General features: G+C 41.7%; 1 protein-coding gene across 8 annotated transcripts; it reads left to right on the forward strand.

Moving 5' to 3' along the window:
• The first annotated feature begins 53,245 nt into the window (after positions 1-53,245).
• LOC147421837 (uncharacterized) lies at positions 53,246-105,063 on the forward strand. Of its 8 annotated transcripts, none has more exons than XR_015186746.1 (4): positions 53,246-53,771; positions 53,881-53,973; positions 91,446-91,529; positions 104,706-105,063. XR_015186746.1 is itself a non-coding variant. In XM_086502682.1 (3 exons), exons 1-2 carry the CDS (start codon positions 53,337-53,339, stop codon positions 53,971-53,973), a joined length of 528 nt encoding a protein of 175 aa, XP_086358808.1. In that variant the 5' UTR covers positions 53,246-53,336; the 3' UTR covers positions 104,706-105,061. The 8 variants fall into 8 exon arrangements, 5 of the variants coding, with proteins under 5 accessions (XP_086358808.1, XP_086358804.1, XP_086358807.1 ...); XR_015186745.1 differs by lacking the exon at positions 104,706-105,063 and adding an exon at positions 103,565-104,682; XR_015186747.1 differs by lacking the exon at positions 104,706-105,063 and adding an exon at positions 94,808-95,094 and having other exon boundaries at positions 53,294-53,771.
• Positions 105,064-144,179: the final 39,116 nt, after the last annotated feature.

A 144,179-nucleotide genomic window follows, 5' to 3' on the forward strand; every position in this document is an offset into this window, starting at 1 on the left:
AGGCAAAATTGTTTCATTTTGCACCTTCAATAATTATACAAAGTAGCCAGTGCATGTTGTATCAACAACTAAAGAGTTGCATAGGCATTGGACTTTTTAATGCAACTATGATCCCATTGTACTTAGCATGATTTTCAACTCTCACCACAAGTATGGGAGTTGTGAGGCCAAGCATTTCTAAAACACACTGCTTGCTGCCTCTGAAATCTTTCTCTGGTCTACTCAAGACCTGCTCGACAATCCAGAGCCAGGTTCCATTTTTACTTTATCTGGTATTTAATGTTCAGAGCACTGCTATCTATGTCATTGCCCAGAGGTTGAACCGTGAGGGATGTCGATTATTTTGTGCTTCTCTTCTCTCTCAGCCTCGTGCGCGAGTAGGGCAAGAATGTAACAGAACAAAAGGGGCCTTGAACACTTATGGTGGTCTTAGGGTTTGTAGAGCCGGAGGTAAAAGTTGCAGATGTAAAATGGCCTATGGCAATGGGTTGCGACGCAGCGATCTCAATGGCTTCAGGTCTTCAAAAAGGGGAGCCTTGGGTTTGATGCAATCTGCCCTGGTCACAACTCAGGTCAAGTCATTACTTGCGGGCACAACAGCAATGGCTTGGAGGTGATGACGAGGGTTTTGCCAAAGCCTTCCCTCCCCTTTAAGTGCCAGCTCCCAACCATGGGATCATTGGTCCTAAGTGAAAGATCAATATGGACCATCGATCTGCTAAAACTAAACTCGGGATCCGGAGTTTAGATTTTTCAAAACTAATCTTGGGATCCTGAGTTTAGTTTTTATCGACCACAGGGGGGGCCTAATCTCTGGATGCCCGCGCTTGCCTAGTCGAGATTTGAACCCTCACCACTAGCTTGAGATTCTAGGGCCTTAACCATCATGCCCGCATGCCTTTCTTGAAATACATGTGTTTTTTCATAAACTAAAACTCAAAACAATAGATTTCGACATTAAAACTAAACTCGGGATTTCGAGTTTAGTTTTTGTGGACCCCACCATAAAAACTAAACTCGGGATCCCGAGTTTAATTTTTACGCATTGATGGCCAAGATCTATGAGCGCCCTTGATTTTGCACAAGACCCATTGATCCCATGGTTGGGACCCGTGGCACTTAAAGCCTAGGAGAGCCTTGGGGATTTTTATTTTTTTTTGGCTTTGCAAAAGAAGACTTAGAGGAGAGTTGAGTTAGAGATACTTTCAATGTTTTCAGTGATGATGGATAGTTAGCTTAAATGTTATTTCAGCTTTAAAGTAGTAAATGGATCATTTTATTTCCCCTTTCAGTTTACATCTTCACATGTCTTGACTTTTCTTGTTTTCGAATGTTAAAGTGAAGCTTCACCTTGCACAATTCTATTCTATAGATACACACATATTTATTTATTTATATTCATACACACACACACATATATATATATATATATACATATATATATATATACATATATATATATATGTGTGTGTGTGTGTGTGTGTGAGTTCTTTTTATTTCACGTTTCATTTCACAACCTCACATTCTTGAATTTTTTTGCATTCTATAACTTAATTCTAGTGAATATTTGGGAAAGTCTTTTTCATTATAACATTGAAATTTAAAATTTGAATACTAGTAGGAATTTAAAATTTGCATGACTTTTGAACTATTTTCTCACACATTTCACCGGTTTTTCTTTTCTTTATCATGATTTGCAACCGGCTAGTCTCGATTTTCGAATGGCTCAAGGGTAAGTTGAGGCAATCCTTTCCCGAATACTCACTATGACCCTTTCACTTGTTTTTTTGAAGGAAAAAAAAAGATTGTATTAAAGAGAGAAGAAGAGAGAGTAGAAGGCCTCAAAGGTAGGGAAAGAGACGGTCCCATCAAGAAGGGTTCCAATAGGCTACATGAATCTACCATATCAAACCTTTTCTAGAATAAGAGGATAGCAGCTCAGATTTCCTTGGGATATTTGGGCAAGACCTTGAATACAAGAATTAGTTGAAACACCTCTTGGGCTTGAACACATGGGTGCGAGGGAGGAGTTGTCGAAAAGAAACCGAGAGGCACACAATGAGTAGCTTGCATATAATTGGAACCCGAGAGGCAATCGATCTGAGGAGGTCGCCTTGCAAAGGGCTCAAGGCGGATCCATTAAGAGTCGAGCACATGCAGTGGACCATTTCAAAAAAATGGTGGAAAGCAAGAATCAAAGAAAATACTTTCTGTAGTGACTGGATGTTCGAAGTAAATGAGGTCAAAGACTCTCTCTAGAATTAGGCACCGACCTCAAAAGTTAGAGAGAGAGAGAGAGAGACTATGTTGAAAGTTCTTTCTCTCTCTGGAAACCTCTTTTGAAGGCAGTGGGTGGTGCCTTAACGAGAAGAGGGATCTCTCTTTCTCTCTATATCTTGCGAGCAGTTGAAAGAGATGCAAGGGCATTGGTTGCGCTCTCTCTCTCTCTCTCTCTCTCTCTCTCTCTCTCTCTCTCTCTCTCTCTCTCTCTCTCTCTCTCTCTCGTAGCTCAGTGTTAGGAGCTCTCTCTATGTGTTGTGTCTACAACTCAGTGTCGAATTGAATCTAGGGTAGTTGAGGAAAAATTCGAGCAAAGAAAAGGGGCTTGTGGCGAGGATGGATTCAAGGTTCCCACTTATGAGTGTCCCCTTACTAAAGAACGGTTTTCCAACATTGAAAAAAGAGATAAGATCATCCCCCTTGGGATATTAAAAAAAATTAAGAAAAAAATTACCACCTAATCTAAGATGTGTATTCAGAGTAAATTAATTTTGACCTAGTGATGAAAGAGAGGAGCACCACTTAATCTAGTAGAGAGAAATATACGATGTCTAAAATCTTAAAATAACTTTGAGAGGATCTACGGATTTGATACCAATCACATGGATTAGGTTAGGGTGGATGGATGTTAGTACCATTAATAGATAATAAGCACAATGTTTATCACAAGATTAATTAAAAGATGGGCTCAATCTGGATGCAAAAGTTAAATTACAATGCATTAGATTGAAATGAAATAAGATCCATAGTGCTTTTATAACCAAAGGCTAGGCTTCTAAAAGTATAGAATTCATGGACCTTCAACTTAAGCACAGTCTTTCGACTTCATTTAAGAGAGTCTTCATGGGTCATGGATGTATGCATGCATGTATGCCTCAAGCAAGTGTATGGTCATCATGTCATGGAGAGAGAAGGTATTCACATAGCATTCCATGGTTAGAGAAACCCCAAGAATTCATCTCTCTATATTTGGCAAAAAAGTATATAAAGTGTGACTTCACTATGTGTTATTGATTTTTGAAATATTCCCAACAATGTTTATCTCGCCTTCTTTTTAATAGGAATCGCTACTTATATGTTGCAATTCCACATGTAACTAAAATCTGAGTATGAATGAAATGCACACTAGGTGGTATGGACTGCTAGCGTTTTATAAGGAAGTATTAGAAGCATGAGGATTTCAATAACATCAACCTTCAAGGTAATGATACATTTTTTCCCATTATCAACCACTGTTAATCTTTCACTCGCCATCACAAGAAATAAACTTGTTGCGTAAAGCAAGATTCTCTCTTTCTTCATCGTTAAAACCATTGCAAATCTACAAACTATGTTGAGTATACACTTCAAATGTGGCTATGATAAATTAGATACAATGATCATGTGAGACTCTTAATGAGTGTGTGTAAATTTTATTTTGTGCTAAATAAACAAAGTAGGAAGAAGGTTCTTAAGAAGTGACGAGTGAGACTCCCTCCACCTACGGCGGCAAAAAGGCTATCAAAGTAATGAAAGATAGTTTTTTTCACCTGCAATAGTGGTATGCTACTAGGGAGAGTTAACCCTAAGCATGAGGTATGGGTAGGTCCATTAGAGCTAGTCCACACATAGAATAAGGAACGGGCACTAAGGCCATCCCCAACTAATGTCCCAATTTAGATGGGGCCATGTGACAAAAAGGGCATCTGATGGGCAATGCCAAAAATAAATATCTTTTTGAAAACTTGAGATGTAAATCTATAGAGATACATTAACTATATATAAAGGTTTTTACATTAAATTCCTTTAAGTTCTTGCACCTCTAAGTTTATATTTCAGAGGTAAATTTCAAAACTTTTGCAGGTGAGATTACACTAAACCTAGGCTTTTTTCCAGCACATCGTGTGTGGAACGATAAAGGTTTGACACTAAACTCCTCTCAAATTTTGTAGATGGGATTACAATAAACCTAGGGCTTTTTTTAGCACAGTCGACACATGTGAGGTAATAAAGTTTTTTACACTAAATTTTGTAGGCGGGATTACACTAAACCTATATAAATATCAAAGAAAAAATAGTAGCAATGCAATAAAAATTTTGCAGGTCAAGGGCATGTAGCTCGTGTCATCAGCAACTTCAACATTCTTGAATGCCAGCAGCAGTTGACCTCCCTTTCTCTCTCTTATCCCAATCTCTCCTTGGTGTTGATTTTTCATGTTGTGTATTCTCAAGGGCTATAGTGGGTGGGGTTTTCAATTTTCAGCTGCCAAGGAGGAGACCCAACTATACTTAAAATTCATGTCAAGCAGAACATTTATGAAGGTACTGACCCCTTTCAAGAACTAGCTCACGGACTAGATGAAGCTATGATGGAGCAACGATGTAGACTGTCATATATATGTAGGCACCATAGGAGTGTCCAGAAAGAGTACAACAGTAGACATGGAGGCTCTATATGGTCGAGCATCCTCTAATGTGTTAGGTAAAGGCGGTGTGCCTCACCGTGCTTTGCATGTGTCCATCGGACAGTGTTCGGCCGCCCACATTTATCTCTTTATCCTTTATACATACAAAGGATAAGGAGCTCTCACTGATTCTCTCTCTCTCTCTCTCTCTCTCTCTCTCTCTCTCTCTCTCTCTCTCTCTCTCTTTGCTGCACACACGCATGCCTACGATCCATTCCTTCACAATTGGTATCAGAGCTTTGGCTTCGCGACAGACGGAGTGCTATAGAGGTGTGAGTTGTCGGCTATGGTGAGCTCGTTTTCGGTGGAAGTTTGAGATTGGTGAGCAACCACCAAATCTGTGCTCGTTAAAGCTTGAGGGACATTCCCAAGCTTGAGAGGAGGGTGTATTGCAATGTCTATGCTTTTTTGCAGCCAACTTGCAGGAAGCATACATATTTTTATTTTCGCAGATCAATTTTCGGGCTCCAAAATAGTGTTTTTTGCGTAACTTTTGCATACGGAATGCGATTTATGCAAGGTTAGGGTGTAACCTAAGATTTTGGCACGCTCTGGACGCAATGGTGATGTCCATTTGGTCTGATTTAAACCTCTAAAATTTTTGTAGGAGCAACTGTTTATTGTGTGTTGAGGATTCCACACATGGTTTGCTTTAAGATGTGAGAGTGGTATTGGCTGCAAGTTTGCTCACAGGTGGGAGGATACGATGTATGATCTATGTGCTCAGATGCTCAGGGAGACTCATGTGATTGCAATTTGAGCTCGGCAATGTATGTCTCGACATTGTTGATTGGCAGTCTACAGGTAGAGCAAGTATTTGTGTACTAGATTTGCAGGTGTTTGCAATTATGTATGCAAAGTGTGAATAATGGTGCATGCATTTGGAGTGTGGTTTGATGGGCCTTGGTTGCTCATGGTTTTGAGCATGCAATCACTTTGGTTACTGGTTTTATAGCTATTTTGATGACGGAACTCTGGCGAAATTTTTCCATAAGTTTTATGTGTATGATTGGTGCGATCGAGATTGTGATTGCTTGTAGCACTGAGGATTTGCGTGCAGTGTTTTCCCTTTTGGGTGGTGCATCACGAGCGTTTTTCGATCTAAATTTTTGGTCTTGAGCTGTGAGTGCTCGACCATTTGGAGCTTCCAGTTTTGACTCCCAGCTCTACAGGTTGAGTCTAGGACTCCCACAGGTGTTGCCATTTGCAATTGAGGACATCTTCTACATTGTTTTGGCTTGCATACCGGTTATGACACAGCAGGTATCTTGAGCTTTTGCTTTATGCTTTTGTGGGATAGTGGCTGGAGTTTACTCGTCATAGTTTTTGATCGGGCTTAGCTCTCACATTGACACGTTTACAGGTAGGTTTGAGGATCATTTGTGAGTTGAATTTTTCAGCCATTGTTGTTGGGATTAAAGCCCAAGTGGCCTCTTATACGGATATGGCCGCCCGCCCGCCTAACTCACTTATCACTAACTCTTTGTATATACTCACATATACTTTTGTGGATAATAAGGTTTGGGAGATAACCATTCAAACGACTTCTCTACATACTGTGTAAGCTCTCTGTGTATCTGTGTGTGTGTGTGAGTCGATCTACGCTCCGCTCCGCGACTTCAATTGGTATCAGAGTGAGGTGCAGTGCGGTTTTGCGTAATCGCACGCGTGCACTTTTCAGACAGATTTTGGATCCCGAGCTTGGAAATTCACACTCGGCATTCCGGGAGTATTTCCAACAGGTGTTCTACAATTTCACCCCCCTTTCGAAGCTATTTATGCCCTCAGAATTTCGTTCTGAGCACTACATCAGAAGATAGGTTCCGCAAAGAAACCCGTCTTGTGTAGATTGGCAAGCAGGAGGTGGTTGGCATCAATATCGGCATCGACATACATCACTCATTAGTTTTCAAAGCATCATCTATAGATCAGGTACACATATATATATCATCATATATATATATTGTAGTCTGCATTGCTACTTCTTGTGCTTGCCAGGTTCTAGGGGAGGTGTGGCCATATGACGGCTTGACACCACTAGCATGTATTGCAGTTTGATGTATTGTGATTGTGGGTCTGCTAGTTGTGAGTCACGCTAGCAGACAGACCACCGCAGCGGTCATAGGATAGTGATTGGTCTATTGTAGGATGTATGCTAGTTCTGGGCAGTTTGCTGAGCCATCTGAGAGGGTCGTGTGTGAGGTTTTTTGAAGCCAAGCACTAGGTGTTGGGTTACCCAATGTGAGGTGGATTAGATTGCTGGAGTTCCCCTCTACACGCATCCTCTTCTACGACTTTTATCCCATAGGATGTATGACTTTGTGTAGACACTAGATTGCATCTTATGCGTCAGGCTGCTGAGGCATTGTTTAGGGTTCAGTCTTGAGACAGATACAGGTTCTGTGATCGCCCAAACAGGAGACAGTATATGCTTATAGGCTAGCATATTATAGAGATTCTTAGATTTGTCAGTGGTCAGCTATTTATGGTTGTTTTTGAGCTATTTTTTGGTTTCCAGAGCTCAGTTTACAGGGGAGACTCTATCAAAAATTTTCAAAATACTGACAGTTCTTGAGGAGAGGTGTTCAGCTTGTTGTTTACAGCTTGTTTATTGTGTACAGAGGCCAGTTTATAGGGGAAACTCTGCCGGATTTTTCCTAGAAGTAAATAGTTTGGCAGATATGGCATCTTCTCAAAGTGAGACTCTTTATAACATAAAGAAGCTGGATAGCACAAAATTTCCATTCTCGAAGAAGTAGGTTTGGCAGGTTTTGGTGCAGAAAAAACAAGTGAATCCACTGAAGCTCAAAGGGGAGAGACCAGAAGGTATGGATGAAGATGAGTGGGAAGAGCTTGACGAGTTAGCTTGTTCCACAATCATGCTGACACTGGCAGAAAATGTTTACTTCAACGTAGTAGAAGAGACTACAGCGTATGGCGTATCGCAAAAGCTATGTGGTATGTACGAGAAACAAAGTGCTGCTTCTCGGATTTACTAGCTCAAGAAATTGGTGGATTTGAAGATGAAGGAAGGGACAACCATGTCAAATCATCTCAATGAATTTCACACAATTTTTAGCCAGTTAACAACACAGGAGATAGTCTTTCCAGATTCAGTGAAGGCTATGTTTATCTTAATCACTTTGCCAGACAGTTGGGATACTTTTTGCACAGCTTTAAGTAATTCTGTCAAGCCAGAAGGTCTTACAAGTGCCAATGTAGAAGGTAGCTTGCTCACAGGGGAAGTGAACAGGAAGAACATTGACAAAGGCAAAGGCAACAGTGCTTTGGTCGTTCGAGGGAGACAACAGTCTAAAGAGAAGAAGGGTAAGAAGGCACAAAACCAAAGTAAGTCTCGTGACTTGAAGTCAAAGGATGACATAGAATGCTACCATTGTGGCAAGAAGGGTCACATGAAGAAAGACAGTACGAAGTGGAAACAAGAAAAAGGTAAAACAAAGAGTTCTGAGCAAGATGAAAAGAAGAGTTCAGTGAAGATTGAAGAGGTGAATGTCATAGGATCTGGTTCAGATAGTGATTCTGGTATAGCAACTGGTGACATCTTCCTCACAAGTAATCTTGATTCTGTTTTCTTGACTGCAGAGGATGGACATGCTATGAGTGATTGGATTATCGACTCAGGGACATCTTTACATGTTTCTCCGCACAAAGAGTGGTTTACATCATATGTGACTACTAAAGATTATGTCAGACTTGGCAATGAGCAGGTTTGTGACATACTTGGAGTGGGAGATGTGCAATTGAAGTTTCAGAATGGCTCTTCTTTATGGCTCAAGAATGTCAGACATGTTCCAGCAATCCGAAAGAGCTTGAACAGTACAGGGAAGTTGGATGATGTGGGTTATGTGACAGTCTTTGGGAATAGCGCTTGGAAGATCTCCAAAGGTTCGATGACTGTAGCACATGGCAGCAAGTAAGGAACTCTGTACACTTTACATGTTTCAATGGGTTAAAAACCATGTAATTAATGTGATTGAGAAGCCAAGTGTGTCACTGTGGCATCGTAGGCTGGGACATATGTCAAAAAGAGGAATGGAAATAATTTCTCATTATGGTTATTTGCCTGGTTTTTCATTTCAAGATTTCGAGTTTTGTGAGCATTGTATTTATGGTAAGCAAACACAGGAACCGCACAGATCAAAGAGGAATCGTAGGGATGAATGGTTAGCTCTTGTGCACAGTGATCTATGCGGACCAATGCCTAGTTTTTCACTAGGGGAGCAACATACTTTTATACATTCATAGATGACTATTCTCGCAAAGTATGGGTTTACTTCTTGAAGCACAAGGATGAGGTGCTCAAGGTCTTTAAGACATTCTTGCAGCTTGTGGAGAATCAGAGTGGTCAGAAGCTGAAGTGCTTAAGGACAGACAATGGTGGAGAGTACATTTCCAAGGCTTTCCAAGACTTTTGTGAAGCAAAGGGGATAAAGCAGGAACTTACTGCACCATACAATCCTTCACAAAATGGAGTTGCAGAACGTATGAATAGGACCATACAAGAGAAGGTCAGAAGCATGTTGTCAAATGCTGAATTACCTGATGGATTTTGGGCGGAAGCAGTGACTACAGTAGTACGGTTCTGGATAAGAGTGAAGTGACCGAGATGCTATGGATAGGCAAGGCACCTGTGTATAAGCATCTTAGAGTCTTTGTTTGTGAAGCTTATAGCCATATTCCTAAGGAGTTCAGGAATAAGTTAGAACCAAAGAGCAAGAAGTGTATATTTCTTGGCTATGGAGAATCGGGCGAGATGGGTTACCGGCTTTGGGATCTTGAGTCCAGAAAAGTTACTCGTAGCAATGATGTGAATTTCAATGAATCCAAGTTTCACACTAAGCCAGAGAAGACAGAGGAGATCAGAAGAGTTGTCTTTAGGGAAGATGGACCTAATGCTAGCACATCAAGACAGCATGGTCAGGCTCAAGAACAACCTATAGTGGCTAGAGAGGCAGAATCAGTTGTGGTGAGAGTTCTGAGCGTGTCTCCAAACCACCTGATCGTTATGTGCCACCTCTAAATTATGTCATCCTCACAGATTGCAGAGAACCATCTTGTAACAAGGAGGCATTACAAGTGGTTGGATCAAAAAAATGACAGTTGGCCATGCAATCAGAAATGGACTCGTTGCATAAGAATCAAACTTGGAAGTTGGTTCGGTTGCCTAAAGGTAAAAAGGCATTACCATGAAAATGGGTGTACAAGAAGACAATTACACCTCATGATAATAAACCCAAGTACAAGGCATGGCTTGTTGCTAAAGGATTCAAGCAGCAGCAGCAGGGTATTGACTTTGATGAGATTTTTTCTCCGGTTGTCAAGATGACTACTCTACGGTGTGTACTTGCGTTGGTTGCTAAAGAAGACATGGAACTTGACCAGATGGATGTCAAGACGACGTTCTTGCATGGTGATCTTCAAGAAGAAGTTGATATGCAGCAGCCAGAAGGTTTTGTTGAGAATGCCAATGAAGACTTGGTGTGTCAATTAGAAAAGACTATTAACGGTCTAAAACAATCATCAAGGGAGTGGTATCATAAATTCTACTCGTTCATGCTCTCTCAAGGCTACAAACGTAGCAATATGGACCATTGTCTCTACACTAAGCGAGCTAAAGATGGTAGTTTGTTGATTTTGGTCCTTTGTGTGGATGATATGTTAATTGCCCAGAAATGCAGGGTTGAAATTTTAGCTCTTAAGTCAAAAATGGCAAAGGTTTTTGACATGAAAGACATGGGTGAGGCAAGTCATATACTGGGTATGCGTATCCAATGAGATAGGTCAAAGAAAATGCTTTACTTATCTCAGGAAGAGTATATTGACAAGGTGTTGCAACGTTTCCATATGGACATGGGAAAGGCATTGATGACACCATTGCCGTCATATGTGAAACTAAGCGACCAAGATTGCCCACAGTCTGAGGTGGAAAAGGTTGAAATGGATAAGGTGCCATATGCATCTTCATGTGGGAGTTTGATGTATGCAATGATTGCTACACATCCGGATATTGCATTTGCAGTGGGAGTGGTTAGCAGATATATGTCAAATCCCGGCAAGAAACATTGGGAGGCAGTGAAAGGTATCATGAGATACTTAGAACATACAAAGAGTATGCGCATATGCTATGGTAGTCAGGATTTGAGTGTCAGAGGATACACTGACTCAGATTATGCAGGAGACTTGGATAAGAGGAGATCTACATCAGGCTATGTCTTTACATTGGCTGGAGGTGTCATATCATGGCGATCTCGATAACAAGATTGTATTACACAGTCTACTACAGAAGCTGAGTATGTTGCAGCAAATGAGGCATGCAAAGAAGCTATTTTGCTTGGTAGATTGGTAGCAGACTTGGGAATCAAAGTAGATATGCCAGAGTTATATTGTGATAGTCAAAGTGCTATACAATTGGCAAAGAATCCAGTGTTCCATTCAAAGACTAAGCATATTGATGTGAAATATCACTTCATTAGGGAAGTACTTGAAGACAAGCAAATACAACTGCTGAAGATCCACACCAAGGACAATCCTGCTGATCTACTCACAAAGGGACTTCCAAGAGAGGGCTTTGTGCATTGTCATGAGTTATTGGGCATTGGATAGATGGCAGCCATGTAAATCTTTGTACATTTATGTTCATAGATTTACACTTACTTAAAGTGCCACATTGGACTTTAAGTGGGAGGTTGTTAAGATTAAAGCCCAAGTGGCCTCTTATATGGATATGGCCGGCCGCCCACCTAACTCACTTATCACTAACTCTTTGTATATACTCACATATACTTTTGTGGATAATAAGGTTTGGGAGATAACCCTTCAAACGACTTCTCTGCATACTGTGTAAGCTCTCTGTGTATCTGTGTGTGTGTGTGTGTGTGTGTGTGTGTGTGTGTGTGTGTGAATCGATCTACGCTCCGCTCCGCGACTTCAATTGTTCTCTCTTTGCAAGTGCCTATGTATGGCTTGTAAGCTAGTTTGCGGCACTGTTGTGACCATTTTCTTCAGCTATTTGAGAGCTAAATTTGGGGCTGATTTGCAGCCATATTTTTCAGCCATACACAAGCTTGTGTTACTCTACAAGTACAGTTCTTGTTACTCTTGATAGTGGTTGAGTTTTGACTCCCACTTTTACACACGTTGTGTATGCTATGATTTTCTTGCACATTATTCATTTATGGACACATTTTGGTAGCATTTTTCCACTCACATACTTATATCATTTGTGGCAGTGTTGAGTGATACTCCGGCTAGAGCGGTTTGGCTCAGTGTATGACTTTGTGAGGTGATTCCGGATGAGTACATTCCGGGAGTGGCCATTTGGACATTTGTTGTTGTCTCCATTGCGATTGACTGTTGAGTTTTTGCTCCAGTTACAGAGGAGACTCTGTCAAAATTTTGACAGATATGTATGCCTATTGCAGAGGCTAGTGAGCTTGACTGTTTGCTCACCTTCTTTGCTTGAGACAGTGGTTTGCTCTTGGGCGGGAGAGTCTTGTGATCTCGAGCATTGTTTGCTATAGTTTTGGCATGGATATGGAGATTCTTCAAGTTAGAGGTGGTTCTCACTCACAATCACGACTGACATGTTGGCATTGCGGCCATGATGGGCATATTAGGTACCGTTGCTTCAAGCGTATGAGACATCGGAAGAGACAAGTGCATAGTGCTACTATGAGGACAAATGCTACAGAGTATGCAAGTGATGGGAATGTCACTTTTGAGTCTAGCTTGTCTTCAAACTACTTTTTGTCTTGGGATAGCACATTGTCTACGCGTTTTCTACTAGACGAGCATGTAGTTTTTCAGGTGATGTCATGGCGTGGTTTATACTGCTCTTTCTCTAGTGGGAGACTTGGTTGTGTGCAGTTTGCTGATAGTTCAACATATGACATAGAGGGTGCTGGAGATGTATGCATGCCTTTACCTAGCGGTGTATTGCTTACGCTACGAGATGTACGTTATGTATAAGGACTCAATCAAGGTCTCATTTCAGTGCGTCAGTTGTTGCAGAGTAGTGGACATTGTGTATTGCTTGGAGAGCGGTCATTTCAGATGCATAGGGGATCACTGGTGATAGCCAAAGGTGCTAGGAGTGATGTGAGGTCCCCAACCCCGAGAATATTGGGGCAACTTGATAGATGGCCTTCCTTTATTCTCCTTCTCCATTGACGACACCCTACTTCGTTTCCACAAAGTAGACATACGAGCAAAAGAAGAGAGGAATTACTCTATCCATCATGTTCGTGGTTGTATGAGTCATACGCCACCAGGTCGATAAATCAAGATTCTAATGGAATCCACTTTCTATAACATAGAGATGAAATCCCGTTGACACATATAGAATCTATAAACAACGTCTTTTTTTTCACGTTTAAGAGGCACGGTCGTCATTCATAAACCCTGAATATGATATGAGACATAGTCTAAGCTAACTAGTAATCTTGTGAAAAGTACCCAACTAATCGAGTCCATAGCTTTCAGTGGCACGTACATTTGGGACATCTCGACTCTTGGGCACAATGAGTCTCTAATTTTGTTTCTCTTCATAAGAGGGAGTGGAGAGTTTCTCGACTAATCGAGACCATTCATCATTGACTTGCAGCTTGAGCCAGCCCCCACTTTCCACCCCACACTCACACTTTTTAGCTTGTTTTCTAATTATTACCACACTATTTTACATATACAAACAATGTTCCTTAATTAATTCCAAACACAGGTTCTTTTATACATCCCTTCAAACAATACCAAAACAATTCAAACAAGGCTTACTGAAGACAGTCCTATGATTCAACAAAAATAATTCAAACAAGGCTTAATGAAGACAGTTCTATGATTCAACAAAAACAATTCAAACAAGGCTTAATGAAGACAGTCCTATGATTCAACAAAAATAACTTTTCTAATTTTTCATGAGTTGTCGCTACCCGCTGACTTTCTCTGTCTAACCAACACAGCCTTTGCAAAGGATCTATTCGCTAACCACAAATTGTGCAACCTTCCCATCTCGCTAGTCGCGAGGCATCTTGCTAACTGCCAGGCATCCCATTACCCGTGAGGCATCCCGCTAACCGCGAGGCATCTTGCTAATCGCCAGGCATCCCACTATCCGCAAGGCATCCCACTAATCGCGAGGAACAAAAGAGAGCCGATAACCTCAGCCTAATCTCCACAGATCGCAGAATCATCTCGCTACTTGCGAGAAACAAGAGATATTATTTTAACAATTCTTCTCTTTAAATGGCCGTTCAAACATGATCAACCAACTCTTTATATCAACCAGTAACAACTTATCAAACAATAACAATTTATCAAGCAATAACAATTTAACAAACACTGATAATTTATCAACAGTTCTTTCACTAATCTATGAAAACATGTGCTTGTCTCTTGTGATAGAATCACGTTTCTTGGACAGTTTAAGGGAATCCCTATGCTTAGCTTCCCAAGTCAACATGAATAGCAATGTAGAATTATAAATTTGTCTTACCAGATTAATGACATGTTCAATTACCTCTCATGTTTGAGGTACGACAATTTCACCTTTGGAATCAATATCTTTGTTTGAGTTATGATTGGAGAAGATGATACCTTCTTTTGCACCTTCCCTGGAGGTGGAAAAGGACGCTTCGAGTCACTCGCTTTCAGGCCATCGTATCGAGGTAGAGAAGAGGAAAAAGAGAAAAAGACAACTCAAGAATCCGAAGGGCAACACGACAACGGTAGAGGGGGAGTTGGAGATGGAGATGGGTTGAGGGTGAGAGGTTGAGAAAGAGAAGGTAATCCGACGTTATTGCAAGAGAGCTTCTGATTCTGAGAACTTCTGTGTGTGTGTGTGTCTTTAAAGTGAGGGAAGAGAGGCCTTTATATAGTCTCTCAAGAGCCAAAAGCACAAGCTAAGAATAACAGAATCAAAGAGATAAGTTCGCCTATGTTCGCGGTTCTTTTTTTAAAAAAATTTATTATTATTTTACTTTTTTTTCTTTCTTTTGGTTTTTGGTCACACTTTCGGATGCGCGATTTTGAGTCTCTAAGTTTATGAGAAACTTGACTTCCAAGAAAAGAGGCTCTCACTTCTCTAAAAATACTCCCTCTTTCCTAAAAGTACTCCTTCTACTCTTTCTCTTCTAAATATACTCTTCCTTTCCTCTCTCTTTTCTAAAAATACTCTTCATTTCTTAAGGGTCAACTCTTATCTTAAAAAATAGACTTGAAGCTTAGGATTTTCATATCAACCTATTGTTTCCAAGTGAATAAATACCATAATCAAAAGTCCAATTTCTGATCCAATCGTTCCGTAGGAATGCTTTATGACTTAACAAAATGCGAGCTTAAAATATTTGCAAGAAAAATGAAATACTTTTATTGTAATGTTGGGTACATTACAAGTGGTCTGGTATACCCTTTGCATATTTCTGACACACGAGGCGATGTAGTCTTTGTGTATTTGCAGCCATGTTTGGAGCGAGGGATGAGGCGTCTCTTTTCTGGATGTGCTACATGGAGAGCACGTTGTGCATTTGTCTTGTGGTGACGTTCACGCAAACAGTGGTATCTCTGGGGATGCACAGCTTGGTCAGTCATCAGTTGAGGAGGTGACATCAGTTGAGCGAGCGACCGATGCATTGTTCTATGATGCGTTTGATACATTTGAGGGTGACAGTGTCTTTCAAATAGTTGTGTGCGATTGTAGTGGTGCTGATTTTTTGGTTTGCAGTCACTCTCAGCAGATATGCCTTTGCCAGACGATGTTGGCATGGTGATGCATAGTACGGTGGTTCCAGATGAGAATGCATATGGCACTGAGGTTTCTGACAGGGATAGGTGGGCACACATAGTGCATGTTTCGTCGGCTTTTGGGTCTCTCATGTCTGACCTTTTGGTCTCGAGACCTGATCTTGCTTATGTAGTTGGTGCATTTGTAGTGGGAGTTTTCAGTTGTGCGATGACTGACACTGGCATTGTGCGTTGTGGAGCCATGCAGGTCGTCACTCGATACCTGCATCAAGAGTGTCATCGTGACTCTAGCCCTAGTGGTATTCATGTTGCATTTCCACTAGAGCGGTTACAGCTACACTCACGTGTTTAGAGTGAGCCAGTGGGCATAGGTTGAGAGTCGTCTTCTATCACCTCTTGTACATACTAGTTGTAGGCGAGTCTTCTCGCCACTTATTGACACACAACCTTTACTGGGAGAATGTTAGGTAAAGGCGGTCTGCATCACCGTGCTTTGACCGTGTCCATCGATCAACTGTTCCGGTCAGTGTCCGACTGCCTACATTTATCTCCTTATTCTTTATACATACAAAGAATAAGGAGCTCTCACTGATTCTCACATTGTTCTTATACAATGAGATTTGGGAGCTCCACCCCACATCCCTGTGTCTTCCTCTCTCTCTCTCTCTCTCTCTCTCTCTCTCTCTCTCTCTCTCTCTCTCTCTCTCTCTCTCTCTCTCGCCCTCTCTCCATCTTCGCTGCACACAAGCACGCCTACGATCCATTCCTTCACATAATGAGTTCAAATTGAGCAGTTTTTATGAGTCAAAAGTGCAAGAATGTTTGTTGTGAACATTGGAAAGTTGTTGGCCCATGACAAAGACCTACAACACATAAACACGACCGCCCCTACAGTCCAAGTAGAGGCCACACAATCGGGGGATGTGAATTGGACCAAAATTGTGATTTGTCAGATGTAACTAGAGCTGGTAGGCTTAGTGGTGATTGCACTGAATGATAATCAGTGATCTGTGAATACCAAATACGTCCAAATACGATGGTGTCCATGTTGAAATCTCGGGTCTATTGATTGGGGGTATTGCAGAGGGAGACCTCTTAGTTAGCACTATCATCTAGCTGCAAGCGCTACAACAACGGTGACGGAGTACATGCTATAAATTTTGGGAATTTCCATCAATTAAAGAGGTATTTTGGTGAAATCCCCCATTAAATAAGACTCGCTCTTTTTAGGAATTTCCATAAATTAAAGAGGTATTTTGGTAATATCCCCTATTAAATAGGACTTCCTCTCTCTTTTTAAGTGTGTGAGAGCATCTCTCTCTCTCTCTCTCTCTCTCTCTCTCTCTCTCTCTCTCTCTCTCTCAGGCAGTGCTAGCCTTGTTTACTGTTATTCTTATCTATATGACTATTTCAAAAAACTTCTACTACCTGGCATCGAAATTAAAAGGTGTTCCTAATGGCTTCAAAAAATTTAAAAGGTGCTCCTAATTCAAAGATTTCACTTAAAGACAAAAGAACCATGCATTGATCTATAGTACGTAACCACAGGCAATGACCAAGCACATAGATTATCAACAATATTACCTAAGAAAGATGAATAAAACATTGAGAGAGAGAGAGAGATGCTAGAGAGAACTTAGAAGAAAACGCTAAAGAAAAAATGAAAGAGCAAAGAAACACCTATTTATATGGACACAAAAGGTCTTTTGACTTTCCATTTTAATTTGTCTTTTTACTTCTTCATCTGTCTTTTCATTTCCTAAACTCGCCCTTACTTATGCACTTAATATGTTTTGAAAGAATTTTTATTTTTTGAGATTGGGAGACCTAATACCTGACATCAAAATAATTTATAATTTTACATTTTCAGTGGCATCAAAAGACGATCCGGACCGGAATCAAAAGAGATTATTGATACTTTACCTGAATCAAAGACAATGCGAAGATAATTGGTCGAAAGTCTATCGGATAATGCTCGCGGTTCCTGCATGTGGCCTGTGCACTATGGAAAAAAAAAATATCATCTTCTTGGTCTCTCTAGAGGTCCACGATGGCTTTATATTTACTTAAAGGAAGAGAATCAACATAGAAGCATAAGTGAACACGTCAGTGAATATGGTGGCAAACTCACACAAGAGATGGTGATGGAGATTGTTGTAACGTATATGCGAAGGTATGAAGATGAAGAGACCATGAGAGGAAGCAGAAGTGTACTCACAAGAAGTTTTGGACAAATTCTCACAATAATTCCCACATTGTAACTTACCTCAACATCATGAGCTTCTATGAGGGAGGCACCACATATCTAGCTAGGTACGATTGGGGGCAGGGACCGCCAGCCCGGTGGAGGGCCGGTGGTCCCCTGCCCCCAATCGTACCTAGCTAGATATGCGGTGCCTCCCTCAAAGAAGCTCATGATGTTATGCATTGTATGAAAAACACTGGAAAAGACTTCGTTTTCCTACATGAGAAAATTTCTATATCTTCTTGTGCAACATGTTGGAGATGTTTGGCGTGACAGCTCCCATGCTTGTGGTGAGAGTTGCAAATGAAGATAAGTACGCCAGGATCATAGTTGCATTAAAAGGTGCAATGCCGGACATGCGATTCTTCAGTTGTTGATGACCCAACATGCACTGGCTCAATGTAGCAAAAACTGGTTTCTCTCAACTCAGCAACACAATTTTATTTTATTTTTGTATGTTTATTGAAGTTGAAAAATGAGGAACATGCCAAAAAAAGGGGGGGTTGGAGCCCCTCCATCATCCGCACACACGGACGATGGGGAGGCTCCAACAACTCCCCTTTTTTTGTACTTTCTTGGCAATGCATGGACATTATGAAATATCTACACTATTTTTAGGGTTTTTAAGCCATTTTATTCACGTTTAAAATAGATTCAAAAAAAATACTTATATGCTTGGCGCCTCTAAAATCCATTACAAAAAAGATTCTTTTGCACCCACACTTTGTGTGGTACACCGGTGGCCATGTGCAAGGAAAGGGATTTTGAGGGACCACTCTCGCAAGCAGAGCACACACACACACACACACACACACACACACACACACACAGATGCCTAGAACAGGCTCACGTGCAAACGGAAAGAGGGAGAGAAAATGAAAACAGAGGCATGGCCTCTGTTGGAATTAGGGTTGCAAGAAAACACACACAGCTTGGAGAAGACGAAGGAAGCTGCCCTAAGGACATGATCAGTCCACAAAGGGGAGTAAGCCCAAAATCTTGCAGAAAGCTTCACTCTTCGTTGTGTCCCTTGAGCTTCCTTCTTCTTCTCCAAGATGTGTGTGTTTTCTTGCAACCCTTATTCCAACAAAGTGTAGCTCTCATTGTTGCTAACGCGATGGTGTAGTCGCCTCCACAATGTAGCTTATGTAGTACGTGTAGAGAAGAGAAGAAGACCTCACTCCCTCTTCGACACAAAGCACATAGTCACGATACACTTGGTAGAGCTCCAAAAGATGATTAATTAAAATTCTCCTTTTGAGTTACAAAAGTTGGCTTATATACCTCAACCTTGGAGGTATTAACTCATCAAAAATTAACTCCTACTTGCTACCATGGGTTCTGCTTATCCGTATATAAGTTATGATTTGAAAACTTGATTGAGTCCCAAAAAATAGTTACAATTAAGTTTGTCGAATCAAATAATACAAGAATGGGCTTTCTAATCGTGGCGTGTCTTCTGTTCAATAGGGATTTATACCCAAGACCACACTAACACACCATAACCAAGCTAGCAAGAAAATCTAAAAAAAGTTTATTATGAACACCAAAAGACTCATACTCTATTGTTCTCCATGGTCATCACTTCGTGCTAAAGAAGCGACAAGGTAGCCATTCTTAGTCCAAATACACCTCCTTGATTCAATGAAATGTTGTGCTTATAGTTGGTTGTCATAATAACTAATATCTAATTCTCCTAAATTATTTTTTCATGTTAAACTGATCATTTAATATGGGGAAGTGCTAGGGGAGAAAAAGCTAGAATATTGGTTAAGCTAGCAGAACAGCCACAATAGGGATCCACAAGTGGGAAAATAGGGATCCAAAGGGGGGGCCATCTGCAAAAGAGCAATGTGCAACAGTGGGCTTTAAAGACCGTAAGGTTCAGCCCATTAAGACTTCCAAAATGCTAAGGTTCCAAAATTCAAAGGTTGTGTCCAAAGGTCAAAGCTTAGGAAAATTGGATGCTTTGTGTGTGTACAAAAAGTCTTCAATGAGTCCTACATAGGAGGGGGCAAGCCCTGGAAGTAGGGGATGAGAGAGAAACACACACACACACACACACACACACACTCACAAGCTTCCTTTACACAAAGGAAATGAGGGACACATGTCAACTCCCTAGCCTAGATGCCCACAAGGTGTACTCAAATCCTATTGGATGGCCATGGAGGTGGACCAATAGGAATTAGGCTAGAGTAAATCTAGTTTAATTAATTTAAAAACACTTAATAGAAGAACCAATAAGAATTAAGCTCTCTAGAAGACTATTGGACAGTCTCCCAAGGGGTCCAATGAGCATTCAACGGCCCAATGGCTTGCCTGATTTCTATTGGCCAAGAGACAAAGGGGTCCAATGAGAGTTTAATTGCATTAATTAATTACTAAAATCTCTCACAAGATGGGAAAGGGGGACACATGTCAGGAGGCTATCACTTATGAGGCTTAAATTTCATTGGCTAAGCTGGGAGAGGTCCAATGGGGTGTCAGCATGAGTAAGCTGAATTTGTCAAGTCATTACCACACACACACTCACACAATCTCATGTGTGAAGCAAGAAAACTCTCTCTCTCTCTCTCCTTCTCAAGCTTTAATGGAAAGCTTAGCACCTACTCCATGCTTGTGAGAAGGGAGGCCTACACCAACAACTCTTGGCTTTGTGATGCAAATCCAACCAAGAGCCAAGCTTCAATGCATGCTCATCTCCTCTACCATGCTAATTACTAACCTATGCTATGCTAATATGAGTGATTATGTGAGGAGATGTACATCTTTCTTGTAAGACTACTCCTTCTTCCTCTCAATCTACTCTCATACCCTGCTAGCTCTCACCATCTTCGAAGGTGTGTGAGGTCTTGGGTCTGAGACCGTGAGCGAATTGATGTTGTGTTTTATAAGTGTTTTGCTTAGTGCTTGAAGCTTCCATCTTCATTGCACTAGCTAGTATTAAAGGAACACAGAGAATTGTATGTAAAATGTCTCTCTTGATGGGATAAACCTATAATACAAAGCCTTTTGGAGGGGGGACCGGCTCCATGTAAATCCGGTCCTCAACTGTTGTCAATAGCTTAATTTCTCTCTCTTTTGAATTATTGTTCATGCTATCTAACTATGTGTTATGCTTTTTGTTGCTCTCTCAATCCAAGCACTCTTGCTATGCTCATTAGGAACCTATTCAATGAAATGCTCACTATGTTTATGTTATTTTCCGCTACACACAAGTTACTAGGCCATTAAATGTTACATGGTAGGAGAGCACAAGGTTTATCTTTTCTTGCTCAAGAAGGGAGGTCCTCAAGCTAGCTATAAATGGTTGGTATTAATAATTGCAATTGAGTAATTTGAATAGGGATTTTTCAGCCTTGCAGTGCGCCTGTCTTCATGCAGATAATGGGGCATCACCGTCAAGAGCTATGGTCTTAATAGTGAAGTCCTACGGGGCTTGAGCTATTACAAGCTTGACATGAGCCGCTGCTGTTTTGGTGTTGAACGACCCTCTCTTCTATTCCTTGCAATTAATGGTACTTGAGCCACGGGTACAGTAGCTTGAGTGCTTTTCTAAAGGGGTAAAGAGGAGTAGCAACTAGGGCTTGAAGTGCGAAAGTACACCTAAAAAATTTTACACCTAAAATTTGTTAGAATGGATGACAATAGTATAGAGAGTGAAATTAATGTTGATAGCTTTGATTTTGCTAATGAGCAAGCTACTAATGATGCCCCTTTGCTTGTTAGCTACCTTGTTTCTAGGCTTCAACAAGCCATGGGCAATCCATCCCTCCAAAGTGAAGTGCAATGGCAAATTCATGCTCATGGGATTCTCCAAGATCCTCACCAGGACGAGAGAGTACCTAGGAGAGACTCCCAAAAGAGGCCTCTCTCTAATTCGGGAAGAAGAAGAGGATCCATACGAAGGGCTCAAAAATTTGCTTCTTGTTGATGCATCTCCTTCTCAAAGGAGAACTCAAGAACCCCCACCAAAGGAACCAGAAAGAAGTGAGTCTCCTGCCACCTCGACGGAGACGGCTCCATGAAGACAACGGGCTAAACGCTCGCCATCACCTCCTAAACGGGGAAGACCATCATACACTTCTCCACACCATAATTCAAATAGGGATGACAAAAGGCAAGAGAAGAAAAAGGCAAGAAAAAGGACACCCTCTTCTCCATCTTCTTCATCCTCTTCCTCTTATGAAAGTGATAGTGCAGACAAAGAAGATCAAGGCGAGAAAGAGGTCACCCTCTTCTCCATCTTCCTCAAATTCTTCATCTTTTGAAGAAAGCGATGGTGCAACTTTTGAACCATCAAAAAGAAGAGGCCATAGGAAATCCTATGCCGCGTGGAAAAGGTCATCCAAGCTCAAGAAGTTCAAAGAGGGAGGGAAGAGCATCTCTTTCCTGACCTACGCTGGCATCTTTGGTGCTACGGACAAAGTCTTGGCCTTTATCCAACAATTTGATGTGGTGTTTGGAGATGAGGGCTTCACGGAGTCCTCTAAGCTACACCATGTAGCCATGCACTTTCAAAAGTCCGCCAGGCAATGGTGGTCTAGCCTACGGGCAAACGGTGAAGCTCCACAAACATGGAAATCTTTAAGAGCTTCCATTATAAAGTAATTTTGGGCCACCGATGCCAAAGACAAAGTACTCACCGAATGGCGAAGCTTGAAGCTCTCTCCCTACGAATCCATTCACAAATATGTAGACAAGTTTTGGGACCTACATCTCAAAGCCATTGTCTTCAAAACGATGGATTTTGGAGAGCAAAAGCAACAATTTTGTGCGGACTTAACTGAAGAAATGGCGGAGTATGTCAACTCCCAAAGGCCATGCGGTTATACACCATACTATGGTGGCTTCTCAAATCAATTTCCAAACAGGGGCTAAGAGAAATTCTAAGCCCACGGAAAACAAGGGTTCCAATGAGCTTAAGGGGAAGGACAATGTCCAAAAGTCTCCTAAGGGCAATTCCAACAAAGCTAAGGAGAAGGGAGTTTACAAAGGCAAAAACAAACTCTCTCATGAAGAGCTTGAGCATTATCGCAAGGATAACCGATGTTTCAAGTGCAGCGAGCAAGGGCATGCGTATTGCGCTTGTCCCCAAAAAACCACTCACCATGAGCCTCCTAGAGCTACCTTGGTCAAAATCCAAGAAGAGGAATCTCATCACAAAGGATATCCTCTATTCCATGCTTGGGGAAAGCTAAGAGAACATGATGCTTTTATTCTCTTTGACCCTGGTTCTACTCACAATTTCATATCCACAGAGTTGACCACCAAGCTAGGTATCCAAGCCTATGAGACGTAGATGGTGCTTTCAAGGGGCAAGAACCTTCAGTCACTCCCTTAATTAGGAAATTGAGGCTCCATGTCCAAAGCTATGTGGACAAAGGGGACTTCTTTATCTCTCCTCTCAAGCATGAGGATGTAATCCTAGGGGCACCATGGTTTGATCGCATGGCTGTCAATGTTAAATTCCAAAATCTACTTTAAGTACATGGAAAAAGATATGTACATAGATGCTAAGGAAATGGGTAACACCATACCCATTGTACATACGCAAGCTTTCAATAAATCAATAAAGAGCTCTATTTTCGTGTACATGATTTTTATTAAAGATTCTCAAAATGAACCTAATGCTTTAGAAAAAGAAAATATAAACAACCACAAGGAATTAGATTTATCCAATTTTCTCAAGGGGTTTCAAGATGCCTTTATTAACGACATCCCTTCTGAACTACCTCCTAAACGAGGCAAACAATGACCATGCAATTGAACTTCTTCCAGGAAGTTCACCGCCTAATAAACCTCCTTATAGATTTTCCCAAGCTCAACAAGAGGAAATTATGCGGCAAGTGCATGATTTAGTTGACAAGGGCATGGTTATAGGCCTAGCTCATCTCCATTTTGCTCACTCGTGTTACTAGTGCAAAAGAAACACGGCACATATTGTATGTGTGTTTACTATAGAGCACTAATAGGATCACTATCAAAAATAGGTTTCCCGTTCCATGGGTAGAAGACCTATTTGATGATCTACAAGGGGTAGGATTGACCTAAAAGGTGGCTACCATCAATTAAGGATAGTTGATCAAGACGTTGTAAAGACCGCATCTCGCATTACGTTTAGTATTTACGAATACATTGTCATGACTTTTGGCTTGACCAATGCACCAGCCACATTCAGCCGCTTGATGGAGAAGCTATTCAAGCCTCACCGGACCTTTACTGAAGTGTCCTTTGATGATATTATCATCTACTCTAATTCTCTAGACAAACACAAGCAGCACCTTCAAGTAGTATTTCAAGTCTTAAGAGAGAATAAACTTTATGTTAATCGAAAGAAAAGTGAGTTTTTCTTACAAGAGATTCAGTATTTAGGTCACAATATCTCTCAAGATGGCATCAAAATGATCCATCATGTAATGAAAGGATGGCCTAAACCAAGGAATCTTCATGAACTAAGAAGCTTTTTAGGTATGTGTGCATACTATAAACGCTTCATAGAAAAGTTCTCACAAATTGCAGGACCATTACATGACCTAACAAAGAAAAATGTTAGGTATACATGGTCCGCCAAGGAGAACAATGCTTTCAAAAAGCTTAAATAAAAGCTTATCTCTCAACCTATACTGACACTGCTGGATCTCTCAAAGCCATTTAAGGTCCAATGTGACGCTGTCGAGAAATTTGCGGTCTTGCCAGGAAAGCACCGGGCTTATGGCTGTGAGAGTTTGTGAGAGAACTCAACAAAAACTATATGAAGGAGTTAAACCATAGATGCCATGAAGACTAGGGTTTGGAAAGAAGTGCAATCAAAGAAGACTCACTCTTTCTCTCTTGCATTCACACACACAAAGAAAGAACGCAAAAGAGAATGTCAAAACAATACGAAGATGAAAACATCAAGGCTATGGTCATATCGTATCATGGGTAATATGAAAGGGTTAATGGATGAGTTAATGGCATTCAATCTTGGCTGACCAAATAGGCTACGAATTGTTCTTTGGAATTGTAGTTTTGTGCTTACCATAATATATATATTTTGTCTAGTGATTGGGATTAATTGTGTGTACAAATCCTCTTGGTTCATAGCAAGATAACTACGCTTACATCAAAAGAAAAATTATAGTCTATGAGAGGTAGTATGATGGGATCCGGTGATAGAAGTATTTCATTGAGCCTTTCAGGGCCAAAGAGAAACACTATACGTTGTTGAAAGTGTATTTTACGGCTAATCCATACGTTAATTCTAATAGATTGTACAGAGTGAAAGCGATAGAAATGATCATCATGTGGGTTATTCATCTAGGATAGTATGTGAGAAATGTAGATATGAGAGAAGTGAAGAGATGAGAAGTTTCCCTCCCAAGCCCTATTCTTGCCCGTAGGCAATAAGGATACTGCGGGGAGAGATGTACCTGTAGAAAAGAGAACCTAGAATTTGCAGAGAGGATGAATTACTAAGAATGAGAGAGATAGGTTTGCTTTAGGAGATGAGATTAGATACATATATATATATATTGGATTAGAGATGAAAAAGAAAACAACAACAAATGAAGAAAACATCAATGTAGAACACATCTTACTTGACAAACCCTTTGGCACCATTATTGATGGAGAGAGAAGAAGAGTGGATAATTCCACTTTGATTGATACACCAAGTGCAAGACCTTCTTTGATTAGAGTTGATCTTCCAAGGTTAGCTTGTTGCAAGAATGGCTAGTCTCCCTTTAGGAGAAAGTGTAGGCTTGGGCTTATGTTAATGGCTAAGTACAATTAGGCATTACTACTCACTCCCTCGAGAATTCCTCTCATCAATGGCTTGAATGCTTGAGTTCCTTCCAGGGAAGAGGAGGTCCCCTTTTATAGGTGAAGGGAACCCCCAAGGGTTTACACAAGAAGAGAGGAGCCACTGTGAACAGGAATTGGAAAAGTTGGAAATGAGCTGCCCCTGCATGATGTGGGCAGACTGGGGTCCAGTATTTTGATCATATCTCCTCAACCGTTGCTCCAAATAAAAAAGTAAAAATATGGGCAAAAACTTCAGCTCATTAGCTACGATTTTCATTTTAAAATCTTTTTCCAATTCAGATTGGAACCTTGTGTAAAAAAATTCATCAAAATAGGGTCCATTTATGGCAGCAAAAGTCTTCATGTGGTCTCCTTAGCCTAGACTTTCATTTAATTCCAAAGGACACCTCATGCCATATGAAAGCATGACATTGCTCCTTGACAAAGTTTTGTAATCATGCTTGCAATAATGCATTAAAATAAGTGTATCTTTGAAATCATGCCACCTAGTGTCCCACTAGGATTTGATTCTCTCCTAGTAGCTATTTAAAAAGAAATATAAGAAAAGTATAAAAAATACATAGAATATATATATATTGGAGTTTGCCCTAGATATAGGATCTAGCTAGGGTGTGAGATGATAATGAAATAGTAGAAATAAAGAATCAATTCTTTTTGCCCCAAGTTAAAGAGGCGGAGCTATTGATGCTTTTCCCATAGTATTTTCTGATGGTAAAGTAAGGATATGTTACCCTTGAGAAAAATAATAGGATGAGATAGAAGTTTTATTATTATACTTAAATATGCATATGTACACTATAGGAAATATAATTATGTATCTAAAAAAATACAAGATAGATCTTGTAGCATGCGTTCCCACTATGTACGTGTCACAGCACGACAACGCTTGTGGTGATTGTCTTGGAGCTGTTTTTCTCCAAGAAGGGCACGCCATAGCCTATGAAAGTCGAAGGTTCGACCGTGTTGAGCAATCTCTAGGCATATATGAAAAGGAACTCCTCGCAGTTCTACATGCCTTAGACTCATGGAAGCACTATTTATTGGGGATTCCTTTCATTCTGTGGACGGATCACCAAAGCCTTAAGTACTTCATGACACAGACCAAGCTCTCCAACAAACAAATGAGGTGGGCAAATTTCTGTTCACAATTTCATTTCATATTGCTCACATTGCTGGCAAGCATAATCAAGTAGCCAGTGCACTCTCAAGACGGCCGAGATTGAATGTGTTTCCATAGCAACTCACAATGATCTATCTTCTATGATAGATGAGTATGCTATTGATCCCAATTTTAGAGATGTGATTTCAGCCCTTGCACTAGGGAAGAAAGAGGAACCATTTACTTTACAAGATGGTTATCTTCTCTATGGCAATAGACTATGCGTTACTAACTCACTACGTGAGAAAGTAATGTATGAGTCACATGCTCCTCCTTATGTGGGGCATAGAGGAATTCAATCTACCCTAAAAGGGATTGAAACATATTTCTATTGGCCTACCATGAAAGAAAACATACAAGAGTATGTTTCTAAATGTGTGGTATGCCAAAAGACAAAGTTTGATAGAGGGAAGCAACGTGGATTGCTTCAACCCTTGCCAATCCCTAATTCACCATGGGAGAGCATATCCATGGATTTTATCTTTGGATTGCCTAAGTCTATCCATGGGAATACAGGAATATGGACGATAGTAGACAGGTTCAATAAACAAGCTCATTTTATACATGTCAAAAAGACTATCAAAGCCCATCAAATGGCAACTCTCTTCATTTCACAAATCTTCAAGTACCATGGCTTGCCAATGTCCATAGTGTCGGATAGAGATCCTAGAATGATTAGTAATTTCTGGAATCTCTTTTAGAATTTAGGGACAAGGCTAAACTTCTCTTCGGCCTATCACCCGCAAACAGATGGCCAAAGTGAAATAGCTAACCTAAAAATTCTTGATCTACTAAAAGCCTATGTAACGGAAGTAGATCAAAGGTCCCAATGGGAGAAGTACTTACCCTTACTGGAGTATGCCTACAATAACATTGTGCATACCTCCACGGGAAAAGCACCTTTCAAGGTAATTGAGGGAAGATCAAAAAGTCCCTTGCTACTTAAAGTACACGAGAAGATCTTCGTTGCAGATGAGTATAGCTAAGACCTACAAGAATCTTTCCAAAACAAAAGGCTGCTGCTGTTGATAAGCACAAAAGAGCCCATGCCTTAAAGAAAATGATTGGGTATTACTCAAATTCCCAAGGCTTGATTAAGGCACACGACTGGCAAGAATCCTACGGGACACCAAACGTACTATGCTAAGTTAGCAAAAAGGTACTATTGTCCCTTTCAGATTCTTAGACCGATCAATGAGATGGCCTATCAACTCAAGTTTCCTAGCCATTGGCTCATACACAATGCTTTTCATGTGAGCCTACTAAAGCCTTACAAAGTAGAGCCACCTCAAGAACCAATTATTGAAGACCCACCGGAGATCGAGGACCAAGAAGAGGTGTTGCAGCCCGAGTCCATTCTCCAACATGAAGACAAGGTATTAAGAGGCGGTAAGACTATCCAACGACATCTTAGTAAGTTTAAGAATTGTCCTTTTGAAGATGCTAGATGGATGCAAGGCATACAATTAAAGGATAACCTAAACTTTGTCAATGCTTACAATGCTTCCCTAGAGTAAGCAAAAATGTACAAATGTTTAAAATGAAAAAAGTTTTTGTCTTTTAAGACTCTCTTTTTCTTTATTGTGCACAAATGTGAAGTACTTTGCATGCTTAGAATCAAGTTTGTGGAGACGACGTCTCCCAAACACCAAGTAGAGCTTGTCACTCTACTATGGAAGATTGATAGGACTAATGTGCAGACATGCTTGCGGCAGCTTAGGCTCTCAAGCACCAAATGGACTAGTCATCCATTCTAGAACGATGCCATAGGGTAAGATAGGGATCCTCTACCCGCTAGAAAAAGAACTAATGAATAGGCTTTATCTTCTCTACCCCATAGTCGAGGATGACTATAATTTTAAGAGAGAGGTAATGTCATATAAACTAATATCTAATTCCCCTAAATGATTTTCTCATGTTAAACTGATCATTTAATATGGGGAAGTGCCAGGGGAGAAAAAGCTAGAATATTGGTTAATCTAGCAGACCGGCCACAATAGGGATCCACAAGAGGGAAAATAGGGATCCAAAGGGGGGGGCATCTGCAAAAGATCAATGTGCAACAATGGGCTTTAAAGACCCTAAGGTTCAGCCCATTAAGACTTCCAAATGTTAAGGTTCCAAAATTCAAAGGTTGTGTCCAAAGGTCAAAGCTTAGGAAATTGGATGCTTTGTGTGTGTACAAAAAGTCTTCAATGAGTCCTACATAGGAGGGGGTGAGCCCTGGAAGTAGGGGATGAGAGAGAAATACACAAACACACACACACAAGTTTACATGACTTTTTGGACTCAGATTGGGATGGTTGTTATGACACGTAGGTGATTACAAGTGGTTTTTGTTTCATGCCTTTTTGGACTCAGATTGGGCTGGTTGTGTCCACAAGTGGTTTTTGTTTCATGCTTGACAGTTCATGCATATCATGATTGAGCAAGAAGCAACCTACTATGGCCACTTCTAGTTGTGAGACTGACTACAGGGCAGTCTTCATAGCCACATTAGAGTGTGTATGGCTCATACGCCTTATGGATGATTATGGTGTTGGATAGGACACTGCCAACATCATCTACACTAACAGTCAAATCACATTGCCAACTGCAAGGAACCCAGTGTTTCATGCTTGCACGAAGCACATTGAGGTGCATTATCACGATTTCAGAGAGAGACTCTCAACAGGAGAGATAAGTTTGGCTTATGTGCCGACACAAGACAACCTTGCAGATCTCTTCACCAAGGCATTCCCTAGTGAGATGTTTGAAGCTTTCCACAAAGCATTGTTCTTACTCCCCTTTGTGGATTGATCATGTCCTCAAGGCAGCTCTCGCTCACCACATCACTCCGAGGGGGGATTTGTTACCATATATATATGTCGTAGTGATGTGTGTGAACACACTTAGGACCGCGGGGCATTTTTTCCCTCACTAGGAGGTTTTTTCCCCCGTGCATTGTATATATGCCCATCATTCAAGGGCTAGGTTATCTTTCCATTGTACACTAAGCAATATAATCTATTATGTGTGCCTTGAGCTTGTAGTCTTCTCCAAGCTGTGTGTGTTTCCTTGCAACCCTATTTCCAACACAATAAACACCCATCATTTAGTGAAAAATATTCATGGGTCTTGTTATTCTCTAAGTTAGTCATAATGGTAAAATAGTGTTCATATTCTACAAACTTGCCAATCATACATGATGTAAGATCACCATTTACAATAGAGACATCATTGACCTTAGACCGACATGAGAGTTCATATGCAACAACTTATTGCTTTTCTGAAATGTAAGCTAGAAAATAAAATATATAAAAAAAGCTTACTTTATTGGTTTATCAAGAAGCTTGGTTTGCGTAAGAAAATATATGGATACTTTGATGGTCGATCTGTATAATGAAAGATGTCCCTAGCAAGCAGTGATTCCAAGAACGTAATGCATGAATAATTGCAAGGAGTTATTTTTTATAGATTCTAAGTTCTTGCTCTTCTAGGTGTAATTGGTGACTTTCATAAGCAATGGGATGTCCTTCTTGGGCAATGAATGTCCCAAAGCTATCTCCACATCACAATGGGCCTCAAAGGCTTAGTAAAAAATGGTAAAACCAGGAGTGATTTTGTCATCAGCTTTTCTTTTAGCTCATTAAAGGAAAGATTTACTTTAGTAGTCCTCATATTTAACCTTTTCCTTAGTTAAATAATGAAGTGGCCCAATTATCATTGAGAATTTCCCTATGAATTGTCTATAATAGGAACACATGCCTGTAAAGCTTCTTCGCTCATGTAAGTTATCTGGTTGTGGCCATTTGTTTATTACGCTAAGTTTGGTAGGATCCAAATAGACTTCTTCTTTAGAGATAATATGACCCAAGTACTGTATCTCATTGAGAAAGAGTTCACTTTTCTTTCTATCTACATAGCGCATGTTAGCATGTTGTTCTTCGAAAACCACCTTTAAGTGTTCTTCCAAATTCTTGGAGTAGATGATTATATTGTTAGATAATACCCGTCTATATGTTCTATGCCACTACAAGAGGTTATTCATATTAGCGACGCTCAAAAAAAAATTCCCGGCGTCGCTATGAGCGTCGCAAATTTACAATTTACTTGTAAATTTGCGACGCTCATAGCGACGCCGGCTGGGCTAAAAAAATAACAGAGAGCGCCCAAAAACTCAGATCTCATATCTGAGTTTTTCGACGCCCTCAAGCAAGGAGCAAGTAACACTCTCCCTCTCTCTCTCTCTCTCTTTCTTCTCCACACACACACACACACACACACACGAGGAGAGGAACGAGAGCCAGGTATGCTCCTTCCCTCTCCTCACTCTCATGTTCCCTTCCCCTCTTTCTCTCTCCCTCTCTCTCTCTCTCTCACACACACACACACATAGTGTTTTTGAGAGAGAGAGAGAGAGAGAGAGAGAGAGAGAGAGAGAGAAAGAGTACAAACATAAACAAAAACGCACACACACATACATAAACAAAGAATGCACACACACATTGAGAGAGGAAACGAGAGAGAGAGCATGCATAAACAAAAAACGCACACATTGAGAGAGGAAAAGAGAGAGAGAACATGCATAAACAAAAAACGCACACATTGAGAGAGGAAAAGAGAGAGAAAACATGCATAAACAAAAAAACGCACACACATTGAGAGAGAAAGAGAGAGAAACTAATTTAACATCGTAGGAAACTAATTAAAATTAAAAGACCTAAAGATCTAGCCGACGAGGAGTTGAACTCAAGACCTATTATTCAAGAGGGAAATGGCATAACCAATCTATCATACTTGGCATGGGTGATAGAAAGGTTATACCATTTATCTCTTTTTATTGGCACACACATCCACACACGCGCACACACACAAGAAGAAGAGAGTTATAACGTCGTAGGAAACTATCCTAAAAGACGTTAAAGAATAGGTTAGATGTAGACTTACGTTAAATTAGATTTAAGTTTATTTAAGTTAAATTAGATTAGATTTAGGTTTAATTTTAGTTAGATTTACGTTTATTTACGCTAGATTTAGATTTACGTTATATTAGATTAGATTTAGGTCTCCATAGACTGCGATGCCTGCATGAAGCGGGTGAAGAAAGCCCTCAATGGAATATAGGGTATTGCTGCCTTCACTCATGGTGGGCTCCGTCGATCCAAAAGTACTGGTGAAATGTCTTCAGAAGATAGGGAAGAAGGTGGATCTTCAGGGCGGCAAGAGTCACTACATCCCCGACAATGACCATCTAGACAACCTCTAGTCATTCAACAGCAACTTCAAAGTTAGTAACAAGAGCAAGAACGGTCCAAAGGGAAAATTGCTATCGTTAGATGTGGATGGAGATGAGGTAGCATCACCGCCGGAAGTTAACTCTCACATCTTTAGTGATGAGAATGCCAACTCTTGCCGAGTTATGTGAAAAATTATGTGTTAAATCAGTTTTAAGGTTCTTATAATCCCTGTTAGTTTAGTTCTTTGTTTTTAATATAACATAATTTACGTTAGATTTAAATTTATGTTATATTAGATTAGACTTAGGTTTATTTAGGTTTACCCCCACACACACACACACACAAAAGAAGAAGAGAGTTTTAACGTCGTAGGAAACTATCCCAAAAGACGTTAAAGATTAGGTTAGATGTAGACTTACGTTAAATTAGATTTAGGTTTATTTTTAGTTAGATTTACGTTTATTTAGATATACGCTTATTTACGTTAGATCGAGTCCACGCAAGAATTACTTACGGTTTAGGGTTTAGAGTTAGACGAACAGTGAAAAGATCTACTGTGAAAAGATGTTAAGATGCTGTGAAGTGCTACAGCTAGAGAAGAGACAAAGGGGTTTTGTCCACTACATGCAATATCATGTAGACGTGGGTCTGTAGATTTCTTGTACCCACAAATATAGGTATTGACCAATAAAGACGAGATTATAACCCGGTGGTTTTGATCTCCGTGCACCTCTAGACCGAGGTGTGCAGGGATTGGACATGACTAGAGAATGTGAGGTAGAGAGAGAGAGAGAGAGAGAGAGAGAGAGAAAGAGATAAGACAAATAATGCCAATAGAATATTAAATTTGTTGTCCAGGTTATAAGATTTTTATCCTCATTATGAGTAGTGACGAGGATGTGGGACCGTCCAACCGAAACACCTATCTCTCAACAAGGGTCTTATGTCCTTGTAATCAATGCAAGCATGTTGTGCGACGGACAAGACGTGTTTCTTTGCAGCACGTTCGCGAATTTGGCGAGTTCGATCCATCGATTATAGATCGAGTTGTTGCCAATTATAACTCGTCGAACTCTGGCGCTGGCCAACAAGAAGCAATCTTGCAACCCAACAGACGTGTTCGCAGGCGCTTTGGTCAAGCAGCATATGTGAGGCCACAAGATGTAGCCTCTGACAGCTCGGAGGATGATCATGCAGAGCACATTCCCAACGAGGTAATGTTTGAGCCCGAGATTGATGAAATGATCGAGACGATCATGGATTCAGAAAGGCTTATCTATGATGATATGAAAAGTGAAGCCGATACGCCATTGTATAATGGAGCACGTATGTCTAGCTTGAAAGCACTCCTGGTTCTTCTCAACATGCAGGCAAAGTTTGGATGGAGTGACACTAGCGTCACAGCGCTTTTCAGGTGATCTATCACAATTAGTTTACTTTAATAAAACTCTAAATGTATAATGATTTGATAGATTTTTACACGACTGTATCGTATTTTTATGTTGTGTAGATTGCTTAAAGAGCACATACTACCAGCTGACAATGTGATGCCAGATTCCCGAGATGAAGCAAGAAAGATTTTGCGAAACTTGGGGATGGATTACAATTCTATCCACGCTTGTCCTAATGACTGCATTCTTTTTAGAGGGGAATACATAGACATGGAGAAGTGTCCGAAATGTGATTCCGAAAGATATCGAGTAGATCTCCACGGGACAAAAATTCCACAAAAGGTTTTGCGACATTTTTCTCTGCTTCCTTGCATCAAGCATTTCTTCGAATGTAAGTCCATGGTCGCCCTAGCATCATGGCATGAGGAGAATAAATCTTCGGATGGTGTGCTACGAATTCCTGCAGATTGCACAGCCTGGAAACATATAGATGGAACATGGTCAGATTTTGCCAGGGAAGCTCGAAATTTGCACTTAGGCCTGGCTATGGATGGTGTAAATCCATTTGGTCAAAGATCAACATCTTACAGTGTATGGCCCGTTGTCATCGTCAAGTACAACATTCCCCCGTGGTTGACTACGAAGAAGGGGCACCTATGGCTAAGCTTGATTGTGCCAGGGCGATATAAAGTGGAGAATATGGATGTGTATCTTCGTCCACTATTGGAAGAGCTACAACAATTGTGGATTGGCATAGAGGTGGTGGATATGAGCCGACACACAAGACGACGGAATGCTTTGATTAGAGGCAATTTAATGTGGACCATGCATGACTATCCCGGGCTAACAGAATGCACAGGTGATCTATTGGCACTCCTCACTCAGACACGCCTCACTCGACTTGTTCGACGTGCAATGGTTCAAGATAATCATGGAGGGTCGCAACGCTACTGTGCGTAGAGGAGAGTCTCGTTTTCTTGAGGTGGATTCTACTAAGAAATGGACTGACCTAAGAGACACTTTCGTACTACCCGAGCATTGTGAACAAGTAAGTATGTAAATAGTTAACATCCCCCTTTTACAAGTTATGTGCTTGAAAGCTCTCATGTAAGTTATGTGGCTCTGGCAGGTAATATTTCATCCTACAAAGTCTACATCAAACTGGTGGTATGTCATAGAGGTAGCCCCTCGTAGTGCAAGGACGTATGAAGGCTACCATGTGCCAATCACAACGGCATCAATGGAGGAGATCAGAGAAGATGCTCAATCAGAAGCCGCTGCGGTGGTGCCAGACGAGCATCAAGATGCTACTACTCTATATGGGGTGCATACAGAGGAGCTACAAAATGAAACAGAGGATATGTGTTTAAACGGAGAGCTCTATATAGATATAGGAAGTTATGCTGAGCTATGCGAGGATGAGAGAGAGATCTCTTAAAGCCAAAAATATTGTATTTGAACAATTTTGCTCGGTGTTGTAAAAGCTCTGGCTCTCTAAGTACCTTCCATGGTGTATAACGCTCTTTTCTACTCGCGCTCACATCTTTTGATTGAAAATTTTGAGTTTTCGACTTGCCTCTTCTATCACTCAATTCATTGCGTCATTGTATTTATATGCGTCATTACGTCATTGTATTTAATGGTCTTTGCGTCATTGTCTACTCTATTCATTCAATATTAAGTTTAAATATTCGTGTGTTTAATGCAGGTATGGATGATGAGGAGTTTCTTTCTTCTTTGTCACCGCAGCAGAGACAGTGGTACGTGGAGCGTCATCGCTCTGGCGCATCATCGCGCGTTCCTACTCCATCCGCATCTCCCTCTCTTTCAGAGCATTCGGCGCACTCCGAAGCTTCGGCGTCGACGAGACGATCTTCACACTCGTCTAGACACCAGCGTTCTAGTGGTGGCAGTGGCGGTTGTTGTGGGGATTCCGCCGCCGATGCCTCCACACCGCCTCGTGTTCGACGAGGCTCTTTACCCTCCCCTTCTTTGCCCGCCCCCACACTAGCCACAGCATCGCCATCTACGCCAGGTTTTGCGCGGCTGATTGTTCCTAGCAGCTACACACCTCTACTTACTCCGCCAGGAGCCACCCCACTCGACACTCCTCGCTTCGGGGCCCAGACGCCAGTGGAGACACCTGACGTCCGTACCCCCATCGACACGCCGCTAGAGACCCCTGCCGGGACACCCAGGTTCACGCGTCACCGGCCAGAGGGCTTGCCTTACTCCGTTGACTTCAGCGGCGGCATCATCATGGATGATGACGGCAAGAAGGTGATCTCGCGCATGCGTGGTCTTTGCTCTCAGCTGTTTAGACACTACATACTAAACAAATGGAGTGAAGTACCAAGTGATTTAAAAAATAGAGTCATCAGCATACTTCATGATGAGTTTCCCGTTCCAACACGGGATCAGCGCTTCAATGAAGACCTGATGAAGATTCAAATGCGCGAATACTGCAAACACAAGCGTTCCGAAGTGCAAAAAGCAATCAAGCATGGGTGGAACAGGCCAGATTGGCTGGCCAAAGAAGATTGGAAGAATACGAAGAAAGCAGCGCGCGAGAATCCCGACAAGTGGAAGCAACAAAAGGATGCAGCCAGAGTGTGAGTAGAGGCAGGGAGCTCGCACCACTTGGGGAGTGGTGGATGGGCATCATTTGAGGCCGATTTTGTAAGTGTTTTCGCATTGCTCTTTATGTTCGATAGTTTAGGGTTTATGAGTTTTTTAATTCTAACATAATGAAATCTTTGTATGTTTTGACAGTGGTCGATGACAGGACGTGATCCCACACCGTACGAGCGCGAGTACGCAGGCAGGAAGGGCTTAAACGCCCTGATGGACATTCTCAGTTCTCGCGGCGGCATGGTTAGTATTAGGGTTTACTCTTTTCTATTTTTTGTATTGTTTTATAAATGTCGTTATATGTTTATACTTACTGAAAGCTGTCTTATTGTCTTTTTTTGCAGAATCCGACACATACGCCGCTTGGACGCGATGAGACGTCTGACTAAACGACGTCAGTTTAGCCATAGCTAGATAGCATTAGTTTAGGGTTTCTCATAGCTTATGTATCATGAGACGGATTTTATACGTCTTTTTGAACCATGTATATTATTACATTTGTCACCGCAGTTCATTTTGCCAATCAATTCTTTATGCCTATGATGTTATACAATTGTCATTATTACATTTGCCAATCAATTCATTTTGCCTATGATGTGTACAATTGTCAATTTTACGTTTGTCAATTTTGCAAACAATGCGTCTTGTGGGTGACTATTTTGGGTCTATTATCTACCCTTGCACTTTTTTAAAAAAGTGAATCAAGTACAATATGGTTGATGGGTGGCAGGGCATTCAATGCCCTGTCACCAAAAAAAATTTCTCTCGAGCGTCGCTATAACCGTCGCTATTTATGGCTCTGGAGCGTCGCTATAGACTTCTGTGTAAACGTCGCTATGAGCGTCTCTATGTCACTACAAGAGGCTATTCATATTAGCGACGCTCACACAGCGACGCTCAAAAAAAAATTCCCGGCGTCGCTATGAGCGTCGCAAATTTACAAAGAAATTTGCGACGCTCATAGCGACGCCGGCTGGGCTAAAAAAATAACCGAGCGCGCCCAAAAACTCAGATCTTAGATCTGAGTTTTTCGGCGCCCTCAAGCAAGGAGCAGGTAACGCTCTCCCTCACTCTCTCTCTCTCTCTCTCTCTCTCTCTTTTTCTTCTCCACACACACACACACACACACACGAGGAGAGGAAGGAGAGCCAGGTATGCTCCTTCCCTCTCCTCATTCTCATGTTCCCTTCCCCTCTTTCTCTCTCCCTCTCTCTCTCTCTCACACACACACATACACACACACATAGTGTTTTTGAGAGAGAGAGAGAGAGAGAGTACAAACAAAAACAAAAACGCACACACACATACATAAACAAAGAATGCACACACACATTGAGAGAGAAAAAGAGAGAGAGAGCATGCATAAACAAAAAACGCACGCATTGAGAGAGGAAAAGAGAGAGAGAATATGCATAAACAAAAAAAGCACACATTGAGAGAGGAAAAGAGAGAGAAAACATGCATACGATCCAAAAAAATGCACACACATTGAGAGAGAAAGAGAGAGAAACTAATTTAACGTCGTAGGAAACTAATTAAAATTAAAAGACCTAAAGATCTAGCCGACGAGGAGTTGAACTCAAGACCTATTATTCAAGAGGGAAATGGCATAATCAATCTATCATACTTGGCATGGGTGATAGAAAGGTTATACCATTTATCTCTTTTTATTGGCACACACATCCACACACGCGCACACACACAAGAAGAAAAGAGTTATAACGTCGTAGGAAACTATCTTAAAAGACGTTAAAGATTAAGTTATATGTAGACTTACATTAAATTAGATTTAGGTTTATTTTTAACTAGATTTACGTTTATTTACGCTAGATTTAGATTTACGTTATATTAGATTAGATTTAGGTCTCCATAGACTGCGATGCCTGCATGAAGCGGGTGAAGAAAGCCCTCAATGGAATATAGGGTATTGCTGCCTTCACTCATGGTGGGCTCCGTCGATCCAAAAGTACTGGTGAAATGTCTTCAGAAGATAGGGAAGAAGGTGGATCTTCAAGGCGGCAAGAGTCACTACATCCCCGACACAATGACCATCTAGACAACCTCTAGCTAGTCATTCAACAGCAACTTCAAAGTTAGTAACAAGAGCAAGAACGGTCTAAAGGGCCAATTGCTGTCGTCAGATGTGGATGGAGATGAGGCAGCGTCACCGCCGGAAGTTAACTCTCACATCTTTAGTGATGAGAATGCCAACTCTTGCCGAGTTATGTGAAAAATTATGTGTTAAATCAGTTTTAAGGTTCTTATAATCCCTGTTAGTTTAGTTCTTTGTTTTTAATATAACATAATTTACGTTAGATTTAGATTTATGTTATATTAGATTAAACTTAGGTTTAGGTAGGTTTATATTACCCACACACACACACACACACACACACACAAGAAGAAGAGAGTTTTAACGTCGTAGGAAACTATCCCAAAAGACGTTAAAGATTAGGTTAGATGTAGACTTACGTTAAATTAGATTTAGGTTTATTTTTAGTTAGATTTACGTTTATTTAGATTTACGCTTATTTACGTTAGATCGAGTCCACGCAAGAATTACTTACGGTTTAGGGTTTAGAGTTAGACGAACAGTGAAATGATCTACTGTGAAAAGATGTTAAGATGCTGTGAAGTGCTATAGCTAGAGAAGAGACAAAGGGGTTTTGTCCACTACATGCAGTATCATGTAGACGTGGGTGTGTAGATTTCTTGTACCCACAAATATAGGTATTGACCAATAAAAACGAGATTATAACCCGGTGGTTCTGATCTCCGTGCACCTCTAGACCGAGGTGTGCGGGGATTGGACATGACTAGAGAATGTGAGGTAAAGAGAGAGAGAGAGAGAGAGATAAGACGAAGAATGCCAATAGAATATTAAATTTGTTGTCCAGGTTATAAGTTTTTTATCCTCATTATGAGTAGCGACGAGGATGTGGGACCGTCCAACCGAAACACCTATCTCTCAACGAGGGTCTTATGTCCTTGTAAGCAATGCAAGCATGCTGTGCGACGGACAAGACGTGTTTCTTTGCAGCACGTTCGCGAATTTGGCGAGTTCGATCCATCTATTATAGATCGAGTTGTTGCCAATTATAACTCGTTGGACTCTGACGCTGGCCAACAAGCAGCAATCTTGCAACCCAATAGACGTGTTCGCAGGCGCTTTGGTCAAGCAGCATATGTGAGGCCACAAGATGTAGCCTCTGACAGCTCGGGGGATGATCATGCAGAGCACATTCCCAACGAGGCAATGTTTGAGCCCGAGATTGATGAAATGATCGAGACGATCATGGATTCAGAAAGGCTTATCTATGATGATATGAAAAGTGAAGCCGATACGCCATTGTATAATGGAGCACGTATGTCTAGATTGAAAGCACTCCTGGTTCTTCTCAACATGCAGGCAAAGTTTGGATGGAGTGACACTAGCCTCACATCGCTTTTCAGGTGATCTATTACAATTAGTTTACTTTAATAAAACTCTAAATGTATAATGATCTGATAGATTTTTACACGACTGTATCGTATTTTTATGTTGTGTAAATTGCTGAAAGAGCACATACTACCAGCTGACAATGTGATGCCAGATTCCCGAGATGAAGCAAGAAAGATTTTGCGAAACTTGGGGATGGATTACAATTCTATCCACGCTTGTCCTAATGACTGCATTCTTTTCAGAGGGGAATACATAGACATGGAGAAGTGTCCGAAATGTGATTCCGAAAGATATCGAGTAGATCTCCACGGGACAAAAATTCCACAAAAGGTTTTGCGGCATTTCCCTCTGCTTCCTCGCATCAAGCATTTCTTCGAATGTAAGTCCATGGCCGCCCTAGCATCATGGCATGAGGAGAATAAATCTTCGGATGGTGTGCTACGAATTCCTGCAGATTGCGTAGCGTGGAAACATATAGATGGAACATGGTCGGATTTTTCCAGGGAAGCTCGAAATTTGCGCTTAGGCCTGGCTATGGATGGCGTAAATCCATTTGGTCAAAGATCAACATCTTACAGTGTATGGCCCGTTGTCATAGTCAACTACAACATTCCCCCGTGGTTGACTACGAAGAAGGGGCACCTATGGCTAAGCTTGATTGTGCCAGGGCGATATAAAGTGGGGAATATGGATGTGTATCTTCGTCCACTATTGGAAGAGCTACAACAATTGTGGATTGGCATAGAGGTGGTGGATATGAGCCGACAGACAGGACGACGGAATGCTTTGATCAGAGGCATTCTAATGTGGACCATGCATGACTATCTCGGGCTAACAGAATGCTCAGGTGATCTATTGACACTCCTCACTCAGACACTGTAAATCTTGTTTTTTCCCATAGTTGATCTATTATCATGTGTATACATGCAGGGCTTCAAACAAGCGGATACAGAGAATGTGTCACATGTGGACCTAGACTGAATGCACGTAGGGCACCCTCACTGAAGAAGCAAATCTACGAAGGTCATCAAGCGTATCTTCCAGAGAATCATGTGTTACGCGACGGCTTTTTGGGAAGAGAGCCACCAAGGATGTCTGCACAAGCATGGTTAGAGCAGAAGGAGATGTGCGATGACGGATTGCCTCCAGGGATGAAGAGACTATCTCTATGGTACGAGTTACCATACTGGCCCCGACTCATGATCAATCACTTGCTCGATCCAATGCACATATTCAAGAATGTGGGTAATCTACTATGGGACCATCTGACCGGCAAGAAAGATGCTTTGGGAGCCAGAGTTGACCTTAGAAATGTGGATCGTATGGAGCAATATTGGCCGCAAACAGCGTCTGATGGATCGATAAAACTCCCTAAAGCACCATGGATTTTCACAGGAGCCCAAGAACGCAAAGTAAAAGAGACCATTCGATCTTTGCGGACCCCCACTGGCGTAATGCACTCGCTCCGAACGTGTTTTACTAAAGAAGGAAAGCTTACCGGTTTGAAGTCACACGATTGGCATAAAATGTGTCAGGTACGTTCATAGTGGACTTTAATATCATTGCATAAAATGTGGACTTTAATATCATTGCTGCACATACTTTACAGTTTATTTTACCGGTTGCCATTGAGGGATGTTTGTCTCTCGACATCCGTAACACAATCTACAAACTTGCAAAGCTGGTGCAATGGATCTCACAAAAGGAGATCAACGTAGACTCCATACCATTCGCCAAACTAAATGCTGCGGAGCTTGTGTGCATGTTTGAGAAACATTTTCCTACTACAATGCTAACCATTCAGGTGCATCTTCTTGTTCACATAGTTGATGAGGTGGAAATAGCTGGCACAGTTCATTCCAGATGGATGTTCTTCTTAGAGCGTTTCATGAAAACGCTTAAGGGATAGGTGCGTCAAAAGGCACGTCCGGAGGGTAGCATGGCAGAAGGTTGGTTGGTATCAGAGTCCCTAGTGTACATTGGAGAGTGGCTAGACGGATTTGATAAATCCCGGGACACACTATGGCGAACCATAGATGATGAGCGCATATCTGGGATTGTCATGTGCAATCTCGGTGTTGAGAAGAAGATGACGGAAGATCTAGAGGCTAAAATCAACCGATTTTGCATGCTTCACAATCCAGTGATGCAAAAGTGGATTTCACAATATGAGGATGCAAAGCAAGAGCGACAAAGGGCACGAATCGAGTGGAGACAGGGAAGACGACCACCGATGCACTATCCAGCGGTTCTGGAGAGCCTACCAACCTTCATGAGCTTAAGATGGTTGCACAACCAATTGAAAAGCGCACAACAATGTGGTGACGAAGTGACTGAAGAAGAGTGGGAGTACTCTCAGGGTTGCGCGACCAAGGTAAGTTTGCAATGTACGACTAGCAAGTGACTTTATTTATAAACGTTTGAACGGCCACTCATAATCTTTGTTCGTTGTAGTATAAGTCATACACAGCAGCATGGTGTAAAGGTCGACATTTTAGGGTGGAACGAATCGACAAAAAGCGTTTTACTCAAGATTGTGGAATCATGGCAAACTTTGAACAGTCTAGTCGACGACGTTCCTCTGATGCAGATCCTGTGGTGGCGGAACTCACTTACTTCGGCACGCTGCAAGAGATTTTGAGGATCGATTACAGAGGATTTTTTGTCGACTTGTTCGACGTGCAATGGTTCAAGATAATCATGGAGGGTCGCAACGCTACTGTGCGTAGAGGAGAGTCTGGTTTTCTTGAGGTGGATTCTACTAAGAAATGGACTGACCTAAGAGACACTTTCGTACTACCCGAGCATTGTGAACAAGTAAGTATGTAAATAGTTAACATCCCCCTTTTACAAGTTATGTGCTTGAAAGCTCTCATGTAAGTTATGTGGCTCTGGCAGGTAATATTTCATCCTACAAAGTCTACATCAAACTGGTGGTACGTCATAGAGGTAGCCCCTCGTAGTGTAAGGACGTATGAAGGCTACCATGTGCCAATCACAACGACATCAATGGAGGAGATCAGAGAAGATGCTCAATCAGAAGCCGCTGCGGTGGTGCCAAACGAGCATGAAGATGCTACTACTCTATATGGGGTGCATGCAGAGGAGCTACAAAATGAAACAGAGGATATGTGTTTAAACGGAGAGCTCTATATAGATATAGGAAGTTATGCTGAGTTATGCGAGGATGCGAGAGAGATCTCTTAAAGCCACAAATATTGTATTTGAACAATTTTGCTCCGTGTTGTAAAAGCTCTGGCTCTCTAAGTACCTTCCATGGTGTATAACGCTCTTTTCTACTCGCGCTCACATCTTTTGATTGAAAATTCTGAGTTTTCGACTTGCCTCTTCTATCACTCGATTCATTGCGTCATTATATTTATATGCGTCATTACGTCATTGTATTTAATGGTCTTTGCGTCATTGTCTACTCTATTCATTCAATATTAAGTTTAAATATTCGTGTGTTTAATGCAGATATGGATGATGAGGAGTTTCTTTCTTCTTTGTCACCGCAACAGAGACAGTGGTACGTGCAGCGTCATCGCTCTGGCGCATCATCGCGCGTTCCTACTCCATCCGCATCTCCCTCTCTTTCGGAGCATTCGGCGCGCTCCGAAGCTTCGGCGTCGACGAGACGAGCTTCACACTCGTCTAGACACCGGCGCTCTAGTGGTGGCGGTGGCGGTTGTTGTGGGGATTCCGCCACCGATGCCTCCACACCGCCTCGTGTTCGACGAGGCTCTTTACCCTCCCCTTCTTTGCCCGCCCCCACACCAGCCACAACATCGCCATCTACGCCAGGTTTTGCACGGCTGACTGTTCCTAGAAGCTACACACCTCTACCTACTCCGCCAGGAGCCACCCCACTCGACACTCCTCGCTTCGGGGCCCAGACGCCAGTGGAGACACCTGACGTCCGTACCCCCATCGACACGCCGCTAGAGACCCCTGCCGGGACACCCAGGTTCACGCGTCACTGGCCAGAGGGCTTGCCTTACTCCGTTGACATCAGCGGCGGCATCATCATGGATGATGACGGCAAGAAGGTGATCTCGCGCATGCGTGGTCTTTGCTCTCAGCTGTTTAGACACTACATACTAAACAAATGGAGTGAAGTACCAAGTGATTTAAAAAATAGAGTCATCAGCATACTTCATGATGAGTTTCCCGTTCCAACACGGGATCAGCGCTTCAATGAAGACCTGATGAAGATTCGAATGCGCGAATACTGCAAACACAAGCGTTCCGAAGTGCAAAAAGCAATCAAGAATGGGTGGAACAGGCCAAATTGGCTGGCCAAAGAAGATTGGAAGAATGCGAAGAAAGCAGCGCGCGAGAATCCCGACAAGTGGAAGCAACAAAAGGATGCAGCCAGAGCGCGAGTAGAGGCAGGGAGCTCGCACCACTTGGGGAGCTGTGGATGGGCATCATTTGAGGCCGATTTTGTAAGTGTTTTCACATTGCTCTTTATGTCCGATAGTTTAGGGTTTATGAATTTTTTAATTCTAACACAATGAAATCTTTGTATGTTTTGACAGTGGTCGATGACAGGACGTGATCCCACACCGTACAAGCGCGAGTACGCAGGCAGGAAGGGCTTAAACGCCCTGATGGACATTCTCAGTTCTCGCGGCGGCATGGTTAGTATTAGGGTTTACTCTTTTTTATTTTTTGTATTGTTTTATAAATGTCATTATATGTTTATACTTACTGAAAGCTGTCTTATTGTCTTTTTTTGCAGAATCCGACAGATACGCCGCTTGGACGCGATGAGACGTCTGACTAGACGACGTCAGTTTAGCCGTAGCTAGATAGCATTAGTTTAGGGTTTCTCATAGCTTATGTATCATGAGACGGATTTTATACGTCTTTTTGAACCATGTATATTATTACATTTGTCACCGCAGTTCCTTTTGCCAATCAATTCTTTATGCCTATGATGTTGTACAATTGTCATTATTACATTTGCCAATCAATTCATTTTGCCTATGATGTGTACAATTGTCAATTTTGCAAACAATGTGTCTTGTGGGTGACTATTTTGGGTCTATTATCTACCCTTGCACTTTTTTTAAAAAGTGAATCAAGTACAATATGGTTGATGGAATGCCCTGCCACCAAAAAAAAAATTCTCTCGGGCGTTGCTATAAGTGTCGCTATTTATGGCTCTGTAGCGTCGCTATGAGCGTCGCTATAGTCTTCTGTGTAAATGTCGCTATAACCGTCGCTATGTGCGTCGCTATATAGTGACGCTTTTAGCGACGCATATAGCGACACCTATAGCGACGCTCTTGTAGCGACGCTCGTAGCGACGGTTTTAGCGACGCCGGGGGTTATAAAAATCCAGTGTATTTCCGTCGCTAACAGCGTCACAAGAGCACACAACCTCTTGTAGTGTATAGCGACGCCTATAGCGACGCTCTCGTAGCGACGCTATTAGCGACGGTTTTAGCGACGCCGGGGGTTATAAAAACCCAGTGTATTTCCGTCGCTAACAGTGTCACAAGAGCACACAACCTCTTGTAGTGTGCTTTCAAAAAAGTATTTCCATCAACCTATTAAAGGTTGCAAGAGCATTGGTAAGACCAAAAGAAATTAGTCAGTATTCATACAAACCAAATTGCATACAAAACGCAATCTTGTGTATGTCACCAGGCTCAATCCTTATTTGATAGTAGTAACTTTCAAGGGCAATTCTATTGAAGTAGGAAGAACCTTGTAGATTATCAAAGATGTCCTCTATGCGAGGAATTGGGAGCCGATTCTCTATTCTGTTCTTGTTTAGTGCACGATAGTTCACACATATATGGTAACATCCATCCTTCTTTTGCACTAAAAGCATAGGCGACCAAAACGGAGACGAACTTCAATGTACAATTACCTTTTCTATGAGCTTATTAACTTGTGAGAGAATATTCTCTTATGCATGAGAAACATGATAAGGAGGTCTATTTGGAGAAGCGATTGCAAGCACTAGCTCAATGTTATGGGCATCATCCCCTCTTGAAGGAGGTAGTTCACGAGGGATAGAGTCAAAAAGATCATCGTGATTCGTTTCATCATTATAGCATGAGTTTTGTTAAATTCTTGTGAATATGTATCATGAGTGGGAGAGGAATCTTTGGCATAAACCGTATATGAGAAAAGATAAGACTTTATTGATTTTTGTATAAATACACATAACATCACTAGAATGATATTTTCCTTCTCCTTACTGCTAAGACTCATAGCTCTAATTCTATGATGAAAACTTATGATTCTATCATGAAACTTAAATTGGTGGGTAGCCATGCAATGAAACCTCGATGCTCTTAGAATTACATATTCATGAAGCAACGGAAATACAAAGAACTTTTCTGTAAGATCCCCAATTTTCGTTTCTCTTTTAAAAATAAGAAAAATAGCTTTCAATATCTATTTTGCCAAATTTTGATTTAAGATGCTTAATTGACATTATTGGAAGGTTCTAAAGTAAAAAGCAAGGCGTTTTCCATGTTCAAGTAGGTTAGATAGACGTTTGGTTCAGTTTTGGAAAAATCTACTATTTGTACTTTTTTCATGCTTTTTATTGTTAGGTGTTTTTTTTGCAAAAAGCAAGGTCAGATCCTTGATCTACGTGTTTCAAGGACGCTATGGTTCAATTTTATAAATATCTACTTTTTGAATGCTTTTGATGCTATTTTTAGCTTTTCATGATTTTTAGTGCTTTGTAGTGAAAAGCGAGTTCGCTTTCTTATTCCAGTGGACGAGGGAAACCCGTGTTTCAAATTTTTATTTTTATTTTTTTGCTTTTTACACTATTTTTAGCTTTTCGGCGTTTTTGAAAAGCAATGTGCTTTTTATGATGACCTAAACATAAAAATATTAATTTTTGTTTCCTTCGGATTTAAAAATCATCACCCAAAGCAAAAACGGGACCAAACAGGTTTTTTACGAGATTAAAAAAAAAAAAACAATATCGTAAATACATCGGGGCAATACGAGAAAGTCATAATTATGTCGGGACATTACGGTGCAGCATAGTCTAGCTAAGGTTCCAATAAGTTGGCCATATACTGTTCAATTGGCCAATTTTATCGTAAAAATTGAATGAAAGTGGGAAAGTTGACCACCAAAAGCAAAGGCATGTTTTTAGCAAAGTGCACAAAAAGCTGGAGCTATTCCTAGCCCAAAATCTAGCGCTAGTTTTTGCCTTGGGACTCACTCCAGCCAGCAACAGTGCCTATAAATTGCCAGTTAGTGCTCAGTTTTCAGGGCTGTCTGTTGCGTATATTATCGCAAGGCTATACGTATCTATTATACGGAGTGGTGCAAGCTCTTCATCACCATCTCCATAAGCTCTTCTCTCTCGAGAAGAAGAAGAAGAAGGAGAAGAAGGAGACTCTCTCTCTACTTGCTTACTATCTCTTCTCTTGTTGCACGATGTACGCACTCTCCGAAAGCTTTCGTGGTGAATACTTCTATGTAGCTCTCATCACCGCTCTCTTGCGGCAAAGAAAGAAGCCTTTCGACAGCCCTTAATTGATTCTAAAGCACGGTGAGAAGCTCTAAACTCCATAGCCATTGAGGCAAGCTTTTCCATGCATGGGAACCCCCCATATATTTTTGCCCTTTTACCAAAATATTTCCTATTATATAAGTTACTTTTGATTTTTTCTTCTTTTTTCACAAACGTTTTAGCTTTTATTAAATAAATAAGACTTATGCTAATCAATCACGATGTAGCATAAATAAGTAAGCTTTCTTTGTTGATCTCTCTTTTGACTTTAAATATTAAATATATATATTCTAAATTACATTATATATTTTAGTATTTTTTAATATATTTTTCATGTATGTATATTATTCCACCCTACCAAATATTTTATTCACTAGTTTTCATTTTCAAACCTCAACCCCACTTTCAAATTTCAATAATACCTCCATCTAGATGATTGCCAATCTTTTCAAAACTCTAGGTCATGTTTTCATACACATGAAGGAGCTTACACTTGAAGGCAAGAGAGAAGTCCACTCAAAGGGGACCACCAAAAGACCTTTGTAGCCACAAATAATACATTATTTGGCTGAATTTTTAAAGTAAAGAAGAACCCCGAATCTGAAGGAGCGTTCAACATGAAAGATGTAGCTCGTGATCTCAACTTTTAGCTCAATTTTTTTTCAGAATTTTTGGAGTTATGAACGCGGAGCTATGATTTTTGTAGTGGACCCCAGTTTTCTCGTGTAATGGTGACACAGGCCATCCCCAATTTTCTTCCCTTTAGAATAGCTATGGTTCTACAAGTCTTCAAGCATGATTACAAGAGACAAGGCTCTTTTCATGAGGTCTTGGCAAGTCTAGAGTGATTCTATCACCATTTTTGGAGGATCCATCCTCATCAACGACTATCCACCTTTGACAATCTCTCTTGTAAATTTCTTACCTCTCTCTTCTCTCCCTAATAAGCTTAAGTCTAGCCAAAACTAGACTATTGTAAATATCTCCTATCTTGTACATCCTACCCACATTCTCTCTTCTTCTCTCTCTATTGACTCTGGTATTTTAAATAATGAGGAGACAAGATGGGATCCACAGTCACATGCACCCCATTTTCCTAGTCACCAAAGTGGGACACTCACCTCAAATAGAAATATTGTTAAATCCTCCCCTCCTTCCCTATATAAGGAGGCCATGAGAGCTCACTTGGGGGACACACACACACACACACACACACACACACACACACACCCCTATCCATACACACTCTTGTGCTACATGCTTGTAGCATGAACCCTAATCACATAATCATAACACCATCATCATCACCATCACCATGCACAAAAGATGAGCACCACACCTCCACACCACTTGTAATTAAGGGTTGAAGGCACAATTTCAAGAAGAAGAAGGGTGGACACACTCATGATATTCCTCACCATCAACTCCCATCTCTCCATTATGCCTCCTACGATCTTGTTCCCTTCTCATTTTCCTGCCATACTCTACCTATTGTATTCATCTTTTGCAAGCAATCAACACACTCCATCTTGGTGCCATACTTTGTGTCGCTTTGGATACATCTCATTGTGAGTATGGTATATGCTTGTTCCTTGCCATTTTTTTTTCTGCTTATGTTAAGGTGTGCGGATTCGCCACCATACACACACACTCTCTCTCCCTCTCATATTCCTATCATCTTGCTACTTCCATCTTGAGGTGTGCAGATTCCCCACCTTTTGTATGAGAAGTGAGCATACTTGCATGTATCCCTGACCTCGTTATCTTCCTTACTACATGCACGAGTAGCGAGCCCATTCTCACTCACTCACCACTCCTCTCACCTTATTCTCTGACCACCCCATTCCACATTTGGGTGTGGATCTTGAAATTGTTTTCCATGGCATGTTTCATTGTGTATATGTATGCGTCCTAGCCGCATATCTTGCTAGGTGGTGCCCCTATTGCGTATTCCCCATGATGAGGCCATTGTGCATAGTCTTGGTGTAGAGGCCACCGGGTCTATTTTTTCACTTCCGCCTCTCACCATTATCATCTCTCTCTCTATGTCGTTTTTCTGAGTAGTCACTCTCTCGGTGATTTTTTTTCGTATATGAGTGCATGTATGGATTAACCGAGTACGTATAAAGTTGCCCCATGATTATTTCATCATGTTTAACACGTTGATTTATGCATATGACGCGTTTATGATCACGTGCGTGCATAAAAATCGTTTTTTGTTTCACGTCATAGAGACGGTAGGAACACTGTTTTGGTCATAACTCAAAAAACGTTATGAATCAGCCCGAACCCTTTATACCAGAGATAAAACATATAATTTAGAACATTTTTTCTCTTCGTTGTCATGTGAAAATCACGCACAAGCTAAGAGATATGGTCAAAAAACAACTTACTGCCCATTGCACAACCAAATTTTTTGACTCCATGTTCCTTGGAGAATCACTGTATTGATTCACCGGATGGGCAAACCCACTTAACCAATTGAAAATCTTGATGAAACTTGATGATAAATGTATTTAGGTCTCCGTTATCATCTCGGGAATGCGAGTTATTAATCGTTCCATAACCGGTTTTACCTATACGTGTAGGGGTGCTACCAAGGGGGAGTACCATATGACGTCGTGAGTTAATCGAGCCGTTTAGGGTATGATCTATGGTTTGTTTTGGTGAGTTGATTTCAGCTATTAGATGGCCATAAATTTATGTGAGAGTATATGGTTAGACATCCCGAACCGCATAGGCAAATATGACTGAAGTGGCTTTCTTTTTGGGTTATCGTTTGTTGTGTAAGTACCATATGGGTAAAGTGACGTGATAGAGTGTTAGTCTATATTATGGAGTTGAACTTGATGCATTGGTTTGAGGTTAAATACTTTCATTTACATGTTATACATGCTCCCAAAAATGGCAAAAAGTTGTTTTTTGCATATGTGTGAAGTATGGTTTATGGTTGACTTAAAGGTTGGAGCTGTTTTGCATCATGTTTATGGTTATGAAATGTTATCATATGATGTATGGAAACTTATGGATTGATGTGGATGCCTCATATGCATACATGATTATGATTGCTTTTCACCTTTCTAGGTCAAAACTAGCTCCATGTGCTAGGGAGGTAAAGTGCAGATGTGATGCATCAACTTTGCATGGTTGGATGTTGTTAAAAATTGGATTTTTAAATCATGATTAGTTGCTGGTCGAACTCTTTTTATGCATGAAAGAATCATGTCTTAAGGGTCATATATGTATGGACTCCGATTGACTGCAATGGATATGTCAAACACCAAGTGTGGGAGTTGGTTCAATGTGATTATGATTTATGGTTAAGGGTTGAGATTCCCTCATGGATTATGGTTATGATTTTTATGGTAGAAGCCGTTCATGGTTTTTTTTCTTGGATATGGTTATACTGTCAAAATGCTGCTGAAATTTTTACAACCATGTTATGTTCTAAAGTGGTTATGCAGGATTGGTCATGTCTATCTCACCCAAGTTGGGCAGAGTGCTCACCCGTGTGATGTGATTGGATTATGGTTTATGGTTTTGGGATTGGATCATGAAGTGATCTAGATGGTTTATGGTAGGCATGTAAGGGTAGAGACCCTGTATAGTCTAACTGCTTGGAAAAGATTGTTTGTGCATATCGGAAATGATATTGTGATTGGACTCATGTATTATGTTTCCTATGGCAGCGTCGCTACAAGACTAGGATCACATATATCGCTTAGCCTTAGACTAAACGGTCGTTGACCTGGGGTTTTGCTGGATTTGGGGTGTTGCTTAGGTCTTCCTATTTTTGTTAGGCTCATCTCCACAGTTAGTGCGTCGAGGGTTGAATGACCTACATGGCTAATGCATCGGGGATTTTGCCTTGGCTTTGCCTAAACACCCGGTGCTGGGTATCGAAGAGGCATGGCGCCTAAACTGGTATGGCTGGTGTTGATACCCTACCACCTACTGGTACTTAGGATCCTTTCCGAGCTCGGGTTCATGGAGGGAGGCGAAACGGCCTCAGCTTATGTCTAGCTCAGGTAGGTTGGAGGTGTTCTGGCACGCTCTCAGCGAAGTAAAATTCTCTCTATCCGTAAGTAGTAGAGTGGATGTGGATGGGTGAACCGGTCGATCCCTACACAGGGTCTGGTGCTCTTCTAGTTATTTTGTCATACACTGTTTTTGATGTTATGGTATATCTAGATTTTGTCATTGCATTAATACATGGTTACCTGTTTCACTTAGATGGGGCATTTAAAGATTCTCTGTTGTCATTCTCTCACGTCTTTGTGCACTCTATTTCACCCTCCACTATATTCTCCCTCTCTCTCTCTTACCACAACGCGGTGTACACATCATATATTCACTCTCCACAATGTTATATTTTTCTTGAGTACGCTTTCATTCATAACACCCATTCATGGGTAGTACTAGTCGCTAGGTGCCTCTGTGGATGCAGCCCGGCTCATGGCCTAAACTCTATGCTTGGTCGGGTGCTGAGAACTCCTTCCCTATGCAAATGCTTCCGCAACTCTGATGTATATTGAAAATTGTGTAAAAGTGTAAATTGTATATTTTGTGCATAGACCCCCGGGGAGGGGTATCTCTCATCTTCTTGGTCTATGTAGCCTTGTATCTGGAGCCTTATATTTATAATTAATAGTGTAATGGGAACGTATTGCCCTTTAAAAGCTCCAAATGCATCAAGCACTGGTTCCAATTCTTCATTTTTTATGACCATCTTTTGAGCTAACTCAATTGAAATGAAGTTATAAGTAGAGTCAAGATCAAAGAGAATGAGAACACTTTGATCCCTGACTCCACCCCATGCATAACGTGGCTGACAAACTTCTTCACTACAAGAGATATAGGTAACATGAGGAGAGTTTGTCATGAAAATTAATTTCTAACCTTCTAAAAGTATTTTCCATCTTAAACTGCCACTTAAGACTGGGAAAAATAAAAGAGAACAAGCGGAGTTAATTAAGTGCTTATATAAACTTAATTTGGTCAAAGTCTTGGGATCAAAGAGAAGAAGTCTATAAAAGAGCAAGGATAATTGCTAGTTAGTTGATCTCAATCAAAGGTACATATCAACAAAGGATAATCTTATCATGAGCACCTTGATCAAAGGTACTGTTCAAAGGGAGTTAATTAGAGCGATTATAAGAGTCTAGAAATAGAATCTAGATGTGTAAATTTTAAACAATAAAATTTATTCTTTAGACTCTAAGTATGAAGCCTGGAAAGTCTTAGGGTAATATTAAAATTTGCAAAAAAATAGTATAAATTTAATTAGCAGGATTCAGGTCTAGCTTCAAAGCACCTCCAATGTGGGGAAGGGATAAAAGAGACTAACTCATGGGAAATTGGGTTCTTTGCTCTCTCTTTCGAGTGCCCAAGCTGGCAAAGCAAGCTCTCTCTCCCTCTCCCTCTCTCATGGGATCGAGCTCAAGAACTTGGCTATGGATGCAAATCCAAGCAAGTAGATGCTTGAAATATCTTCTTCTTCTTCTCTACTAGTCTAGATATGCTTAATGCTTGCTCATATAGTAAGCATACTAGAAATTCCTCTCTTTTTTCTTTAAAAGTACTTCTCTTCACCCTCATCTTTCTCCATCCCTACAGTTCTTTCTCCCCACTAGGGTGTTTAGGGCTTGGGAAGGAAAGTGGTTACAACCATGTGCTTCGGCGAAAACTTATAGATCATCATGAGGCCTCTAGAAATAGAACATGCCTCAAAACTCAAAGAAAGCATGGCGATGGTGATGTGACTAATGCTTCCTCAGAGGGTGCTTGGTGTCGTGCTCTGGCTTTATTAGCAGTGACAATGATTTAACCTGATGGCATTGAGAGGAACTATCCAGGCCAAAGCATACATGCTCAAGACTCAAGATCGAGGCTTTGACGCCCTTAATTTAAGCTTCAAGAAGGCCATTGATATCAAGCCTAGAAATGCATGTCCACGCTTTCAACTTGGGGACATGCTGTCTCAAACTTGCAACATCGAGGTTGAAAGTGGCACACATGACAAGAGTAGAGTAGGCTCAGTATTGCAAGAACGTCTATGAAAAAGCTGATGCAGCCATTATTAATATTGGTTAATGGTTGATCACTTAATAGGAGTGCTGCTAATCCACCCATTTGTCAACAACATTATTGCAAGGGACGGACGCAACATGTAGAGGAAGAAAGTGGAGGTGGACAAGCGAAGCATAGCATGCACTACAATCGAGTATATGTAGCCACACAAGCGTACATCAACAACCACCTTGGCCACACAAGTAGACCTTTTCAGCCAGCATCCACGATACCATCCACATGGATACCAACACACTTCAAATTAGCAAGAACAAACACAATAAATGCACCAATTTTAAGAAGCTCCTGCACATCCTATCGCAGTTTTCTCATTGTTTTGGCTGTATTCTTTAAATTTTCGTCACCAGAGCTTCCCGAGTCGCGCCTGATGGTGGTTTTGAGGTCTCGCACGCGCACAGGGGCAGACCGTTTGTATCAGCCATCGCCAATCTTTGATGGCGGAACTTTTCCCACCTTTAGATACAAGGCACGGATACTTCAGTGCACAGTTTTTGACCCCGAACAGGCTGTGCTTTTTGCTCCTTTTATAGGTTTCGTGGCTCCCACGGCAGGTTTCACTGGGGAGGGATGCACTATTAAGGCTGCTATAGAAGATTCGTGCAGAAAACTCATTTCTTATATTGAGTACCGTGTAACGGGTGGATTGCTCCCATTTCATCCCGAATGCATTCGGAGTCACCTCAGATGTCTGCGAGAGTACGACATGTTTGAGGGAGAGTGGGAGCTTTTGACGATTGATGCACCAGGCGACTTTGCGTGGGGAGAGCGAGTGGATTTTGACATTGTAACAGAGATTGATCAGGTAAACTGATAATATTTGTAAATTTGTCGTACTTTAATAAAAGCTTTAGCTTGTGTCTTTGTTTGTATTGCTCGGTTGTAAAGCTACATATGTGATTATTTTTTGCTAGGTTGCCGGTATTGTCAGACAGGTGGGGTGGCGGGAGCAAGGTCAGACACAGTGGCACATATGGAGAGAGCCTGCTTTCTTGGCTTTGAATTAGGTATGTATACTTGTACGTTGCGATTTTTATGTGTTTCGAATGTGTGTTTTATGAAAATCCTCATGTAATTAGTAAACTAAATAAAGGCCAAATAAACATATGAGACTTGACACCATTCTTGGTAAAACATAGTAATACCTAAATTTCTAACCAGAAAGGGTATTGAACTTAATGGATAACTAGGATACAACCTCAATGATATGAAAAGAAAACGTTGAGATACAAGAATGAGGAGGACACAATAATGGGAGAAAGTGATGTGAGTTATGCCATGAATTCTCACATACAACATCTTTGCAGAGGTGGGGTTTAGATAGTCGGCTGGTTTGTGTGTGTACTGCCTATTAGATTTGCTACATCAGGATACTTCAATCATGTGTGCATTGCCATGTATTGTCGGTAAGATGTAGTAAGACTACAATGGGCGGTCGTTCAAAGCTTAAGGCTAGATTAAATTTTATTAGCAGCTTCAGGCTCTCCAGCGTTGAGGGCACATATCACCCGCATGAGGTTCTTTCTCCTCCCGAAGATCAGATCAGCCAGCATTTTTGCAAATCTGCCAGTGTTTTGCAAAAGCCAGGCAAGTGACGGCACTTGGAGAGTTTTCATCGCGGAGAACCTTCTCCACCTGCGTTTTTTTGCTTCTTCCATTGGCGTTTTTGCTTGTGGCTACCAACGCTATCTTTTTGGGACTTTTCGTCGCTGGGAAAACCCCTCTGCTCCATCTTCGTTTTCAGCTAGATCTGCGTTTCTGGGATCTGTTGCGTTTTTGGACAGTAAGGCAGCGTTTGCTGCACATAGGATGAGTGCTGGGCCTTGCCCACTACAGATCTGGCCTACATCACTGGCTTGGCATCCAGTGCCTTGCCGGCCCGCATCCTCTCCATTTCCACCGGATTTCAGTCATTCCCCACTGCTGTTTTTTCTGTCTACAGCCCTCGGACGGCTGTGCACACAGAGATAAACCCTTGCTAGACCCTCTGACCCGCTCCGGACCCTGTCGAGAGTGTATGAGCATGCTGAAAATTAGTGGACAGCAGCATTTTCATCACCTTGTAGTTGCGTTTTTGGGTGCATAGCAGCCACATGGCTTGTGTTTTTTACAGAGGATGAGGTTACCTTCTGCCAGGACACCATCCGATGGTGGTCCATGCGGTCTCTCAGTGATTGCTGCAGTACACGGTATCTTCGACGTCGGCTTGATCATCTACGGGTGTACGATCCTTGGGAGATCCATTCATTCCAGCCATCATTCGGCGGTTGCGCATTCCAGATGGGGGTGGTGACTTGTGGTTTGCTATGGACACACCTATGCACTCATAAGAGGAGTTCATACGAGAGCTTGCTTTATTTGTGAAAGCACAGTTCAAAAAGCAATAACAATTTACGTTTTTGCTTTAAAAGGCCCAAAAAGCTTGCATCCGAGATCTCAACGTGGATGACGATGTAAATATGGAGATGTATGTCATGTTTATAAATGAGGTCACAACGGGGAATAAGATATGAATGTCATTGTGTAATATGTTGTGGATCAATGCTCATTTGGGGTCTGTAGACATCTAGAGACATTGGCCATTGGGTCTTTGTACGATGTGGACAAGGGTGACTTTCATTTGGAGGCACTATATCGTGAAGCATGCTCCATGGTTGTGATGCCATGCGTGAGTAATGTGTTGTGTGGATAGTAAATGAGTATGCATGACCGTTGTTAGTGTTTGCTTTTTTGATCTTCTTTTTGCAAGTGTAATTGAAGCGATTATCCTTCTTTTATAGGGGGGTATGTCACAAAATTGATCACGTGTCATATCGTCGGCCGCTTTAATAGAAGAGAGACCGCCAAAGTGGAGGAGAAAGATTAAAATTGCGATGTTGATGTGGCAGCCTGCGACTTGCGACGTGAATATGCTGAGAATCACGGTGCTGACATGACATTGAATGGACAGGCCGAGGTGGCTGATGTTCCTACGCATGCTTTATAAATTATGGGTGCTATGCTTTCTAGAGCCATAAAGCAGGTGCTTTATGCCCTGGTAGGTGGTTTATATAGGTGGTTTATATACAGGGCTTGCAAGCCTATTTGGGTATCAGTCCAAGAGAGACGAGCCCATGTAACTGGAGCCCATGTGAGCCTCAACGTGTTGAGCACTCGGGAGTTGTATCTTATGCAGATTAAGGATAAAGAAATACCCTTGGGGGGTGCATGGCAAAGGGCCAATACCTCTGGAGAACGAACTCCGCCTTCAGCTTGTTGAGTATTGTTGTTGATTTGCAGATTGTTCTCACATTCGTTCTACTATTATTTGTGGGCTGTTTTTTGTAGAAATACTGCCTTGTTGGGTGACACGCCGATTTCAACTTCGCAGCTAGTTCTGGTGAAACAAAGTTCGCCTTCGCACCACTGTCAAAGAAAATCAATACTCGCTTCTTCCCATGCGTTGCCAGTTCTGAAGAGTCATCCTCTTTCCGCAAACCGTAAATATCCGAAACTAAGCCAGCATTGGTCTTGGCTTTCTTGCCCTTTCTGTCTTTTGGTGCTTTCGAGGTCTCTGCAACGCCGATATTATTCTTCTTGGCCTTGGTGGGACAATTAGAAGCATTATGTCCTTGAACGTCACACCCAAAGCCTGGACATGTCCAACAATTTAGGTTTACTAGTTTAGTGTCCCTCTTACATAATTGGTTTGTACACTCTCATCCAACCACATAAAATTTGTTACTTCAATATCCACATCTTCCTCCTCGGAACGATCACCCTAGAGGAGATCATGACCGCCATTCAGGCGGCTAATGAAGCATCAAAAGCACGCATGATAGCCCAATTTGACGTCTTAGAGAGACAGATCAGTGACATCCAGGTGCAAATGCAAGAGCAAATGCATAACATGCAGGTAGACTTAGGGATTCTCCAAGGACAGGGTACCGAGTTGGTGATCCAAATGGAGTTGTTATCCAACACACGTCATGATCCAACAGCAGGTGACAGCCCTGCAAGACTGTAGTCCAGCACAGAGTTCGGGAAACACAGGACGGCAAGTACCCCCGAATGAGGAGGTCGTGGATGGGACCGACTCCGATGTAGAGGAGGATGACACGAGTTTGTATCGTACAACTGACGAGACGAACCCCATGCAGCAATTGCTGGAGTAGTTTGAGAAGGCGAGTCTCCAAGAGCGTCGTCTTCGCAGGAAGGAACTCACGAAACTTGTGGCCGCCATGAAGGCTCCCCATGCTCCCAGTAGTAGTTCAGTAGCACAGCCATTGGTTCGAAACTCACCCAATTTCACCAAGTATGACGGGAAGATCGACCATGGAGCAGTCAACCAGTTTATCCATCAATATGTAGCTCACTTTCCGTTTGCCAAAATTAGGGACCCGCAGGATAAGGTTCATTTGGAAGCCCCGCATCTCACAGGCGAGGCAGTCGCATGGTACGAAGTTCTAGTGGGATATCTTCATCTCGGATTTCAAGCAACGGTTTCTCCCTCCAGAGTACCTCACCGCATTGGAGGATGAGTTTGCCGACCTCAAAGAGAGAGGTATGCCAATTTTGACGTATTCCAACAAGCTACTCACATTGGCTCAGCAGATAAGAACCACAGAAAAGATTCCACCCTCTCGACCAAAAGACCATCGTATCGAGCTCATTCTAGGCGCAGAACCACCCAACCAATTTTCCCATCGCTTATCCAAAGCGTTAGAAGGGGAGTTGGAAACACAGATTGCAGACCTCTTACGGGACGGATTTATCCGCCCATCATCCTCACCAGTCTCGCCACACCCGTCCTCTTCGTCATGAAGAAGGATAAGTGAGCCCAATTATGTGTCGACTACAAAGCATTAAACAAGTTGACGATCAAGAACAAGTTTCCCATGCGTCGCATCGAGTACATTTTGGCGCAAAGTTCTTCACCAAAATCAACTTGAAGAGCGGCTACCACCAAATTTGCATTTTTGAAGCCGACATTCCGAAAATGGCTTTCAGATTAGAACGTGGCCGTTATGAGTTCGTGGTGATTCCCTTTGGCCTCACATGCGCTCCAGGGTCATTCAGTAAAACCATGTCCCATGCATTTGCCGTGCTCATTGGGAAACGTGTCTTCATCTTCCTAGATGATATCTTAATCTTTTCAGCAACATATGAACAGCATTTGTTGGATGTGGAGAAGGTTTTCCAGATTCTCAAAGAAAATCAACTCTACGCCAACGCCAAGAAGAGTCCCTTTGGGGTACGCGAGGTTTCTTACCTCAGTTTCATCATCAGCAGCGAGGGCATCAGATTGGACCCCGAAAAGATCCAAGCCATTTTATCTTGGGAGATTTCCCAAACCGCCCAGCAAATTCGCTCTTTTCTAGGTCTTTGTCAGGCCTACAGCAGACACATGAAGAATTGGCCTGTGCTTGTTGGGAATGTCCCGCAGTCAATGTGTTCCAAGAGAGAACATTCCGGACACGAAACTTGTCACGAATCTTGGCATTGAGGGGCCAGGAAGGTCTAGATTGTTTTCAGCAGCCCCTTACTAACAATATCATCATGAATTTTGTTGCCCATATCAGCGTCTTGCATAGTGCCACCTACCTTCAAGATGAAAGCATAGGTAATTGCATCTGGAGAAACGCCCTTGCTCTCGCGTTGGCTGAAAACAGCCGAGTGCTTCCTGTCCCTGCCACATTTGCCATAAATGTCGACCAAGGCAGTGCAAGCAAAACATTTGTTTTTGACAGCCGCTCAGTTTTTTGTGTTAAGCCAATTTTTATAAATTTCAAAGTTCATAAATGGCTAGTTTGGGGGAGCACTTCGGGGGCCATTTTAGGGTCATTCCATGGGCTTTATAAGCCCAAAACATAGAGGGTTTTTGGCAATGTGAAGCCCAACTTTCAAGTTCCCTCAACTTTCATGAGTGAAGACTCGAGCCTATTACCTCGGCCCTCAAGGCTGATTGTCTATTGCTAATTTGCTATATTGCCACAAACTACAACTTTCAAGTTTCATTGCCTCAAGCCTCAATTTTCAAGGCTCTAGCCTCTCATTGCTTATAGCTGCATAGGCTCATTGTCTACTCTATTCTCATATGACATAGGCTCATAGACTCTGCTGTGAGTATCCTACTACGCTCAAGGCTCAAGCCTCATTGATCTGTGAACCTATGATCTATGCTCTATGACATATGTGTGGTTCATGTTTTTTTTTATAAAAACACATTTGTAATTTTTGCCGTTCCTGACACTGACCCGTTCCGTGACTTTTGCCGTCCCGACCCCGTTCCCCGTCCCCCATTCCCGTTCCATGTTTCTATGGATTTTCGGTGGTGCTCTTGGCCTTCAAGAGCCTTTATAAGGCTTGGGCTGTATGCCAATTATCACACAGATATACTTTTGGAGCCCGTGGAGTTATGAGGTAAAGAGCACTTGGGAGTTGTACCTTATCTTGATGAATAAAGAAAGAATTGCCCTTTGGGGACGCTCGACTTGGGGCCAATACTTCTTGGAGGGGAACTCTGCCTCTCCCGTGTCTTGAGTACTGTTTGCTGCGATTTATGTTCAGTTGTGTTTGCAATTTTCTGTCAATTTACCACCTTGCTAGGTGTCAAACCGATTTCAACCAATCCACCACACTTGCTTCTACAACGATGCTTGCTACTCTCGTCCTGTCTTACCCCACTTCACAAGGATGATGTGTTATTGGATGCTTTTCCTAGCGAAGCTAACCTCGTTGTAGAGTCGATCAATCACGTAGAACGGATCTTGGCTTTCGAGTCGAGGTCCAAAGAACCCCCACAAGAAGATTCGATAGAGCCCGAAGAAGCGATCTTGGCTCTCGAGCCTTGGTCCAAAGAACCATCACAGGAAGTATTATGTGTTCGCATGATTGCTATGCACGCATTGTTCGAGTGTTTCATTCGTGAAGGTTTCCTGTATTTTAGTCAGCATCGTTATGTGATCCCTTTTCCTAGGCATGACATATTGTATGTTGAGCACGTTTCTCTCATGGATGAGCACGAATGTATGCGGATTGTTCATGAAAAGATGAAAAGTTTGTATGTCAGGAAGTCACATTCCATGTTTCTTCCGTGGCATGACACAGTTTCCGAAAGAGCACATGATTGTATGAGCACCAAGCATGGGCATTTCCATTGTGATTTGCCACAGTTGATTTATTTCGATCAAACAGAAAAGATTCGACCTCATTGTTTGCATGTGTTTGATGAACGGGTTGTCACTCCGTCTCTATGTTCATCTACCTTGCATACACAGTCTTTAGAGAAGACAAGATTTTTCTCCTTCACTTTACATGGAATGGGTATGTTCATAGTTTTGTGTTGGAGATGGTTTCATGAATTTTCAGCCATGGAGATTTTTGAAGACGAAAGAAGCAGGACTCTAGACGAAGTTGAAGCATCACAAGAGCCACAAAAGACTTTGAGTCGCATTCGGCGCGGCCCAAAGAAGCAAGCGTTGCAGACCTTTATGAAGTTCAAGTACCACACGACCCACACCTCAGAATGGGCCGGCGAAGAGTCACTTCCAGGATTCCGGATGCTGTTGGCGATCTCCCTCGACGCCATACAGTTCGGTACCAGTACCTCACTTTGAAAAGGAGGGGATGTCACGTGACACATCCCAACCCTATGTGTCCGTGGACAAGCTACACTACAGCAGGGTTCAGTCAGTCTAGATTAGCAGTGATCTGGCACTTTTGTGAGTCTATTCGTAGACCGTGTATGCCCAGTCACTTAGCATAGATACATATCCTCCGGTTGCACACAACATGATCTTCGGAATTCCCATCAGAATCCATTAGCATCAGTTAGGCGAATTTTCCAGTGCATTTAGCCTATTTTCCTATTTATTGGGATTTTCACTTATTATTTTTAAGCGACTTTCCAACAAAAGTAGGTAGGGCAATTTTGCTAAGTTTCTATATAAGCAAACCCAAGTTAGCACTAAATGGCAGAAGAGGCAGCAGGAGCACCTTGCTCAACAGGCAACTTCTTAGCAAGACCAACCCCCGCGACTACTCTTGCGTTTTCTCCACAGAAGACCTAGCGTTTTTTCATCAGATCAGCCTTCGCGATTTGTGCACAGCAGATCAGCCCCGGCGTCATCACGACACAGCAGATCAGCCTAGGGTTTTTGCATTTGCAGAACCCCGGCGATAGAAGGACCAATTTCAGCCCCTGGCGTTTTTGGATTTCAGCAGCAAATTAAGACCGGCATCATTCACCTAAAGTGTAGCAGATTCAGCCCGTAAAGACCACTAGTTTTCAGCCCTAAGAAACCTCATTTTTCAGCCAAGAAAACGCAGCCAAAACAGTCATTTTCAGCCACCGAAACAGTCCCGAAATTCAGCGATTAGAAGATCTCAGATTTCAGCCGTCGTCGTCGTCGTCGTCATCGGCATAGACCAAGTTGCATAGTCCATTGCATACGCATTGTACACCTTTGTGCAATCAAAGAATAGACCACTCTCGCCGACGAGTGGGGCCTTCGGAGGAGGGTTTTACAACCTCTCGGGTGTCGTATCTCTTCTCTCTCTATCTCTCAGTCTCATTCACTTGCACGCACAATCCACTCACTTTGTTCTTGACCACAGCACTCTACAAGACGGAAAGCTCTCTCTTTCCCTAAAGAACTAAAAGGAACCTTGAGCAATAAAGATCACTAATCTTGAGAAAATACAACATTCATTCCGCTGCACCTAACAGCATGAGACTGATGCAAGTCTAGGCTATGTCGGCGACGACGACGACGACACTAGGGCTGAAATCTGCAATCTTTTATATCTGCTGTCCAAAAACGCTATGGACTGAAATCTGCTAATCTTCTATCTGCTGAATTCTGACTCTATGTTGGTGACGATGTCGATGACGACGATGCGACGACGATGCGACGACGATGTGCTGAAAATGCAGATGCTGAAATCTGCGTTTTCCGGGCTGAAACTGTAAACCTTGCGGAAACTGACCGTGCGGCGAGGAGCTGCTGCGGGAAGGTGAGATCTGCGAGGTTCGGGACTTGATCTGCGATGTCTGAGTGCTGAAAACTGATTCTGTTGCGATAGATCTACAAAACGCTGAGGTTGCTGGTAGATGCAAAAACGCTAGGCTGATCTGCTGTGGTCTTGTCGTCGTGGCTCTGCAAATGCAAAACGCTGGCTGATCTGTGGTTTCTTGTCCAAAAACGCTAGCCAAGATGCTGTGGAGCAAAAACGCTAGAAGCCTTTGGGTTCCTGCTGAGAAGGTGCCTGTTGAGCAGTGCTCCTGCTGCCTCTTCTGGCAGAAAGTGCTAACTTGGGTTTGCTTATATATTAACTTAGCAAAATTGCCCTACCTACTTTTGTTGGAAAGTCACTTAAAAATAATAAGTGAAAAATACCAAAAATAGGGAAAATAGGCTAAATGCACTGGAAAATTCCCCTGATTGAATCTGATGGATTCTGAAGGGAATACTGATGATCATGCTGTGTGCAACCAGAGGATATGCATCTATACTAAGTGGCTGGGCATGCACGGTCTACGAATAGACTCACAAAAGTGCCAGATCACTTCTAAATCTAGACTGACTTGATTGAACTGAACCCTGGTCATGCTGTAGCTTGTCCACGGACACATAGGGTTGGATGTGTCACGTGACACACATTTTCTATGGCTGCCCAGTATGAGAACACGAGGGCAAGGAGGGATAGCACTTATGTACAAGGAAGAACTACGCGACATCCTTGATGTATGTAAAGTGGATACACATAAAAGGTACATTTGGGCAAAGGTGCACACTCAAGCCAGGCCTATATACATTGCCGGATGCTATATTCCACACAGAGTCCACTTTTTATGACAGCCATGGTTTGGACAAAACGGTTCCTTTCCAGGACCTATGTATGGACATAGACATGTATGCAAAATGTGGCAATGTTATGTTCATGGGAGACATGAATGCAAGGATTGCTCACACTCAAACAGAGGTATGGGATCATGGGCTACAACCATTTGACAAAGATGGACACATAGCCTTAGACCCCGCATGAGATAGAAGATCCAGTGATGAAACAATCAATGCCCAAGGACTAACCATGCTTAGTATGATGCACTCTATGAACATGCTAGTTTTAAATGGCACTCGCCGTTTTGAGGGTACAGGGCATTTTACATGCTATACATCTAACAAAGGGGCTAGCACCATTGACTATGCATTGGTAGCGCATGATGCTTTGGACATAATAGACACATTCGAGATTGGGAGTATATCCCCCAACTCAGAGCATATACCCATACATGTACGCCTACTTGCGTCAATGGAGACACGGTTGCAAAAGAAACGCGTGCCAAGTAGTTCATATGTAATGGATTACAAAAAGAGAAGCACCTATAGTCGAATGCTCGACACCTTGCTTGAATGTCGAGACATCACATATGACATAGAAACAGGCTGGAAGATCTTTCGGGATGCATTATGTGAAGCAATAGAAATCACAATGACCAAATCAAGAGGTAAGGGACACATTAAAGGACTTCCACACAACATCTGGTTCGATGACGAATGCAAGGAGGCCAAAAAACGCCTTAAATCAACGAATGTAATGAGTGCGGAATGGGTAGAAGCAACTAAAGCATACACCCTCTTGAAGCGGGAAAAAAGACGCCTTTATGAAACACATAAGGAACAACAAGATGCATTATGTTCAAAACAAATCCGAAGAGAGCATGGAAAAAAATCAAAGGCAAGTGTACGGATGTGATGGGGAATTTCGACCAAGAAGAGCTTCAAATGTATGTGGAGTCACTCTACATGAAAGAAATTGCCACCCACATGGGTGAAGTAGAGGGATGCATTTTAGCACAAACCTTTGATGCGGAGATCATTGCAAAAAGTCTCAAAAAGATGGGCAGTGGGAAAGCACCGGATACGCTACACATATGTTCGGAGATGCTTAAATGGGCAGGCCCGACGGCGCAAAAATGGCTACATGTCTTACTCAACCAAGCGGTCGCACATGGTATACCTCGTGATTGGCAAGAAAATTGGATAAAAGCTTTGTACAAAGGTGGGGACAGAAATCAGCTATCCAACTACCGCACGATCATGATTGGGGCGTGCATGAACAATTTGCTTGGAAGTATGGTGGAACAGGAAATGAGCAAGTGGGCTGAAAACAACAACAAGCGAGCCATAGGGCAGGCTGGCTTTCGACCTAAGCATAGCACTATTGACCACCTCATTACTTTCAGAGTCATAACAGAGAAATGTAGGCTAAAGGGCCAAACAATGTATTGTTGCTTCTTAGATTTCCAGAAAGCTTTCGACACAATTCCGAGAGCTAATCTATGGGCTCGAATGGAAAGGCTCGGGGTACCTACCCACCTTTGTAGAGTAGTGTGGCACATATGTACCGCGAGGTTAGATGTAAAATCAAGACCCAAGAAAGGTACTCTCGAGAATTCATGAGTAACATGGGGGTTAAACAGGGCTGCCCACTCTCGCCAACACTCTTTGGGCTATGCATAGACCAACCAGAAGAGGTTATAACACAATGCATGAAAGAGGAGGTAGACATGCCACAGATTGGAACCATCATCCTCTTACTTCTCATATACGCAGACGATGTCGTCCTACTCTCGCATCATGCAAATACACTACAGAAAATGATGAATGCGGTGTCCGACTTTTGCAAGACTAGTGGACTCGCCGTCAATGTCACAAAAAACCAAAGTCATGGTCATCAAGACACATCACACAGGGAATCAGCCCATTATCATGTACAACGGACCGCGAACTTGAGGTCGTGGACAGGTTTAAATACCTTGGCATTGATATACCTTCCAACCATGCATGGGGGAAGTGCGCACAAAAAAGGATAGATGCGGGGAAGGCGATATACTACCAATTTGAAAACATGTGCCATCAAAGTACTACGCAAAGATGGGAGCTCAAGTCCATCATTTTTGACACATGTGTTGTGCAAACCGTACTCTACAGAGTCGAGGTATGGGGAGGAAGTATTTCAGCTCACACATGGAATGACATCGAGAAGCTACAAAAACGGTTTCTATGTAGACGTATGGGGATAAAGAACACCACTCCATACTCGGTGCTACTACTAGAAACAGGCAAGAAACCGTTCGAAATTTCAGCCCTCCAAAGAGTGTTCAAATATCTTCTCAAGATACAATCTATGCCCACACACCGTCTCCCACACATCGCATGGAAAGAGGGGTGTCTACTTTAAAAAACATACAAAAGCAAAATCATTTCATCAAGCTGGGTACAGGATATCAACAGATGGTTTGCGAAGTGGAAGGTGGACAAATACATAACTATGCAGATACCCAAGGGGAGAGAAGCTGATGCTTTGCTGAATTTTGATATAGACATCCTTGATGCGCTACATGACAAGTGGAAATCAGCCAGGCACAAGTCCAAATTTGTATACTATTGCAGGTATATCAACCCGCAATATTGGGAGAATAACAAGGTCTCACTCCCCCTGGCGCAAACCCATATCCGAACACCCATGCCGTGGCGAGCACGGAGAGCCATTACACAAATGCGTACGAGATTGCACATGCTAAGAATTGAAACAGGAGGGTGGCAACACATTTATGAGAAGAAGAGGTTATGCCATAATTGTGATATGGGGAAACCAGAAACCGAAGAACATGTAGCATTAGAATGTCATGCCTACGCGCATATACGAGGGATTTTTGACCCCTCATACAAGGATGCACCACTTTAGAGGACCTTTCTTAGCCGCACGCAACCCTCTCCAACCATTCTAGACATGTACTTTGCCCGAATACTCGAGCTCCACACACAACTACTACAAGACACCCATGACACCCCCTCTCTCGCCTAGAGGAGGGGAGACCGCTTGTAACTCTTATGGGTCCCATGGGTCATTTTGGCCCCCCGCGGACGATAATACATCATCATCATCATCTCTCTCTCTCTCTCTCTCTCTCTCCTAGTTTAGAGGCAGTTGGTCTCCCCTGGGGGTGTCACAAAGTGATGACGTGGCGGACAACAGAAACCCTAATTTCTGCCAGAAACCCTAAAATTCATGCAAACCCTAATTTTTGCCAAAAACCCTAATTTTCGGAAATCGCGGAGGCTGAAAAAAATAATGATGAGCGACGCGAATTTTACTTTTTTTATAAAAAAGAAGAGAAAAGACTCTCTAAGAGAGAGAGAACTGATGCTTTTTATTTTAAAAGCTTTTGGGGCTCTGCTTTTGGGCATCCCTTGTATCTTTAAATAAGTGGTGAGTGAGGGCTTCACTTCTCAGAGCATCTGGACGCAGAGTCTGAGAGTGAAACCCTAGCCACTCTCTTGTACTTTGATTTGATTAATATAAAAAGAAATACCGAAAGGGGCGCCAGTCTTTGGGGCCAATATCTCTAGGCACGGAACTCCGCCGGGCCAGTGCAAATCTATTGTGATCTGTGAATTGTTTTGAAGTGGTTATTTGGTGCTATCGCGGTTGATTCTTGACTTGGAGTGTCCAAGTCTATTACAGTGGTATCAGAGCACGACCGATTTCTCTTCTATGGAAAATCCGATCCCCAATTTTTTTTTTTCCGCGGCACCTATGGCTTCAGGCAATGATCAGTCGACTCTCTCTGCATCTGGAGATGCGGGTTGGGATCACAACGAAGATTCAGACAGAGTATGGCCTGCCTCGGCCTACTCAGGCGGAGCAAAGAGAGATGGAGCATCGTCAATTGATTGGCGATGCAACAAAGATGATGCTCAATTTTGCCAAGGACCCAAAGATGGCAAAATATATGAACCAGACCTCTTTGCAAGAGGTACAGATGGAGTGGCAAAGAACCACAGCACCACTCCCGAAACCCGCTCTCAAGAAACCTTCTGCCTCCAAGAAATATACGGAGAAGGAACTGGAGAACGTGGTTGATGCACGGATTGCTCAGCTCTTCGACGTGCAAAAGAAAGGCAAAAAGCACGGCAAAAAGCAGAAGAAAGGCACTGACTTCCCGGGATATTTGGGTCGGCGGTCGACATTTGACAAGGCAAAGAAATTGAAGAAGCGCGTCAACTTTGAAGACCTATCCAGTTCTTCTTCTTCTGCTTCTGACAGTTCTTCTAGCTCTTCAGACTCGAGCGAAGAAGACAGGAAAAGCAAAAAGCGAAGCAAGAAACAACGCTTCGGAAAGGGCAAGAAAAAGGCAAGGAAGTCTTAAGTCTCACCCATTGAGTGACACTTCTACAGAGGACTCGTCTACGGACAGTTCAGACTCTGACAACGGAAACTTTTATGCGAACCTGCTGCCTCTTCTGCCAGAAAGTGCTAGCGCTAGGTTTGCTTATATAAAACTTAGCAAAATTGCTCTACTCCAGGTGTATGAACAATGATGAAGTCAAACTCCTGTAACAGTAATATCCATCTTGCAACAGGGAAGATGCTTATTTGGTACTCTTTCCATCCACCTTGGATGGCTTAGCAGACAAATGGTACAGCCAGTTTGCCGAGAACCATTTTGCAACTTGGGCAGCCTTAAGACAGCAGTTCTGTGCAGCTTTCAGGCCAGGTGACTACCAGGAGAAGGTGTTGGATGAGTTGGCCAACATGGTGCTCCAGTTAGAGGAGACTTTTGCAGAACTTATGACGAAGACCAAGTCTCTGGTTGCCAAGCTTCCCCAGCAACCAGGTGAATTTATGGTGAAGAAGTGGGTAGAGAAGGCACAAAAGTTCTCAGCAAAAACTACGAGTCTCCGACCCGACGCCACTCTGGAAGAGTTCATCGCAGCTGCTACGAGGATAGAGGGGGCTAGGAAGCTGTTCACCAACCCCCCTCACATAGAGACCCCCTCTGTGTTTTTGGAAAGTCCTTCTGATCGTTTAACTTCTTTACGCAGGGAACTGGAAGCACTAAAGTTACAGCGAGCTCTTCAAGAGGAGAGGTCCTTCTCTCTTAGACAAGAGAAGCCTCCACATCACGAGGCATTGGAACAGATTAAGCGCGAGCTAGAAGAGCTCAAGTGTCAGCAAGAGACTAAGGCTACAGTTTGGTGTAGCTCATGCCTCTCTCCAGGGCACCCTCCACAGGAATGCCCCCTTCGGGTTTACTGCCACTTCTGTGAAAAATCTGGACATGAGGACAAGGATTGTTACTACCTCAAGGGATTGCGACAAATACAACAAAGTCTTTGTCCTTCTCTTCAGTAAGGGCCAGTACTTGCATCCAACATGGTTTCTCCCTGTGGCCATCCACACCACATGCCACCTTTGCTGACAGCCCCTCCTATGCAAGGTATGCAGAGCACTTTTCCCTCTCAGAGCTTTAATCATACCCATGCTCCCTCATCACCTCAAAGCTTCTATGCCTCCACCTCCAACTCAATGCACCAGGAGCAAGGACCACCTCGCCCTTCGACTCGCCCTTTGAATCGGCCCATTTTGTGCTACAAATGCGGGGAATATGGGCATTACCAAAGCAAATGCCCCCTGCCAGAAGGGTCCCCTCCTTGTCGTCTTTGCCCGGAAACGAAGGATCACTACAATAAGGATTGCCCTAAACTTCGTGCATCCACGGCTTCGAATTCAAGTCAAAGCCAGAATGAGTTTGCCTTTCCCAAGCTCAATTTGATAGCAGTGAGCACCGTTTCTCAGCCGCCCCCTTCTACCCACGTGGTTAACCCTCAAAATAAGCCGCCGCAGTTGGCAGAGGAGCCATCGGGCGTCCTCACCCGAGCCCAGAGAGCCGCTCTCGGTCTTCGCATTCCATCAAGTTCAACTCCCCCACACATTCTCACACCAATGGATACCTTGCCTACAACTGTTTACAAGCCATCCCCCAGTACCATGAAAGAATCCAAATCTTTGCTCTCTGATATTGATGAAGCTTTCTTGGAAGTAGTTTCCGATCTACAGAAGATCAAGGTACCAGAGGAACAACAGGTAGAAAAAGAGAAGCTTACAGCAGAGACGGTCTTGAAAAACACTTTCCAACAAGTGTCCCTCTATGACATGCTGCGACTAGATGCGAATTTTAGAAGTCACACCCTTGCTGTTATTCAGTCACTTTACCCCGGAGTAAGTCCTAGCGGCGGGCACCTCCGAGTGCGACCATCAGAGTCCTATATGATATCCAATTCCGCTGCTCCAGTCACTGATTATAGAAGCCCTCGCCTGACAGTGTCCGTGTTGGGTCGGCAATTCTCAGGAGTGATAGTGGATGGTGGATCTGGCATCAACTTGATGCCCGAGTTCACTATGTTAGTTCTAGGTCTACAGCCTACTCGTCTTGCTCCCTTCACAGTTACATTGGCTGACCAACGGACAGTCTACCCAGTGGGCATAATGGACAATGTGCCTCTGCAGGTACAGGACTTTACTTTTAACTTGTATTTTGTTGTGGTTCGTCTTCCCCAGGTTGAGGGCGGATTTCCTTTGCTCATTGGAAGATCATGGCTGCGACACACTAAAGCACTCCATGATTGGGGAAACGATGCAATGTGGATACATACTTTTGGCTCCCCGATGCAACCCATTCTCTTAGAAGGAGGTATGGATCCCGTGGTGCAACAAGTTTCTTTGTCAATGGAAACCAACCCTGAACATGAACAACCTACTCCACCTGACGGGTCGGATGAGGATCTGTTGGAGTGGTTGGATGCTACCAAGTCTATGCCTTGTTATGGAGTCTCTATTCACTCTTTGCCTGAAGGTACACCCTTTTCAAATGTTTCCATAGTTACTAAACTTAATGAGCCACCTGAGCCTTTGAAGAAGCATAGAAGCAGGATGAAATCTCGTCTACAGGAGTTCACTCCCCCTCAAACATCAACCCCTTTGGTGTCTCCTTCTTCTTCGACCAGAAGAAAGCTCTCCTCTGTGTCTAGCAAACTCTCTTCTCAAAGCCCGTCCTGCAAGATGAATTCCAAGATCATGATAGCTGTCTGCTCCTTACTTGTACCTATCTATCCTTATCCCCTCGACCTTACCCACAATCAGAATGCCCGCATCCTTAGGGTTCATAGTTGTGGCAAAGAGATCATCAAGAGCGCCGAACATTGTTGTTCCCATCAACATGAGAGTCACCAAAACAATAGAGAGCAGGCACTAATGTTGTCCCCAATGTTGTCCCTCAAATGTTTCCATAGTTACTAAACTTAATGAGCCACCTGAGCCTTTGAAGAAGCATAGAAGCAGGAAGAAATCTCGTCTACAGGAGTTCACTCCCCCTCAAACATCAACCCCTTTGGTGTCTCCTTCTTCTTCGACCAGAAGAAAGCTCTCCTCTGTGTCTAGCAAACTCCCTTCTCAGAGCCCGTCCTGCAAGATGAATTCCAAGATCATGATAGCTGTCTTGCTCATGATAGCTGAAACCGGCCTGTTCAATCCAAAAAGGGCGGTAGACTTTACTTTAAACCTTGATTTAGCTTTCACCCATTATTAGTCGTCTATTTTACCTGTACTTTCAAGACACAACAAAGGGGAGAGGGATACAGGCTGCTAGATTGCACCTGTATGAGTGGACAGACACCAGATTGGCCCCTAACTTAGGCGCCCCTTTCGGTATTTCTTTATTGTTCAAAAGAGGGAATAAACGCTGTGGTTCCTACAAGCTGCCCCGCACAAACTCGGCTGAATTTCCACTGTTCCAGCCCGATTTCGGCAGCATAACTGTACTAGAACCTTTCACGGTCAGTATTCCCACGCATTGACTGACTTTCCCGACGCATACGGGCACTTTGCAAAACCTGGCGAGAATCTGCAGCACGCTGAATTCTCTGTTTTCAGCCCTGAAAATGCGCCAGATCGCCTGTACAGCGGTCCCCTTGCGTCCCCGAACCTCCTGGGGGTATTAGGGTCCGTTTAGGGCCAAAACCCTAAACCTGCAAAAATACACAGCAGGCTGTAATTCACTGTTTCGGGCTCCGTTTCGCGTGCCGGTCGCATCCCTAGCAAGTCCTCGAGCTCCCGCACCTGTAGGGCTACTTGCCCTTTGAATCGGACGAGATTTCTGGCGTGAAACCTCTCCGAATTCACCTGTACCTGCGGGGGGATTAGCCGCTAGCTAATCCAGTACCTGTGCAAGAGGCTCTTGCCTCGGCAATCGCGCATGAACCCACACAACTGTACATTGGTCAAATGAAAAGCCCACTAGAGGGGCATAACATACTGCCAAAGGGGAGAGAGAGGGCAGTGCGTAGCGTGCAGGGCATCACTCCTGGCACCGCACTGTGCATAAGAGGGAAAGCAAGCACTCCATAGCTCTTAACCTGTGACAGAGACTTGCAAAATGAGCCTCCCAGCTATAAATCACGTTTTTGCCTTCTCTATAAGTAGTAAACTGGCCTCAAAGTGCCAAGTGTCACTCATTTGTGCATTTTCCCGCTTTAGACCCTCGGGTCTAAAAATATCTCACCTGCAGCCTCTGTTGACTTGGCCACAGAGTAACAAAATGATCCCCATGTCAAACTGCACGTAATGACGCGAAGACATTTTCAGGTCCCAAAATAGCAGTTCCCTAAATTTTAGGAGATGCTGCCATTGTATCTTTCTAGGTCATCCGACCCTCTTTGTACACTGTGGCCACATCCAAAACTGAAATGTAGCCTCTGTAGCAAAGGATTCCACTTTGGCTAGTCAATGACCCCACTTGGCTAACCATAGTCCTTGTCCAACCTTAGTGCTCTCTTGCCCTCAGGCCTGGACTCCCTCTGGACAGTTCCACACTAGCTATGCAATGCAGGGCAGTTAGATTTCCCAAGGGGTGTTTCCAAAAAGTGAAAGTAAATAGATAATAAGAAAGAAATCAACAAAAAGGATAGATAGTAGTCACACGCTGGTGACATACCCCCCTCTTGAAATCTCAAACGTCCTCGTTTGCATCTATGTCGTCGATGCTTACTGTCAACACTGATGTATTCAACACATGTCGACACATATACGACACATACATGCTCATTGTCAACCCTGGTGTATTCAACACCTCGTCGACTCATGTATTGCCTGCGTGTGAACCCTGTCCCAATGACATAGTGGTAGCTTCGCACTCTGCCATTGCTTTGAGTCACTAACTTTCCAATGACAAAATGGTAGCTGCACATTTTGCCACTGTCTTATAGTACACGTTGGATCCCGTAACACTTTCGAGCATACCCAAACCGACAGTTTAAGAATGCAGTTACACATGTACTCCTGAATAGAAGCAATCATTGTATCCTTGACAAACTGACAAGAAATACTCACTTCTATAGCACTAACCAAACTTTTGGACATTCCATAAGAGCAATTGCCAAACTGACAATCTGTACAGCTCTAACATTCATGTAACAGGTATTTGATTTGAGCTCACTTTAAATACCATGTACATCATTTGTTTCAGAAGCCATTGTCACACTGACAATCCATGTAGCTTTGAAACTCAAGGGGTCAAGGTAGGTTGCAAATCGAAGGCTTCCAGGTAAAGTGATAACACAGTTGGTGACTCTGCAAGTTCACCTTCTTCCATCCACTTAGCATCCATTGGTGGATAGTTTCTGAACTTTACCAAGTAACGCCTAGCAACCTTGCCTTTCACTTTCCTTTCTTTGTGTGCCAAAATCTGTTCAGGGACCAAGATCTCGTCAAGTTCCTCGACTTCCGGCTGATCTTCAGCTGGCATATCTTCTGGCACATCACCCACATAGGGTCTGAGAAGACTCACATGAAACGCATTGTGAATCTTCCAACTGTCAGGCAATTTCAGCCTATATGCAACATCACTGATTATGTCGCACACTTGAAAAGGCCCATAGTAACGCATGCTGAGCTTTGGAAACACTCTTTCCTTGCCCTTCATCTTCTTTAACCTTGCCTTTTCAAAGCGTAAAAGCACCCAATCACCAAGTGAATATACCACTTCACGACGGTGACGATCAGCTGCTTTCTTTTGCTTTGCCTGAGTCCTTTCTAAGGCCACTTTGACCTTCTTGTACATTTCATCCATGTCTTGAACATACTTATCTGCTTCAAATATCTTGTCCTTTGTATGCAGTATGGGAGGAACTTTCTTGCCACCTTCAACTATCTCAAAAGGTGCCTTGCCAGTTAATGAATGCACTGTATTATTGTATACATACTCCACCAATGGCAAATACTGCTCCCACCTTCCTTTATGCTCTGACACATAGCACTTCAGCAGATCTAGGACAGTAGAATTTGCCTCTTCCGACTGCCCATCTGTTTGAGGATGAAATGACGAAGAGAATTTGAGCGTGGTACCCATATTCTCAAACAAGCCTTTCCAGAACAAACTAGTCATGCGTGGATCACGGTCGCTAATAATCGACTGTGGCATGCCATGATACTTGAAAATATTGCTCATAAACAAGCGTGCCATCTGATCTGGCTTTATCTTCTTCCTGACAGGAATAAAATGAGCCTGTTTGCTGAATCTGCAAATAATGGTCCAAATACCATCGTTTCCTGTCTGCGTTCTCGGAAGATCAAAGATAAAATCCATAGCAATACTTTCCCATGGTTTATCTGGAATAGGTAGTGGTTGCAATAACCCTGGTGCCTTTTGCCTGTCAAACTTGACCTTTTGGCATATTAGGCATTCTCGCACAAAGGCATCCACATCCCTTCTCAATGTAGGCCAATAGAAGAATGTCTCTACCGCTTTAACTGTAGCATCGATACCACGATGCCCTGCATACGGTGGGACATGACTCTCTTCCATAACTTTGCGTCGCAATGGCTTTGTGACACACAATCTGCCATGCATCATCATGAACCCGTCTTTAAGAAGATAGTGTTCATGACGTTGTCCATCCATTAGTTGCTCGAAGACCCTTGCAAAATCTTCATCATTTGCATACTGTTCTCTCATATCATCAAGTTCATGATGATAAGGAATCGACACAGCTGAAATTTGTGGCTTCCTTGACAAGGCATCGGCCACAACGTTCTTCTTGCCTTCCACATGCACAATCTGAAAATGGAACATGGACAAGATATTTGCCCATCGCATATGCTTTTCAGATAACTTTGTCTGTGTCAAGAAGTATCGCAAGGTCTGATGGTCCGTTTGGACAACGAAATCTGCACCTAGCAGGTAGTGTTTCCAACTTAAGAGCGCATGAATCACAGCCAGTAACTCTTTCTCATAGACCTGCATGGTCATCTCTGGCCCTTGCAAAATTCTGCTCTCATAGGCTACTACCCTGCCATCTTGCATTAGCACTGCACCAATGCTACTACCGCAGGCATCACACTGGACAACAAATGACTTCCTAAGATCTGGCAACACAATGACTGGATCTGAAGTCATCTTTTCCTTTAAGAGATTAAAAGCTGAAATCTCTTTTTGTGTCCATCTAAAGGTGACTGCCTTCTTTTGAAGAGCATGTAAAGGTGAAGCAATCTCAGCGAAATTTCGAATAAACCTTCTGTAATAGGAGCATAGTCCCAAAAAGCTTCGGACATCATGCACCGTCTTCAAATTTGGCCATGACTTGATCGCTTCAACTTTTGCAGGATCCATTCTGACACCATCCTTTGAGACAATGTGTCCCAGAAAGTGAATCTCTTCCAGAAAAAACTCACTTTTCTTTGCATTGATGAGCAACCTATGACTGCGTAGCTCTTTGAACACAATGGCCAAGTGATGCCTATGCTCCTCTTCATTCTTTGAGTAGACTATCATGTCATCAAAGAACGTACCAACAAACTGCTGGTGTGGACGGAAAATTCTGTCCATCATCCTATTGAACGTAGCAGGAGCATTTGTGAGACCAAAGGGCATCACTAAAAATTCGTAAAGGCCAAACGTTGTTCTAAAAGCAGTCTTGTGCACATCCTCTGATCTAATGCGGATCTGATGATACCCACTCTTTAGATCTATCCTGCTAAACATAGCTGCTCCTTCTAATTTGTCCATAATATCATCAATTCTAGGTATAGGGAACCTATTCTTGATGGTATTCTTGTTCAGTGCACGGTAGTCGATGCACATACGCCATGAGCCATCTTTTTTCTGCACCAACAATACTGGAGAACAGAATGGAGATGAACTGGGCTGAATCAGCCCTTTTTCTAACAGCTCCTGTACTTGGCCCATTATCTCTTTCTGCTGAGCCGCACTAACCCTGTACGGAGGCTTGTTTGGTGGGCTACTGCCTGGCACCAAATCTATCGCATGGTCCTCGGGTCTCTCTGGCGGTAATTGAGACGGTAATGAATCGGAAAAACAGTCACTATACTGTTGTAAAAACATTGACCTTTCTTTATCTAGCACAGATAAATTTGATTCATCACAATCTGACACTTCACGTGCAAAAACCAAGTACGCAGAAAGATGCTTTTTCATTACAGAAGTAATAGCAGAAGCTGATACAGTAGGAATAGACTCCCCTTTAAGCTTTACATCCAGAATGTGAGTCTTTCCCCTGCTCTGTACAGTGATCTTTTTGTTGTAGGCATCCATGATTCCCTGTACACGAAATAACCAAGGAATACCTAACAACACATCACATCCGTCCAGTGGCATGATGTAAAATTCTTCAGCATCTACATAGGACTGGATATGTAGACGCAACTTTCCAATGATGGGTGTCACAGCCTCTGTATGGCCAGGACATGCCAAACCTGCCTCTGCTGTATACCCCATCTCTTCAGGTCTGATTCCCAACTTTGAAGCCAATTCTGGGGAAATAAAGTTGGCTTTGGCACCTGGATCAAAGAAGATAAGCACTGTTTGATCCCTAACCTTTCCCCATGCTCTGCAAAGCTCACTTGCATCTGAATTTGGCTTGTCGCCCACCATATCTGGCACTAGACCAGCCATGGGCTTCTTTCCCTTCCTGTCCTCCTTGTCTTCAGAATCAGCTGGCCTTTTCTTTGTAGGACAGTTGTAAGCAATGTGGCCAGGCTGCTCACATATAAAGCATTTGTTCTCTGTCCTCAGGACCTTCTTTTGCTCTTCTGACTTGCGAGGAAAACGTCTTTTCCATTTCTTTGCTGGTCCTTTTTCTGATTCAGCCGTAGCTTTGTCTTTCCCTGCGTTGGCTGACTCCTGAGTCCCTTTAGGAGCCTCATTGGGAACGTGCTTCTTGGCTGAATTTTTCTTGCCTGATCCTGCCTTGACGCCAGTGTTAAATTCACAATCTTCTCCCTTGAGCAAACCATTGCCAGTGTTTGCTACCTCGATGAGCTGCGTCAAAGTAGTGACTTTGGTCCTTGTGCAGTATTTTCTCAATCCTTTGGGTAGGCCACAACAGTATTTTTCAATCTGTTCTGTCAATGGCACAAACCTATAGGAAGTTACTGGAAGTAGAGCTTTCCAAAACTTCCGATTGTAATCATCCAGATTTCTGCAAGTGGCAGCATTAAGCTGGTGCCATTCTGTCATGACATCTGCTTCGAAATCATCAGATAACCATGCTGCTGCAAAAATCTGCTTGAAGTAAATCCATGTGGACGGAGCTTGCCCTTGAAGCAATAAAGTTGTCCACCATTGTCCCGCATTCCCTGTCAAGAAAGTGGCTGCCTTGCGGACCTTTGAAGCCTCTGTAAAGTTTCCCCCTGCATAGGCCTTGTCAAACTGCTGGAGGAATGAAAGAGCCTTCTTCCTGTCATCAAACCCTGTAAAGGTCGTGAATGACACTCCTTTGCCACCTTCTTTGTACGGAGTTGGCCTCTCCAGCGGCGTTAAATTGTCATATGGAAGTGACTGAAACATGGGAACACTAATAGGGTTCATCTGTGTTCCTTGGCCGCTATTAACTTGACCTGGAAATGCCATATTTGGCTGCTGATTTGTAATTCCAGCCATACCAAAATTTGCTTGTGGCATCCCAAATTGTCCCTGAGTGCTTTGAAACCCTGGTTGCATACCCATGACACTGTACATGGGGTTAGGCATCATCGTTTGAGCACCCCCAAACACTGTTCCTGGCGTATAAAACTGATTTCCAGGTGCATGACCAGCCATGCTCTGAAATACCGATCCACCTCCAAAATAGCCAGGGTGTACTGAAGGTGGTGGGAAGACCTGTTGCATAGCCTGTAAGTTGCTTCCCTGCCCATTAGAACCAGCTATAGGCTGCTGAAAGGTGGCGGGCTGAATTGGTACAGCTTGAAAAACTGGCATCTCAGCCACCTGTTCTTGCACCTTAGGTATACGTTGTGGAGACTGCATGTTCTCCGTCAAGTGTACAGGTGTTTCCATTGACTGTGCGGTATGAATCACCTGTGCTCGAGCCTTAACAGGCTTTTGAATATGATCCAGTGACCCAACTTGCTGAGACGGAACAGGAGGTTGCAGAAAGGCTAAAAACCTCGGATTCTGCATTACTTGTGTAAACATAGCCACAGCAGTAACCAACTGGGTCCTGAATATATCATCATCAGTCTGTGGTGGTCTTGAGGACTCACCCACTTCATGTGTCTGTTGACCCTGTGAAGAGGAAACCTCTTCAGTCACATCATCTGGTCTGTCAGCCATAATTACAATTCCCTGTGTCTCGTCTATGATCCCCTGTGTCTTCAAGCCGAAAACTGACCAAGGCTCACTTCTATGGGAAAAAGTGATTTAATCCCGTCGATGGAACCATGAAACCGGCCTGTTCAATCCAAAAAGGGCGGTAGACTTTACTTTAAACCTTGATTTAGCTTTCACCCATTATTAGTCGTCTATTTTACCTGTACTTTCAAGACACAACAAAGGGGAGAGGGATACAGGCTGCTAGATTGCACCTGTATGAGTGGACAGACACCAGATTGGCCCCTAACTTAGGCGCCCCTTTCGGTATTTCTTTATTGTTCAAAAGAGGGAATAAACGCTGTGGTTCCTACAAGCTGCCCCGCACAAACTCGGCTGAATTTCCACTGTTCCAGCCCGATTTCGGCAGCATAACTGTACTAGAACCTTTCACGGTCAGTATTCCCACGCATTGACTGACTTTCCCGACGCATACGGGCACTTTGCAAAACCTGGCGAGAATCTGCAGCACGCTGAATTCTCTGTTTTCAGCCCTGAAAATGCGCCAGATCGCCTGTACAGCGGTCCCCTTGCGTCCCCGAACCTCCTGGGGGTATTAGGGTCCGTTTAGGGCCAAAACCCTAAACCTGCAAAAATACACAGCAGGCTGTAATTCACTGTTTCGGGCTCCGTTTCGCGTGCCGGTCGCATCCCTAGCAAGTCCTCGAGCTCCCGCACCTGTAGGGCTACTTGCCCTTTGAATCGGACGAGATTTCTGGCGTGAAACCTCTCCGAATTCACCTGTACCTGCGGGGGGATTAGCCGCTAGCTAATCCAGTACCTGTGCAAGAGGCTCTTGCCTCGGCAATCGCGCATGAACCCACACAACTGTACATTGGTCAAATGAAAAGCCCACTAGAGGGGCATAACATACTGCCAAAGGGGAGAGAGAGGGCAGTGCGTAGCGTGCAGGGCATCACTCCTGGCACCGCACTGTGCATAAGAGGGAAAGCAAGCACTCCATAGCTCTTAACCTGTGACAGAGACTTGCAAAATGAGCCTCCCAGCTATAAATCACGTTTTTGCCTTCTCTATAAGTAGTAAACTGGCCTCAAAGTGCCAAGTGTCACTCATTTGTGCATTTTCCCGCTTTAGACCCTCGGGTCTAAAAATATCTCACCTGCAGCCTCTGTTGACTTGGCCACAGAGTAACAAAATGATCCCCATGTCAAACTGCACGTAATGACGCGAAGACATTTTCAGGTCCCAAAATAGCAGTTCCCTAAATTTTAGGAGATGCTGCCATTGTATCTTTCTAGGTCATCCGACCCTCTTTGTACACTGTGGCCACATCCAAAACTGAAATGTAGCCTCTGTAGCAAAGGATTCCACTTTGGCTAGTCAATGACCCCACTTGGCTAACCATAGTCCTTGTCCAACCTTAGTGCTCTCTTGCCCTCAGGCCTGGACTCCCTCTGGACAGTTCCACACTAGCTATGCAATGCAGGGCAGTTAGATTTCCCAAGGGGTGTTTCCAAAAAGTGAAAGTAAATAGATAATAAGAAAGAAATCAACAAAAAGGATAGATAGTAGTCACACGCTGGTGACAATAGCTGTCTGCTCCTTACTTGTACCTATCTATCCTTATCCCCTCGACCTTACCCACAATCAGAATGCCCGCATCCTTAGGGTTCATAGTTGTGGCAAAGAGATCATCAAGAGCGCCGAACATTGTTGTTCCCATCAATATGAGAGTCACCAAAACAATAGAGCAGGCACTAATGTTGTCCCCAATGTTGTCCCTCAAATGTTTCCATAGTTACTAAACTTAATGAGCCACCTGAGCCTTTGAAGAAGCATAGAAGCAGGAAGAAATCTCGTCTACAGGAGTTCACTCCCCCTCAAACATCAACCCCTTTGGTGTCTCCTTCTTCTTCGACCAGAAGAAAGCTCTCCTCTGTGTCTAGCAAACTCCCTTCTCAGAGCCCGTCCTGCAAGATGAATTCCAAGATCATGATAGCTGTCTTGCTCATGATAGCTGTCTGCTCCTTACTTGTACCTATCTATCCTTATCCCCTCGACCTTACCCACAATCAGAATGCCCACATCCTTAGGGTTCATAGTTGTGGCAAAGAGATCATCAAGAGCGCCGAACATTGTTGTTCCCATCAACATGGGAGTCACCAAAACAATAGAGAGCAGGCACTAATGTTGTCCCCAATGTTGTCCCCTGCTGCTATAGGCTCCTGGCGGCAGGCCCTCCTCCATTGTTGCCGGCTCCTACAGAATCCTCCCTTGGTGCCGGTTCCTGCATTCTGTTGTTCAGCAGATGAAATTGTCGCTTTCCACAGGCACAAGCATGATGATCGCCTGTGCGGTAGGGCGGTGTCGCCTTGGTATATCTTTTCTCATATTGACTTTGGGTTGCAATCAGTAACGGTAAGCGATGGTGAAGTTCAGTATAACTCACAGGCCGCTTCTAAAGCTGCAGATTGTAGCAAGAAGCTTAAATGTAGGCTGTGGAGGAGAGCAACTCCATCATTCCCCACCACTCCTCGTCCCCCTACTTCCCCTCACCCCTACCCACCTCCTCTCGCCCCTACCCTCCCCCTCCCCCTCCCCCTCCCCCTCCCGCCCCTACCCACCCCCTCCCCCCTCACCCCTACCCACCCCCTCTTGCTCCTACCCTCCCCCTCTCCCTTCCCCTCCCCCTCTCGCCCCTACCCACCCCCTCCTCCCTCGCCCCTACCCTCCCCCTCACTTACCCTTGCCCCTACCCTCCCCCTCTCGCCCCTACCCACCCCCTCCCTCCTCACCCCCCCTCGCCCCTACCCTCCCCTCACTTACTCTCGCCCCTACCCTCCTCCCTCACCCTCCCTTGCCCCTACGCTCCCCCTCATATTCCCTCGCCCCCCTCACCACCCCTCGCCCTCTTGCCGAGCCCTCGCTCCCTTTTCTCACCAGGGCCACCTCGCCCCTTCGGGTGAGGAGCCGGAGACCTCGTGTAATTTGTAATTTAGAAATCAAGCGAGCCTCGGGCCTTGTTCCCTTGATTCCTCGGGCTAGCGACACAAAGGGGAGAGCAAGCAGCTTCCTGTAATCGGATCACACAGCAGAGCTTTTGGCTGTTTCCATGTGGCTTTCAAGAATTCACCTGGTTGCCATCCTGTTGCTCTTAATGCTTTTCGTTCTGCCATCACTATGGAGCTTAATCTTATTTGCGGTGTTACTACACCTTATGGGTATCTCTCATTAAAGAGGAATGCTGTTCAAGAAAGTGTTGCAAGGTTCATCTGCAAGGATGGACCGGTCATTTTCGTCTCACTAAGGCTATGGAGAATAAAGATGCGTTGGATCCAAACCGAGCATATCTCTTTGTTGTGGAGCTTTGTTCTGTTTTGCCAATTGGGATTCTTGGATTATGCAATCATACTAAGTCCCACCTATTCAAAAGCTAAAACATTTGCAAGCAGTGCAATGTGTTTAAACTCCACTTTTGGGCCTAGAACCTGCTTCAAGAAAGATGTGCAGATGCAGTACCTAATGGTTTTCTTTCACAGTTTTTTCAGTATTTCCTCTCACCGAAACAGTGAGCGGTCTTGTGGCGGGCAACCTGTAGCAGGCTACAATGTCACTTTCACAGGACACAGTTAGTACAGTTGGTCTAGGCTGTTTCACATTGGACGGACCCTTTGGGTTGGGGAGTGACACGTGGCAGGGTACCGACGGTGGTCTAGTGGACATCGTGGCCAGGTCACCACATGGCTGACATTTATGAGCCGTTGGTGGCTCTTTATGGTGTTACATATGAGTAGTAGCGGTTGGTCATCGGGATGACCTTCTTCACCTTTGGTCCAGCATCGTCGTCGAGAGCAGTGAGTCTATACACAGAGCACTGATTCACCATCCCTGCACATCGGAGCCTCAACACCCCCATTGTACCTGTGAGTCGTGGGCTGGAGCTGAGTATACTGCCACGCCAGAGTCTCAGTCTTTGAGATAGTCGAGTCATATGTTCTGGTCTGTTGTTTTGTCTTTGTGAGCTCTGTGGATGTTTATTGTTTCCTTTCTTTTCAGTCTGTTTGAGTGAGATTGTCACGCACATTGCATTGAGGACCACCCACTGTAGAGAGCACGACACATTATCCGCGCTACACCAAGCATTGTAGAGATTTGTGCAATCATAAGTAGACCACTCTCGCCATAGAGAGTGAGGCCTTTAGAGGAGGGTTTTACACGTCTCTGGTGTCGTATCCTCTTCTTTATATCTCAGTCTCATACACTTCCACGCACAGTGTCCATTCACTTTGTTTGTGTCCATTGCACTCTCTCACTAAAGGAACAGAAGGCTCTCCCTTCTGTAAGTAAAAGGAACCCTTGAGCACAGTTTGGAGCACTCATCTTGAGCAAAGTTCAAACATTCATTCCGTTGCACCTTACATTGGTATCAGAGCTTTGGCAGTGTTCTGTATCACTCAAGGAAAGAACCACAAGAACCACATTTTTTTTTTTTGCTTATTGCGGTGGCACGTAACCCAAGTCTTCTTAGGCGTGGCGATTACTAATCGTGTTTCTTAAGAGTGATAGGAAACCCAAGAAAGAAGGGCTTGTCCAGCCTCCCCTTGTGCCTCTTTTCACTCATTGAGAGCGGACCGTGCACTTGTGGCCGGCCAATCGACATGAGGTGGGAAAAAACAACCTTGGTGTGAGCGCAAGGCCACCTAGCGGAAAAGAGTAGAACTCGGGTGAAGAGAAGATCCTTCTTTAACACATATTGCAAGCGAAAGAAGAATCTCAAGAACCTCAAGACCCGCAAGAACCTCAAGAACTCAAGAACCCCAAGAACCAAGACTCCCAAGAACCCAAGTTCCTCGTGAATTTAAGAACCTCAAGACCACAAGAAACCTCGACTTCAGTGGCTGGCCATCACTCGAAGCGAAATGGATATTTCGCTTGGAAGTGATGAACATTTTCCCCACCAAGAGGTTTTTCTGACCCTTCCCCTTCCCCATCTATGCCAAGGATTGCATCAACTCCTATGGAGGAGTTGAAGCAGTTGTTTATGGAAAGGAAGTTAGAACGCGAAGCAAGAAAAGAAGAAAGAAGAGCCAAAATGGAGCACGAACACCAAGAAAGAATGGCAGTCATAGAGCGTGAGCACAACGAAAGGAAAGCCGCCTTGTTGCGACTTTTTTCTATTGTGCATGCGTAGTTTGCACAAAATCAGGAAAATGAGACTCTCTCAGTCTCTTCTTCTCCACAGCCTGATACACAGGATTTGCATGATGATTTGAATGATAATGATGAGCATGATGATTTGCATGATCAAGATGTGATTTCTCACAAGCATGATGATTTACAGGAAGATGATGTGATTATTCATGAGCATGATGATGTGATTGTTCACATGGTTGCTGGTTTAGTTGATACTTTCTCTAGTGAAGCTAATCTCATTGCAGAGACGATCAATCACAAAGAACCGATCTTGGCTCTGGAGTCGAGGTCCAAAGAACCCGCACAGGACGATTCGACCAATCAAGAAGAAGCGATCTTGGTTCTCGAGCCTAGGTCCAAAGAACCCTCACAGGAAGTATTATGTGTTCGCATGATTCATACGCACGCATTGTTTGAGTGTTTCATTCGTGATCGTTTCCTGTAATTTCGTCAGCGTCTTTATGTGATCCTTTTTCTAGGCATGACATATTGTACATTGAGCACGTTTCACTCATGAATGAACACAAATGTATGCGGATTTTTCATGAAAAGCTGAAAAGTATGCATTTACGAAAGTCACATTCCATGTCTCTTCCTTGGCATGACACATTTGTAGAAAGAGCACATGAAAGTATGAGCACCAAGCATGGGCATTTCCGTTGTGAATTGCCACAGTTGATTGCTTTAGATCATAAGAGAAAGATTCGATCTCATTGTTTGCATGTGTTTGATGAACGGTTTGGCACTCCGTCTATTTGTTCATCTACATTACATTCAGTCTTTAGAGAAGACGAGATTTTTTCCAGTCACTTTACATGGAATGGGTGTGTTCATGGTTTTGTGTTGGAAATGGTTTCAGGAATTTTCAGACATGGAGATTCTTGAAGAAGGAAGAAACATGACTCTAGATGAAGTTGAAGCATTGAAGGAGCCACAGAAGACTTTGTGTCGCTTTCGGCGCGGCCCAGAGAAGCAAGCGTTGCAGACCTTTCTGAAGTTCAAGTACCGCACGATCCACACATTAGAGTGGGCCGGCGAAGAGTCCCTTCCAGGATTCCGGATGCTATTGGCGATCTTTCTTGACGCCATACAGTTCGGTACAGTACCTCACTTTGAAAAGGAGGGGATGTCACGTGACACATCCAACCCTATGTGTCCGTGGACAAGCTACAACATGACCAGGGTTTAGTTCATTCAAGTCAGTGTAGAATAGGAAGTGATCTGGCACTTTTGTGAGTCTGTTCGCAGATCGTGCATGTCTAGACACTTAGATTAGATGCATATCCTCTGGTTGCACACAGCATGATCATAAGCATTCCCATCAGAATCCATCAGAATTCTTCAAGGGAATTTTCCAGTGCATTTAACCTATTTTCCCTATTTTTGACATTTTTCACTTATTATTTTTAAGTGACTTTTGTTGGAAAGTAGGTAGGGCAAATTGAGTAAGTTTGTATATAAGTAAACCCAAAGCTAGCACTTTTTGACAGAAGAGGCCGCAGGAGCACCTTGCTCAACAGGCACCTTCTCAGCAAGACCCCCCCCACAGTAGCCCTAGCGTTCTCAACCATCTGAGGACCTAGCGTTTTTGCATCAGATCAGCCTTGGTGTTTTGTGCATAGCAGATCAGCCCCGGCGTCATCACGACACAACAGATTAGCCTAAGGTTTTGCATTGCAAAACAACCGGCGACAACAGAAGACCATTTCAGCCCTAGCGTTTTTGGATCTGCATCATACCCCAGCGTTTTGCAGATTCACCGCAATGGAACGTCAAGAACCACCAGCGTTTTTAGTTTTCAGCCTTTAGCAGTCGCAGATCAAGTCCGGAACCTCGCAGATCTCACCTTCCCGCAGCAGTTCCTCGTTGCACGGTGAGATCCATCGAAGTTTGCAGTTTCAGCCCGAAAAACACAGATTTCAGCATCTGCGTTTTCAGCGTGTCATCGTCACATCGTCGCCATCGACATCGTCACCGACACAGAGTGTGAATTCAGCAGATAAAGATTTGCAGATTTCAGCCCGTCTCATCGTCGTCCTCATTGTCGTCGACATCGTCGGCAAGTCCAAGCATTGTAGAGATTTGTGCAATCAAAAGTAGACCACTCTCGCCATAGAGAGTGGGGCCTTCGGAGGAGGGTTTTACGTCGTCTCTGGTGTCGTATTCTCTTCTCTATCTCTTAGTTTCATACACTTTCACGCATAGTGTCCATTCACTTTGTTTGTGTCCATTGCACTCTCTCACTAAAGAAACGGAAGGCATTCAAACATTCATTCCGCTGCACCTTACAATCTATCTCCCTGCAATGCCAGCTGTCGCGAAGACTCTAGTGCTAATCAAGCATATTTGTCTCTAGGGAGAGCCCAAGTGCTATGCAAAATGAAACATATCTAATCCTCTTCCAGACCTCGTTTTAAATTACACACACACACACACACATTTAGACATTGCAGCTTAACTCTCACTAATATCTTTGAAGCATGCACAAAATTTCATCACACACACACACACACACACTCACACACACACACGGAGAATGATTACGACATGTAACCACGAAGTGCACTAATGTTCGGCTCTCTAATCATTCAATTCCAAAGAGAAATTAGAGACTAATCCACTTTAAAACATCAATGAAAAGTATAAATGAGAATGAGTGAAATTAGTATCCAAAGTTACAGGAGCATGTAACCTCAAGAACATATGGCAATCTCCACTCCATATTCTAATTCTCTAAAATGAGCTTAAAAGCATGCATTGCAAGTGTTGGAATTAGGGCTGCAGGAAAACACACACAGCTTGGGAGAAGACGAAGGAAGCTCAAGGCACACAAAAGAGAGTATTACTTAGTGTGCAATGGGAAGATAGATAGCCCTAGAATGATGGACGTATATACAATGCACGGGGGAAAAAAACTCCTAGTGAGGGAAAAAATGCCCCGGCGGTCCTAAGTGTGTTCACACACATCACTACCACATGTATATGGTAACAAATCCCCCTTGGAGTGATGCGTTGAACTGGCACATGAGTAAAGGGAAGTGCCATGCCTTGAGGACATGATCAATCCACAAAGGGGAGTAAGCCTAAAGCTTTGCGGAAAGCTTCAAACTTCTCATGAGACAATGCCTTTGTGAAAAGATCTGCAAGGGTGTCCTGTGTTGACACATAAACCAGCTGATCTCTCCTGTAGAGAGCCTCTCCCTGACATAGTGGTAATGCACCTCAATGTGCTTTGTGCGAGCATGAAAAAATGGATTCCTCGCAACTGCCAGTGCGCTCTGACTGATAGTGTAGATAGTGTTGGCATTGTCCTGTCTAACACCCAAATCAGCCATAAGGCATCTGATCCATACACACTCAACCGTAGCTATGAAGACTGCCATGTACTCAGCCTCACAATTAGAAGTGGCCACATTAGGTTGCTTCTTGATCAACCATGATATAAATGAACTGCAAATCATGAAACAAAAACCACTTGTGGACACTCGTGTGTCAAAACAATTAGCCCAATCTGAGTCTGAAAAAGCATGTAAGTCTGGCGGCAATGGTCTCCCTTGGGATAAAACAAGCCAAGATATAAAGTGCCACTTAAGTAGCGGAAAGTCCTTTTGACAGCCTGCCAATGCTTAGACCCTGGGCTATAGATAAATATACTGACATGTGAGACTGCAAACTGAATATCCGGCCTCGTGCTGCAAACATAAATGAGGCATCCACATTTTGGTAAAGAGTGACATTTGCAGGATCACCAGCATCCTGTATCCATGGGAGTTGCAACATGTTTGCAATCCTCAAGTCCAAACTTACATAGCAATGTTTCTATGTAACTTTCTTGAGACAAGGCAATACCACCATCACACTGCTTAAATTGTATACCCAAGTAATGATGCAACAACCCCAAATCTTTCATTTTGAAAGTAGCATTCAAATAAGCCTTAAATTCAGCAATATGTCTCTCATTTGGTCCAGTGATCAGCAAATCATCTACATAAAGAACCACAATGAGAAATACATCACCCTCACGCTTTACATACAATGTGCTTTCTGTTGGACTGTTATGAAAGCCTAGCACGAGGAGATTGCTTCAACCCATACAAAGGTTTGTTACATTTGCACACTTTATTCTCTTGTCCTTTCTTGACAAAACCGCGAGACTGCATTACATAAACTTCCTCAAATATGTCACCATTTAAGAAAGCAGTAACAATGTCTGATTGATGTACATTCCAACCAAAATGAGCTGCCAATGCACATAGAAAACGTATAGTAGTCATATGACAAGTGGGAGCAAAAGTCTCTTCATAATCTATGTCTTTTTGCTATGCATAACCCTTTGCAACAAGTGGAGCCTTATAGCGATCAATCTCACCATTTGGCTTGCGTTTCAACTTGTAAACCCACTTCGTACCAATGGCCTTTTTTCCTCAACATATTGTAAGCAAGACATAGCCAAAACATAACAATCTAATGCATAAGATGCACGGCGAGAGCCTCAACGAGTGCAACTAGACTCAAGGTGCATCCAATTTACTGTCACGCAATGTATGCACCAGCTATTTTGGCATACCTCTAGCCTGCTCTTTTTCAGCCATTTCCTCCTTAAGTACATCATGTACATCTACATTAGTAATAAACTGATATGTAACATTTTCAAAAACCTCCATAGGCTGTACATTTGTCTCATTGGAATTTACATTTTAACTTTCACCACTGAAAAGAGGCAACAAAGTGTCAAAAATGTCTTGTGAGCTTACATTACTGTCTTTAGTACATGTCAACAAGGGCTGAACAGAGTCTTCCATATACACAACATCCCGTGAAACCAGAATACGCTTTGTTTGTGGATGATACAATCTGTAACCTTTGCTTTCAGCACTATAACCAACAAAAATACATTTGACAACCTTATCATCCAATTTTCTGCGCTGTGTTTGTGGCACCAAAGCATATGCCAAACAACCAAAACCACGCACGTGCTCAATAGAAGGCTTTCTATCCTGCCATGCTTCATATGGAGTAATAGACTACAAAGCTTTCGTAGGTACCTGTTTAGTACATAAGTGGCACACATTATGGCCTCAAGCCAAAAAGAATGCGGCAAAGCTTGACTTTTGACTATACATCGTGCCATTTCCATAAGTGATCCGTTTTTCCTCTCAGCAACACCATTTTGCTGAGGTGTATAAGGCATTGTACATTGGTGTTATATCTCACGACTACCTAGAAATGCATTAAATTCACGAGACATATACTCCCCCCCTCGATCGGAAAATATGAGTAGAAGCTTTTGAGGGCATGTTCGGGGGAAGGCATCATAGGTTATTTGAACCAAAAAATATGTCAATACAAAGACTAGCTACTGTGCTAGGACATGGAGGCAATACATAGAGCGTGTAAGTCCAACAATGTGAATATGATGATACAATTCTTGGGGAACTAGAAGCTAATAGATGCAGAGAGAAGCCATTGATGGAACATATCTAATCGTCTTCCAGACCTCGTTTTAAATTACACACACACACACACACACACATTTAGAATTGCAGCTTAACTCTCTTTGAAGCATGCACAAAATTTCAACACACACACACACACACACACGCACACACACAAACACTTATCTAGTTGACAACTCTTGGACTAAACCTTGGCCGACTGGTTCCCTCTTTGGTAATCTCACTCTTGCTATCTCCTGTGCCTCATACATGCTTACATAATGTTTTAAAACAACGAGGCAATTGGTAATGAGTCATTACTTAGCTCTCTTGGATGGATAATTGAGGTCTCTTGGGATAGCTTCCGACAACGTTAAAATTCTCTCTCTCTCTCTCTCTCTTTTTCTCTCTCTGTCTCTTTCTAACACTATCCTCGTACAGTATCATGGCACATGATCAGTTCATTTTTGTATTCTTTGCATAAACCTTGAGATGTAATATTCTCATAGGAGTGGTAGTATTGGTTTTTAATGATACTTATGCAACATATTGGTATTTCTAGCTTTAAATGCCTCCCTCAGGCAACCAACACTCTCGCCGAATCACTCTACAGATCGCGTCACTATGTGCACTGACCCACCGCATGAAGGATCGTGCTGGCAACTGGCTAGTTTACATAATGGTATATCCTTGGGAAAATTTATGAGGTTGTGCATATATACATCAATCCACGCACATGAGCCCTCATAACTCTCCCTCTCAGCTGCTTCGTTGACCTCATAACTACACATGGAAAGGGTATCTCTGACTTTTAAGCGGGCATTTGTTTTCACTCGCCAAGCTTGGCTCTGAGAGTGCGCAGAAGCTGAGATTACGCAAGACAAACCACTCAATACACACACACACACACACACACACACACACACACACACACACACACACACACACACACTGTCGAATGCACATAGAACACACAGGTACAACTCGTGAGAGGGCTCACGAGCATGCAATGCTGAAGTTCTCAGGTTCTCTCTCTCTCTCTCTCTCTCTCTCACACACACACACACACACACACACACACAAGGGAATCTCTCTCTGCCTTGCGAGTTTGGAGCTCTCTGCATTACCGGCTTTATATACAATATTGGGCTTCGGCAACTCTTCTGGCTCTTTGACTCAATGGACGACATGCTGGCTCTTTGGCTATGCTGAAGGACGACCATACTTGGTAGCCCATCTGATGGACAGGATATGCTCCTCTCTCTTCTCTTTTTGCTCGTCGATCCCTGTCGAGGATTAGCGGTGTGAGGTAATCCCATGCTCATCAATTTTTGCTACCAAGCTTCCTTGATTGCCGTCTTTATCTTTGTATTTGGCTCTATGCGTATTTGGCTGGAAATAGTGTAGGACCTGGAAATTTTTCACATGCTGTACATGTCACGTCCACCCTGGCCCCTTGCACATAAGGTTACTGACCACACACACACACACACACACACACACACACACTTGCAGGCATGATCATCAAGGAATTCCACCCTTGTTGAAGCTCGTTCACCTAAGGAATCATTGATCGTATTGGAGTATCATCACGGTCCAAGGTGGAAAGGTACGTAAGGTACGGTACGTGTTCGGTACGTACTGTACGTAGTACCGAATGGATTGAGTGGTAAGGTACGTAAAATTCGTAAGGTTTTTTTCGAAAACGTCAAAAACCTACAATACGGTCCGTACATTGATGCTATCGCGAGAAACACACAAGGTATGCGCGAGGGAGACGGGAGAGACTCGCGAGGACGAGCACTTACCTTTATCGTGCACAAGGTTGCTCTGCAGGTGAGTTTGCAGAGCTCTGTCTGCAATAAACAGGCGCCCAAACTCTCTTTGTAGTACTCTGTAGTCAATAGTTTGCAATAAACAGGCGCCCAAACTCACTCTGTCTCAATAACCATGCGGCCAAACCCCCAAAACAGAGGCGAAATTAAATCCGAAAACGCGAAGGGCAAATTCTTTTTTTTTTTTGGTGGTACAGTACGGATCCGTACGGTACCGTACCGTACTATACGGACGTACGGATCCTACCTTGTCACGGTCTTCGGCATAACACTCACACTAGCTGCCATGGGAGATGCTCTCAGGGGAAGATACATCTGGTAGGTGTTTTCACCTACTTAGAATTGTTGTGATAATCCGGTACTTTGATCATTTTGTAAACAAAAACAGTGGTTTAGGCGACATACTAATAAGAAGTCAACATACATATAATGCATTCTGTATAATAATTATGGTTTTTGCTAGCTATCAGTAAATACCTTATGGACTTTGAGATTGGTAGCGTACGGGTGATGATAAGACTTCATAAACCATGTCTCAAACCTTGTGGTAATTGGTAAGCATGTGGTCATGTATTTGGTATAGAGGATGTTATGCTGGAATTTTTAAAGCTGGGAGAGATAGCTCAACGAAAATTGGTGTACTGTTGCAAATCTCGATACTTCGTTCTTCGTATAGACCTAAATGGTACTTTTGCTCCTAAAAAGTTGGAATGAGTTAAGTCGAATCTTCAAAACTCGTATGGAGGGGCTCTTTGTGAGATGGCATATATTGTTTTTTTTGGAAAATGGCCTGGTATACGATCAAGATTCTGTCCAAACATTGGTTAAATTGTTCTGGTAGCCTTGCTTTCATTGGGTTGTGCGGCTCATGGTTCTATTTCTCATTAAGCATTAGCATAGTGAACATAAATAGTTTGCTGAAATTGGTTGAACGTTTGGATCTCATTGGAATTGCAGTCTTTAAAGAAGATTTCTGGTCTGTAATCATACAAAAGAATGTTCGATGTTTAAAGTGGAAGTTGCAACTCAAAACTGATAAAACATCAGGCTTTTTTTGCCATGGTATGAGACAAAGGAATAATATCTATGTTGTTGAATGCCTTAAACCTCCCATGAGGGTCTCCTTGGAGATGGCGATTGCTGAAATTTTTGAAAAATCATTAAAAATACAAACGAAATGTTGTCTGATTTTTGATAGAATTGCTTATATTGTTTGTAGGACAAATGCCGAAAGTAAGCTTCTTGAAACTCTGAGACTGACAAGGACTGGAGATAGATTCGGGGTTTATGTAATATAAAATTTTGAATTGTTTTTATAATCATGACCATAAAATATCACTTGTTGCTATGGGATGCATAACATCTAGTAGGTTGTAAACACACTCTTAAATGATAAACCCCTTGTTTTTGGCATACAAACACATAGATAGGTACCTACGGAGAATTAAGGATCTCAGCTCCTAAATTGAGCAAGTACCTGCATGCTTACATATAATCCATATTCTGTAATCATTATCCACCCTTGAGCAGGTGTGGAATTTCAAATGGTTTTTATCTTGCAGGATCGGAACATTGTATAGCAACCACGATGACGACATAGTTAACAAAATTGAGGCGACACATCAACCAAAAGCATGAGATGACAGGTATGTAGGTTTCATAGTACCATACTCTCCTCCCTGGAGAACCCCTTTTATCAAACAACAATTGGGTATTATTACACCTAAATCTTGCTCAACACATTATGGATGGGTATTCACGCATCTAAACCATACTCTCCTCCATGGAGGACCCCTTTATCATATGACAATTGGGTATTGTTACATCTACATCCTGTCCAACAAGTTATTGATGGGTATGCGCACATCTAAACCCTTTTAACACAGTACAAGTGAATGAGCTGTAGACATTTAAAAAAAAAAGGAAGCACGTACTACAATCGGTGGAGGATTGGTCCACTTGGTGGACCATCCTCCACCAAGTGGATCTCTCCTCTGGGATGGGGGAGGGCCACACACACACACACACACACACACTTATCTAGTTGACAATTCTTGGACTAAACCTTGGCTGACTGGTTCCCTCTTTGGTAATCTCACTCTCGCTATCTCCTGTGCCTCATACACGCTCACATAATGTTTTAAAACAATGACGCCATTGGTAATCCGTCATTACTTAACTCTCTTGGATGGATAATTGAGGTCTCTTGGGATAGCTTCTGACAACGTAAAATTCTCTCTCTTTCGCTCTCTCTCTCTCTCTTTCTCTCTCTGTCTCTTTCTAACACTATCCCTCGTACAGTATCATGGCACATGATCAATTCATTTTTGTATTCTTTGTATAAAGCTTGAGATGTAATATTCTCATAGCAGTGGCGGTATTGGTTTTTAATGATACTTATGTAACATATTGGTATTTCTAGCTTTAAATGCCTCCCTCAGGCAACCAACACTCTCGTCGAATCACTCTACAGATCGCGTCACTCTGTGCACTGACCCACCGCATGAAGGATCGTGCTGGCAACAGGCTAGTTTACATAATGGTATATCCTTGGGAAAATTTATGAGGTTGTGCATATATACATGAGCCCTCATAACTCTCCCTCTCAGCTGCTTCGTTGACCTCATAACTACACATGGAAAGGGTATTTCTGATTTTTAAGCGGGCATTTGGTTTCACTCGCCAAGCCTGGCTCTGAGAGAGCGCATAAGCTGAGATTGCGCAAGAGAAACCACTCAACACAAACACACACACACACACACACACACACACACACACACACACACACACACACACAGTCGAATGCACATAGAACACACAGGTACAACTCGTGAGAGGGTTCAATAGCATGCAACACTGAAGTTCTGAGGCTCTCTCTCTCTCTCTCTCTCACACACACACACACACACACACACACACACACACACACACACACACACACATAAGGGAATCGCTCTCTACCTTGCGAGTTTGGAGCTCTCTACATTACCGGCTTTATCAGCAATATTGGGCTTTGACAACTCTTCTGGCTCTTTGACTCACTGGACGACATGCTGGCTCTTTGCTATGCTGAAGGACGACCATACTCGGTAGCCCAGGTGATGGATGGGATATGCTCCTCTCTCTTCTCTTTTTGCTCGCAGATCCCTGTCGAGGATTAGTGGTGTGAGGTAATCCCATGCTCATCAATTTTTGCTACCAAGCTTCCTTGATTGCCGTCTTTATCTTTGTATTTGGCTCTATGCGTATGCATACACTATGCGTATTTGGCTGGGAATAATGTAGGACCTGGAATTTTTTCACATGATGTACATGTCAGACCCACCTGGTTCCTTGCACATAAGGTTATTGACCCCACACACACACACACACACACACACACACACACACACACACACACTTGCAGGCATGAACATTAAGGAATTCCACCCTTGTTGAAGCTCGTTCACCTAAGGAATCATTGATCGTATTGGAGTATCATCACGGTCTTCGGCATAACACTCACACTAGCTGCCATGGGAGATGCTCTCAAGGGAAGATACATCAGGTAGGTGTTTTCACCCACTTAGAATTGCTGTGATAATTCGGTACTTTGATCATTTTGTAACCAAAAACAATGGTTTAGGCGGCATACTAATAAGAAGTTAACATACATATAATGCATTCTGTATAATAATTATGTTTTTGCTAGCTATCAGTAAATACCTTATGGACTTTGAGATTGGTAGCGTACGGGTGATGATAAGACTTCATAAACCATGTCTCAAACCTTGTGGTAATTGGTAAGCATGTGGTCATGTATTTGGTATAGAGGATGTTATGCTGGAATTTTTAAAGCTGGGAGAGATAGCTCAACGAAAATTGGTGTACTGTTGCAAATCTCGATACTTCGTTCTTTGTATAGACCTAAGTGGTACTTTGCTCCTAAAAAGTCGGACTAAGTTAAGTCGAATCTTCAAAACTCTTATGGAGGGGCTCTTTATGAGATGGCATATACTGTTTTTTTTGGAAATGGCTTGGTATACAATCAAGATTCTGTCCAAACATTGGTTAAATTGTTCTAGTAGCCTTGCTTTCATTGAGTTGTGCAACTAATGGTTCTATTTCTCATTAAGCAATAGCATAGTGAACATAAATAGTTTACTGAAATTGGTTGAACATTTGGATCTCATTGAAATTGTAGTCTTTAAAGAGGATTTTTGGTATGTAATCATTAAAAAAAATGTTTGACGTTTAAAGTGGAAGTTGCAACTCGAAACTGGTAAAACATGAGGCTTTTTTTGCCATGGTATGAGACAAAGGAATAACATCTATGTTGTTGAATGCCTTAAACCTCCCATGAGGGTCTCCTTGGAGATGGCAATTGTGGAAATTTTTGAAAAATCATTAAAAATACAAATGAAATGTTGTTCGATTTTTGATAGAATTGCTTATATTGTTTGTAGACAAATATTGAAAGTAAGATTCTTGAAACTCTGAGATTGACAGGGACTGGAGATAGATTCGAGGTTTATGTAATTCATAAAATTTTGAATTGTTTTCATAATCATGACTATAAAATATCATTGTTGCTATGGGACGCATAACATCTAGTAGGCTGTAAACACACTCTAAAATGATAAAACCCTTGTTTTTGGCATACAAACACATAGATAGGTACCTACGGAGAATTAGCTCAATTTTTGTATCATGCATGTTCGTAGATACTAGCACTACTTTGAGTGTACTCAGTGAATATTGGGATACATATGACTCTACACTCAAAGGATACATTAGTTATATTCTCAACTTAATAGTCAATCCTAAGGGTAAGCGGTAAACTAGGTCTACAGGTGTGAATTGGATGACAAATGGATCCAGTGTCTACACTTGCAAAACGCACAAACATAGTCAGTTCTAACTGAGTGTTTTTGTATGGATGCAGGTAACAACTATATTGGAAGCTCATCCCAAAGGGTGAGCTCATCCCAAAGGTTTTATGTAGATATAGTGGAAGCTCATCCCAAAGATATAGTGAGCACCAAAAGTGTTCCTAAAATCATTGATGCTCTTCCATTGCAGATTAACCTATATGTTGCCTTTTTTTTTGTTTAAAAGGTTGTAGACGTTTTGGAAAAGCCAACTATATAAGATGACTACATTGCTTACGTGTTTCCTCCTGAAAAAGAAAACTAGTCAACTATGTATTGAATGGAGTAGAGTTTTGATGGACATGCTTGGATAAAGTATGTAGCTTGTGGTAGTGATTTGTTTTGGGGAGTGGTTTTGGATTTTCCTTATTTTGAAGAAGAAAGACATTGAATGAGTCTCACTAGAGAGCCAGACATTGAATGAGTCTCACAGGTCTGGTTGTATACTTCCATCTTCAAAAATGATCGATGATATCTTGGAACCAACCAAATATGTAGCTTGATTCTTAGTAGCCTCAGCCTTGTAGTACTATGACACCTCATGATCTAGCAAATAAAACAACTTATTTGCTTCATTGCAGCCACATTCAAGCTTTAGTTTCTCCTTAAGCAATGCTAGTGGCTACAATGCAAAATTTAAATCTTCCATTTTAGAATAATTATCTTTGAGAGGTTACACTCTGATTGTCTGATATTGATCGTCAAACATAAGCAACAACCTTTTCCGCACGTGCAAGGCCGATGATGGTAATATGCCAAGCCATTCATTCACATGACCTTCTTGCAAAGAGAATAATATAGCAGTAAAGTTTTGGGTGACCTTGCAGAGAAAAAAAAATATGAGTGTACAAGGTTGATCTTTTTGCTAGAAGATTAGAATCTTTCATGTGAAATTCAAAATAATAGTTAAGTTTGTGCCTAGTAACCCTATTGCACACCAATTTGAGGTAACCCTAGCACGGACCTTTTTTGGGGACAACATTTTGAGTTAATGTGAATCGTTAACTTTCGGGACAATTTTGTTGACGCTTTGCCTCTAGACTCCTTGACCGGCTACAGAAGGTCTGAGTCTAACTTGGCCAGTCCTTGTGAGTTGCATCTGATGCGGCTATAGTTTCGGCCCTCTTTGTGGCCCTTGTTTATTTTTTTTTCTAAAAGTAAGAGCCTCTGCCAAGAACTTAATAAAGCTCTAGTATTGCACCTACACTGCACTGTTCGAGAGGAATCATTTTCCCAAACATACAAAATTTCGTTCCTTGAATTTGCTAAGAAACAATGGGTTATTTTTTTGCTTTTTTACACTATTTTTCTCTATTTTGAGGTGAAAATTTTTATTTTCCCCTTGCCATTTTTGAAATTGAAAACCGCACGAATAGTTTGGTTCAACGATTTTTTGGGGCTTCATTAAGAGGAATCACTTTTCATTCCTCTTCAATTCTAAAGAAAACTTAGTCTTCAAGAGTTAAATGCAAAGGCAGAAGGCGGTGGTATCTCTTTCCAGATCAGCAGGGGGGACATATTTGAGTGTGTGAACTCTCTTTTTCTCTCCCTTTCTTGGCTCCCATGCAGCCAGAGAAAGGAGTCAATATGGACACCATGCGTCCGAGGTTGTGTGTGCAATACGAGGGGGGCAGGAGTATCACCAAACCCAACTGCAGCGGGGCATGGGCGGGGGGATGTGAAGTGCAGGGATTTGCTCCAGGGATCAACGCATGCGAGCATGGTTTACTACAAAAGCACATAAAATATAGACGAGGGCAGAATGGTGCTCTCTCTCTGTGTGTTAACCCTCACGGCTCACGGACACCCTATCACCTACGACGGACGTTCTAACCTATGGCGGACATTGTATTATTTATTTGGTAGAGTCAGGTACCGGGCTTGTTGCTCCAATAGGAAAAGGGTAAGTGATCGCCGATGAGAGACGCACTCTAACTGGAACATTCAAAGGATTAGTTGGCTAAGCATGGGCACCCAAGTCTGAATGGGGCGAGCTCATATAAAAGTCAACTAAACCTAAAATCCACTCATTCTCTCATTTGTGCAATAGAAGAGTGCTCTTGCTCCATCTCCATCTGCATCTTCTTCTTCTTCACCTCCTTGTGTATGTGTGTGTATATGAGAGAGAGAGAGAGAGAGAGAGAGAGAGAGAGAGAGAGAGAGAGTGGGCGATCGAGCATTACGAAGGCACGGCGACGGCGAAGCGGTTGAGTGCGACGAAGCGGCGGCTCCTTTTTCGCGGCGAGGAATCCTCCACGAAGGAAGCGTAGAGCGGTGAGTGACACACCATCGCCTTCTTTAAGCTTACTAGTTTAGGCTTGTTGTGTGCTTGGAGCCATTTGTGGCTCGCACACGGTGTATCGGTAAGTTTTTTGCATTGACACGTGCGACATACGCGTACATTTTTGGCCCCGTTGCCGGGGAATGCGGTGCATTAAGCTCGAGTAGCACTCTGTGCTTCTTCGTGGTGCAATTTCAATTCTAGGAAAGGTAGGGAAGGAGTGTGTGTGTGTTGAGAGGAGGGATTTGGTGTTATACTGTGTGTTTTTTTGTTAATGGAGTTTTCAAAGGTTTTGTGTATTAAGGTAGTTAGTTTTTTTTGTTAATGGAGTTTTCAAAGGTTCTGTGTTTATTCTCTGTGTATTAAGGTAGTTAGTTTTCTGTGTACAATAAGTAGGCAGTAGATTAGTGAGAGTTAATAGAGTGTGTTAGTGTGTAAGAGTAGGTTTATTAGTTAGAAGTAGCTAGATAGAGTGTGTGTGCGCTCTCGCGCAGGCCGCGGCGACCTTATCCTTTAAATTAAAAAAATAATAAAAAACAATAATTTTTTAATTTTTTTTTAAAGGTAGGATCGGGATCGGGAATATCTTCTGGACCCAAGTCCAGACCCAAGCCCAAGCTCACGCTCAAGCCTAGGCCTCAGTCGCCTTTAAAAAAAACGAATTTTAGCTTCACACGTAGCTAAAAATCGATTTTTTGAGGACCAACGGAACGTCAGATGTCCGAAAATGTGCTGTAAAGCACACAGCGACCCTCTAAGTTATACGCTCATTTTGAGCTATCACACACTTTAATCAAAAAAATCAAACATTAAAAAACATTCAAAAAACATCAAAAACAAGAAAAAATCAAGTAGAAAACGGGGTGCAAAACACCCACAAAACAAAGCAAGTAATCTTTGAGGGTACTTGCCGACACTTGTAGGGCACCCAAAGCACATGTATCTACGCTCTGGTCGTGTGCTAGAGTTTGAACAACTAGCTAGTGCTTCGATTTATGGGGGTACTCACTATCCTGGTCTACGCCCTCGGCAGGGACCCAAGGTAGTGCAACCCAAGACCCAAATATAGCGGCTAGCGACTCTTCCTCTGACTACGATATTATGGCAGAGCATCTTACATAAAGCCCCGGGAGAACAAATGAAACCGTGCCTAGCTGGGCCCAACAACATGGAACTAGTGTTTTTAGCCGTTTGATGGAAACTTTTAGTAGAGCTACGCGCTCTGAACCTACGGCTAGTGAAGTAAACGAAGGGGGTGGGGAAGTAGAATCACCATTCACATCTCTTGTAGACCCCACACTCCCTCAGAGCGTCCACGTGGACATTTCACCTATCTCATTTAATGAGGGCCCTACCGAGCTACCACCTTCCAAAGTCCCCTCTAAGGTAGCGGTGACTAAAAGTCAAAACACGGGAAGCAACATTGCATCCACCTCACGGAAACCCTCTAGTACACCAAGTTTGGACAGGGTATTTCTCAATGAAAATTGGGAATATGACCTACACACGGAGACTTTGACCGACCTATACATGGGCTACACATACCATGTGGGTTGGTTAGAAGTTGTACAATCTACATCTAGTGTCACTAGTCTAGAGGAACAACAACACATGATCTGCAATGTCATCAATAGGATTATCCAGTCCGAGAGGCAAAATCGAGAAATAAACATACCTTCGACGGGTCCTATGCGATTTTTAGACACGGGCAAAGGGAAACAACCCACTCTATCACAAATGGAGACTCCCCCAGTGAGTCCCATAGATCCCCCATATGTTGTTTTGCCAGGAGTCTCAATGCAATCTGAACCCACAAGTGATAGCTTTAATTTTCCAAGTCTAGCTCATCTATCCTTGGATGACACCACGGATACCATGCCTACCCCAATGATGGGCATACCAAGAAACACACCATGGACCTCGTTTGTTAGTAAAGCACCGCTACATGGTAGCTCAATGCCTGCAATAGTACCTACAAGTGCGTACCAATCGTATGCACCTATGGGTCCACGTACTCATGTAGTCCCTACCCCTCCCATTGTTTCAACTACCTATGCTTCACAACCACAATACACAAGTTCTTATTTCCATGGGACTATACCGGCTAGCATTAGCATGTCACATCCGACGTCTGCTATGCCTAGGGCCACTCATATGAACTATGGACCACCACATGGCACAACATCGTACCCAACGTGGAACCCAAGGGCTTCCTATGCGCCAAGCCCAATGCCAATACCTACTCCACATGTAGTCTCTGGAGCACCTCCACCCACGGTGCCTGCTCACTTAGGTGACTTGGCAACATTTTCTCAAGCTATTGGTCGATCTATTGCTGAGAATATGCGTAACACGTCTAATAGAGAGCCTAGAAGTAAGGCAGTACAAATAGCCAAGCTCACACAAAAATTTAGTGGAGATGGGGATGTGAGAAAGCATATCGAAGTGTTTGAACAAATATGCGATTCTCTAGGAGAACACAATGACCTACATAAGAGCAATGCTTTAAGCCTAACCTTAAGTGGAAAGGCTGGGGATTGGTATAGAACCCTAAGGGTGGAAGAAAAAACGATTTACCCTACTCTTAGGAGGCTGTTCTTAAAAGAATACATACGAGAGGGAGTACTTTGGGGTGTAGCCTCTCAGCTCCAGAAAGCCCAATGAGAGGAAGGAGAGTCGGTGAGAGACTTTATAAGTCGCTTGAAGCATTTGAATTCTCGTTGTAATCCAAATGAGCGCTTCAACAATAACCAATTGCTTGATAGATTCATTAGGGGATTATGACATGAGGATATCCACAATGGCCTAGTCATTAGAGGTATCACCACTTGGGAAGCAGTCACCACCAATGCGATCCAATTGGAGGATAATTTAATGATTCAAGGAGAAAGAGTGTCTGTTGAGCCTAAATCTATTAGCTTACAAGCATCGGGGCATCAGCCAATGACCCTAAAGCCTATTGCTAAGGAGCCAAAGATATCTGAGATGACTTTAGCAGATCTCACCAAGGCTATTCAAGAGAGTCTTAGAGACAATCGTGCTCCGCAAAACAATCATATGTATCCAAGAAGGGAGCAACAATGGTGCTCAGTATGCTATGGACCGCATAGTACCAGTGAATGCCCTACTTTTAGAGTAAAATTCAATGGGAACTGCAATGCATGTGGAAGGTATGGTCATCAAGCTAAGGATTGCATAGTATTTAAGCGCGCGATGGCCAATAGACCAACCTTAGCATGGACAGACACACCTCGAGTGCCTGCATTGATGCCGGCCCCACCTCTTGAACAAACAGCACAACACATGGTCCCTAGGGCCCAAAATGTTTTTCAAACAACACCCTTACCACCTCCAGTGCTAGGACCGCAACCACCACATCCGAGAATCACTTCTGTGAATCAAGTGGGTTCTGAGTCATCTATTTCTTGTTTGGAAGGCTATGAGGAAGATATAGATCCTAATACCGCCTATGGGATGGATGTGCTTGAAGAAAGTTCACAATACTACATGGAGGACTATTGGGGACAAGTCAAACCTGTATATCATGTAGTTGCTCTTGTGGCAAGAGGCCAAAATATCAATTACACTGCTAAGAGACCACCTCTTCAATGCTATGAGTGTGGAGGTCCACATCGTGTAGCCGAGTGTCCTATTAGGCTACAAAAGAACGTCACACTAATGCAAACCAATCAAGCGAGCACGTCTACAATGCCGATACTCATGTGTAATCGATGTGGCATAGATCATTTGATTGCCCAATGTCCAAATAATCCAAATGCACCGAAGATCACGCCATTAAACTTGATTGAAGTTACCGAGGAGCCATCACCAAGTGCACCCATGGTACCACTAAACGTACTCACACGATCGATGCTCCAAAAACAAAATTTTATTCTTGAGAAAAGAGACACGGAATCAATTGCCCAATCTCAGAAAAAGAAGAAAACACGAAGAAAGAGATCGCAAAAAGCAGCGAAGTCAGACCCCAGTTCAAAGACCAACATAGGGACTGATGATGACCCCATATATATGAACGACGCTGAAGAAGATTTTGATTCAGGTGAAACCATGGAGACCAAAACGACTACTAACATAGAAACCAACAAGGAAGATCTTCATGAGCCACAATGGCGAGGATCCAAAAAGAAGATATGAACTTATCCAAACCCTACAGAGGAGATCGAGCGAGTCAAGCAATTAAGGAGTTTGGTAGAAGATACCCAAAGGGATCTAAAACGAGCACCTAGGAAGATCCAGATTACAAACACCGTGTTCTCTACGCAACAACAACCTCACCAAGTCCATAGACCCTTGGACATACCTGGTGTCATCCAAGAAGAAAGTGACTTAAAGTCATGGGAAAGTGGGCGTACTCACTTCTTGATGGAAAGAATGTTTACAGAGGGACTACCTGATCCTATCGAAGAAATGGAGATCCCATCTTCCCCACGTCAAGGGACTCAAGGCCAAAAGGTGCCGCTAAACATTGCCAAATTGATGGATTTCATGTCTTCAGAAGTTAGAACCACCATCATGTCCAAACTATATAAAGACCCTGAGCTAGTCTCAGCTCTTCGAGCCTTCCTCAATGGAGAATTGAAGTTTGGGCTACCACAATTTGCACAGATGGATGGAGCTGGGGAGATGCCAATAGAGGAGGAATACATAGATCCACAATCCAACCTAGATGAGAACCTTGTTATAGAAATACCTGTTAACAAGTTGGGACAATACTTTTAGGGTGATGAATCCAATGCGACCATACCAATCACTACTAAGGGATTAACTGTGAAGGGAATCCTTGATGGTGGCGTTGGGGTTAGCATTGTGACTAGAAATTGCTGGGAAACTATGGGAAGACCTCACCTTGCGACCACAACCATAGTAGTGAAGATGGCCAATGGGTCTATTGTTAAACCTATTGGGATGCTAGAAGATCTCAAGATCAAGGTCTTTGGACATAAAATAAGGATTACCTTTATTGTTATGGATTTCTCCAAACACACTAAGGCATCGGAGATAATCTTAGGACGTCCTTTCATGAGGGAAGCAAAAATGGTGCATGGCTGGTCTAAAAACCATGTCTACTTGCAGTTCCAAGATTCTGTCATTCGAGTGGATCTTGTGACGGGTCGAGCACATCCTCTAGGAAACAGGTTTATAATTGATCATAGATCTGACATCACAATTCACTCGGCCCCATTGCAGTATTGTTATACGTGTAAAGTGGAAACTGATGTTAGGGAAGATTCTCCTTATATGGATGTACTACCTAGGATGACTGAGTCAGACAATGTGGATTGGGTCCACCTAGCAGCAACCATAGACACTTGGGGAAATAGGGAGACAACTTGGGTAACACTTGAGGGGGATGAAATGCCCGTACCCTTAAATATGCTACAAGCAATGCATATAGCTTCTGGCAAGACTCATCATAATATAACAAAGAAAACATACAAGTGGGTCCTTAAAGCTTCTTTAGCGACCATGGCTAGTACTAAAAAATGAAAGCCTTGTAAGAAACATATCACTCGCTCCAAGAAAAGTAAGAAAATGTTGCGATGGATTCCTAAACGACTATTGGAAGCCCAAAGCTACTATCAAGGAAATGATCAAATCTGGGTGTCCAAACGTAGATTGTGTTCTTACTTGTCACCTGACCCATGTGAGCCCAATCCCGTAGCTCCAAGACGAATTGACGATCACGGAAAGAAAAAAATCACAGAATGCTACACACCCGCTCCAGAGCTAGTTTGGGTACCGAAGAAAGAACGATTTGTTCCACCTAGCTCAGGAAGGGGAGAGTTCCATGAAGCTTGTAGCTCCTCATGTAATGCATTCATAGTGGTAAAAGCTTCTCCACAGCCTCCACCTACAATAGTGGACCTCCATAAAGCTACAAACGAATCCACACCTCCTAGTGTTCAAGAATCACTTGATGAACTACTTCAAGTTCGATCCTGGGAGAGTACCTTACCACCCTTGCAACTCGATGAGGCACCTAAGGTAATAGAGAACTACTGGCAAAAATCCCCACCTATTACCAACTGGAACAATTGGTTTCAAAGGGTGACAAGCTCATTTCAAACGATCTATCCAAGGAAGGGGGGAGTGTTTGCTGACAGTCATCATTCACTTACTCCCCTCTCAACCTTGTTCCCTGACCTCTCAATATCCCAATCTTAGGGAATGTATATATATAGCCTTATACTCACAAAAAAACAAAAATAATAAAGAGCAAGAGCAATTAGCAAACGAGTATGCACAATAAAAGTCAAAACATTGACCAGACCAACACATTCGCATCCGGTATACTGGAACAGAAACCTATGCCATAAAACACCTTTGATCCTCATCACTTGAGTGATGGAGGGTAGGTAAGATTAGTACGATAGGAGTGTTTCTGTTTTAGAGTTGAGTGATTAGCAAAGTTCTCTTTTTTCATTGATGTGCCTTCTAGAGGTATTCTTTGTGTTCCTTGTGTGTACAGGAACGTGTTGCTGTGGTTAGGATTTGGATCTTCATAGAATCTTTCTCTCATCCACTCTTCAAATCAAGCGCGACCATCGACACAAACAGGTGTTTCTTGTCCATTAGCATTGCCCCTTATCTTTTTTGCATCTATGATTGTCTGATTTGATTGTGATTGGTAGCATAATATCCATCACATTTGCTTAGTAACAAACATTTAATTCAATGTAATTTTTTGTCATAATCACTTGTTTAGGTTTAAAAATCAAGCAGTCCGACTAAGCTAGTTTGATCAAGTTAGGTGTTAGAGATCTTCTCTTAATACCATGGAGAATGCCTTCCTAATAATCAATGGTTACGTAGGTTCTTAATCCGATTTAGGCAGCATTGTGTGAAATGTACTAGGGCTTTCTAGTGGGCTTGACCCTATTGACCTTTAGCTTAAGTATTATAAAGGGAGTTTACTAGTGTGATGAGCTTGGGGAGGTGTATCAGTGTTATATGACCCCCCAAAGTTACAAAATTAAAATACTGAAAACGAACAAACAAAAACAAATCAAAGTGCCACAATGTAAAATCTTAAGCTGGAAGAGAAATCTCAGCTTGATTGGGTACTTCACTCACATGTATCGCCTATGGTACTAGAGCCCTAGAGGTTCCCAGTGTGGACGCTTTTCCTTGAAAAGAAAAAAACCCAAGGCATCCAAAATAAGCACACACATCAAAATTGAATCACTGTGAAAAGACTTTGGGGGGTCAAAGAAGACGTAATCAGTCAGGCGATGATTTCATGAGAAATTCCTTTTATCATAGCTTAACGACAAGGTCTTCTAGGTATAGCCTCTAGTCAGCCCTCGAACATGAAATACTTCGCTTTCGCGATTAAATAACTTAATTGACCAGAGAAAATTAAGAAGCTTACCCATGGTATTAATAGTCGATCTCTAGTGCCTTTCGATCGTTAAATTAGCGACCCCAGAATTGTTTAATTTTTTATCTTTACATCTGTTTATGCATTTGATTACATTGCAATTTAATGTTTATTGCTGACAAATTGTTTAAACTTCTGTTACCAATCAATTTGTCTGCCTAAAACTACATATGCTTTTTAATCGCTTATCAGAATGCAATTACTGTGCCAATGTTGTTTGATTTTGCAGTGACTAAAGAAGGCTAAGGACATTCATCTCAAATGCTCTTCCACCTCGACGAACGAGCTTCAACTCAATAGCTTCCGAGGACGGAATCTATATCAGGAAAGGGGATATGTTAACCCCTCATGGCTCACGGACACCCTATCACTTACGACGGATGTTCTAACCTACGGCGGAAATTATATTATTTATTTGGTAGAGTCAAGTACCGGGCTTGTCGGTCCAATAGGAAAAGGATAAGAGTGATCGTCGATGAGAGGCGCACTCTAACTGGAACATTCAAGGGATTAGTTGGCTAAGCATGGGCGCCCAAGTGTGAATGGGGCAAGCTCATATAAAAGTCAACTAAACCTAAAATCTAGTCATTCTCTCATTTGTGCAATAGAAGAGTGCTCTTGCTCCATCTCCATCTCCATCTCCATCTCCATCTTCTTCTTCTTCACCTCCTTGTGTATGTGTGTGTGTGTATGAGAGAGAGAGAGAGAGAGAGAGAGAGAGAGAGAGAGAGAGAGAGAGAGAGTGGGCGATCGAGCATTACGAAGGCACGGTGGCGGCGAAGTGGTTGAGCGCGGCGAAGTGGCGGCTCCTTCTTCTTCGCGGCGAGGAATCCTCCACGAAGCAAGCGTAGAGCGGTGAGTGACACACCATCGCCTTCTTTGAGCTTACTAGTTTAGGCTTGTTGTGTGCTTGGAGCCATTTGTGGCTCGCACACGGTGTATCGGCAAGTTCCTTGCATTGACACGTGCGACATACGCGCACAGTGTGCGTGGTAAAAGGGGAGAAAGAGCTTTAGGAGATGCCTCTGTCAATACTTGCAGGAGGGAGCGCAGCTCTATGTGCATCGGGGTGGAGAGAGAGATAGAGAGAAAGAGAGAGAGAGAGAGACGATGTTAAGCTGAGATACATTTTTCCTGAATGCTGCTTCAATGGCTCATTCTGATGCAGTCGGCGTAGTTCCTACATCAGGAGCTGCCCGTGCGCCTAGCCCACCGCGTGGTCGTGCCTGCATTATGCATAGCCCTGGTAGTTGGAGCTTCGAATCATGACTCTCTCTCTCTCTCTCTCTCTCTCTCTTGATCATGCCCTCAGTACTGGCCTCGTTTAATGAGTGGTACACGGCTAGCTATAGTTTCAGGATTATGACGCCATTGACCTCATCTGCTGCAGCTTTCTCCTGGTTAGATGCCCTCGATGCTGGCTCCTAATTGAGTGGTGCGCAACCAAACTTTTGTGGCCAAGATTATAACGCCATAAGAGTCACCGCAGTTGCTCGGTCACACATCGTCCCTCTTCCTTCTCTAATAAAGTTGGGACACTCCATGAAACTGTCCCGCGTCGGCGCGGGATAGTTTCATGGAGTGTCCCAACTTTGGTAGAGAAGGAAGAGGGGATAAAAAAAGGAGCTAGTTTGGCCCTTGGACATTCTGTGTTTTCGCCGTCGTCATGCACTGGCTATCATTTTTAGATCACACCTCATCAGCGTTGTATCTCTCTTGGTGTGACCATGTGTTGGCCCCAGCTTGAGTGGTGTGCGACTACAGTTTTGTGGCCAAATTTCCAGAAGTTTTACTGGCAATAGCTTCAAATTTTGACCTAAAAACGGGAGAATTTCAAGTTTGCCCTTATTTTTACCATAGAGAAAATGTATTTTTATAGCCTTCATCTGGGCCGCAAGCTGCAGCAACTCCAAAGGGGGACAGGTGGTGGAATGTGCACCTTCTCGTCAGAGTCTAGTGTCATTTCTTGTCTTTTAGCAGCTGCATCAACTCCCCTGCACCCATAAATATTTTTTCTTTCTGCTTCGTTAATCCAACAGGGACATGGTCCTTAACTATACCGCGCTGGGGCGGGACCTTTAGGGCCAGAGTCTAGATCTCGGATTAAAATGTCCACGCAAAATGTCGCAATGATCACTCGCCCTGCCAGCTCATAGGCAATACCAGCAATAGTGGCAGTCATAATATGCATGCTAAGTGCTATGGCCGCTGAGAAATAAATTCCACCTTTATCAGTCGCTGATAAGGCAAAGGGACACACAGTTAGTAGCTCGCAGAGCAACTCTCAGGATCACTTGCAGGGAAGCTTTGCGTCTAATCTCATCAACAAGAAAGGGGCCTCATCTGAACGTCGTGACACTTGCTGGGATCATTCTTTCTAGCACTGATCACTTGTGGGCGGCTTTGCGAAGCATGCTATTGCCTTCCCAATGAAAGGAAATGCTGTGGAGGTTTTCGATAGTCCCTCACAATTTTAGAATACTCTGAAGTCCTATATTAAGGTCTGCCAAGGACCGAGTGTTCATATCCGCGTTGTATGGTGGCACTGGACCTAATTTGGAGAAAAAACTGTTGGAGCTGTTGCTTGCTATTGAGCCGATGCTATGGCTTATGCCCTGCTGCTATTGTGCTCGCACCTTACACCCCCATTTTTGCATTTGGTGTGAACAAGCACATACACGCTACTGTAGCACAAGTGCCCACGAGCAACGGCTATGACTTCTCATGCTCAGATTTGGCTGGGGTTCATATGCCGAATTGCGTTGTACTTGCCCCTATAACGTCGGGACGTACCCCTAACTGGTACCGCGTCGGCGCAGGAGAGTAAAGGGTAGAAAACGTGGTTTCTTAGGCTTATGAAAATTAATGTTATGTAATAAACAAATTAGATGTTTTGGCATGATTTCAAGAAGTTTACAATGTTTTTGGCTAATTACAGATGACGTATGTCCTTTTCTCCATGCTCTCAACCGGCATTTTCAAATTCCGTATAATAAGCTGAGACACATTTTTCCCACACATGTGGACCTAGCATTCAAATTTAGAATAAAATTGTATAGTTTAACAATAGTGTCTTCAATGATAAAGTCATCAATTAAACAAACAAAATGGAGCAGAGAAGCAAACTAGGCATCAAGTGGGACTTGGCTCTACTCAGTATCGCATCGATGCGGGAGGGATACGGATGAAAAACATGCAATTTGTTGAGCTTGCAAAGTGAACTTAGCATAACATGGACATTGCCTCACTGAGCACCACGTTGGCTCGGGAGAGTTCAATGCAGAAAACTAGTTATCTTCGAAATTGTAAAGCAAACAAAAGATTCACATAATTGTTTTGGGACATGGCTCTAATCCATACCACGTAAGTGCGGGATAGGTAAGTTCAATGTCCTATTTTGTGAAAGACTTCTTGAAATGATCAACCTTTACTCTGTTTGTGGCCTTGTTTACATTTCAAGTGCCATAAAGTTTTGAGAGTAAGTATTCGTTTTCAGGATGGGACATTTCCATAAATGCCTCCGTGCCGACGAGATATGGTTAAGAGGGATTCTTAATGAAGAGATGTCATGTACATCGTAGGCTTTAAAGTCTTTCTTGATGGCCATCCTCATCCGCTGTCAAAACGTGCCATTCCTCATAATTATGTGGACATGAAAATTAGAGTATAATTTTTTAAAGGTGGGGCATCGAAAAGGTTACTTGGCAGATTTGTGAAAATGAAGAGTTTGTGTCTTAGCCTAAGATATACAGATCATGTTATGGCTATGCATTGATTGATTGTGTCACCATCACATGTCTATCCTTTCCATCATCATTTTGCTATGCAATTCTTAATTATATCACCATTGTAGACCTATCCTTCCGTGGCTTCAATCGGATCTACAATGATGTCATTTTCGAGCTCCAATTTGGAAGCACATCAATGAAAAGATTGTCGGTATCCAGTTGTGTCAGCATTGTTGCCATTTTGACGGCCAAGGTCACATTCCCAAAAGCATATTGCTCTAGTGCAGTGCCCTTTGGAGCAACAAACAAGGTATTTTTGTTCCCTTGTCCTTCCCTTGTCTACATTGGGGCTTCGTTATAGGTTCCCTAACCTGTACAATGTTTTTAGGTTATACATTAGCTTGTATGTATGAAGTCCCTCCTCTAGTGGTGGTTCTAGAAGATGTAGTCAGAGTGCATCAACTCCATTGCCATTGTGTAATGATCAGGTTAGCGTGATCATTGAGATAGAGTTTCATGACAAGAGTGACATTATAGATATAGGTTTAGGGTCTCTGTAAAAAATAGACCAGAAGGCAGCTACATTTGAAGCCTGAAAGGAGATAAAATGAGACCCAAGATCCAGCTTGGAGGTGGTGTTGATGAGGATGGAAGCATATTGCATATGGACAAAGAGAAGGGCATCTTGTCTAGAACTAGATTGCCTGGTTACTTCAAGTGTCCTCTTGTGCCACTATGCAAGCTCATTCGGCCACATAGCTCAAAGCTTAAGGTCTGATCTGATAATCTTAAGCTCTAATATAATCTTATAATATTAAAATTATCTTTGCTCAATAAGATAGTATCTTCTATTTGTTTTTTTTCCTTCAAAGTCCATTTATGAAGGAATGGAATCTTATATGGAAACAAATCAACCAATAGTATGAAGTAGAGCTTGTTGCACATCCTCAATTTGAGGGCTTTTCTTAGAAGGTGTTCTTTGTTTAGGTAAGGAACCATAGAACTATGTCTTGGGAGGCATCCATCAAAGAGATGTACACTACGAATGAAGATAAATATTCAAGATTTTTGTGTATTGTGATTGATGCCACAAAGGCGCCAGAGATGTCTTGGTTGACACGTCTTCAATGAATGAAGCTGTGAGTTCAGAGCTTAAAGTTAAGTTTCTTTATGTCACACGACTTTAAAATTTTTTATGGTATTTTTTTAGCACAAATACATGTCCTTTGGTTACCTCTCACTTGAGAATGGGTTTGTTACTTGTAAAAATATTTGTGTGATTGATCATGAAGATTATCTGCATGTTTTACTAGAGGCAGATTAAAAACTCATTGACAAGCTTTGAAAAAGAGGGACAAAATGATGATAGCCATGACATCTTCTCACTAGGAGATATCTCTCTTGCCTATTATTTTGTGTAAGTGGTCCTTGCCAATAAGGACATATTTTGGTCAAGAATTTTATGTTTGTTTTGGCTAGATCTAGATTGATGGCAGTTTTATGATTTGTTCAATTCTTTATGCTAAAGGTCCTAGAAAAGATTAATCTCATATAGCTTTTTACGATGCAAAGATAGATAATATGATTCTATGGTTATCTTTGTTGATGAAGACTTTTGATTTTTGTGTTATTGATCTCCTTATGAATTTCTATCAGCAAAATGTTGGGTAAAGGAGGGATGGCAGATGTGTTTTATAGTCGGTAGAGTTGGTTTTCTTATATCTGTGTTTTGGAGATGTCTTGTATTCTACTGCGTCACACCTGGTATGGAATGCATGCATTAAGCTTCCCCCCCCCCACGGGTCTTGCTCGGTTTTTCCATTAGCTCGGTAAAATTTTCTCGGTGTATGGTAAGACTCCATACACTACTAGCCCAATCTGCATGTGTGTAACCATATAGATTCAACTCTATGCCAACCACACAAAAGAGTGCAAAAAATCCAATGTACCACTCACATACCTCAATGTGCACCTCACTGCAGCCAGGTGTGGCCTCTTGGATGCTGCATAAACGGACTCTACAAGACAACTATGTAACTCAAACATTGGTTGTGAGATTGTCAAGTAGATTAAGCTATCAACAATCTTCTTGTCCATTGCAGGAATATCAAGTACATGACTCAAATCACCTCCCATATTCAAATTCTAATCTAAGGGTAATTGTAATAGGATTATTATCAGCCATACCATACTTTGACAACATATTCAATGCATACTACCTTTTAGTGATAGCCATTTACCCTCTTTTGTGTGTAACACTTCAGTGTCCAAAAAATAACGTAGCTCACCTAGATCTTTCATGTCAAATTCTTGCTTCAAAAGAACCTTTACATTATTGAATTTAGCCCCACTCTCACCTCCAATGATCAAATCGTCCACGTAAATGCAAACTATGACAATCCCATTGCCCTTCTTATTGTAACATTTAATGGCCTAGTAACTTGTGTGTAGCAGAAAATAGCATGAACATAGTGAGCATTTCATTAGAATAGATTCCTAATGAGCATAACAAGAGTACTTGGGTGGAGAGAGCAACAAAAATCATAACACCTAGTTCGACAGGCATGAACAATACTTCAAAAGAGAGAGAAATTAATCTATTGACAACAGTTGAGGACCAAATTTACATAGAGCCGGTCCCCCCTCTAAAAGGCTTTGTAATATAGGTTTCCCCCATCAAGAGAGACATTTTACAATACAATTCCTTGTGTTTCTTCAATAACTAGCTAGTGCAATGAAGATGGAAGCTTCAAGCACTAAGCAAAAAACTTATAAAGCACAACATTGATTCCCTCACGGTCTCAGACCCAAGACCTCACACACCTTCGAAGACGGTGAGAGCTATCAGGGTCTGAGAGTAGATAGAGAGGAATAAGGATTAGTCTTATGAGAAAGAAGTACATCTCCTCACATAACCACTCATATTAACATAGCATAGCTTAGTAATTAGCATGGTAGAGGATATGAGCATGCATTGAAGCTTGGCTCTTGGTTGGATTTGCATCACAAAGCCAAGAGTTGTTGGTGTAGGCCTCCCTTCTCCAAGCTTGGAGTAGATGATAAGATTTCTGTTAAAGCTTGAGAAGGAGAGAGAGAGTCTTATTGCTTCACACATGAGCTAGTGTGGGTGTGTGTGGAATAATGCCTTTGAAAATTCAGCCCCTCTCTCTCTTGGTCGCGACCCCTCTTCCATTGAACTCATGCAGGCACCCATTGGCCCTTGCCAGGCTTAGCCAATGAAAATTGAGAGGCCTAAGTGATAGCCATATGACATGTGTCTCCCTTTCCCTTTTTGTGAGAGATTTAGGTAATTAACTGATGCAACTAAACTCTCATTGGACCCGTTTGTCTCCTGGCCAATAGGAATCAGGCAAGCCATTGGGCTGCTGAATGCTCATTGGACCCCTTGGGAGGTTGTCCAATAGTCTTCTAAAGATCTTAAATCTTATTAGTTCTTTTATTGAATTTTTTAAAAGAAATTAAACTAGATTTACTCTAGCCTAATTCTCATTGGTCCACCTCCATGGCCATCCAATAGGATTTGAGTGCACCTTGTGGGTATCTGGGCTAGGGAGCTGACATGTGTCCCTCATTCCCTTTGTGTAAAGGAAGCTTGTGTGTGTGTGTGTGTGTGTGTGTGTTTCTCTCTCATCCCCTACTTACAGGGCTCGCCCCCTCTTATGTAGGAATCATTCAAGACTTTTTGTCCACACACAAAGCATCCAACTTTTCTAAGCTTGACCATTGGACACAACCTTTGATTTTTGGAACCTTAGCATTTTGAAAGTCTTAATGGGCGAAAACTTAGGGTCTTTAAAGCCCATTGTTGTACCTTGCTCTTTTGTAGATGGCCCCCCCTTTGGATCCCTATTTTCCCTCCTTTGGATCCCTACTGTGGCCGGTCTGCCAGCTTAACCAATATTCTGGATTTTTCTCCCCTAGCACTTTCCCATATTAAATGATCAATTTAATATGAGAAAATAATTTAGGAGAATTAGATATTAGTTATTATGACATTAACTCTCTCTTGATATCATAGTCGTCCTCGACTATGGAGTAGAGAAGATAAAGCCTATTCATTAGTCCTTTTTCTAGGGGATAGAAGATCCCTATCTTACCCTACGACATCATTCCAGAATGGATGACTAATCCATTTGGCGCTTGAGAGCCTAAGCTATCGCAAGCATGTCTGCACATTAGTCCTATCAATCTTCCATAGTAGAGTGACAAGCTCTACCTTGTGTTTGGGAGATGTCGTCTCCGCAACCTTGATTCTAAGCATGCATACTACTTCACATTTGAGCCTAAGCTACCGCAAGCATGTCTGCACATTAGTCCTATCAATCTTCCATAGTAGAGTGACAAGCTCTACCTTGTGTTTGGGAGACGCCGTCTCCGCAAACTTGATTCTAAGCATGCATACTACTTCACATTTGTGCACAATAAAGAAAAACAGAGTCTTATAAGAAAAAAACTTTGTTCGTTTTAAACATTTATTCATTTTCTTAGTCTAGGGAAGCATTGTAAGCATTGACAAGGTTTAGGTTATCCTTTAATTGTATGCCTTGCATCCATCTAGCATCTTCAAAATGATAATTCTTAAACTTAATAAGATATCATCGGATAGTGTTACCGCCTCTTAATACCTTGTTTTCATTTCGGAGAATGGACTCAGGTTGAAGCACCTCTTCTTGGTCCTCGATCTCCGGTGGGTCTTCAATAGTTGGCTCTTGAGGTGGCTCTCCTTTGTAAGGCTTTAGTAGGCTCACATGGAAAGCATTTTGTATGAGCCAATGAATGGGCAACTTGAGTTGATAGGACATATCATTGATTGGTCTAAGAATCTGGAAGGGACCATAGTACCTTTCTGCTAACTTAGCATAGTACTTTTGGTGTCCCGTAGGATTCTTGCCCGTCGTGTGCCTTAATCAAGCCTTTTGAAATTTAAGTAAGACCCAATCATTTTCTTTAAAGGCTTGGGATATTCTGTTCTTATCAGCAGCAGTCTTTTGCCTTTGCTATGAGATAGAGATAGCATCCTTAATCTTTTGGAAAGATTCTTGTACGTCTCGGCTATACTCATCTGCAACGAAGATCTTCCCGTGTACCTTAAGTAGCAGGGGACTTTTTGATCTTCCGTCAATTACCTCAAAAGGTGCTTTTCCCGTTGAAGTATGTACATTGTTATTGTAGGCATACTCCACTAAGGGTAAGTACTTCTCCCATTGGGACCTTTGATCTACTTCCATTACATAGGCTTTTAGTAGATCAAGGATTGCTAGGTTAGCTATTTCACTTTGGCCATCCGTTTGCGAGTGATAGGCCAAAGAGAATTTTAGCCTTGTTCCTAAATTCTCAAAGAGACCCTTCTAGAAATTACTGGTCATTCTAGGATCTCTATCTGACATTAGGGACATCGGCAAGCCATGGTACTTGAAGATTTGTGATATGAAGAGGGTTTCCATTTGATGGACTTTGATAGTCTTTTTGACAGGTATAAATGAGCTTGTTTACTAAACCTGTCTACTATCATCCACATTCCCATATTCCAATGGATAGACTTAGGTAATCCAAAGATAAAATCCATGGATATGCTCTCCCATGGTGAATAAAGGATTGGCAAAGGTTGCAATCCAGGTTGCTTCCCTCTATCAAATTTCCTCTTTTGGCATACCACACATTTAGAAACATACTCTTGTATGTTTGATTTCATGGTAGGCCAATCAAAATATGTTTCAATCCCTTTTAGGGTAGACTGAATCCCTCTATGCCCCGCATAAGGAGGAGCATGAGATTCATACATTACTTTCTCACATAGTGAGTTAGTAACGCATAGGCTATTGCCATAGAGAAGATAACCATCTTGTAAAGTAAATGGTTCCTCTTTCTTCCCTAGTCCAAGAACTGAAATCACATCTCTAAAACTGAAATCAATAGCATGCTCATCTATCATAGAAGATAGATCATTGTGAGTTGCTATGGAAAATTCACTCTTGGACATCTTGAGAGTGCATCAGCTACTTGATTATGCTTGCCAGCAATATGAACAATATGAAAATGAAATTGCGAAAGAAAATTTGCCCACCTCATTTGTTTGTGGGAGAGATTGGTTTGCGTCATGAAGTACTTAAGACTTTGGTGATCCGTTCGTAGAATGAAAAGAGTCCCCAACAAATAGTGCTTCCATGAGTCTAAGGCATGTAGAACTAAGAGGAGTTCCTTTTCATATATGCCTAGAGCTTGCTCAACAGGGTCGAGCCTTCGACTTTCATAGGGTATGGCATGCCCTTTTTGGAGCAAAAGAGCTCCAAGGCAATCACGACAAGCGTCACATTGGACCTCAAATGACTTTGAGAGATCCGGTAGTGTAAGCATAGGTTGATGGATAAGATTTTCTTTAAGCTTTTTGAAAACATTGTTCTCCTTGACAGATCATGTATATCTAACGTTTTTCTTTGTTAGTTCATGTAATGGTCCCGCGATTTGTGAGAAGTTTTCGATGAAGCGTCTATAGCAGGGATTTAACAAGGTCTTATTGACACATTTACATGATTACACTAAACATAATCACAGAGAACGCGGGTAATGGTGACCTGCAAACCCACTAAATTTCCGCTGGGCTTTTCAGTATCTCTGGCGGGCCTGTCGAGATTCATCGTTTTCCTTGCCGGCCCGTCGGGGATACGCCCTAAGCAACCTTGGTGTGAGCGCAAGACCGCCAAGGGGTGCGTCCGCGAGAAAGAGAAAATTCCTCTCTAAAACAGATTGCAAGCTAAAAAAGAACCTCAAGAACCTCAAGAACTCAAGACCCTCAAGAACCGAAGAACCACAAGAATCGAAGTTCAGGGGCACTATCCTACCAACTCTGGTTGCAATCTGACAAGGTACACGGTCCATCATGAAAAAGGTCCTGAATATTGCAATAAATCAGTCCAGGAAGGTCACCCTATGGTCTAGGAACACTCTCTTATGGACCAAACGACTAAAAATAGTGATTTAAGCACTCAAATCTGCAATTAAGACTCACAAATGCGTAGTTCCAAACACAACAAAATTGACAATGCTTACACTTGAATGAAAGAGCAAAGAGAGAGGAACACAATGCAAGTTTCAAAAGGGAAAATGGATTACCCAATCATTAGTTGCAATGATATTTTTGTCTTGCTTTCATCGAGAGAGAGAGAGAGAGAGAGAGAGAGAGCTTGCGACCACGTTTGCAGGTACGTCGAGAGGAGAGAGGGGGTCGTGTGGGAGCATGCTCTACATCGTAGTGCGCGGCAGTAACACAGTACCTGACCACACGATCCGGATATGTGTTGTGTATGTGTGTATGCATTGTGTGGTAGCGTGCCTTTTGTCGTAGTACGCAGGAGTAATAAGGTACCTTAGCACACAATGGGAGTGTGTGTGTAAGCTGTTCTACGGAATAGTGCTTATCACGGGGGCATCACCTCGGTGACTCGGGGAAGATGGTGTCCTTGTGGTAAGTATTGGCTTACTGTTTCGGTACTACATTGGTAACGCGGCGAATCTAGTATCCTTATGGTAAGTCAACTTCCCTTCCCCTTTCCCAAAAAACATATGGGCATCGGTCGATAACGCGGCTATATGATGTTCGTATGCATGCCATTGTTTTTCCTTAGATTCAGGCGGCACTCGATCGGTAATGCGGCTAATAGAGTGTCGTTTGTTAGAAGCATTTGTTTTTGCATAAGTGTGGCGTTCAGGTCGTTAACCCGACCGTACGAACGTCATATAATTTGTATGTGCATGTGCAATTAATTTTTTAATTATTAAGTATATGAAATACTTGGTCGGTAACGCGGCTATGAAGAGTATTTTATATACAAAATGTATGAATTTTTTGATTTTGTTGTTTTTAACTGTCCATTTGAAATTATATACTAGCTAATCATATTCAAGAGAATACTTTATTCATCAATCATCGCTATAATAAATGTTCCATTTATATAAATTATATGTAAAAAGTATTTGCACACAAATTGCATGTTTAATATTCTTTTTTAATCTTTTTAAAGGACTCACAAGCATTATCGCTATTTTTAATGCTTTATTTACATAAATTCTCTGTAAAAAATCTAAATGCACACAATTTGCATGTTAAATATTCTTTTGTATCTTTTTAAAGAGCATCAATTATCATCGCTTTTTGATCGTTTACATAAATTCTATGTAAAAAAGTGTGTGAACACAATTTGCTAGTCCAATTTGTATACTTCCAGTGTTTTAAATGTTTTTGAAGTTTTTAAGTAGGTGTGTGCTTTGTTTGAATTAGTATGTGCGCACGGAGAAAAATATAAGTTAAAAATTCAATATATGCTGAAATGTGTCAGACTGTTAACACGTATTGTTTGATCTGAATTAAGTTCTTATAAATCACTTGTTTGAATTGCTTTTTACACGTGTAACAGATTGTAATTTTAAGGGAAGATTATTTTCAAATTTTATCAATATTTCCTTGCACATTTGTTAAAGTCTTCAAGTGGTGGTTAAGAGTTTACCTGAGATAGTGTGAGAGTGTTAGTGTCAGTCGCAACCATGAATTTGTATTTGATATGCTGTTTTTTTATTATCCAGTGCAAATATGATGCCAGATCAAAAGAAATGTATTATACATGCCATTCGTAAAGAATGTATTTTGGCAATCTCATCATGTGTAGCTGATCGCATACAATAGATTAGTGAAAGCGATGTCTATATCAAAGACATCACTAGCACTATATGGGAGAACACAGAGAGTAGGTTGCGACTTGAAGGCCAATACGAGTTATTGCTTCCAGCTAGGATACGAGAATTTGACCCCCACCACAAGGTCAGGACAGTGTTGGGCAATATGAAAGTATGTTGTAGAGACTTAAAGAAAGATATCCCACTTGCCTGCGACATGCCAAAATTAGAGCTCTGGGATAAATTGTGGGAAGAACAAAAGGTAAAGATAAAGCGTGTAAAATCACAGGACAAAGCAGCCTTATCCAAGAGATTAAAGGTGGCCCAAGATGTGCAAGCAGCTTTGGGAGATCGATCCGATACCAGCAGCACCGGCACTATCATGCACATTGCATTGAATGCAAAGTGCGCTTATCTTGTCAGCATCCCTCATGAAGACTTGGTAGAAGGTATGAGGATTGAATCAGGCTCCTTTGGTGTGTGCAAATTGTAGAGCATCAAAGGCATCTCATTTTTTTCAGACCACATTACATATGTGGGAAAATGTTACAAGGGAGGGAGTGAGACAAAATCTGACAGCTTTCAAACAGAGCAAGGAATGCAAACGCTTCACCCCTCCATTGTAAGGTGCATTGGGTTTACTACAGAAGCTCCTTGGATCATGATATTCCCATACTACAATGGGGTACCGTGGGTGACATGATGTATCGCTTATTGTTCGCTCACGGATTGTTTAGACAACACATGCACAGGCTACAACACGGCTGGAGATCATTGCCTGTAGCAAATCTTCCTGTAAGCAAGATAGACACGGTGCGGATCAAAGCAGTGATCAAGCAGATGCCATCAATTTGTCATGCCTTAATCAACGGTGTTGCGGCTGTCCACTCAGCCGGTATAGTGCACAGTGACCTGCACTCGTTCAACGTAATGTTGGACTTTACTCGCGCCAATAAATCCCGCGTCAGGATCATTGATTGGGGTATCTTGCTGAGAACACTAGCTAAGCCCGTAGCAAATAATTATCTATATCCAAGCGCACAGTCGGACGAAGCAATTTTGAATGCAGAAAGAGCAGGGAATGCCGAGATGGCTAAGCGACCGTGGATTGCTCCCGAACTATACGATCCACGATGCACATATGCATACACAAAAGCTAGTGACATTTATGCATTGTGCTATCTATTCGACACGCTGAACGAAGATGTTATGAGGGCTATTCGAATCAAAGTAGATTGTTGGATGAAGTTAAAAGAGTGGGACCAAAGAAGGAATGATTTTGATGTGTTGATATTTTTCAAAGAACATTTAAAGACAGACCCTAACCCTGTCCAACGTCCACTTGTTGAAATTGCACCATCATTTTATCCGATTTAAACATTTCTATGATATACATATGTCTTGTCCAGGGTATTCTTTTTTTTATTGAAGTGTATTATCTGGTTTGAAGTGGTTCACCTAATTGAGTCATAGTCATTTCAAATTTATCATTTAACTGTTAGTATTTCAAATTTGCCTTGTGGTTCAATTAGTCGCATTTGTTGTGGTTTGATTTAGTGGATTCAATGCAGTGTCCCAATGAGTGAGAATATATATTTGCCAATGGTATTCAATATTTGTCTATCTTTTGATTGCAGCTCTAAGAGAAAATGGCCGATGAAGAACAAGATATTGGCACCCAATCACTGCCTGATGTGATCACAACAAGCGGATGTTAATGCATTTCAGTGCATGAAGTCTCTAGCACATGGCATGTCAGCACAACAAGAGACACGTTGTCGAGAAATTTGCGATCTTGCCAGGAAAGCACCAGGCTTATGGCTGTGAGAGTTTGTGAGAGAACTCAACAAAAACTATATGAAGGAGTTAAACCATAGATGCCATGAAGACTAGGGTTTGGAAAGAAGTGCAATCAAAGAGGACTCACTCTTTCTCTCTTGCACTCACACACACAAAGAAAGAACACAAAAGAGAATTTCAAAACAATACGAAAATGAAAACATCAAGGCTATGGTCATATCGTATCATGGGTAATATGAAAGGGTTAATAGATGAGTTAATGGAATTCAATCTTGGCTGACCAAATAGGCTACGAATTGTTCTTTGGAATTGTAGTTTTGTGCTTACCATAATATATATATTTTGTCTTGTGATTGGGATTAATTGTGTGTACAAGTCCTCTTGGTTCATAGCAAGATAACTACGCTTACATCAAAAGAAAAGTTATAGTCTATGAGAGGTAGTATGATGGGATCCGGTGATAGAAGTATTTCATTAAGCCTTTCTGGGCCAAAGAGAAACACTATACATTGTTGAAAGTGTATTTTTTGGCTAATCCATACGTTAATTCTAATAGATCGTACAGAGTGAAAGCGATAGAAATGATCATCATGTGGGTTATTCATCTAGGATAGTATGTGAGAAATGTAGATATGAGAGAAGTGAAGAGATGAGAAGTTTCCCTCCCAAGCCCTATTCTTGCCCGTAGGCAATAAGGATACTGCGGGGAGACATGTACCTGTAGCAAAGAGAACCTAGAGAGGATGAATTACTAAGAATGAGAGAGATAGGTTTGGTTAAGGAGATGAGATTAGATACATATATATATGTTGGATTAGAGATGAAAATGAAAACAACAAGAAATCAAGAAAACATCAATGTAGAACACATCTTACTTGAAACCCTTCGGCACCATTATTGATGGGAGAGAGAGAAGGGGAGAGAATTCAACGTTGATTGATACGCCAAGTACAACACCTTCTTTGATTAGAGTTGATCTTCCAAGGATAGCGTACAAGAATGGCTAGTCTTCCTCTAGGAGAAAGTGTAGGCTTGGGCTTATGTTAATGGGGCTAAGTACAATTAGGCATTACTACTCACTCCCTCAAGAATTCCTCTCATCAATGGCTTGAATGCTTGAGTTTCTTTCAAGGAAGAAGAGGTCCCCTTTTATAGGTGAAGGGAACCCCCAAGGGTTTACACAAGAAGAGAGGAGCCAGTGTGAACAGAAATTGGAAAAGTTGGAAATGAGCTGTCCCTGCATGATGTGGGCAGACTGGGGTCCTGTATTTTGATCATATCTCCTCAATCGTGGCTCCAAATAAAAAAGTAAAAATATGGGCAGAAACTTCAGCTCATTAGCTATGATTTTTATTTTAAAATCATTTTCCAATTCGAATTGGAACCTTGTGTAAAAATTTCATCAAAATAGGGTCCATTTCTGGCAGCAAAAGTCTTCCCGTGGTCCCCTTAGCCTAGACTTTCATTTAATTCCAAAGGACACCTCATGCCATATGAAAGCATGACATTGCTCCTTGACAAATTTTTGTAATCATGCTTGAAATAATGCATTAAAATAAGTGTATCTTTGAAATCATGCCACCTAGTGTCCCACTAGGATTTGATTCCCTCCTAGTAGCTATTTAAAAAGAAATATAAGAAAAGTATAAAAAATTCATAGAATATATATATATATTGGAGTTTATCCTAAATATAGGATCTAGCTAGGGTGTGAGATGATAATGAGATAGTAGAAATAAAGAATCAATGCTTTTTGCCCCAAGTTAAAGAGGCGGAGCTATTGAGCTTTTCCCATAGTATTTTCTGATGGTAAAGTAAGGATAGGTTACCCTTGAGAAAAATAATAGGATGAGATAGAAGGTTTATTATCATACTTAAATATGCATATGTACATTATAGAAAAGATAATTATGTATCTAAAAAGTTACAAGATAGATCTTGTAGCATGCGTTCCCACTATGTACGTATTACATCACGACAACGTACTGCTTGTCAACTCTCAAAGTGGGCAAATCCAAACCATATGCAATGGAAAGCAATCAATAAAGAAGTGACAAAGGACATGATCAAGACAATATGACCATGTGAGGACGCAGGGATCAAGAAAGGAAGGTGGAAGGTTTCAAAGTGCAACCATGATGCTATCAAAGATAACACTGAGAGGATTTATTTGGAAGTTTATGGCTATCCCCTTCACAATGCAGATTGTGTGCTATATTTTGCAAAAATGTTATATGTTCACTTTGTGCAACAACGACCAGTAGACTTCATGTCAAAGGAGATAACTGTTGCCACTCATGATTTAAGGGAGAGTTGTGTCACTTTCACCCGAGATGAGCTGTCATTGATAGTGGAAGGTGCCAACCTACAATTAAAAAGAGAGAAGGATATTTACACGACACAGTTGGCAGAGAAAGATGCAAAAATAACACGATTTTCTATAGCCACCCAGACACCGCAACCCTCACAAGTCGGATGGAGAAAAGCATTCACTACTTAAGTCAAGACGTTCAAAATCTGACACGGTGAGTGAATCCAACACCTGTACAAGGGACACACATCAGCCACCTTGTCTTGCATCCCAAGTTGGTCCCCTCGTCTACTTCAGATGCATCCTCATCTTCCCAATGTCTAGTTTGCTACAAGAATTTTGATGGATGGAGTGGATATTATACATTGACATGTGGTCATTATTGTCATTTAGTTTGTCTTATTTGTTTGATGTAAAATAGTAGTCGATGTGCAATCTGTTCACAAGATATTCCACAAGGAATATATATTATGTTTGGCATGGAAAACGAATATAAATTCAAGCAAGCACACCCAAATACCCCTAGCATAATTAGAAATCTATTTGATGAGCAAGATGCTGCTTCAGGGCAACACAATTGAGATCGACAAACTATGTACTATCACGAATATGAGGCACTGTAATTACTCAAAACACATTTGAACACAAGGTCTTTTACAATGGTTTTTGACATTTACTCATTATACTCTCAAGCTATATTGAATCAATTGAGTTGTTATCTGGTTCTAAGTCTGAGCGTTGTGGTTCTCCTTGTAATTCAACCTCCATATCTATTATCAAATTCTATTTTATTTTGTCTACAGTGCATTGAGATACACCAACATTGAACTCTTCTATTTTGACAATCATACAACTAGGTTGGCATTTCCTCCTCGTAGCCAACATTTTCGATGTGATTCAATATCTTTTCGTTGCAATACATATACACTAATGCTTTTGCTCTGTCTGCTAATAGTCTGTTGTGAATAGTGCTGTGAACATACTTGTACATACTCCAGTTTCTCTCTGAACTTGAGTTTGCTGCACATTGTGTGAGTACTTTTATTGCAAGGGGACGTAAGGTAGAGTAATGCTCTCCACCATTCATCATCCACCACTTCCATGCAGTTTTCTCTTTTTCCATTATCTGTAAAAAATCATCCGCAAAAGGACCTTCTAATCTAAATGCACTCATTTATTTGATGCAATCAATACGGTACTGAATGTTGGAGTAGAACGTGTTGACCACGTGATAGAAATCGCCTACCACCTCTGTATTGGACATCATATCTAAATTCCAATACTCTGAATCGAGCATGTAAGCCACGCTATGGAGTGGACTATGAGCGCTCTTCCACCTTGCATGAAAATACTTAGCCAAAATTTTTCGTTGTTTGCCACAAAATGGTAATCGCCACTCCTTCTCTACTATAGACTCTTTCAGCTCTTCAGGATTTTCAAGACTCTGTTGGACTGACCACCATGTCATCCACACTTTGTCCAAGTTTGGTGCCCTTTGATCAAGATTATGGATCGCGAACATAACGGCCATCATTACATGGTATGCATCCATTACACTCCTTCACCAAGCAACCTTGTTTACATTGCCACATAGACATGTAATTTTATCTTTCACTTTTTCTTTCTACTCAAGCTACCATTCACCAAAGGCCGCGCAATTGAATGTGTCAATCACAACACATTTATTATGGAGAAGTGATTGTAAGGTATAAAAGTGTGTGCAGAACTGAGTTTCAGTAGAAAGTTTCAGCATCAGTGACATGCACATCCTATACAAATTGAGCACTCTTTGTCGTTTCAAGATAAATTTCACAACTTGATGTGCTGTATCAATTATTTTGGCGAACCATGTGGTTTCTTTGCTAGTGTACCAATCTTTCAACACCAAGTTCAAGCTGTGCGTATTACAACCATTGGCAAAAATGTGTGGAAAGCACTTCTTTATTAATTTACCGGCGTTTTTACAGTTCTTTGCATTGTCCATGACTACTTGAACGACATGTTCAACACCAATTTCTTTTCAAGACCTCATAAATTTATTTGCTACTTTTAATTGCACCAGAACTATCAATCGCCTTTATAAATGTTTCTTCCCTTGGACAAACCAGCATTACATTGATTAGCGGTCTTATCTGAACATTTGACTAGCCATCACTCACAATCGTACATCCTGAAAGTGAAATATTCCCAAGTATTATTTTGCCAACCTGCTCTTTGACTTCAATGTAACATTTGTTCGAGAAAACATTTCTTATCGTGTGATAAGAAGGAGATAAAAATCCTGGACCAAACTCATCGATTTTCTTCCAAGCAGCCTTCCAATGATTGCTGTCTACCATGACCAAAGCACTTCCAGTAAAGAATATTGCTTTGGCGAGTGTAGTTTGTGGTTCTTCTAGAGACTGCACTCAAAAGCTTTGATGTAATAATTTTTGACGCATTTGACAAAGTCCACCTTCATTGTGACGTTTAAAAGGAACATTGCCTATAATTTCCTCTCCTTGTGCAGGTTGTTCTCCAAGGTTAGTTGGCGTCACTATAGGATTTGAGGAGTTAAAATTCGGCTTTGGGAACTCTTGACTCAAAGGCACAGAGCTATATATTTGTTGTCTCTTGCCACCCTTTTTGGCGATCTCTTCTCTCAAACAATTTGCAACTGTAGATGCCTGAGGATGTTCACATTTTTTACAACTGTTTTTAGCGCTACGCAAAAAATGATCCCTAATATGTGGCGCACCGCCTGATTTTGTTGTGTGACAAAATTTACATTACCACTCCATATATCGGCCGCATATGTTGTGAGAATAATCCCACTCTTTGCCAGGAGCTTTTTTATTCTTTGGCTTCTTCGTGCCACTTGTGCCCACATTTTGGTCCATTGCTTTTAAATTAAAACTGCAGACAAAAGAACAAGATGTTCAGTTTTTGAAACATTTTTCTTATTTTCAATATATATTATAACTTAAAAACCATTTAATATGAAAGTAACCATGATGCACAATATGAGATTTTCAATGCACACTAGTCAATTCACATATCGATCACCTATATTGTGAGCAACCATACACATTGCAATGTAGTCTATGCATGGCATAATAACTATAGCAATGCTATGAATCTCCCTATGCAAATATTATTATAATGATTATTTATATGTTTACTTTGATTTGCAAACAATAAAACACATCTAATTTTATTTGCTACCAAAAAAAAAACAAAAGAAATAAAATATATGATTGGTCATTTCATGCACTAATAATCTATCATAATACATAATACACTCTTTGTTCAAACCAATGCATGAACTAACACAAATAAATCTTCAATATAATCACTCAATTGAGGACTACTTGTACCCAGTGAAGGATTGTAGCCCACCCATGCAACCAATTCAATATATAAAAGCTATTTTAACCCAATCAAGGATTATAGCTCTTATATTGTGGAGTGACAAGTGTAAATCAACTCAAATGCAAGACTTCAAGGATCTTTATATGCCCGGTACACTAGTAGAGGACATCCAACCCTTGACTATCGACTCGTCATTTACATATGCTCATCTTCTAAAACCAATTACAGCCCTCATTTGGACCAATGGCTTCTTCACAATGAGCATGATTCTCCAAGTTTTTAGTTGTTTGGTTTCGTACCTTTATGTCGGTAAACAAATTAAAATATTTTAGAAGTGGTTACCAAATTAAGAATCACGTTCGGTCCAAACAAAGGACCTGTGATTCTGTAACCTTAGGTCAATTCACAAGGAAATGACTATACGCGGCACTCGAATACACTCCCCAAGGATTTTCCTAGCTAAAAGACCGAGTTTAGTACACTATTTACTATATATAATTACGCTTGCCGGGCTTTTTCATTTTCCCGCCGGGCCCGTCGGGCTACTGCATATACCCGACGGGCCCGCCGAGAAAATCAAAAAGCCAGACAGGGCCCGCAGAGAAAAATACAAACCCTGGAGGGCTAACCGGCTCTATAGGTTTTTGCAGGTCAAAATTAACAATTAACGTGATCACGTGATTTTTTTGTGTAAATACTAGAGTTATTGACGTAATCACCCGATTATGATTACGTTAATGAAATCCTTGGTCTATAGTATGCACACATACCTATAAAGCTTCTTAGTTCTTGAAGTTTCCTTGGTTTAGGCTATCCTTTTATTACCTCTAACTTTGATGGATCCATTTGGATGCCATCTTGAGAGATAATGTGACCTAAATACTGAATCTCTTGTAAAAAACTCACTTTTCTTTCAATTAACATAAAGTTTATTCTCTCTTAAGACTTGAAATATTACCTAGAGGTGTTGCTTGTGTTTGTCTAATGAATTAGAGTAGATGATGATATATCAAAGAACACTCTAGTGAAGGTTCAGAGAGGCATGAATAGCTTCTCCATCAAGCGGTTGAATGTGGCTGGTGCATTGGTCAAACCAAAAGGCATGACAATGTATTCGTAAAGACCAAACGTAGTGCAAAATGTGGTATTTACAATGTCTTGATCAACTATCTTTATTTGATGACAGTCACTTGATAACAACCACTTTTTAGGTCAATCCTAGTGAAGTAGGTGGACCCTTGTAGCTTATCAAATAGGTCTTCTACCCGTGAAATGGGAAACCTATTCTTGATAGTGATCTTATTTAGTGCTCTATAGTCAACACACATACGATATGTGCTGTCTTTCTTTTGCACTAATAACACAAGTGAGAAAAATGGAGATGAGCTAGGCCTAAGCATGCCCTTCTCAACTAACTCATGCACTTGCCGCATAATCTCCTCTTGTTGAGCTTGAGAAAATCTATAAGGAGGTTTATTAGGTGGTGAACTTCCTGGAAGAAGTTCAATTGCATGGTCATCATTGCCTCGTTTAGGAGGTTGTTCACAAGGGATGCCATCAATAAAGACATCTTGAAACCCCTTGAGAAAATTGGATAACTCTAATTCCTTGTGATTGTTTAAATTTTCTTTTGCTAAAGCATTAGGTTCATTTTGAGAATCTTTAACAAAAATCATGTACACAAAAATAGATCTCTTTATTGACTTATTGAAAGCTTGCATATGTACAATGGGTATGGTGTTACCCATTTCCTTTGCATCTATGTACATATCTTTTTCCCTGTACTTAAAGTAGATTTTTCTTTTAGGGAATTTAACGTTGGCAGCCATGCGATCAAACCATGGTGCCCCTAGGATTACATCCTCGTGCTTGAGAGGAGAGATAAAGAAGTCCTCTTTGTCCACATAGCTTTCGACATGGAGACTCACTTTACCAATTAAGGGAGTGAATGAAGCTTCTTGCCCCTTGAAAGCACCATCTGCGGGTAGGACATCTCCCATCTCATAGCTTGGATGCCTAGCTTGGTGTTCTTTTGGGGACAAGCGCGGTATGCATGCCCTTTTGGGGACAAGCGCGGTATGCATGCCCTTGTTCGTCACACTTGAAACATCGGTTATCCTTGCGATAACACTCAAGCCCTTCATGAGAGAGTTTGTTTTTGCCTTTGTAAACTCCTTTCTCCTTAGCTTTGTTGTTATTGGAATTGCCCTTAGGAGACTTTTGGACATTTTCCTTCCCCTTAGGCTCATTGGAACCCTTGTTTTTTGTGGGCTTAAGATTTCTCTTAGCCCCTATTTGGAAATTGATTCGAGAAGCCACTATAGTATGGTGTATAACCATAGATATGGTGCGTGGCCTTTGGGAGTTTAATCTGCCATTTCTTCGGTTAAGCCCGCACAAAATTGTTGTTTTTGCTCTCCAAAATCCATCTTTTTGAAGACAGTGGCTTTGAGATGTAAGTCCAAAAACTTGTCTACATATTTATGAATGGATTCATAGGGAGAGAGCTTCAAGCATATACCATATACACTTTGTTTTCTTTCCTAAGTGCACATTTAACTTGAGTGTGTGAAAGGAGTGGGTGCGTTTCAAGTTTGGGGTTGCCTGTGAGAGTGATGTGTTGACTGTTAAAACTGAAATACATTGTGTGCATCATGTAGTCAATTTTGGGGTTATTCTCATGAAGAAAAGGCACACCTAAAATTTTGTTGGTGGATTGCAGTGGTGCAACAAGAAAATAATGCTTTTGAGTGTATGCACCTAAAGTGATTTCAATATCATTAACCATGTAAATACCATTAAATCGTGTACCTTGGAATGCACTCTTCACTTTAAAGGGTGATTTTATTATAGTTAATTGTAATTTGTGTGCAAAATGTTCAGAAATAAAATCATGTGTGCTGCCGTCGTCATGCAAAAGAGAAACTATCGTATCGTGTATAGAAGCATAAGAATATATTAGGTAAAGTGGGAAAATCCCAATTCCTAGGTTGGGCAACTTTCAACATATCACATATAAAGTAATGAGATTTTTGTCAAAGAGGTCAATTTGCTTAAGGTCTCATTCCAATTTATGCCCATAGATTAGACATTGAGAACAAAATTGGACATGAAATTTCATGGTTTTAGTCAATTGAACCATTAAGATACTAGTGCATTCCAGTTATTATCATCGTGTATGCCTTATTGTCCTACCTATGATTTATCTCAAGGTGGAGTTTCAAGTCCCACCACTTATCCAAGGTAAGTTCAAAATGAGTACCTAAACTTATTCAAGGTTTACCACTTGTCCAAGCTAGGGGCCAAATTGAGGAAAACAACCCACTTTTCTATGACATTCAAACTCATCCAAGAAAAGTCCACTGCTAATCTAGGATTTCTTCATTTGAGGCATGAACATACATAAAACATGTATCATATGATTGCTTGCATCATAAGAGTGTTGGTTTCATGGTACATTATCTAAGCTAGGCTCCCTTGGACAAATATAATCCCACCACTTGTCCAAGATAGGTTCCCTTAACCTATGGAGGAATACAAAGTCAACTTCTCGTCCAAGCTACACTCCAAGTGATATGTTAAAATGAGTACCTACATATATGTCTAAGTTGTTCTCTATTGAAATAAATAAGGTTTCTAGTGAGGAAAACCCCATACCCAAGACTAAAGATTACTTTCAATTTTTATGAATATAGCCAATTTGACCATTAAAAAAAAATAAAATTGGATTTATTTAAGATATCACTTTCACTTTGCTTTTTAGATATTTTTTGAGTTACATAAAGAAGTGTCAAGATCACATATATTACATTCTAGAATACCATGTGATATGCCACTTTATGCACATAGATGTATTCTTTTGAACATGTTCATGAGGGTAAGACATTTAGATATTCAGCTACACTTACGCTAAGTCATCCTAATTTTATACATTTTATAACAAAGGGTTTTTAAAATCCACCACTTGGTTATTCTAAACTATTCAATCAATTCATGTTACTTGTATCAATGCTATTCTATTTGTATTTACAAGAAAAAAGCAGTTGTTATAAAGAAAATTTCAATCTATTTGCAACTATAATAAATGTAAAGCTCTTGTGTTTATTACATTGTTCTTATTATTAAACATATTTGGAAAACACAAGTCTTAAGGAAGAAGAATTAAACTAATGTCAATAATGGATTTTATGATAGATAGTTGCGATTTTGACATCATGTTCTAAATGAATGGGTTATAGCTGCATATTTTTCAAAATTGTATGATTTAGATAAGAAATTTTTTATTTGTGCATGAATACATGCATATGAATTCCCATGCCAATATCACAACAACAAGGCATATTCTTGTATAAGTCTCCATGCTAATATGACAACAATATTGTTCAATGAATATTTTTTAAATTGAATGAGTATAAAAAAAGAGGTCTTCTATTGATACAACTTATAAGTACAAAATAATATATACCACCCATTGACCCAACATAAGAAGTCATACTCATCTTTTGAAGAAAAAAGGACGTTGTTCAAGTCGTACTTGTGTCTTGAAGCAAAAAGGGTTCTCTTGACTAAATCCTTTATACATTGTAAACAAAAATAATGATCACATTCCAAACTAAATATACAAAGAAAAATTTGTATCCTTAAATTAGAATTCATTCCATTAATAAATAAGTCCCCTTTCACTAGGGTGAACACTTACAACGAGGCCTAAATATTTATAGTGGATCCATTTAGACAAGATATGAGCACAATATAGATAATTTTCTACTCAAAGCCACAAGAAAAAGAGCACCCATAAGAAGGATGCACTCCATTAATAAAGAGTCCCCCAAATGTTAAGGTGCACTCCGTGTAGATTGAGCAGAACTCCCCTTACAATAGGGTACACTTCAAGTAGAAAAAAATAAAGTGATAAATGGTTGAATGAAAGATAAATGTACAATTTATAATCACCTTGAATAAAAATTTACAATGTCATTGAACCAATTCCAATTGATATGTCGTTTTGTGTACAATTGATATCTTTGTCACTACATCCTTGCCAAACAACTTCAATATGTGACTCTCAACACTGTCTTCTTGACAAGTACAAATTCATAAGTTGTCTCAGGATTCTTTACCTTGTTCACAATTATATTGGAAGTATAACTCATCTTGTTTCTTGCACACAACCATCCCATTAACCAAGGAACTATTGTGCCTTTTAAGAAGCATTGAAGTTGTTCAGGTGTTTGTCTCCAAAATTTTGGAAATATGAGATAAGTTCCTGGCATATTCCACATCACTCTATATGGAGTATCATAAAAAATTAATGTGTTGCTAGCATGTAGATCCTCAAACATCCCCCAAACCGAATTCAAATTCCTATGATAAACTCTTTTTTATCCAATCATAATATTTGGATTTCGAAAATTCTTATTGCTCATAAACTGCATCTTGAGCTTTGAACAATGCCTAGGAAAGCACATCTCAAGTATATGTTGAGCTTTGGTTAGGTTATAGAAACTCCATATCCAAGGTTCAAAATAATCAAAACAAAAGTCCAAGAAAGCTTCTGCATCACGGCATACCACATGATAAACTTCATCTTTGTCATTGATAATTTACATGTGCTCAGCCCATGATGGAACAATATCACCGTGTCACATTTCAACTGAATGAAGTAGTAAACCCTCTATATCTAAGATGAGAACCCTCTGTTGTTGCTTCAAGGTAAGTAGTAACTGAGTAGGGGGTGGTTGATGGCTTCGATGAGGCCCCATAAAAGGTTGAATAGAAGAATTTTCTCTTTCAAATGAATTATTCCACTTTTAAACAACATATTTCTTTCTTTTGGCTCTGGAAAAAAACACGAAACATTTAGTTGAAATTATCTTTTAAACCTTAAATCAAAATTGATGGTTTTAGCATTCAACATTTGATCACTATAGACATCCAAAAGAATCTTAAATTGACATCACAATACTAAAAAACCTTGTGATTATAAAAGTAGGGCAATTTGTCAATATGTCATAAAATCTAATATCTAAGCAACCCAAATGATTTTCTCATATTAAATTGATCACTTAATGTGGGAGAATAAACGGGAACAAGTGTTAAGATATAGATATGTGCTTATAGATCTATCTCAACACGAGGCCAATGGTAAAGGGGCCCAAAAGGGAGATGGTCTATCAAAGAGCAAGGCTAACCAATGGAGCATAAGACCTTAGGGTTAGCTTCATTGAAGACCTCCAATAAATGTGTGTAAAAGTCCTTTGACCTTAGGTAAGCTAGGGCTAAGCTTGAGGTGGGAACCCGGCCCAAGCTCGAGGTGCTTGTCTTGCTTGAGGTGCTTGTCGTGCTTGAGGTGTTTGTCATGCTTGAGGTGCTTGATTAAGATGCTTGAGGTGCTTGACTGGCTCCACGCTTGAGGTGCTTGACTTGCTGCAAGATTAAGGTACTTGAGGTGCCTTGAGAAGCTTGCCTGAGATGCTTGTGGGAACACCCCCTAGTTCAAGTGCTTTGTCATGCTTGGTGAGTAAGGTGCTTGATCACCTAAAGTCAAAAGAATTCCTACAAGAGGGGGGGCGAGCCCTTTTCCTAGGGGCTAGAGAGAGAACACCCACTCACACACACAAGGGAAGCCCCAACTTGAAGAGGCAGCAAGGACACATGTTAGGCCCCTACCCATGTTACCTTCATGTGTTGCTTGAAGCCTATTGGCTAGGCTTCAAAGGGTTCCAATGATAAATTACATGAATTATCTAATTGTTTTATCATTTATCAAGTCCTCTCTCTCAAAGGGGAAAGGGGGACACTTGTCCCAAGGCTATCCCTGTTGCTTGTAATAGGCTCTGCTTGTGATTGGCTAGGCCTGGAGGGGTCCAATGAGCTTCAGGCATGAGCTACAAGGGGGGGTCGACCCAAGCAAGCTAGGGGGGTGGTTAGGGGGTATACTCACCCACACACACTCACAAGCACTCTCATTGTGTGCTATGCAAAGTGCAAGAGCTCCCTCTCCAAGCAAGTAGAGGTTGAGAGCCTACACCAACACTCTTGGCTATGGAGTGCAAATCCAACCAAGAGCCATGCTTCAATGCTTAAGCTTGACATCTCCTTCTTCTTCATTACTATGCTATTATGTATGCTAGCAACAAGAGTATGATAAGTGAGGAACTAGTTCTTTCTCCTATGAAATGTTTCTTCTTCCTCTTCCCTACCCTCATTCCCTGCTAGCTCTCTCCACCTTCGAAGGTGTTTGAGGTCTTGGGACTGAGGCTTGGGACAATTAAAGCTTTCTTCAAGTTCATGTTATGCTATGATTGTGATGCATGAAGCTTTCCATCTTCACTGCATCACCTAGGTCACAAGGAACACAAAGAATGTATTGTAACAAGTCTCTCTTAATGGGAGAAATCATAATACAAATGCCTATTGGAGGGGGGACCGGATCCACATAAATCCGGTCCTCAACTGTTGTCATGTTCTCTAAATTCTCTCTCTTGCAAAAGTATTGTCTATGCCAAGTTAACTAATTGCTATGATTATGTTGCTATCTTCAATTATGTCTACCCGCTATGCTCACAAAATCATTTCTTGAAGGTGTTCTCATGAAATTCCGCTACTCTCAAATTGAATAGGCAAATTCCATTACACAATACATATGTAAACTTTAAAGCTCTCCAAGTCAATTGATACAATTGGTCTAAAAAACAATGGCTAAGTACAAATAGGTGACAATTGGTCTAAAAACCAATGGTTAATATCAAGAAAAACTCAAACACAAAGAATAATCTTTGTGTGAATTGTTTTTAGTTGCAAAGACACAAAATTGTGCAAAGTAACCCATGGATGTTCTTAGAGGTTTCTTCTTTCATGTGAATAAAATGGTCCAAATTCCCTATGAAATACTACTTCAAAGAATAATCTGGATGAAATATGCAAGAAACCATGATGAAGTGAGTGTTTTGAATGAAAATACAAATATCATTTAGAGAAGTATTTATTAAAAATTCAACATGATTTCTACTGAGTAGCACCTTAGTGTTTGAGAAGATTGTGCTCATTTAGTAGCTTCTTCAGAAAAGCCTTAGCTATTATAGTCTTCAATGATGGTGCGGTACAACCCAAATTTCTTGCTAAGGATATTAATTGTGCTCCCTTCATCATATCAATATTGGTTTTTTCTTTTTCCATTATTTCTACTATTTCATTCCACCTATTCTCCTTTTTGCTGCTTGGATTAGTTGACTCCTCTTGCTTTCCAAAAAGGTCTTCTAGCTTCTCAAACATTGATAGCTTATTTATGGTTATCTCCTTTTGCCACCATCCTGAGTTTTGATCTTTCCAATAGTCCATGCCCGGGGCAGTCACTTATCAAAAGACCCCTATATCACGTGCGTTCCAGAGGTAATTAATAATACCCCAATATACATACTATAATTACACTGTGAGCCTATTTAAAAAACCCCCACCCCCCTCTGTATGTATACATTTTTATACATTTTGGTCTTTTAATAATCCTCTCCGGTTAACTCACGTGATATCATACACATTCTAAAAAGTGACCGCCCCGGGAGTCCATGAGACCTTTGTATTCATTTTCATTGGAAATTGGGGCTTGTCCATAATGATTAGAGTCAATGAACTGACGCACGTCTTTGCTCTTGTCAAGTTGCAACAAGCATGGGAGAAACTCTTCTATGAGAACATTATCAACCATATTTTCTTCATCAAACTTTGAAGGAAATATGAAATTATTTATAGGTGAAACACAACATTTGTATGGAGAGTCATCAACAAGAATTGTTCTGCGTGGATCACATTCAAAGCATGCAGATATTTTTGACAATGGCTTAAACATAGCTAGAACTTAAGGATTGTCTGATCTAAATAATTTCACACCTTTGGAAACATAGCAAGATTCTTGAGACCAAACTACAAAAAATGGCAATATCTCCTCTGTAGTGCTTTAAAGTGTTCTCAACATCTGGTAAACATTAGCTTCTCTAGCTGTTAAACAAATCCCAACATTGAATATGGTATTTAAGAAGTCGATGCACCCTCGCCGTAACACAATATGCCTTCGTGAATCATATTGAATAGATTCATGAATTGATGATGGTTGTTGACTTTGTTTCAATAGTAGACCATTCAAGTCCAATATTACTGTCAACATGGATTTGTTGGGACTTGATGAAACCAAAGTAGTCGCATCAACAACACTCTCTTCCACATCTTTTATAGATTAAAAGTTTTCACCCATGGCTTCGTTTGATGAAATACGTAACAAAGAGGCCTCAGATATTTGCATTTGAGTATCAGTAATTGGATTCAGTTCTTCAAGTGAGACCTTTGTGGATACATATGGAAGGCTCTCATTAATTGATGTTGGATTGAAGCATTCTATATCTATCCCACCCTCAATCCTTGGATCTAAGCAAAAAACAATGAAAGATCACACAATAGCCACTTAGAGGATGACATATTAACAAGTAAGATATTTTGAGATGATTGTTGACATCCACATAATCATAAAATTTTCTCAAACATTACTGCTCCATGTCTATTATGCAAGAAAAAAAATACTTAGAGGGTAAATCTATCCAAAATCTAAGTGTTTTAATTTTGTTACTTATGTCCTTGAGAAAGACTAAGGCTATAATCCCAGTAGATCCTAGATATTTGTAACACTATTCACTCAATCAATACTATTAAATAAGTTTTGTAAGGATGGGTGCATCTTTGATTCACCACTTGGCCAATCTAGACAAGTTCTGGGGAGAAAGAAAATTCTCAATCCACAATCAAGCCACCTTAAGCAAGTTTTGGAAGGGAAAGCTCACCGGTTATCACATCCTTGATCCACAATAAGTGACCATTTTAAACAACTTATAGAAGATTTGTTGTATTTGAGATCTACCACTTGTCCGTTCTAAAAAGTTATAGAACACATATTGTTTCTTAGATGCATCAGTTGAAGATTTGAAGTTCAAGTTCTTGTTGAAGAGCAAGGGAAACTTAATCCACCACCAAGCCACTTTGAGCAAGGTGTGAGAAGGAAAAGTGGATCTTGTATTTATTACTTTCCCTTTTGAAACAAATTAAGTAAGGTTTGGTGCATCCAAGATCCATCACAAGACCATTCTAAACATGGTGGTGTAAGAGAAAAAATGCATCCTAGATTCACTACCTTTCCATTCCACTTGTCCAAGCTAGGCTCTATTGAGTTATAGAGGACATAAGATCCACCACTTGTATAATATATGTCCTATTGAAACATAGAGAGCCATAAGGTTCACCACTTGTCCAAGCTATGTTCCATTCAAGCATAGAGGACCATAAGGTCCTATTCTACGCTCTATTCAAGCATAGAGAGCCATGAGGTCCACCACTTATCCAATCTATGCTCATTCAAGCATAGAGAGCCACAAGACCCACCACTTATCCAAGCTAAGATTGATTCAAGCATAGAAAAACACAAGGTCCATCCCTTGTCTAGTCTATACTTTATTGAAGGGTATAAAGCCATAAGATCCACCACTTCTCCAAGGAACTAACTTATTCAAGCATAGAAAGATACAAGGTTCACCACGTGTCCAATCTCTGCTCTATTGAAAGACAAATAGCCATAAGCTCCACCACGTGTCTAAGCTACACTCAATTAAAGCATAGAGGACCATAAGATCCACCACTTGTCCAATTTATGCTCTATTGAAGCATAGAGAGCCATTAAATCCAACACTTGTTCAAGCTATGCTCCATTCCACCATAGGTAGCCACAAGGTCCACCACGTGTCTAAGAAAAGTGCCATTCTAGCATAGAGAGCCACAAGGTCCACTTCTAAATCTAGGCTCTATTGAAGCGTAGAGAACCATAATTTCTACCACTTGTCCAATCTATGCTCCATTCAATCATAGAGGATCATTCAAGCATAAGGTCTACCACTTTTCTAAGCTATGATCCATTCAAGCATGTAGAACCATATAGTCACCACCACGTGTCCAATATATGATTTACTCAAGCATAGAGGTTGATGAGTTCCACCACTCATCCAAGCTCTATTGTATTCAATCATAGAGAGACATAACGTCCGCCGGTCCAAGCTCTATTGAAACATATAGAGCCATAAGTTCCACCATGTGTCCAAGATACGATCCATTCAATCATAAAGGACCATAACATTTACCACTTGTCCAAACTATGCTCTATTGAAGCATATACATCCACAAGGTCCACCACTTGTCCAAGCTAAGCTAAAATTGACCATAGAGATCCACAAGGTCCACCACTTGTTCAATCTATGGTCTATTGAAGCATAGAGAGACATAAGCTCCACCAATTGTCCAAGCTATGCTCCATTCAAGCATAGGAGACCATAAGATCCATCACTTACCAGATCTATGCTCTATTGAAGCATAGAGGTCCATAAGGTTCTCCACTTGTCCAAGCTATGTCCCATTATAGTGTAGAGAGACACTAGGTCCACCACTTGTCCAAGATAAGATCCAATGAAGCATAAAAATAGAGATAGACACATTGCATGTCCACACGCTTCTATATTATCTTTAATGTATCATCCCTAGTGTCAGTGATCCATTGCTCTCAAGCTTCATCATATGCCCAACCACAAGTATCATGGTTTATTTAGTCTCAATCTCCACCACTTGTTCAAACTAACATATAATGGATTATCTGGTGTCAATCTCCATCACTTGTCTAACTTATAGTCCACTGTAATATGTTTATTGTGGTTTTAAGCTTCAACTTTTCTAACCTTCTTTCATTTTTAGGATGGACTTTGAAACTGAGAAAAAAGTGCACATGGTACTTGACAATGAAATTGTTTATGTTGGTTCTGTGTGTAGAACCAATGAAGATTCCACTCGTTGTGTAATATAAAGATAGGGGAAGGAAATGTATCCATACTAGTGGAGAAATCCATTCCAAACAATCTATTCTAAAAGCTTTTGTGCATCCTAGATCCACCAGTTGGCCATTCTTAACAAGTTTTGGAAGGAAAGATGCTTCATATACCACCATCAATTCACGATTTGAAACACGTCTTTTAAGGAAATGTGTATATGAGGTTCACTACTTGGACATTTTAAATGGCTTTAAGAAGGGGAGGTAAAATTTATACCCATAACTTGGATCTTCTAAGTAACCAAAAGACAAATGAGTGAAACTTAGAACTACCATTTGGCCATTCTAAACAAGTCTTAGAAGGTGGTAGCATCTTAAACATAACATTCCAAACAAGTTGTGGAAGGGTGGTTGGTGCACTCAATAAACTAGCACTTTTCTAATCAAAGAACATTGTGTAAATATGATTGCATCCTAGATCCACCATTTGTCCAATCTAAAAAAGTTCTTGAGAGGAGCAAGGAAATTTCCAATCCACCATCAAGACACTTTAAGCAAGGTATGGATGGAAAAGTGCATCCTTTACTTAACATTTAGCTATTCTAAACAAGTTTTACAAGGGTTTGGTACATCCAAAATCCACTATTGGGATATTCTTAACGGTACAAAATAAAAAATGCATTCAAAATAAACTATTGTAGAATTTGCTAATGCATAAGTCTATGCTCTTATGAAATATGTACAATGAGATAAAAATTCTTGTATGGATTATGTTTAACATGATACATGAAATTTGAAATAGAGCATTACTATGCTAGCTCAAAAATCCTTGTGAAATTCAATGGATATCACTCTAGGAATAGATTTCTGTATGAAATCAAGTATTCATTACATAACATGGTAATGCCATCATAAATCATGGCGTTTATCATGATACATACTCAATAATGAGTTGGTTTCAAATAGGTTATCAATAACTTTCATATAAGGGACTTTATCATAAGATTTGAGTGATGTCATGTAAATTCATATTCTGCAAGAAGCTCTTCACCACTTTCTATGTGGCGTAGGGTTTCAACACAAACATAGCCACATTTATCCAAGCTAATTTGTGTTGTGGTGGCTTTATGCCATTGTGGAAAATTGGGATCAAAAGTATAACATACATTTGGGCTCATACTTAGACCATGAGTATTATTTATTTATCCTGCCAAATTTCCATCTTCTATGTCACCAACAATATATATCTCATACTTTGGATCCTCCAAAAGTGAGTACCTAGATGCCCTTGGAGATATTTTGCACAACTTCTTCCAAGTCTCATGGAAATAATTATCACCACCATAATGGAGAATAGTCATACCATTTTGAAGACGTGTATGCACAAAAAGCCCATAACTAGCTCCTTGTATATTTGAAGCTTGTACTTCAAAGATAATGCCACTTATCTCAAAAGACTTTATCCTTTGGAATGGAAAAAGTTTGTATACCAAGAGGATCATCATGCCACACATAATGGGAAAGACCTTGCAATTTCAAATAAAGTGTGTGAAATAGGTAGACCTTAGATTCCCTAGCAGGCCATTCCAACATAGTCCTAGGAAGTAATTTCATCCAAGATCCAACAATTGGCCATTCTAGACAAGTTTTGGAAGGTGGGTGCAATGGTTGGTGTCTCCTAAATCCTCCAATTTACAACTTTCAATAGAGTGTGTAAGAAAGGTAGATCTTAGATACTTAGCCATTCTAGCCAACTCCTAAAGGTGGTTGCATCCAAGATCCACCACTTGGCCATTCTAAGCATATTTTTCAAGGTGTATGTAATGGTTGCTTTCTTCTACATCCACCAAACTTTCCATTTTAAACAAAGTTTATGCAATATGGAGACCTTAGATCCACCACCTGGCCATTCTAGCCAAGTCTTGAAGGTGGCTACAGTTTAGATCCACCACCTGGACATTCTAACATAATCTTGCAAGGTGGATGCAATGGTTGGTGTGGGACTCATGTCTAACCTCACCATCTTATCTTATTGCAGTATTAGCGAGAACCACGATTAATTTGTCAATCCATGGGATGAAGCTGACTCAACTAGTGCATAGAGGCTACAAGAGGGTGTCAATCTCTCGGAAAACAACTAACAACTCGCATCTAACTCAAGATACACTCAAGTGACTGAAATCACCAAAAGCCAATCGCTCATCGGCAAACAAATCACATGCGTTACAGCATCAAATGACATCCAAACGTAATGAAACTTCTAGGAAAAGTTTATAAGACATAAACACACATGCTTATGGTCTCAAACCCCACTTTAGGCCAAGTTCCAAAATCGCGATTATTAACAGCAATGGATTTTTGGCCTAGTCATTTTCGACCCAAAATGCACCTAAATGCTTAGCAATGATGCCCCAATACCCCGCCTATGCTTAGTTTTTGATTTGAAAGTGTAAATTCCTAGTTATGATGAAATCAGGCCGCGGGGTGACGCCAAAAGCTATGAAATACTGTGAACAACTTACGTCAATGCGTAGAGCTCTTACCTGCGGTTGCAATGCAACAAATGTGGCTGCAATGTGACAACCGGGGAGGGAGTAGGAAGAACAAGAAGGAGAGGAGTGAGCGCCGTTAGCTCACGCTGTGTATTTCTTATCCCAAAACTTACAAAAAGTGGCTTTTATACCTTAGTCAAGGTTTTTGGGTAGTCAAAACTAATGATTTGGAGTTCTACCAAAGCTGGGAAATGACAGGCTGATACAATCTGGAAGCTTGTAGCCTCGACTCATTAATTACAGAGTTTATCCAAGAAAATAGGAGTTACAATATTCCCCATTTATCAAAATAATAAATTTTTTACAAAGAGAACTCCAAAAAATGGTATCTGTGTTAGCTTGCTGCTAACATTCCCCCCCCCCCCCCCTCGCCTGTGTCATAGGCTTGACACAGCTTTATGGGCTGAAGTAGTCTTTGGGTTGACAGCTGGCAAGGCGGTCTTTAAGCGCATCCAGTGCCTTCTGGTATTTGATTTTTCTTTCTTTGTCTGGCACTTGCAGAAATTGCATGGTCACTCTGTTCTTGAGCTCCACCGCTGAGTAGCCTACAAATCTGTATGTGAGGTTGCTAATCATTGTTGCAAAGATCTTTGTTCTCCAAGTGAAGAATCCAGTGTAGAAAGCTTCCTTGGATTCCAACATATTATGCAATGGCAAGAACATACACGGGCGTAGAAGCCATATAGTACTTCTTCGGAAGGCTGACTACTTAGATCATAGCATAATCCCTTATTTCCCTCGAGGAATGACATCCACGGGGTGCGTGCTTGCTCTGGCTCATGAAATACTTCAATACAAGTGAGCAACATTTGGCATATTTTATATAACATGGTGCAAGAGAGATCTGGTAGACTCTTGAAGAAAGACATGGCGCCCGTTAGGGTTTTCACCATGTATTCCTCTTTTGCTTGTCCTTTCTGTGGAGTTGGCAGTCGTGGGTAATTCAGCCAGGTTGGCCATTTCTTTGTCAGTGCCTCATGCTCTTGCCATGTCCTTACTCTGGGTACATGACAAAATGCCGGATTTCTTTGAAGGGTTGCAGTTGCTCTCGTGAACAGAATCAAATACCCTGGATTCTTGTTCAGCCAACTTAACCTCCACTTTGGGTGGTCTTTATCTGCGCCATTTTCTTGCATGTCTTTGTACAGCCTCTCCTTTACCTGTAGTAGTTTCACTTTTATAAGATGGTATGGTAGGGATTGCTGATGTCATTGCACATTGATCTGATTGGGAGTGAGTTGAGTGACGTTGAGAGAGTGTAGAACTCTCAACTCCCAATCCATCGCGGCTTTCCACTGCTCATCCACCTCTTGGGTAATCTTTTCTTTCAGTGCGTCTTCTTCAACTTTTGACAGCTGGACCATAGGCATTGTGTCTGCATCTGTAACGTTTATCTGAAAATCTTCTTCATCACTCGACTCTGCTGTGGACTATGTCTCCAACTCAGTATATGAGATCGAGGGTATGTCTATTTGTGGCGGTTCTGAAGTGCCTGCCTCTTCCTGCGTATCCGGCCTTCCTTCCCTCATAGGATGGTTAATTCTCTTGAGCTCAACTATTTCTTTAAGGAGCTCTTCTTCTCTCTAGACCCGCATCAAAGCCAGGTCCCTACACTATGATTGCTCCAGCTTTAGCTTTAACTCAAGGTCCTTGTTCTTCTTTTCTAGTGCCTTGTATACTTCATCAGTCCCCTCGATCAAGGCCATGGCTGGATTTTCTCTAATTTGTCGTAAGAAGATTGCCTGATCATTGATTCACTGTCCAAAGTACTGTAAAGAAGCATTTGCAACATCCAATTGCACTTGAATTTTTTGAGCTGACACGGATGTTGTAATTTGTAACTTCTGTTAGGTGTTCGTCTTTTGCCTTGCAAGCATCGGATAACTTGGTGAGCAGATCACCTAACTCCTCCATTTCTTTCTGCTATCTATCTCTAGTTAGCTAATGCTGTTCAACATTTGCTTTCATCTCCTGCACTTGCCCCTGAAGATCGGTGATGACAGTCATCCTGTCTTCTAACTCTCCTTGGAGAGCGTCAATCACCATCTCAAGCTCTTTAGCCTTGGTACTGCGGCTAAGTGCTGCTGATCGGAGTCTCTCCGTCATATCTTGCATTTTCCTTGCGTATTTGTTTACTTGCAATATGACCTTGTCATTTGACTGCCAATCCTCATATCTCGCCAGTAGCTGAGTTGATGTGCCTGCAGCCTCATGCGTGTCTTTCTGCTCCATCGTAGCTACTGGTTCTTCTTGCATGGTTGGTCTTTTTCTTTGTCATCCTGAGGCCTTGTGGATGCCTCGGCTGTTTCTTGCTGTGTGGAAGTAGAGGGTTCTGGCCCAAACTGTGTAGTCTCTTCAGGTGCAGGGCTCACTTCCTTCTCTGGCTCAGGTTCTTTATGTTGTTTCTGCTCCTGTGTACCTGTGGCCTCTTGTGCAGTGGCAGTCTCTTGTTCTAGCTCTTCTTCTTTATCTTTTTGTTTCTTTGGTTGGTTAGCCTCTTGTGTAGATGCCGTTTCTTTAGTGAATTTAGATTCTTTGGCTTCTCTTCTTCAGGTGATTGTGGTGGGCTTGGCATAGGATGGTCTTGTTTTTCAGTAGGCGGTGAGGTGGGTCGGGGAGACTCATAACCTTGTCCTTGTGCTTCTTCCTTAGCCATTTCCTTGGCTTGTCTTTGCTCCTCTGCCTCTTTGGCTTTTCTAGCTGCTTCTTTGGCTTCCTTCAACTTTAGGGCTTCAGCTTCTTGGTACATTTTTTCCAATGTCTCAGTGGGGCCTTCAACCTCTTTTCTTGTGTGATGCTTCCTTCTTGAGCCTTTAAGTCCGCTCGACACCCATTTCTCTGAGTCCTTCCCTTGTGCTTGTCAACTGTGCTGGTAGGTGTGTTTTTCTCTTTTGAAGGGACCTTGTTTCTGCGTGAGCTCTTCTTGGTGGGCGACCACAACTTTTCTCTTCATTTCTTCCCTTCTCGCTCTCTTCTCCTCGTTATCAGAGCTCTCATTGGTGTGCCTTTCTGGAGAGATGTCAGATGATTATATCATCGGATTTATAAGATCTTTTTCCTGACCTTGTAGCTCTCAGAGATGGTTGTGCTGCCAATATCCAGGTGTTTTGGTCAAGGGCAGGTGGTAGATTCAGCTGAGCCAATTTTTCAACTTTTTGCAAACTTGGCTTCATAGACTTGATGTATATACCAAATACATGCTCTGAGTGAAATATGGGCTCATTTGGATGCATAGGGTGAAAATGATACCGGTCTCTAAAACAATAGATATAATGGAAACTTGCGATTTTGAGCTCCAAATTGGTTCAAACTTGGCTAGTGGGCTTAACACATCATGTACTTTGGATGTATGATGGCAAAATATTTAAACTTCCCAATTTTGGCTAGAAAGTAAATAATCGCGATTATTAACATTTCTTCCAAAATTAACATTTTTCTGTACAAACTGGTTCTAGGCATTGTATAGACCCTGTATATGAGATATAAGGTGATTTGGATTAAGAACTGTTATCCATAACTCAAAAATTGGTTTGCAAAGACTTCTTTGCGTTTTTTGACAATTTTCCAAGTAATGGGTGGTCATTTTGGCTCAAACTTGATTTTTGACATGTAATAGGTGTGTACACATGATAGGTGAGGTGAGGTGACAATTTCCAAGAAAAAATGATGCAAAAGTAAATAATCACTATTATTTACAACAACAACAAATTCTTTGCAAAACTTACAACTTTTGACCTAGACATATTCTATACACCTAAAACAAGTCCTAAATTGAATTTGGTTAAGTTTGGTCATGCCAGCATCACTTTGTGCTTTGTCGACTCTGAAATCACCATTTTTTGTGACTACATTGCCTGTTGGGTTGGTCAGTCAACTTTGAGGCTTTGGACTTGTCCGCAACATAGTCGTGAAGCAACCTGTCCAATTCTGGCTCATTTGGAGTTAGTTTGACCCGTATGTCAAATATGACGCTTTGTAGCCTTCGAGTGGTTTTCTGCTTTTTGAGGGCTTTGCTTAATTGATTTCATCATACCAATCATATTCATTGTTTATGGACCTCATAAGCAAGCCATCTGTGGAGTCAGATCGGAATTCTGGCATTTGCCAAAAACCTAGCTTTTCTACTGGGGACCCCCTCGACCCCTGCTGAATGGTCAACTATGGGTATAGAAAGGTTCTATTATGTTAGGACATGCTATGGTTCAAATCCCATCTGATTTGGTCGAGCTGACAGGCCGCGATGGTCAGTTTTTGGTCATAGGTCTTTGTGCACTGCTCGATTTCTAAGGTTTTTTCTAGGGCTTTAGACTAGCTACTGGCCGTACAAAATGGATCATTGATGAGTAAAGAACTTACCCCTTATGTCTCGTGTGAGATGGCGTTGAAAATGGTCAAATGTTGGGCGCCGAAAAAGTCGCCCGAAAGAGGTCGAAATCTCTGTCTACAAAGGTTGGAAGTGGAAATGAGGTGGTTTTAGCCTACCTTGGATATCTATACCCGCACTTCCCGAACCAAATTTTTCCCAGATTTCCCTGTTAGTCCTACTAGACCATAAAATTTATATTAGACTCAAAAATTTCCCTGATCGGATTCCTGTAGCTCATTCTGCAAAAAATTTGCAAAAGTAGGCCTAGCCGCCTAATTTAGGTTTCCCGCTTCCATCTTTTGATTTTATTGAAAATATTTGTGCTTGTCCGTCTTGTCTTTCTGATCACCATCGTGTCTTTCATTTTTCCATCTGAGCTTCCCTGCTATTTATTATTAATTTTTGATCTGTTTCTGTGAAGAAATCAAAGAAAATAGCAAAATGCATCAAAAAAGTAAAGTGAAAATCCAATAATTAAGAAAATACAATGAAAAACATAGCTTTATTGTTTTTTGTTGGATTTTTCTATTTTTAAGCCTCATTATCAATAAAAATGATGAAAAATACCCAAAAAAAGACTATTTCTGATGATTTTTTGATAGTATATACACTATTTACACTCATTGAGAAGATATTATCAGTGAATTTTTCCATGATAATGAATTATAAGGGAATTATTAGGTAATTTTGCAAAAAATCACAGGTTAATATCGAACTTTTTCCTCCCTCTTCAAACATTGCCCTTAATTACTTAGTACTTAGTGCCCTTCCACCCTTCCTAGATGGCGTACTCCGGGACGACTGTGTGCATGGGTTGAACAATTGTGTCTATGCATAGCCGTGGTTGGCTCTACCATGCTATGAAGATCAATGCAATTCAAACCGATATATTGTGCAAGAGTTGGGCCTTGAGTAATTAACTCAAGGGTTTCTGATGTCGAGGTTTGTTGCTGATGTCTTCCAAAGATCAAATATTGTAGCTTGTGTGCTCTCTGTTTGATTATACCATCAGGATGCTTTAGCACACTAATTGCTTGAGCTATTCGTAGCACTTTTGAC

Source organism: Adiantum capillus-veneris, chromosome 27 (assembly GCF_014529385.1).
Source record: "Adiantum capillus-veneris isolate H3 chromosome 27, ASM1452938v2, whole genome shotgun sequence".
Taxonomy (NCBI): domain Eukaryota; kingdom Viridiplantae; phylum Streptophyta; class Polypodiopsida; order Polypodiales; family Pteridaceae; genus Adiantum; species Adiantum capillus-veneris.

Coding starts and splice junctions, on each gene's coding strand:
- LOC147421837 (XM_086502682.1), top strand. CDS start 53,337: ATGGTGGTTTTGAGGTCTCGCACGCGCACAGGGGCAGACCGTTTGTAT. Junction 53,772..53,880: donor TTGTAACAGAGATTGATCAG/GTAAACTGATAA, acceptor ATTTTTTGCTAG/GTTGCCGGTATTGTCAGACA.